We start from the raw sequence: 142919 nt of genomic DNA, 5'->3' as shown, positions 1-142919 counted from the left end.
GTGGAAGTTTCAGTACCCATGTCATGCCTCCCTCCCCACTGGGTAAACGTATCCCCCAGGGGCAGCTTTGAAAAGGCAAATTGACTCATTCAATTTACCAGAATGGAATACTTTGCAAGTGTTAAGATCTGTGTTAAATAGATTGGGATACAGAAGTAAATAAACTATGGATCTATTTCTCAAAATGGTAATTGACCAGCAGGAGCAAGATATCTAAACAGAGAATTACAATACAGCATGATGAATGCTAGACACTAAAGGCCATAAGGCCCAGGCCAGACAATTCTGCTTACCACTATATCTCCAAAACTTGCAAAATGGCAGGCACTCAGTAAGTAGCAGTGGAGTTTAATAATGAAAAGATGAAGATGTAATCAATGATTGTGGGCCACAAAGGCCAGGTGACTAACCAAGGGTGGTATAATGGTGAAAGGCTGGATTCACCCCTGGGGAGGAGGCAGCATCAGATGTGGAGCACAGTGGGCAGGCGGAGAGGGAAGCCCCCCTTACAGAAGAACAGCCTGACTGCAGACATAACACTGCAGTGAGCAGGGGACGACTCACAGAGGCCAGAGAAAAGGTGTGTGTAAGATGAAGGGCCTAGAACACATGGCCAAGGAGTTTGCACTTTATCCTATGGGTAATGGACGGTCACTGAAGACCTGTAAGTAGAAACATGGTGTGAAGTTCAGGAGATTCCCCTGGCATGAGCACAAAAGGTGGACTGTAATGGAGACAGACTAGAGGCCAGAAGAGCCATGAGAAACTACTGAAGTAGCCTAGTCTGGAAATAATGGGGTTCTAACCTTGTGGAAGTAAGTCTAGAGGGCTGAGCATTCACTGTAAATGCCATCTTCTGTCCCTGCCCTATTCCTAAGTGCCCTGGGCTGTGGGAGAGGGGAGGATGCCACTGAGAGGCCTCTGAGACAGGAAAATCAGGGACAAAGGGGAAGTCAGGGAGGAAGGGGAGACGGGAGGAGAGGTGGGAGACACACTTCTTCACATCACAGCACACTTAAGGAAAAGAACCACTAGAGCAATTGGAGGATGACTGCCAGTCCCCAGGCTCTTCCCTTCCCCTGCTGGATGAAAGAGAAGGCCTCATCTGGGCTGGCACAGCCCAGAACTCTGTGGTCTACAGGTGGAAACTCACCCTCAATGGGACTCCACACACCCAACAAGCCATGCTCCCAGCTGATGACAACCACAAGGTACAGCAACCTCTCCTTCATAGAGAGGATCCAAAAACAGGTTCCAGAAAGATCAAAACTTCTAGCCAGAGGCTATTCACAGGAGATGAACTAGTTCAGTCCCTAAGCCCAGGACCAGACCGCCAGTCCTAGGCGCATTTCCTTCTCCTCTCCTCTCCTCTGGTGCCTCTTTGGGCATCTCAGTGCTCCATCTTGCCCAGAGCCCTCAGACCCTGGGTGTGGAAGGCATAAGGTTTGAAGTGAGACCAACCTGGGTTCAAATCCACCTAGTTGCGTATGACCTGGTTCAAGTCACATCACCTCTGTGAACATCAGTTTGTTTGCTTGATAAATAACATACCTCACAACCATCATCAATTAAGTAAAATACTTAATAGGAACAAACTCAGGACAGTGCCTGGAGTGTGGTTGGACTTCCTGTAACTGTCTGGTTCCTTCATTCCTGACCTGATAGGGAGCTTTATCAGTAGCCTGGTGGACCACATGCCCTTCTTTCATTCATTCACCCTTTCGATGTATTCAGGGCCCATCTGTGTGCCAATGCCATTTTAGGTGCTGGAAAACAATGGCAAGCAAAACAGTTATAATCCCAGCCATCATGGAGATTCCCTTCTCCTGGGGGAAATCAATAGTAAATATTTTTTTTAATTATTATTTTTGTGTGTGTGTGACAGAGACAGAGAAGGACAGACAGGCAGGAAGGGAGAGAGATAAGAAGCATCCATTCTTCATTGCAGCACTTTAGTTGTTCACTTAAAGCTTTCTCATATGTGCCTTGCCCGGGGGCTACAGCAGAGCGAGTGACCCTTTGCTCAAGCCAGTGACCTTGGGCTTCAAAGCCAGCAACCTTTGGACTCAAGCCAGTGACCATGGGGTCATGTCTATGATCCCACACTCAAGCTTGTGAGCCCACACTCAAGCTGACAACCTCAGGGTTTCAAACCTGGGTTCTCTCCATCCCAGCCCGATGCTCAATCCACTGTGCCACTGCCTGGTCAGGACTCACATTCTTTATTAAAGTGTAGCATCCCAAGTCTGGCTCCGTGTTCTCTATTGATCCAGGGAAGAAGGCTAGAAGCCCCCACTGTACTAAGATTCCCCATCCTTTTGATTTTAAACTTCTCCTCCTTTCAGTTTACAAACCTATTCAAGTCACCATGTCTCAAAATGTTCTCTGTGAGTCTTGGCCCTCCTCAGGCTGCCCCTCTGCCTCATCGATGCCCACTGCTTTTACACTCCCTCACCCCCGTGCACTCCTCAGTGCCCTGCAGTCTGCCTCTTCATGTCCACTAGCCTGCTGCAACTGTCTCCCCCAAATCCTTCACAACAGCCAGTCCCGTGACTATTCCCCAGTCCTGACTCTTCACTCTCTCTGTAGAACTGGACAGAGTCACTCTGTTGGGCAGATAAAATACATTATGCTCACTTTGTTAAAGATGGCGCTGCCCACGTGGAAGCCCATCACCCAGGTGATGGTATTAGTTGCCCTTCTTGCTTGGGATGGGTATGATTATATTAATGTGTGTTGGGGGTGGGCTGTGGGCAGGCAGGATCCTTGTAGCCTGGGGTTTGGTTTTAGGACTAAGCCTTTCCCACCCTTTTTGATGTGCTGTGGTGCAATCCCATCATGCTTCAGATAAGTGACTTTGGATTAGAGACTTCCTTGTTCATATATTGGATTAAAGGTTTTGGTTTCTACACTATAAAGTGGGGCAGACCGGGGAGCTTGCTCTCTCTCAGTTCCTGAGATTAGCATTACAGAGGAGAGCAGAGAGGAGAGCAGAAAAAGGCCATGTGGAGGAGGCCAGGCGAAGCAGCCAGGATGGTGGAATGCTGAGTGAGAAGCCAGTTAGTGCAGAGTTTGAGCAGAAAGAAGGAGATGGGAAACAGAGGTGAATAAGACTAGTGAGATAGAAACCTTTGATTCTAGGAAACTCAGATAAGTCAGTGGCTTTAGGAGCCCTGAATGGAAAGGGAAGTGTTTTCCCACTGTGTGTTTTTTACTTGCCCGCCAGGTGCAAGCTAGGATTAAAGCTAATGGCCCACCAGTTCTTGGCTCCATTGTTTCATTACTGTCTGTCCGAATCCAATGCGAACCCGCATGAGCCAGGCAGCTGTGATGGTGGCCGTGGCTACTGGCTTTACACACTCCCTCTGGAAACTTTCTCTTCACTGACCTTCCATGACGCTGCGCTCTCCCGGATCTCCAAGCCCCCCCTTCCTTTCCTCGCACACTTTCTGGCTGTGCTCTCTGTGCTCTCAGGGCTCTAGCCACCTTTCTTTATCTACACCTTCATCTGGCAGAACTCAGCTTCGCGTCAGGGTGGGGGACTCCCATTTACCCACTCAATAAACCTCCCCCAACAGATCACTCTGTGCCAGACTCATCTACCTGATATATGCCAGCCTCCCCACAACTCTGGCCTGTCTTCAGGGTAAAGGGACTCAGCTAGGGGAAGAACATGAGAAAATAATAAGGCCTTTCTTTCTTACAAGTGGAGGGAAGCTTGTGCAGCCAAGGACAGACAGGATGGCAGGAAGGAAGCTATGAGATAACAGAAAATATATGAATTGGTCTCTGCCCCCAGTTCCTGGCACACAGCTCCTAAAATCTTTGTAATTTCCTAAGTGATAAGAACATCTCTTTTTTCCTACTGAGGAAACTCTGAGTGGGCTCCTGGATGGGGACTGGTCATCAGGAAGACCAAGCCATGAATAAAAGCATGGAATTTTCAGCGTCACCCCCCGCACACACATCTTTAGAGAGGAAAGATGGGTTGACAATGGAGCTAATAACTGGTCATGCCTATGTGAGGAAACCTCCATAAAATCCCAGTAATGTGGAGTTCAGACACCCTCCAGTTTGGTGAACATACCCCTATGCCAGGAGAGCGACGCACCCTCACTCCACAGGGACAGAAGCTGGTGCTCTTGGGACCCTCCCATCTGAATGTTCATCTACATGCTTTACCACATCCTTTAATAAACTGGTAACCGTGTTTCTCTGAGTTCTGTGAACCCAAGGAGGACGTGGTATGAACCTCCGATTTGGCTACAAATCAGAGGTTATAGGTAATGTGGGGACCTACTACTTGCAATTGGCATCTGAATATGGGGGTCGTCTTGTGGAAATGAACCATTAATCTGTGGGATCTGACACCATCTCTCTGTAGACAGGGTCAAAATTGAGTTAAATTGTAGGACACCTTGTGGTGTTGCAGAATGGTCTGTGTGGGGAAAACTCACATACTCGGCGACCAGAAGTGTCAGAACTATTTTGTGTGAGAGCGAAGAACAACTCATTGGTGAAAAACTGAGTTTTTCCAACCTAAGAGCCACCTCTGGTTTCTGCTGCCCTACCCTCAAGACATACAAAATAAGTGTTCAGAAGATCAACAGAGTGACTGGTCTACTGACAATGCAGTCTGGAAGTGTGTTCAGAGCTGGAAACAGACAAAATACTCCCCTTCCTTCCTTTGCTTTCTCCTGGTATGGAAACTTGCCAACTGTCCACTTTCCCTGATTTACCCACCCTGCCATCCAATACAGTCCACACACTCACCAACCTACTGGAGCTTTCTCTTATGGGTCTTTCTCAAGCTATACCTCAAGGCAAGGCAAAAATTCTTCCCAAGTGACAGAGGCAGGGTGGTGGAAGATTATGGGATTCAGGAAGAAATTGGAGGGGTAGTTTCCTGAGATTAGATTAGGAAAATTTCAACCCTCAGCCTTCTGACCATCAAGTTCAGACCAATTCAGAAAATGACATGAGACTGACTCATTACCTAATGGAGATCAAAGCAAAATATCCATCTCTTCCTAATGGCTGGACAGATGTGCTGTAAACCCAAAGTCAGGGCTCTCTGTTAAAGCCAGATTGGAAATCGCAGTACAAAGGGGCCTTCTACTCTTGCTTTATCTCCCACCCTCGCCCTGCCTAAACAAAGACAGGGCTGGGTCAGGCTGTCACCCGTCAGGTCATCCACTCTTCCCCCAGAGCAGAGTAAGCAAGGGATGAAAGGGAAGCTGAAAAGTATTCCTTCCACCCTCTTATGAAGAGGGAACATCCAAGACGAAGAGCCCCGAACACAGAGAAGCCTTCTATTTGCTCAACACTTTGGCCTTAAAAGGCTGTCTCTCAGTCTGTGATCAACCACAGGTGCAGCCACAGGAATGGCTGAAACAAGACCAGCGTGCATCAGATGTCTCCCCCTTTGCAGAAATTTGGCCATTTGTGACCTACAAAAGCGGCCATATCATACGGCCCACTGATTTTTATAGCTCCTACTATGTGGCAGGAAAAGAAAAGAAATCTATTTCCAAATAAGAAATGTGGAAATAGGTTTCCAAATGCTTTATGCATATTTACTCATTTAATCCTTACAAAAGACAAAAAAAAAAAAAAGCCTGACCTGTGGTAGCACAGTGGATAAAGTGTTGACCTGGAATGCTGAGGTTGCACATATGAGAAGCAATTGTGAGTTGGTGCTTCCTGTTCTTCCTTCTCCCTGCCTTTCTCCTCTCTCTTCTTTCTAAATCGATAAAATCCTAAAAATTAAAAAAAAAATTTTTTTTTTCTAGGTTTGGACGTTCTTTCGTTGGCATGTTCCATGGAGGGGTTAACTTGGGCATTAAGTTTCCCAGTAGAGGTTGGAGGTCACGCCTATTGTCTCTTCTCTCAAAGTGGGGCACTGAAAACATTTCTCTCACCTTGTGATATTTGGAAATTTAAAATAATACTTCCAATTTAATTCAGCTGTATTTGGATCTATTTCCTTTTTGCATGAGTCCCATTAGTGTGCGTTTCATTTTCTCAGTAATTTCATGGAGATTCCTGACCACAGATTCCTAGATGTGTCCCCTCAGGGCACAGAAAATACCTCCCCCAACCCCAAATAATTGTTCCTATCAAACTTACCTAACAATACTTGCAGTGTTCACCACTAAAACCTTCTGTTCTTCCCTCCTGCTGAGCAAGCCACCGTCTACACTAGTTTCCTGGCTCCACGCTCCCTCTAGCGGCCTCACCCCATTTTGCAGTGTTATTAAATCTAGACTCGCTCATCCTCCCAGATCCAGAAATGAGTAAATATTCTGCTCTTTTCTAGTTCCATTCTTCAAGGCATTTAGGTATAGAAACATTTTCTTTCACTATTAATATCTCTCAAGCGTGGCCTCTAAGAACTCAACATTTCTCCCAAGAGAATCATCTCTTCTCCCAGCTCAATCAACAAAACTGCCTTTGTGCTTTCTTTCCCTTTTGCTGACTTTTCTCACTATAAAACTAAGGCTTGTGTCTCACATGGATCCCATCTCCCTGAATACATCTGAATTCTAGAGACAGAGTGTTCCAGGTAGAAGACATGTTCATGTTCCTTTTATCCTTCAAGTTTGTAACAATTGCACTGAGTGCTTCTGCGCTTTCACCACATTGGCATTTCCTTGTATAAGAGTTCTGGTCCCTTTGATCTGTGAAAGTCACCACATCTCTGTGGTTAACCCCACAGTGGGCGTCTCAAATCCAAAACCCCTATCAGGGCTTAAATATGTGGTAAGAAATAATTCTCGAAGCCTGTGGACTGGCCATCAATAACATCCCCCTGTCGCTCTTTCTGCGACTCTTAACTCAAGTAGACCATCAGGATCCAGGACAGCAAACCTAGCATTGCTTACTAAAGATTAGCACAAAGAATCTGGATACAGATTTTAATATTCTTTTGTTCTGTACCCACATGAAATCGAGGCAATTTTGTTACCCCTCCAGTTGCTGGAACCTATAAAGCTGCAGGTTAGAATGATCTTGCCTGTTAAAATCCACGGTACTGGAGTCCCCCCAAGCCTGTCCTGATTTTACCGTCGAGGCTCCGGGGAGGCCCGCCAGCATGTTATCTCTCTGCCCTTCTGAATCCAGCCAGTCAAGACGGCCCCTCCAGCAGAGGGCAAAAAGAGACAAAAGTATTTATTTTATCAATGGCCAGACAAGTGTCATGCAACCCACAGCACTCGGACTGTTACATCCCAGGAGACAGACCACAGCAAACCCAAAGTGAATTTTATAAGTTTTATTGCAAACCTGCGCAGGGACTGCAGGCAACCCACGCAAGGGAACACTGCAGCCCCAAGCTTCTAAAATGGCTCCTTTTTATAGGGTGGCTATCTAGGCTGAGCAAGCAAGCAGCGTTTACAAGGGCGGGAGAGGTGCGATTAGCTGACCTTATTCTTGGCTAAATCTCTAGGGTAGGGCTTCCTGGATGTTGGGTATATAGAGTTCTGTGGAAAATATTGCTGCATTTCTAACGGTTGTTTATCTTTTTTCCTGCAGCCATGTACTGGATGTACTCCGTTTTCATGGCTGGTGGCCTGCACTGCTTGTCCTAAGTTGTCACATTGACCTCTCTGGCAAGCTGGGCTGGAGAATGCAATCGAGACCCAAGTGCAAGGGGAGCCTCCTCTGCGTCCTCCCTGCGTGAGTCACTAAACAGAGGGAGCAGCAGACATCGCCAGGGAAGAAGGGGCAGGGGCCAGGAAGCCCTCTCCAAGTGTGTGTGTTTGCATCAGAAAAAGAGACGGTGTTAGTCTGTTAAATTCCTGTTAATGCATCAACTCCACTGCTGTTGAAACATATCCAATAAATCTTGTTCCTCCAGCTGCCATAGTATCTCCTCCTGCAGGAGGCAGCAGACATCCAGAAGAGGAGTTCTTTTCATCTTATATTAGTTTCCTAATTATAATTTCTAATTACAAATCACCCCAAATGTACTGGCTTAAAAAAACACAAATTTATTACTTTATAATCCTGGAGGTCAGAAGTCCAAGATGGGTCTCACTAAACTAAAGTCTAAGTGTCAGCAGGGCCACAATTCTTTCTGGAAGCTCTATGGGAGAATCCATTTCTGTGCTCTTTCCAGCTTCTAGAAGCTATCCACATTCCTTGGCTCATGGCCCCATTCTCCTATTTTCAAAGCCAGCAACATCTAGTCAAGTTCTTCCCCCTTTGCCATCAATCTGTTTTTCTCTTCCAAATCCCTCCTCAAAATTTGAGGACCCTTGGGGTTAACTGGATCCACCTGAATAATCTAGGATAGTCTCCTTGTTTTAAAGCCAGGTGATGAGCAACCGCAATTCCATCTGCAACCTTATTTCCCCTTGGGTAATCTAACACATCCACAGGTTCTGGAGATTAGAACATGGACATCTTTGGGGGCCATTATTCCGCTACCAACATCTCCTGCTTTCATGGGATCAGCCAGTATTCACACCCCGTCAGGCCTTGGTAACACAGGAATCGGTTGACAGAGGCCCCAAACTATCTCACTTGGTACTGAGGTCTGGACCCTGTCTCAATTACTCTGAGAAGAAGGTGGACAACCCAGGCCCTCTTGTCACGCCTGTTCTATTTTCTTCAGTCATCGCCAGGGCCATCCCAAAGTCTCCAGGACTCCCATCCTCATGCACCTTTGTCCATCCCTAACCCAACCCAGTCCTCTGCCCAGACTCTTTCTCCTCAGTCCATTTATTGTAGCCTGCGCCTGTAGAATTCCTATTCCGTGATCAGTAAACTTCTTGATGTTGTGAGTGAGTTGTTTTGAATGTTCTCTCTATTGCCTATTCTTAAATGACATTTTAAATTTTCCTAGGAATTCCACAGCCTCTACAAGGCTCTCAAATGAAAGCTGCTTTTTTCATTACCACCAGTTACCTCAGAGCCAAACACCGGGAAGAGGAATCCTCCTGTTCCCCATTGCTGCCTCTACACCACTCCTCTTCCTTCCAACTTCAAAAGCTCCCCTAATTTGAAGCTCAGGATGGAGGATGTTCCTCCTCCCAGCCCCACACCCTGATTCACTCATGAACTCAACTCCTGGCCTCCCTCTCCCCACTTGCTCCTGTCATCATTCTTGATAATGTTCAACATTCACACTAATGACCTTTTCAACACTCTGGCTCTTGATCCTTGACTTTTGTATCTCAGTCTTTGTTATATCCTGGCTACAGTAACCTCCAAAATCTCCAGTTCAAGAATCTCATCCTGTCTAAAATCTCCTAACCTTCCATCACCCTTACTCTAGAACAGTGTTTCCCAACCTTTTTTGTGCCATGCCCCACCTTAACCGTTCTAAAATTTTTATGTCCCCCCCTATGTAACATACATAATTTTTAACATTAAAAAATTGATTTGTTCACTTAATAAACATAAATGATAGGTTCTAGAAAGAAATCACTATGAAATTGTTAACAAAACACAGTAAGTAAAATTTCAAAACATATAATGAAAAACAGAAATTTAAATTCCAAATAATTTTAATACAGATTTTTCTATATTAATTTATTATTTTAATTTAGTGTGATCCTTGCGCTTGATGCTTGCTGCACAGAGATTTTATATTAGGTTCCAATTTGGTTAGCTTTAGTCTCAAGTCTCCACGTTGTGTTATATCCAGCCAATTTCTTTTTTTTACCAGTAAATCATTTACAGCACTAAATCCACATTCAGCTAAAAATGAAGATGGAAATGGTAGCAGTAGTTTTCTTGCACATTTGGTTGAATTTGGGTATTTGATTTCTGTGTCCTCACAAAGCCATGCCATCGCTCCTTTGATATTAAATAAAGCTTTAACTGACTCACCATTTTGCAATTCTGCAAGTTCTTCTTGATACTGCATATTTGATATATCAGACAAATCCACTAACATTAGCTGCATCATCCATGTTGGGAACTCAATTTGTTTTAAATCAGAAAATCTTTCTTTTAAATCAGCCGATAGAATATTCAAATGATTGACAATAACAAGTAAAGTGGTATCAGTTACTTCACATTTTTGGAGCCAATGAAACTGTTTAAAGTTTTTGCTGTTAATATGTTTCTGACATAACTCAATATTGGTAATAAAACCGAATATCTTCGCTTTTGCATCGACAAGAGTTTTATTTGTTCCTTGAAGTTGCTTATTTAATATATTTAGTTTTTCAAAGATATCGGCTAAATAACTCACAAATGCTTTACCATCTATTGTTAACAGATACTTCATTTCAGGTTTGTCGCTTAAAAAATCACTAAGAGTATCAAACAGTTCCATAAATCTTTTCAAACAGTTTCCTTTAGATAGCCATCTTACTTCAGTATGAAGTAAAAGTCTCACATGGTCTTCATTTTGTTCTTCACAAAATAGCTTGAAAAGATGCTCATATTTGGCACTAGCTTTAATAGCATTAACACACTTTATTACTGTATGTAATACTTCATTCAGAACAGGCAAGATGTTTTTAGCTACCAAGTTTTCCCTATGAATAACACAATGCACAAGAATCATTTCTGGATTCGCATCTTTCATCAATTTTAAGCAGCCATTTTTCTTGCCCATCATTTTGGGAGCACCATCTGCAGCACAAGATGTTATATTTTTCATTGGTATATCATTGACATCTAAGTAGTTTTTTAGCTTATTATATATATCTTTGGAGGTAGTGGTGCTTTCTAATCTTTTACAGAACAACATTTCTTCAGCAAAATGTCCTTTATCAATATATCTTACGTAAGTTATCAATACTGCCTCACTGTCTCTCAAAGTTGACTCATCCATTTGCAAGGAGAATTTTCTTGTTTTCAGCTTTTCAATAAGTCGTTTTTCAATATCCTCACTCATTTTGTCTATTCTTCTGCTAACAGTTTTGTCACTGAGTAGCATAGCTTTTACATCTTTGTCATCTTTTTCAAGAACCGTTTTAAGAAATGCTGATATTGATGGTTTTATTAAATTCTCTCCTATAGTGTGATTTTCTCCAGTGTTAGCGATGAATAAAGAAATTTGATAACTAGCCTCAAGAACATGATTATTAGTTGAAGTATGAGCAGTAAATAGAGACTTTAATGTTGTTCTTTTTTCAAAATTTTTCTTTAAAGTTTTAAAGTAACTCAAATCTGAATTAATATGAGCACTATGTTTTGCCTTCAAATGCGCCTCAAGACACCTCGTTTCATTGATTCATTGGTCAAGCATTGCTGGCATAAAAGGCAAAAAGGAATCCACTCATCGTGAACAGCGGGTATGAACCCAAATTTTAAATATTCCTCCAAATATTGATGAGTTTTTTTTCTTGCTTGCACCACTCATTTTACTATGGGATATAAGAAATAAAAATAAGATCAATTAAAAACTAATATTAAAATATGTGTTAAAATATATTCAATGTGACATAAACGTATACTAAAAATTTATATTTATTTAAATGTATATAACACATTTACTACACTACCACCACAAATCAAAAGGTATCTGTATTTTTTCCACTTGACAAAATTTTCTGGAAAGTTATGCTTCTAAAATTAAAATTGTCGTGCATGCACTATTATAGCCCCAATAATATTTATAAAATATTATTGCTTTCTAGCCCCGATGCAAGAAGTACTTAATAAAGAGTTTAATATTGATAAAAATAAAATCGAATACTTACCAATTATATCTATACAATATATATATGTATATTTATTAAATCAACGAGCTTTTACAACAGTTTTGACTGACACTTATTTCAAATTAACACCAACTGAATGATGTGAAACACTACAGAAGTTGCGATGGGCCAATTAGGTGAGAATAACTGCGTTGTTTAGCGAGTTTTTAAAACATCCGGGGTTCCCCGCGGCAGAGGGCACGCTCCGCGGTGAACCCAGGACGAAGTTTACTTGATGACGCCAATCACCCAGTTGATATTTTGGTCTCGTCAAACAAAATTATACTTAATAATTATTTACCGCAATTATTTAAGAATTGCATTTTTTGTTAAATTTGGCACCGATATCTAGCATTGCATTTAAATGGCCCGGGGCGAAAGAGTTAAAGTCGTGTCGAGTCCATTTTCAAATTGCCCCCCTTAACTATTGAATTGCCCCCTGTGGGGCGTGGGCCCCACGTTGGGAAACACCGCTCTAGAAGTTCAGTTGCAACAACTCTTTGACCTTGACCCTATCCAAACCTCTAATCTACAGACTCTGCCATTTTTTCCATGTAGCTAATGACTACATTCCAGGCTTCCTTGCAGGTAGGTGTGGCCATGTGACTAGGTTGTGGCCAGTAGGATGTAAGCAAATGTGATAAGAGCGTAGAGGGGGTGTTCTTGACAGAAAAGAAGTATGTTCTCCCCTTCCCACTGACTAGAGTGAGATGCAGAGGTGGGAGCTGAAGAAGCCATCATAGGCCACTACATGGAACCACATATTGAAAAACAGAGTCAAAGATTTTAAAAGCCTGAGTCTTTAATATTGTGGGGCTACCATATTACCCTGCTTACCCTTGTTACTGCACCTGAACTATATATTATATTAATATACTTATCTATCTCATCTTCTTATCTCATTAAATGTATCTTCCATATACTCAATTATTGAAGCCAAAACCTAAGAGTAAATCTTGATTTCTGTCTTTCCCTCAATCCTCACATCAACATGACCTTGGACTCTATCTCCAAATTATATCTTTTTTTAATTTTATTGATTTTTAGAGGAGGGGGGGAGAGAGAGAGAGAGAGAGAGAGAGAGAAAGAGAGAGAGAGAGAGAGAGAGAGAGAGAAAGGAGAGGAGCAGGAAGCATCAACTTCCATATGTGCCTTGACTGGGCAAGCCCAAGGTTTTGAACCGGCGACCTCAGCGTTCCAGGACGACGCTTTATCCCACTGCGCCACCACAGGTCAGGCCAAATTATATCTTGACTTCACCTCTCTCTCCTCATCTCCGCTGCCACCAGCCTAGTTCCAGCACCATGGTTTATCACGTAGATTTCTGCAATGGCTTTCTGACTAACATTTCTGCCTCCACTCTGAACCAGTCTAATTCACCATTCAGCATCTAGACAAGTGATCTTTTTAAAGTATATATTAAATTATGTTGGTCAGTCTGCTGTTGCTTAATACCATTAGATATTTTCTAATTCCATTTAAAATAAAATCCAAACTCTTTACCAGAGCCTATAGGCCTTTGATGCTATGGCTCCCACCTATCCCCCCACCCTTTCCCTCCCACCCCCACACACGTACACACACAACTTCATCTCATTTCACGCTCCTGCATCGTACATCATGGTCATGCTGGCGTCCTTCATGATCCCGGGACACACACTTCTTTCCCAGCTCAGGGCTTTCATCCTTGCAATTCCGCCCTGCTTAGAACCCTGTTCCTCTTGCTCTCTGTGTAGCTGACTCCTTCTCAACCCTCAGGTCTCAGTTCAAATGTCTTTTCTCAGAGAAAGCTTCCCTGGCGGCCTCATCTGCCCTCCCACCAGCCACTCCCGTCACCTTGCCTGTCCATTTTCTCACTGCACTTACCATGCTTGATTTTTTATTTATTGCTTTATTATAGGAGGAGAGGAAGGAAGAAAGACAGAGGCAGAGGAAGAGAGAGAAATATCAACTCACTGTTCCATCTATTCATGCTGTCATTGGTTACTCTTATATGTGTCCTGACTGGGGATCAAACCCACAGCCTCGACAGGTCAGGACGACACCCCAACTAACTGAGTACCTGGCCAGGGCTGCACTTACCATCCTTTGAAATTATCTTGTTTATACATTTGTTTACTTATTTATATACTTTCTGCCTCACAAAAATATAAGCTCCATGAAACCTGGGAACTTTTTGATCATTATTATTCCTCATTTTCTCTCCAATACCTTAAACACTAATTTTTAGGCAAACGGTTGGAGTTCAACTGAATTCATGAGTAAAAGGAAGGAAGGAAGGAAGGGAGGGGAGGGGAGGGGAGGGGAGGGGAGGGGAGGGGAGGGGAGGGGAGGGGAGGGGAGAGGAGGGAGGGAGGGAGGGAGGGAAGGAAGGAAGGAAGGAAGGAAGGAAGGAAGGAAGGAAGGAAGGAAGGAAGGAAGGAAGGAAGGAAGGAAAGAATTAGTGAAATTAGCCTCTCCTTTCCTAGGAAGGAGCAAGTAAAGGACAAAGGGAAACAAGAGGGGTTCACACTGACATGCTCTGCTGAGCGTGTCCCCTCCTCTAAGGGAAAAAGGCACAGGGAAGGGGTAGCAGATAAGGGTCTCCCTTTAATCAAAGTGGTTAGGAAGAAAAAATTCTTGGAAGGACTGAAAAACCTTTGTTCAAAGTCTCAGCACTCCCCACCCCGGCCTCTGCAGAATGACGCAGAGAAGCGGAGACCGCACTCCCAGAGAAGAAGGTGCAGTACCAGAGGCCCAGACACTGCCTTAAGGAAGCCTGAGGCCATGTCTCAGGAAGGGCTTCTCAGCCCATGTGTAGGCAACAGTCCCCAAAATGGGAACTTTCTTTTCTTACGCACTAGGGAAGGGTCTTCAAGAAGAATGTCCTTCACCAGTCCCAAAACTCCTACGCAGAGTGTGGAATCACATCACATGGAAGCAGAAGGAGGGTCAGGACAACCTCAGCAGAGCTCCTGCACGCCCTCCCTCACTGAGGGACACTGGGCAGCTAAGGGCTCGTGTGACCAGCCCTACACCGGGACAGATACTGATTCTTTCCACCCCAGCTTCATCTTCTCTGCCCCAGGGGTCCTTCCTCTCCAAGGGAATCACAGAAATTTCCATTCATAGGCTCAGAACAATCGAAAGGATCCCAAAGAATTATTGAAGTAGAAAGGGCCCTTAAAGGTCCAGCTTTGGATCCAATGTGAGGATCCCTCAGATAGCTTTCTGGGTACTTCCTACACACAGTGCAGGCGTGGGGGCTCTGGCTCTTGGAGCCACTTCCTCACAGCCAGCAGGCAGCAGTCTCCCTCGCACTTGCATCACTAGCTCAGCCTGGTGGAGCAGAACAGGGGAGTTGGTGGTTTGCATGTGACAATCTTTGAAACATCTGAAGGCAATTATCATTTTAATGATAAATGGTACCATTTACTGAATGCTTACCAGGCACTGTGCTAAGAGTTTTATGTATATTGTCTCATTCTATTGCAACACTCCTGGCATGTAGGAATTATTATTCCCAATCTGTAGATTAGGAAATAAGATGGAGAAGTAAAGCAATCAGCCCAGGCTCACTTGGGTACTAGAAGAATCAGGATTTGGTGCGAGGCCGGTCTGACTCCAGGCCCTTACCTCCCCTGTTGTGCCCAGATCACCCCCACCCCTGACTGAGCCCTCCTAAATCCTGGATAAACAACATCAAAGCCTTTAAGTGTTTCTCCCCTGCGAAGCTTGAAGGCCCCACTCCCCACTTTCTCCTAGAACCTCTAAATTCAATAAAATCTTTGCTATCATTTAGCCTCAGATCCTCTTCCTGGAGTCTAATGGGAGCTCTGCTTCTGCTAATAGCAGAAAATAGAGTCTTCCCAAAGTTCCCCACTAGGCCCCCGTCTCCCTGACAACCCACCACTTTCTGCTACCCTCCACCTTCCTTGTCATCTGTCAATTCTCCTGTTCCCCCAGGATTTGTCCATTTACCTCCCCCTTATTCTCACACTTCTTCTTCCCCCAAAGCCTACTCATCCTTTAAAAAATTAATTCCAGCTCTAGCCAGATAGCTCAGTTGGTTAGAGCCTGGTTCCAAAGTGTAGAGGTAGATGGATCGATCCTCAGTCAGGGCACATACAGGAACAGATTGATGTACCTCTCTCTCTCTCTCTCTCTCTCTCTCTCTCTCTCTCTCTCTCTCTCTCTCCCTCTCTCCCCCTTCCTCTCTCACTAAAATCAATAAGTAAAAATGAAATCAATAAATAAAAATGAAAAAAATGAAACTTTCTCCAGCTCCTGCTCCTTCCTCAGTGCTCCCAAAGTCCTTATTTCTTTTTTTTTCAGTTTTGTGAAGATATAAGTGAATATAACACGGTATAAGTTTAAAGTACACAACATAATGATTGGATATACATATATATTGTGAAATGATTATGACAGTTAGTTTAGTTAGCGCATCCATCACCTCACATAGTTACAAATTTGTGGGTGTGTGATGACATTTAAGATAAACTTTCTTAGACACTTTCAAATATGCAATATAAATATCGTTGACTGTAGTCACCATACTATATATTATACCCCAGGACTTATTTAACTTATAACTGCAGGTGTGTACCTTTTGAACACCTTCACCTATTTCCCAACCTTCCCCTCCCTTGCGCCCCGCTTGGTTCCCTGACAACCCCAAGCCTGCTCTGTTTCTAGTACCAAGGGTCCAGTACAAAGCCCTTACTTTTGCTTCTACAACAGCTGTTGCTATTTTGCATTCATTGTGTCTGTCCACAGACCTCCCTCCCTGGTTGGGCTTGTCTGGAGAAGAAAGCGTTAATTCCCAGACCCATTACAATGTAGGTGTTTAGTAAGTGGCTATTACTGTTGAATGCAGGCAGACATATTTTGATACTGCAACTGGGAGAACAGTGGCTAGACTTCAGAAAGTCAGAAAGCAGGGCAAAACATTGGGAAACCAGGTGACATACAGGAAGAGTTGAGGTCCTCCTCATGGCCCAGCACCTGGGCACCACCTGGTTTCTGGGAGCTGAATGAAATATGATATAATCTAGGTCCAGTGACTCCAAGGAAGGAGAGTTTGAAGCAGGATCTGCTGCCTTCTGGTGGCCATTCTGCTTCAGGGCCTTTTGTTTGATGTCTTCTTCCCTGACACAGAGAAGTCTACCATATGGATGTAGAGCCTGGCACAATTTAACTGTCACAGATGCTTATAATAGCAGAATACTAAAATGAGAATTTCAACTAAGCACCAAAGTACAATAGATGAAATTTCAAAGGTGTCAATTCATCCTATGAAAAATTTCAAGGCCCTGGCCAGTTGAATCAGTGGTAGACCGTCAGCCTGGCTTGTGGATGTCCTGGGTTCAATGCCCAGTCAGGTCACACAGGAGAAACAACCATCTGCTTCTCTACCCTTCCCCCTCCCCTCTTTCTTTTCTCTCTCTTTCCATCCCACAGCCATGGCTCAGTTGGTTCGAGCACATTAGTCCCTTGTGTTGAGGATGATTCTGTGGAGCCTCTACCTCAGGTGTTAAAAATGTCTCGGTTGCACCTGACCAGGCAGTGGTGCAGTGGATAGAGTGTTCGACTGGAATACGGAGGACCCAGGTTCGAGATCCCGAGGTCGCCAGCTTGAGCATAGGCTCATCTGGCTTGAGCAAAAGTTCATCAGCTTGGACCCAAGGTCGCTGGCTCGAGCAAGGGATTACTCGGTCTGCTGAAGGCCCAGGGTCAAGGCACATATGAGAAAGCAATCAATGAACAGCTAAGGTGTCAAAACAAAAAACTGATGATTGATGCTTCTTATCTCTCTTTGTTCCTGTCTGTCTGTCCCTATCTATCCCTCTCTCTGACTCTCTCTCTATCCCTGTAGAAAAAAAAAATGTCTCACTTGCGAGTAGGGCCCCAGATGGGGGCTGCTGGGTGGATCCCCATCAGGGCGCATGCAGGAATCTGTCTCTCTATTTCCCCTCTTCTCAATGTGGAAAAAGAAGGAGGAAAATTTAAAAAGAAAAGAATTTCAAAGGAAATTTTTAAGAACTAGTTTTTGACCCCTCAGGCAGATTGAGGATATCAAAAGGCATCATAGAAGGGAAGAAGAAATGAATAGATAAAGCTGTATTGTGAGCCCCATTTTCTCTCTCTCAACACCCATGCATCCATCGTGGGTATTGTCCAACAGGGCTAACTCAAGGGACAAAGGGGCCTCAGTGGCAGAGGGAGGAGGCTCAAGTTTCTGGGATAAAGAAACACAGGTGAGCTCTGGCTGAGTAGATTGGTTGGTTGGAGTGTTGTCCTGATACACCAGAGTTGTAGGTTCAATCCCCTATCAGGGCACATACAGGAACATATCTATGTTTCTGTCTGTTTTTCTCTACCTTCCTTTCTCCCTAAAAACAATAAATTAAAAAAAAATTAATCCTAGCTACATGCACAAGAAAGAAAGAAAGAAAGAAAGAAAGAAAGAAAGAAAGAAAGAAAGAAAGAAAGAAAGAAAGAAAGAAAGAAAGAAAGAAAGAAAGAAAGGAAAGAAAGAAAGAAAGAAAGAAAGAAAGAAAGAAAGAAAGAAAGAAAGAAAGAAAGAAAGAAAGGCTGGTGAATGGAGCTGACAGCAAAGTTCTGAGAGGCCAGGACATGCCCATGAAAAGATAGTGACCAGAAGATATCAGAGAGGAAGGAACAAAGACACTACCAGCTGATGGAGGAGAAGGCTGAGTGCCAACTGATGTAAAAACTCTCCTACCCCTTCCTGTCTGCTCTACACCACCTAATGTCCTCACCAACACACCTCACTCAGAAACTGCATCTAGTGAAAGTGGGTGAAGGCTAGGGCTGGGGGAGTGGGAGGGAAGAGAGAGGGAGGACAAGACAAATAAACAGCACAGGAGCCAGCCACCCATTTCCACGGCTCCAGCTGCAACAGGAGCCCCCAAGCTGCAAAAGAATGACATCAGATAGTTTAAGGTTTTGATTAGTACATTGGTACATTGACTTGGTCATTCTAACTTCTGAATTGAGCCAGTGTCTCACCTGAGAAGGAGCAGAGTAGTTAAAAGGCTTTCCTGGGTTTTCATCCAAAAGCAAAGGAAAAAATTACCCCTGCCCACTGGCCCAATAAAGTATAAAAGATCTTCTCATGACACCGAATCATTATGTAATCAAAATGCTCCTTTATTTTTTATTACATGTCAAACTGTGGTTGTCTTATAATATACAATATATAGCATATACAATACTATGTATAATATATAATATAATGCAGGTTATACTTTTCCCTCCAAACTGATGAAATTATAAGAACTCAGTATTTTTCCTTCCAAGTTCCCTTGGCCTTCCTTCTCCCAACCTGGAACACCCCTGCTCCCATTCCTTAGTCTCTTTACCATCAGTAGCTTCCCTTTATAGGCCTCCTGAGATGCGGTCCGACCACAGCCCAGGGTCCCGAGCACTCCCTCCACTCCTGGCTTTGGTCTCCGTGCCAGTGCCAGCACGGCTGCTCCAGTACTCACCAGCTCCCAGCCCTCTCAGGCATTCTCACAGTCTGTAGTGGGTTCAATAGTCTCCCCCAAAATGTCATGTTCATCTGGAACCTCAAATACATGACCTTATTTGGATATAGGGTCTTTGTCAATGTAATCAATTAAGGATCTTGAGCTGAAATTATCCTGGATTTAGAGTGAGTCCTAAATCCAATGATTGATGTCTTTCTAAGAAGAAGCAAAGACACAGAGTACACACAGGAAAGAGATGGTGTGAAGACAGAGGCAGAGATTGGAGTGATCTGCCACATGCCAAAGAACCTCTGGGGCCAGGAGGATTTCTTCCCTAGAGCCTTTAGGGAGCACAGCCCTGCTGACATCATGTCACACTCTTAGACTCCAAAGCTGTGAGAATAAATCTTTGTTGTTTAAGCCAACCAGTTCATCATCCTTTGTTACAGCAACCCTAGGAAGCTAATACACCATCTCACCCTCGTCCTTCCAGCCCCAGCAGCAATCAATGGCTGACCCCTGGCAAAAGGAATGCCAACGCCTGGGCTGGGGCCTAGTGCTCTCTGCCAAGCCTGGGAGGAGTGGGGGAGGAGGGTAGAATTTAACTTTCAAATGACCCCCCTCCACCCACACTCCCCTACTAAGCAGCCTCGGAGACCAGGCATCTGCTCCCCCAGCCGCCTACCATCAGCAACATGTCCAGAGCCCAGGGGGCCCTTCCCTCCTACTCCTGGTAACCTGCCCTCATCCTGTCCTGTGACTGGGGAATTTTCCATCCCACCCCAAGTCAAAGTCACTAGATTTAATCATTAACAGGGCGGGTGTTAATGAGCAGGGCAGTGTGATCATCCATGCTGATGAGGACACAGCTGGACATCAAGAACAGCTGCTTTGACAAGGGTGGAGAGGAGCAGATATAGCTAAAAGGGGGCAGGAGTGTCTGTCCCCAATTCTGAAAACTTTGAAATCTCCCATTCTTTCATCCCTGATTTTTCCAGGGTCAAAGAAAACATTTGCTAAGATGAATTCCTCCCTATTCAGGTCCATTTCTCAAGTGTTTAATGGGTGCTAGGCACTGAGCTAGATTCTTTATGGACATCACCTCAGCCACCCTCGCGATAATAATAGACATGCCTGTTATTTACAGGTGAGGAAACTGAGGTTCCGAGAGGTTTAGTGACTTGTCCCAGGTCACAGAGCTACTAAGTGGCAGAGCTAGAATTTGAACCCAGGCAGACTGTCCCAGAGGCCGGGTGTTCAATCGCCATGCCAGAAGGAGCTGGGGGGACAGGCAGAGTGCGTCTGAGCTCAGAGGTCGTGTTGACCTTCCTCCTTCCTCAGTGTGCTTCATTCTTATATTTCTGCTTTTAAAAAGACTTTATCATTACTTAGTCATCATTTATAATTACATGGTCATCTTATTCCACACTGACCCCTGCTAGGCTGTAAGATGCTAGTAGGCAGAGACTGTCCCTGTCTGGGCTCCACTGTATCCTCAGTGCTTAGTACTGTGACTTCACAAGTACTGGTTGGAAGAAAAAATTCAACCTCTTAGAGAATTAGAGGGGAAGGGGCTAGCTAGAGGCTAACTAGGGATTGGGTCTTCTAGACTGGTGATGATCAGAGGGTTAAACGTGCATCTCAAGAGGTCATCTGGTCCATGCCCCTGCTTCAGGTCAGCCACTGCCCTGCCATAGCCACCAAATCTGGTTTTATTGGGGAAAGTGTTAACATGAGTTCTAGTCCTTGGGAGAGCTGCTTTAATCTCTCTTGGCCTCAGTTTCCCCTCTTGAGGGGTCTGGACTGGCTGATTTTTAAGTCTCTTTCACCTCCACCAGTTTATGGTTCAAAAAGAGGCAAAGCAGGTGGGAAATGAGCATCCCTTCTGTTTGAATCACTAGCTCTGGACCCATTCCTGAGAGTGCCAGCTGCAGGGGGGTGTGCACCCAAGCCTGGCAGGAATGCCATGATTTCACAGGCAATCCAGGGCTTCCACGGGCGGCAGAGACTGGGCCTTCCCAGTCAACCCGCGAGAGTCCACACATCTACTCTAATGGTATACTGCCAAGGCTCACAAGAAGCTCTTGAAAATTCTCCTGCAGAGAGGCCTTCTAAACGGGCTTTGGAGCCTCAGGGGACACAGAGACTCACAGGGTACCCATGCCTTTTCCAGATCAGGTTCTGCTCCCCCCTCCACCTCCTTCCTTCTTCACATAGCATGGCCCCTACACTCTCTCACTCATTTCCAGAAGAACCAAGCCACGCTGAAAGACAGATTTGCTCCCCCATGAGGATTCTTAGAGCATATGCCACAAGCTCTGAGATGATTCCAACAGAGTTTCCAAGAATGTTGGAGTAACTGCGGCAAATTGGTCTGAGCATAGAGCTTCTCAGGGGGACCACTTGGATGAGTGTATAAAACCAGCCTCCACTCCTCAGAGCTTTGTGTGTGGGAAATGGGCATGCAGCTTGTATTCAACAAGCCGGAATTTACCCCTGCCACATGGGCCAGGCAGGCAGAAATGCAAGGGTAGAGGTAAGGGCCCAGCCTCTTTGGGTTCTCACCCTGGTTCTGAGACTACCTGTCTGTGTGACCAGAGCACCCCAACTCAGAATGACAAAATATTAGAACAGGAAGGAACCCGTGCAATCCCCTGGTCCCCTTTCTACAGATGAGGAGACTGAGACCAGCGTGTGTGTGATGGGGATAGGAGGAAGCAACTGTCCAGAGTGCCCAGGCAGCTGGTAGCAGAGGGAGAAACTGAACTCTGACCTCTCAAATCCCAATCCAGGTGGTCCATCCCAGCATAATCTCCCTACAGGACTATGCCCTTGAAAAGCAAAATCAAGGTCATACTATCTGCCCTCCTTTCTGGTTGGTGGTGAGGATTAGTGACAATGCATGAGAAGGGGGCAAGGAGGGCAGATAAATAAAACAAAGAGTGCGGAGAGAACAAAGAGCATCCCATTAGCTGGAGTCCAACTCAGAGAGAGGGCCCGTGGGAGCTGCTAAGTAACTGCATCACTAAGTCACATCCCTGTAACCTTAAATATTTCATGGATCCAGAAGTGCACCATGCAGCGGGAACTGTGACTGCAGCGGGGATGTGAATGCTTGCCCACAGGAGCACACCTTGCACAGATACGTGCAAGCTGGGGGAAGAGCTGGGAAGGCGGGCTCCAACTCTTACTCATTCTAGGAAGAGCTCTAAGAGCAGGCATGAGGTGCTCCACAACCCTCCAGCCCTGTGGATGAGCAACCCACACATTTGTCCACCCACAAGCCCAACAGACACTCAGTCACTCAGCTCTGGGCATAAAAAAAAAACACAACACAACACCTTCACAGACAGACCCACGCCAGCTCACGTGGAGACCCCAGCAAAGGCTGCAAGTCAGTCACACACCACCTCCCCACTACCCATAAAAGCTTTGCTACCCACCTCCAGCCTCCTCCAGAAGCCAGTACCAGGAGCTGTCCCTCCACCCTCTCCCTGCTCTCGCCTCCTCTGCTTCCACCCCAGCACCCGCTGCTCCAGGGACCTCTCCTTTCACTCAGCCCCTTATCAGCCATCTCTCCAAAGCCTGAACTCTCTGGACCCCTCTCCTGACCTATAATTTGCAAGACAAAGAGTGTGAGACACTGGAGCTTGACAAAGCGACATGAAGAAAAATAGCAGCTATCTGTTCAGGGGGCTCTGTGTGCCAGGTACCTTACCTCATATGATATTCAACCCTATCAGGTAGAGAGGCTCTTCTGTCCACTGTATAAATGAGAAAACCGAGGTTCAGTAAGGAGAGTCTGAGGCCCCAGATATAAGGGTGTGAGAATTCTGGCTTCAAGTTCCAGGGGATAGACAACTCATTTATTTAAAGGCTACTGTGGACCCTGCTCTGTGTGTGTGCGCTTAGGTCGTGGATGAGTGGAGAAGTCAGAGCAAGGACCTGTCCCATCGTGCCCTGTATCCCCACCCCATCCTTCTCTTGGCTTCTTGCCCTCAAACCCCCCACCCTCTGCTGTCATTTCTAGGGGGCAGGTAGAAATTGACCTGAAGGGGGTTTAAGAACTCCAATCAGCTGTCTCCTGGGCTGGGAAACCAGGCCTTGCTACCTCAAAAACAGAACAAGGGAACCCTGCAAATGCAGGCCATAGGTGCAGGGGGTCCTGGTGCCCAAATGATAGCAAAACCGAGACCAATGAACAGCAAATGCAGGTCTGGCTGGCCCACTGGGTCCCTACAACTCCAGCACTGCCCTGAGAAAACTGAGCTGGGTCTAGCATGTGTAAAATGATATGGCTGAGAGGAGGGCAAAGAGGTTATTTTGGGAGGTAACAGGGGAAAGGACCATGAAAAATCCAGACCAAGGAAGAGCTGCCCAGGAGAGGAGGCAACTAAGGATTGAAGCTGACCCCTTACAGGAGAGAATGACCATAGGATGCCCAGAGAAGCAGGCATTGAACTGTATGGAACTTTCCAGTTGCTCGGTTTAAAGCAAAAGAAACATCTCTGGCTCTGATCCCCTCTGAGCCTTTCCCTCCCCTAAGTCCTCCCCCCCCCAAAGTCCTTCCATACCTGCCCTTTTCCAGGCCCCCAGCACCTCTCCTCTATCTCTCCAGGGCCCCAGCACCTCTCCTCTATCTCTCCAGGCCCCCAGCACCTCTCCTCTATCTCTCCAGGGCCCCAGCACCTCTCCTCTATCTCTCCAGGCCCCCAGCACCTCTCCTCTATCTCTCCAGGGCCCCAGCACCTCTCCTCTATCTCTCCAGGGCCCCAGCACCTCTCCTCTATCTCTCCAGGCCCCCAGCACCTCTCCTCTATCTCTCCAGGGCCCCAGCACCTCTCCTCTATCTCTCCAGGGCCCCAGCACCTCTCCTCTATCTCTCCAGTGGTCCACAGCCCCTGCCATAGTGCCCACAGCTCCTAGGAATATTCTATCTCCTTTACTCTCCAGTATTGATTGATATTTTGGTCCTACACCAAATGTAAGTTCTTCACATAGTCTATCCTCCATCCTTCAGTTACAGGAGGTCACCTCACTATTCTGCCAGTAGTAAAATTGGAAACCCAGGTCATCTGCAAACAAAACACCCCACCAAAGGAGTTTCCCTCTTTGTTCCACAGCATCATCCTCCTGCAGGCCTTTCTCCTGCTTTCCCATCCCCATAATTTAGCAAGCAGAAACAGAAATCTATTTCACAAGCATTATTGGCTCCCCACCCCCATTACTCCTTCTGCTAAGTCCCAGATGGTCCTCTCTCCCTGAGCCCTCTACCCATTGTCACCAGCACTTCAAAAAGAGGTTCTGGCCCTGGCCAGATTGCTCAGTTGGTTACAGCGTCATCCAGGAATGCTCCCGGGTCAGGCTGCGTATACAGGAACAGATAGATATTCCTGTCTCTCTTCGACTCTGCCTTTCTCTCTCTAAAAATCAATAAATATTTTTTTTTTTTTTAAAGTTTTTTAAAGAGGCTCTGGCTTCTGGAGACCCTCTAAGGTCTTCAGTTCCCCTCCCTGCTGCCCAGGGAGCCCAGGACCAGTGCCCAGACACCAACCCCGCCCCGCCCCCCCCCCTCCCGCGCGCCAACCTCCCCTCCAAGTTTCCACCTCCTTTCTAGTGTCTTATTCTCAAGGGAAAGTCCCTCCTTCATGTCTAGCTTTATTCTTTCCTGCTGCATGCCTAAATCCCCTTTCCTTCTTTTCTCTGTGAGACAAATCCCTTTAAGATCATAAATAAAACCTTCCTCTCGCGTTTGCTGCCTCCTCTCTCAGTGTCCCTCCACCCTCCCGATCCCTGAAACCTGGCTCGGCTAGGAGAAGTTCTAGGTAGCCGCTCCCCACCCCTTCCCTGCCCAGAACTCCGAGGACACCTGCATACCTGCCTGGGCTGTCCACCACGACCAGCCACACCCCGCTTGCCTGCTCGCCCGCCCGCAGGGTGGGGCCCCCGCGGCCGGCAGCGCAGCCACGACGGGGTTAAGGCTCGGGGTTGGGGGAGGCGGGGGAAGGGTGAGGGGCGGGTGCGGAGCCAATAGGCGGCCGCAGAGGCTCCGGGGCCGCGAGCTGGCAGCTCTGAGCCGGGAGCCGAGAGCTGAGCGCGCTGGGCTGGGGCCGGGGCCGGAGCGGAGCGGAGAGGGAGCGCACCCGCCCCAGCCCGGAGTCCCGCTGCCTTCCCGCCCTCCGCAGCGCGGGCCAGCGGCCGCCACCCAACCATGGAGCCGGACAACAGCCCCCGGAAGATCCAGTTCACGGTCCCGCTGCTGGAGCCGCACCTTGATCCGGAGGCGGCGGAGCAGGTGCGGAGCAAGGCGGGGCGGCAAGGGACTCGCCCAGCCAAGGACGAGGGATCCCTGGACTAGAGGAGCCTAGATCCCCGCTACGTCCTCCCTTAGCCGCGTGCCTCTGAGGACCGATCCGCTCAGTTTGGGGGTCTTCTATCCCCTCCCCCACTATCGGAGCCACGCGTCCCTATCTTTGCATCTTCGAGACAGACAGAAGGACAAGAGCTTCCACTCGAAGCTTGTCCCCGCGGGAGTCGCTTCCTGCCTCCCCAGCCCTGGGGGAGGGGGTTGCCTGAGGACACGACCTCTCCCGCCTTCACCAATCTTGCGTCCTCCACCCAGTCAACCCCGCCAGAGTTTCTGAGCTCTGCGGGGGCGCTAACGGGTACCTACAGCAGTTCGGGAGGGGTGAGAGGAGAGGGTAGGTAATGGAGGGAACCTAGTGTTGTAGCAGTGGAAAGAAGAGAAATAGCCCTCCCATTCCTCTCCTAACTGGGGGCGACCCTGCTGGGTCCCAGGGAATGGGAACCAGAAAGGGCTGGGGAACAATGAGAGGGCTGGAGCTTTGGGGCGAAGGGTGGTCCAGTCTGCAGACTGAGGCTCCCTTCTCTGCAAGTCTGGACACGTGGGTCCTTTTTCCCAACTACTGCCCTTCGGAGTGGGGAGTAGGACGGCATAGAGAAAATGACACTGGGAAACCACAGACAGGGGCTTCGTAGAGGCTTGGGTTCAAGTTCAGTGACAAGCAGGGGAGAAGCACTGTACTGGCCGTGGCTCAAGGGGTGGGAGTCCAAGGCCAGGCCCAGCCTCCTGGCCTGGGCTATTTTTAGCTCAGCAGCCTGGCAGAGCCACAAGAGCCCATGAGAGTGTGTGAGCCAGTGTGTGTCTCAGGGAGAGTGAGCGTGAGTGGAGAGGGTGACCACCCGTGGTCACTACTACAGCCTGTTTGCCAAATGTTTGCTCATTTGCTTATTTCTCTATCTTCTTTATGTTCTCTGGTCATTTGCCTGGACATCCCCCTTCCCACAAGGTCAGTGCTCCAGTTCCCCCAATGGTAACCAGGGCTCTGCTGGGCCTCCCCCACCTGAGGAAACACTGTGACCTCTCAGGATGAGCTGAGAGTGTTTTTCTGTTGATCCAGCTGTTTGGTAGAATAAGGTCTGGATGGGAAGGGAGAGGGAAGGTTCACACTCTCTCCCTATAACTTCAGCTTCTCAGGTGTGAGTAGGGGTTAGGTACCTGCCTCCATCCTCCCCCTGGCCTAGGGGAGCTGCATCTCCAGACCTCTGAGGTGGGACAGTAGAGGGATTGCGGTGAGACTGCAAAGCTCCTGAGGATGAGGAGGGTGGAGAGCCCCAAGCGAGAGCGTGGGAAGCATTCCCAGGGGTCAGGGGAAAGGCTGCCCTGCCTGGAGGCGGGAGCCTGGCAAAGGTAAGCTCAGATCTAGGAAAAAGGACCCATGAGTGTGGACTGTGGGGGTTAGAGGTGAGATTTCAAGCAGAACTGCCTTCCATTGGCACAAACAGGTATCACTGCCCGACACCTTTCGTGTTAGAGGAGGCAGGTGTAGGTGTGTGATGGAGTGAGGAGTAGGTCGTCAGCTGGTCAGGGATGGGGGGGAGGCAGTGCTAAGAAGCCAGAGGGAAAAATAAAGCTGGGGCTTGAACCTGCTTTTCTCTAATCTTCAGAAATCTGTCTGCCAAGCCTGAAATTTTACCTGCAGTCTGACCTCAGCCCCTCCTGCTGTGTTATTCAAGAGTGTAGGAAAAAAGGTCCAGTTTTGGCAGGAACTCCTAACCCAGACTAAATATGAGGGCAAAAAACAGTTGGAAGGTCTGAATTAGGGAGCACAGAGTGGCATGGTCTAGGGGTGCCCACAACTACCAGGTCCTTGGCATGGCGGCTTTGGAAATAAGTCTGAGGCAGAGGCACCAGGTACCCTTCCTTGAGAGCTAAGGTTTGGGATAAGTGCAAGCAGGAGAAGAGAGAGCACCTACTCGTTTCCTAGCAGTTCACAGGCTGAGAGGTGCTTTTGGAAGTCTAACTTTGTCCCCTCACAATTCAAGGACACCGAGTCCTTAGAAATCTTTCCAAGGCAAGGAAATTGGCTGAGGAAGCAACCTGTACGAGATCAGAGTCCCGCTGCCCTTTCAAAGACCCTTTCTGTCACACTTGAAGCCTCCTTCCCAGGTTCCCAGCTCCCACTGATCTGCACCCCCCACCTTCTCCCTGTCCTTTCCACAATCACCCCCCTCACAGGGCAGGAAAGAAATAGAGAGGAGGAGGCCCCTTCTAGAAGGATGGTGCCCACCCACATACACGAAGCACACATGCCCGCCTGCTGGCACACTGCATAGCTGCACCAGAAGCAGCCAGAGACGGCCTCAGCTAATGTCTGTGCGGTGCATGCGTGTACTCTTGCACACACACACACGGACTGGTAATGCCAAAAACATGTGCCCCTGAATTCTCCTGAGAAATCAATGCCCTACCTCAACATAACCCCATTCCGAGCCTCCGTTTCTTCTTTGGGGAGAGTCTTTCTCTCAGACAGACACCGCCCCTCTTGCTATGGCTGGCACCCATTTTTGGGACATGGAAAGGGCAAGCATCTTACCACCCTCACTCACCCCCGTAGTAATGATACTGAATAATGGACACATAAAGATAAGAATTTGATTATTCAGTGTCCTCACTGTATACCTTACAGCCCTGAATAACTTGAATCCTTGTCCCACCCAGTCCCATTAGCCTTCCCTGCCTTCTGCTGCCATGGAGGGAGCTACAGAGGCTCCAGCCTCACCTTTCCCCTCTCTTCCAAGCTCCTAAAACTATCCAAAGAAAGGGGAAATACTACATGACCCAAGAGTCCTTGGACCAACTTCAACAACAGTCAACTTTATTGGCAGCATGACAAAAGAACAATGGGGAAAGGGGCTCAGAAGCCCAACAATCAGCTCTTATATGTTAATTTCTTAGACTGAGACCTGAAGTCCAAAGTAAGACTTTCAGGCCAAGCTTTAGGCCCTGACCAGGGTCCTGCCTAGGACTCATCCTCATTTATTTTTACTGCGACAAGTATTTCCACAGACCATATTTTCTGAACAAATCAGAAAAGCAGTGTGTCCAAGGATAGGAGGACATTTAGGGAATGAGAGGCACAGGCCAGGGGAATGCACATCTGGACCTACCTTTTCTGTGCTGTCCTCCAAGGCTGGGTGGGGATGGAGGGGTGCTCTCTGCAGGTGCTGAACCATAGAGGGTTAATGTCTGTTTGAGGGGTGGGCTGGGAGGCTGAGGGGAGAGCCTTGCACCCTCTCAGGTTATTTCTGACCATTGATCAGGATGGACGGAAGGACAGAGGGCCAGAGATCAATGCACTAGAGCAAATATAGCTGCTGAGGTGGAGAGCTGGGGCCAGGACTAGGAGGAGATGCACAGACAGAAAGGGGGTAGGAGATGCAGGAAGTGGGAGAGGTCATTTGGGTCCCCAGCAGAGAGGGGACCCAAGAAAGTCTACCCTGGGAGGGCAGCAGGTTCAGTGTAAATGACATTTTTTAAGGTGTGTTAACTGGCTGACCTGGATTATGTTGCTGAGTGGTGTTGGGTGTGGCTTTAATGCTTCCACATGTACTTGACCTCTCCCCTCAGATTCGGAGGCGTCGCCCCACCCCTGCCACCCTCGTGCTGACCAGTGACCAGTCATCCCCAGGTAATTCCCAGGGATGGGTGGCTGAAGGGAGCAGGAGCTGCTGAAGACAGCTAGGTCCCGTGAGAGAGGCTGAATGCTAGAGAGAAGGGCAGATCTGAGCAGTCAGAGCTCCTCAGTCCTGGATGCAGAAAACTGCTGGCTGGATTAGCAATAGGATTTCCTTTGCTCAGGGAAGACAGAGCAATGCTAGGAAGGGGAGGGAGACCACCTGGTTCTTAAGTCCCCAGGAATTGGGGTGGTCAAGTGAGTGCTGATTGCTTTGCAACAGCCTTCCAGGTTTCTCCAGCAACTGAAATGCTGCTGCCCCCACCCCCAGAGGCTGTCACAGCTGTGAAGAGGAGGGTCAGCCTCCATCAGCTATCTTCACAGCCCCCAGAGGGGAGGGAATGGTTAGAAAAAGCTCAGGGAGCAGCTGGCATTCTGGTCACCAGTGTACCCATCAAGGTCAGGGGGAAGAACAAGGTCTCAGAGAATGTCATGGGAAGCTTGACAGGAGAGTGGAAGGGAGGTGGTCATGTTAATAAGCTAAGTTGGGCATTCAGGATCCTCCAGCTACTGAAAATGATTGTACCCTCCTGGCCTCTGCACAGGATAAATTCACTATTCTCTTACCAATGTTCCCTCCCACACAGGGTTCAGTTCTAGACCTGGGGTAGGGCAATGGATGAAAGGAGAAAGAAATGTGGATACTTCAGAGGAAGGAAAAGAGCAAAGGAACCCCAAACTCTGGAACCCCTGGGTCTGAGGCAAGGATGTAGACACAGATAAACCTGTATGTAGAGTCATGGACAGAATTAGGTGCAGGGGTAAAGCCAGTCAGCAGAGCAGCAGGAGGCTGCATGGAGTGGCCTGGGCAGCCACCGGGGCTAACTTCCGAGGGGCAGATGTGAGGAACAGATCAGGACAGAGGTGACTTGCAGAGACTTGGAAGTCAGCTCTGGGGGACCCCCTGGGTTTCCCATCCTCCTCACTTTCTCCTTTCCCGGATCCCCTCAGAGATAGATGAAGACCGGATCCCCAACCCCCTTCTCAAGGTGAGCTGGCCCCTCCCACTCAGCCCAGCCCTGGGGACCCACAGACTCATTAGGGGATTATTCCCCAGAACACTCCATCTGTGGAACCTGTGACCCACTCTTCTCTGCGACTCCCAAATGTGCATGAGTGAACACACACGCGCAGCCCCCAACATACCCCACACACAGTCTCCTTGCTCCCCATTTTGGGGGCTGAAGAGCAGGAATTTTCTTCCCTCATTTTCTGAAATCCACCCCTACCCCCAAAAGCATGGCAAGGCAGGGGAGGCAGGTGAGAGGGCTGGCATCCACCTGTGTTCTGTTCTTCACAGTCCACTTTCGCCATGTCTCCACGGCAACGGAAAAAGGTGACAAGGACCACACCTACAATGAAAGGTTTGGAAGATCCTCCTCATTTCTTTCTTCCCCTCTGTGCCTGAGGTTGTACAGTTGACCTGATGACCCCTTTGGAAGGAATCCTTGGGAAATCATGAAGTCTGTCTTTACTATAGTGGGTTGTTGCTAGACAAACTTGAGCTGGATTTCAGCTCAGCCTCCTGACTAGCTTGGTGGTCTTGGAGAACCAGATTAGCCTACTGAGCCTCAAATACTACCTCACTATGGTAGTTAGGTTAAAGAAAATACATGAACTGACCCAGCATAGTGCATAGCACATAGGAGGTACTCAAATACTATTTTTTTCAATTACAGTTGACAGTCAACATTATTTTATATTGGTTTCAGGTGGTCAGCGTAGTGGTTAAACATTTATGTAATTTACGAAGTGACCCTGGTAAGTCCAGTACTGACCTGGCACCATACATAGTTACTGCAATATTATAGACTATATTCCCTACACTGCACTTGACATTCCACCACTATTTTGTAACTATGAATTTGAACTTCTTAATCCCTTCACCTTTTTCACCCAGTCCCCCAATATCCTTCCCCTCTGACAACCATCCGTTTGTTTTCTGTATCTATGAGTCTGTTTCTGTTTTGTTTCTTCATTTATTTTATTCTTTAGATCCCACAGATAAGTGAAATAATATAATATTTGTATTTATCTGTCTGACTTATTCACTTAGCATAATACCCTTTAAGTTCACCCATGTTATCACAAATGGTAAGATTTCATTCGTTTTTGTGTGTGTGTGACAGAGAGAGACAGACAGGAAGGGAGAAAGATGAGAAGCATCAATTCTTCGTTGCAGCACCTTAGTTGTTCATTGATTGCTTTCTCGTATGTGCCTTGATCGGGGGACTACAACAGACTGAGTGACCCCGTGCTCAAGCCAGCAACCTTGGGGTTTCGAACCTGGGTCCTCTGTGTCCCAGTCTGACGCTCTATCCACTGTGCCACTGCCTGGTCAGGCTCATTCTTTTTTTCTTTTTTTTTTTTAAGATTTCATTCATTTTATGGCTGAGCAATGTTCTGTGGCATATATAAACTACAACTTCTTTGTTCATTCATCTATTGATGGACAATTAAGTTGCTTTCATATCTTGGCTATTGTAAATGGTGCTGCAGTGAAAAAAGAAATGCACATATCTTTTTAAGTTAGTGTTTTGTATTTCTTCAGATAAATTCCCAGAAGTGAAATTACTAGGTCATAAAGCAGTTTCACTTTTACTTTTTTAAGGACCCTCTATACTGTTTTCTATAGTTGCTGCACCGGTCTGCATTCCCACCAACAGTGCACAAAGATTTCCTTTTCTCCACACCCTTGCCAACACTTATTTGTTGGTTTATGGACGATAGCCATTCTGACAGGTGTGAGGTGGTATCTTGTTGTGGTTTTTTGTATTTCTCTGATGATTAGTGATGTTGAGCATCTTTTCCTATGTCTATTGGCCATCTGTATGTCCTCTTTGGAGAAGTGTCTATTCAGCTCCTTTGCCTATTTTTAATTGGATTTTGGGGGGTATTTTTGATGTTTAATTGTATAAGCTCTTTATATATTTTGGATATTAACCCCTTATTGGATGTATTATTGGTAAATATCTTTCTCCATTCAGTGGGTTGTCTTTGTTGATGGTTTTCTTTGCTGTGCAAAAGCTTTTTAGTTTGATGTAGCCCCATTTGTTTATTTTTTCTTTGGTTTCTTTTACACAAGGAGTTATATTAGAAAAAATATTACTAAGGACAATGTCAGTAAGTTTACTGACAGATATGTTTTCTTCTAGTTTTATGGTTTGGGGTCTTACAGTTAAGTCTTTAATCCATTTTGAGTTTATTCTTTTATGTGGTGTAAGAGATAATCTAGTTTCTTTTTCTTTTCTTTTTTTTTGCACGTCTGTCCAGTTTTCCCAACACCATTTATTAAATAGTCTGTCTTTACCCCATTGTATGTTTGTTCTTGCCTCCTTTGTCGTCAGTTAATTGGCCATATAGATGTGGTTTATTTCTGGGGTCTTCGTTCTGTTTCATTTGTCTATGTGTCTGTTCTTATGCCAGCACCATGCTTCTTTTTTGTTTTTTTTGGTTTTTTGCTTTAAGCAAGAGAGACAGGGTGTGAGGGGACAGACAAACAGGAAGGGAGAGAGATAAGAAGCATCAACTTGTAGTTACAGCACTTTAGTTGTTCATTGTCTCTCATATGTGCCTTGACTGAGGTTAGAGTGGGGGGCTCCAGCCAAGCCAGCAACCTTTTGGCTCAAGCCAGCAACCCTGGGGTCATTTCTGTGATCCCATGCTAAAGCCAGTGACCCCATGCTCAAACTGGTGAGCCCACACTCAAGCCAGATGAGCCCACGCTCAAGCTGGCAACCTTGGGGTTTTAAACCTGGGTCCTCAGTGTCCCAGGTTCACACTCTGTCCACTGCACCACCTCCTGGTCAGGCAGCACCATGCCGTTTTGATTTCAAATATTTATTGACTCTCATTTGAGTCTTTTTTCTTGCCTCCAAGAGAGACCAATTATCCCAGCAGGTTAGGATTTTTGTTCCTGAAGGCTCTTCCTTACACCTTTCTTACCTTTAAAGGAAATACATTTTATTGGCTAGCTTTAACCCCTCCTGATTGCCTAGTGAAATCCCTCCTTGTTCAGACCTAAGGGGACAGAAACATCAGACCACAACAGCTGTGTGTGATAGCCGTTTAGTGGGGCTGTTGAAGTTGGGGGTCCACAGCGGAGGCTCTGGGCAGTCATGTCCAATGTTCCTTCTCTTTCTCTGTGCCCCTCAGAGCTCCAGATGATGGTTGAACATCACCTGGGGCAACAGCAGCAGGGAGAGGAGCCTGAGGGAGCCGCTGAGAGCACGGAGACCCAGGAGACCTGCCCACCTGGTAGCACAGACGCAGGAGTGGATTCAAGGCTGGGCACTGAAGCGCAGAGTACATGCAGGCTGAGGGGGGACCAGCCCAGGAAGGGAGAGCCTTACCGCTGTGGGGAGGGATCTAGTAGTAATCAGACACCAGACACCGTCTTCAGAATATGGATATATCTGCATGTATTTGCATCTCTATACCTTTCCTTACTGAATGACCCCACCCCTTCCAACTAGACCTCAGAGCTCCCTATTGTGGCTGTGTGGGGAGCCCATCATAATGGGAACAGCACTCACAGGCTAGAATCCCTGCTCTGCCCTTTCCAAGCTGAAAGGCCTTGAGCAACTTATTTAACCACAGTCTATAAACTGATTGTGGGGGTGCCTTGCCTATTTCACTGGGTTGTTTGTGAAATTAAATGAGATTGCCCAGTAGCTGAGACATAGAAAGCATGTAATAAATGGGAACTTCTGGGGATGCTGTTTATACATGTCTATAGCCTTTATCCCAATTATTCCAGAAGCCAGAATTTTTCCAATTTTATGAAGGTAATACAGTATATATACTGTATATTACCTAATACCCTCAGCAAAGCACCCTGTAAGCAAACACATTAATATTTCTACAGTGATGTGAATTGTCCCACTAAGTGGGATAAATAGACTATAAATAGTTTTGTATCAGTTCTAGTGAGATTTAACCACACATTGAGATTGTACCCAAATTTTAAAACTTTTTTGGAGGTCTTTTTTTTTAATTTCTGATTGCAGATAAATTTTAAAATAAAAAACATAGTGATCCTATAGTTAGAATTGCGATCAGAGAAAACCCTGTTGGTCCTGCCCAATTGCCCCAGCTTGCTCATGGCTACCCTCAGGGATCACTAGGGCACAGGTGGGGCCCTCATGAACCACCTCTCCCTCCCTCCCCCCATTTTCCCTCCTTAGAGCCTGCAGAATTTACCCAAAACACTCAGGAGAGAGGCAGTAAGAAACCCAGCACAGAGGAACCTTCAACCCATATATCGCCATTGGATTCCCAGGGAGCCAACTCGGTAAGCCCCCAGCGCTGGGCTGCGGGTCCACAGGAGAGCAGGCCATGTAGATAACGGTGAGGGCTGAGATCTGGAGTCAGGGAAAGGGGAGCAAAGTACCAGCTTTAGTCATGAAGAACTATTCTCCATGGCAAGAGCATGGACACACGAGAAGCTGCAGCAGGAGGGATTGAGATTAGACTCTGTGTTAGGGCTTCTGGCACCTGCGATAGGTGATGAGAATAGACCATGGGTTTTCTGATAAAAGGCATTTGGAACCCAGAGGGAGATCCTCCTCTGTCCACACTGGGTGAGCAGTGGTCCTGCCTGGAGTGGAGGCTTTGATACAGTAACCTCGTGAGCTTTGATTTTACAGTCCACCCTCTCCTGTGTAGACTGGACAAGGGGCAGGAGCTGGTGTCACTCATCAGAAGTTAGAAGCTTAAATAATGGGATGGTTAAGCAGCCAGCAAGGGAAGGGACAGCAGGCCCTTCTGGCCTCTCACTCACACTCTCTTTCTGCCCCTTTGCCCCACAACAGGTCTGAGAGTAAAGGAGATATCCTGGATATAAGACTGCAGTTGGGAGTGTGTGGACACTGGATTTGTTTCTTATTTCTTCACTTTTAGGGGAAAATCTCATGTTTTTAAAAAGTGATAAATTTGGTGTTAGGTTCTTGGCATTTTACTTCTTTAACGACTTAGAGAATCTTTTCTCCCTCCCTTCTGGCCCTGCCCTCTCTGCAGCCCCCTAACCTTCTGCCCAGCTGCCTCTGGAAGGGGGAAATTGGGAAGCTAGGCAGGAGACTTGAGAAGGGGGTTCTTTTCCAACCCTGCCTTACTTGCTGTGGTGAGAGATATGGGAGTCAGACAGATGGGAGGACTGGCTCCCTGGGTACCAAGAAAAAAGAACAAGCCCAGGTTCTCTTTTCCTATTGAAGACATCAGCTACGTAACTTGGAGCGCTAAGGCTGGTCCAACTGTGACTTTGCTGTGAGCACCATCTGCTGGAAAAAAGTCAGAACTGCACCAAAAAAGTCAGAACTGCACCCTGGCAGTACCATGGGAAAGGGGGTTGTGCAGATGCCTCCTTGCCTGCCTTCGAAACTTCAATGATTTCAAAACTTCAGGATGTGTTCCTTCCCCCATTTGTGAGACCACCACTACCCCAGTTTTTCACCTGTTAGTAAAGATGTACTGAGAATACAGTGACTGTTAACTAAGAGGCCCTTGCTAGGAACTGGGGAAGTCACCTCTCCTCCTTGTGCTACACACCAAGGGGGAAGGGAGGAAGGGAGGAAGGGAGGGGAAGGGAAGGGAGGGAGGAAGGGAGGAAGGGAAGGAAGGGAAGGAAGGGAAGGGAGGGAGGGAGGAAGGGAGGGAGGGAGGAAGGGAGGGAGGGAGGGAGGGAGGGAGGGAGGGAGGGAGGGAGGGAGGAAGGAAGGAAGGAAGGAAGGAATTGCCCCTCCTTACTTAAGAAGCGTATGATGGAGAGAAATAAAGAACCTTAGCAGTTTAAGGTCCCACTTCTGCACTGCCTACTGTGTGCCCCAATGCAAGACCCCACCTCTCTGGGCCTCAGCTCTCCCCCTATATATAACGGAGAACACGGACCACACCAGGATTTTACCAAGCTTAAAAGAGACAGTGTACATGAAGACACACGGTAGGCTTCCACCCAGTGAACACCAAACACAGCCATGCCTGGTCTCCTTTCTTTATTGATCTCTGACTTAGCAGGGTGCTGGGAGACCAAGGGGGAGTCACATGCGTCTCTGCCCCACTTGGGGCTGGGTAGGAGAGACAGGTGGCAAGGTGGCAGGGTCTAAGAGACCATGGATATGGACTTCACATGAACAGGGCCCACTGTACAAACGTATGGTTGGTATTTACAAGAAAGGAGAAGGGCAGTCACCTGGACTTGGGCCTTTCCTGGGACAAGGCAGGGGAGAGGAGCCTGCGGACAGGAAGAGGCAGGGGCCTGCTGGGCTGTCTTCAGAGGATGTGACAGCAGCATCCCTGAGCCCTTCCCTATCTGCCTTCCACCCTCCACTCCCCATGTCTCAGAGGAGCGGCCTCTTGGTGCTGGCAGCTGGGCCAGTGTTGGAGGGGGAGAGGGGAGAGATCCTCTGTTGGTAACACAGTATTACTGGATTATACCTCACCCCCACCATGTACTCTATACCCTGACCCGGATGGTCTCTCCTGCCTGTTCTCATAAGATGCATCCTGAAGGTGCTTTGCTGGGGAGACTGAAAACACTTTACAGACATTGGTCGGTAGGGGCCTCCCCACCCCAGGGGCACGGAAGGAGGCAGAGGGCTCCGGCATCAGCCAGGGCAGATGAGAAGTTCCAGGAGCCTAGACCAGGCCCGCGCTCTTGAGGATCCCAGGAAAGATCTCTCGGCCCCTGGTCATCTTCTGCAGTTGCCATTAGAGAATGGGAGAGAGGAAAGGCTACAAGGGGCTGAGCTGGGGATGGTGCTGAAGCAGTGCAGGTTTGGGGTAAAGAGGCTGTCTCCCTATTCCACGCCCTAGAAAGATGCCATGCCCTGAAGGAACCCACTCCCCTCCCCACACATAGGGCCCTGAAATCCCCCAGCTTTTTATCCTATTCCAGCCCTACCCAGGGGAGGAAAAGGGGGACCCAGATCTTTCAGCTAAGATCTGGGGTGGGGGACTGAGGGAACCCCCAACATGTATTGCTTAGAAACTTGGAGGCATAAAGGAAGGGGGAGGGTCCAGGCGCTGGCATGTCTGACACACCCCCCCCCCAAGGCCCTGGGAAACCTCCAGGAAGCTCCCCTTTCCCAGAGAGCCATCTGGCCATGGGGGAGTCCAGAGGCAGGGGGGTGGGCACAGTGACCATTGAGAGCCTGAAGTTCCCCAGTCTTGCTGCTGGGAAATTAAAGTACAGCCCAGTGGGTGTCGGGTGGAGAGGGGCCCTTCCCCCAACCCCACAATCTCTGGCATTTGGAATTCGTGTGTGTTGTCTGTTCCTCGACCCCCACGCTCCCTCGGAACAGGTAGGGGAGCCAGTCCCGATGGATGGTGCTGATGACATCAAACACTTTGGATTCAGTGAGGACCTAGGGAACGAGGGAGAAGCCTCAGTGCTCTGACCTTTGCCTTTCTCTCCAGCCTGATATACCTTCTCCAACTCCTGCCTAGATCCCCACTCAGTCCCACTTATAGTTGTGCCCAAAACGCCCTGCAGAAGGGTCCAGCCAAGGTGTGAGCAGGAGCTGCAATCAAAGTCATGCCCGCTGACCTCACGGAACCTTGTGCCCTGGCTGGCTCCTGTCCCGCATCCTCCCAAAGGTGCTATACAGGGTTGTTGCAGCCTGGCTCAGGCCCCACTCTGCTCTGAAGAGCCACCTGCTTCCCAACTGCAGAGACTCGGACAGAAGAACTGGAAAGACTTCTCTGCTTCCCACTCATGCCCTGACTCAGTTCTGTGTGCTCACTTCCTCCACTTTCCTGCCTGAAAGGAAGGAGGGAGAGCCTCACATCCATTGAACCCGGGAGATCACTCTTCAGAATGGCCTGCTAGACACCCAGCTCTGCCTGCGCCCCGCCCCACCATGACAGACTCACCTGGGTTAGCCCCAGCCTAGTCCAGATTCCCATTCTGGTTGTGGTCACCTCTGGCAGGGGAGGGCGGGGCCTCCTCCTCACAAGGGGACAGCTCGTCAATGGACATCTGGTTGGTGATGCCTACAGAGGGGTGTGAGGGAGCTGGGACCAGACCCAGAAGTAGTTTTCCCCAGAACCCAAGGAGTATGTGAAGAAAAGTAAGGGTTCTCATGCATCCTCCTGCCTTCAAGGTGAGCCGCATCCAGCCCTGCCCCCTGGGGAAAGCCTCCCCAGCCTTGCTGAAACTCACAATCCTCAACTCCCACACAGAGGAAGAGATTTCCCAGCCAGGGCCACCAAGTGACCCAGATCTACAGGAGCACTATTCACAATATACACAGGGCCCTTGGGTTATGAAATATGACTGTCCCTATCCTCTCTCCAGTCCTCATTCTAGAACAGTCCAGGCCTATCAGCTAGTCAGCCTTCCCTATGCTCTAACTTTAGTCTGACCAGCTCCATTCCCAACTCCAGGAGTCAAAGGGCTGCACCAGGGGCTTAAGGAAAACGGACCTGCTACTACTCCACTAGCCACTGGCCTCCCAAGGCTTCACCCCCACAACAGTACCCACCACTCGCTGCCTGTTCCTTCCATTTCTGCTTGTTCTCTTGAATGTATTTGGTCCAGGTAGAGCGGAAGCTGATCACATCAGGGTTAGGGTCTGCTACTTCCACATCCAGAGAAGGCTGGCGCCATTGGAAGCTGGAAGAAGCCCTACACACACACACACACACACACACACACACACACACACACACACACACACACCTCCAGAGGTAAAACCCAGCCTACTCCAAAACTGCCTTCACAGCTCCCAGAGTGGAGGGGGTGGAAGACCAAGAGGAGGCTTAGGGAGCCTCTTCCTTCTCTTTTCCCTCTGCTAGATGCCCTCCAAGTCCCTGTCCCTCTCCTCTCAGATTTCACACCTCCTTCTCCATACCTTCCCTCTTACAAGAAGAAAAATAAAAACAAGATTAGAAGAAAGGCAATAAAGACAGAGCTGATGGAAGAGACAAAAATATGGTGGAGGGGAAGACAGGTGCAGGTCACATGCTTCTGGTCCCACAGTCCCATCCTCCCACCCCGCACATGACACACAGCAGAGGGGTTCCCGTGTTTGGAGTAGCCTGCTTCTCCACCACCCCCACCATGGCTGTGCCTCCTCCCCGCGAGTCAGCCCTCTTCCTTTGCCCAGACTGGGAGACCGGCTACACCAGTCATCCTCACCTAGGCTGGTTTTTAGACTTGGCGTCCTCGTCCACCAGGGGCTGCACACTCTTCTCAGCCACATCAGTCAGCACAGAGAAGGTGGGCTCCACAATGAAGTCAATGAAACCTGCAGTGAAGAGAGTAACATCATGAAGGTATCCTACCTGGAGGGTTGGGTAGAGGACATGGCTGACATGGCTGTGACCCTGGTCAGCATGGGAAACAGAGTAACCTTTACCTGACAAGTTCCCAAGGGGGGCAGCCTTAGGGATGTCTTTGTGACCCCAGAGAACCCCTCCCCACCATCGCACCCCTCTAGTCTTCCACCCCTGGGGACCCCATGCTCTAAGACAGTAGGCCGCATTGACAGAAAGAATGGTTTTGAGGTTCGGGGACTTGGGGCAGTGCTGGCCCGGGTCCAGACAGCACTCTTTCCCCTTCCCAATCCTCTCCTCCCCGTGAGAAAGGAGACTCACCAATCTGGGACTGTGCCACCAGAGTGGACGTGCGGTCACACAGCGGAGAAAAGGGCAGGCCCAGCTCTGCCTCCTTGTCACCCTGGGGGAGAAGATGGGTGGGAAAGCTGGGAGGACACCTCAGACTACCAGATCCAGGGGGAAGCTGGGGGGGGGGGGGGGTTGTTATGGGAGAAAAGGAGTTTCTGTGCCCATGACCTAGAAGTGAGTGGATGTGCTTGTAGTCAGCTTTTAGAATGATGACATTTTAGCCCGTGGGTGTGAGGTCAGGTCAAAAGCTGCAGGTAGCTGAATGAAGACCCGGAGTAAGAATATGGAAAACTTGGAGATCCGAGAGAAGAGAAGACCCAAGGGCAGGGGGTGGGCAAAGAGGCCACCCTACCTGGCGGAAGAATTCCTCCATGAGAGCCTTGGTCCAGCGGCTGTGAACCGACCACTGCTTGGTTGGGTGGCTGATGTCCGCAGCATGGAGCAGCAGAGACAGGGCCTTGGGTTTGTCAATCCTGGTCAAGGCAAATGACAAGAGAAGGGAGACTGATCTTTCAGGAAGAAGAAACCTGAACCATTCCTGATTGCCTTTCACATGCCCTCCTCAGATCCTCTCAGGTAACTTCAAATACTGTCTGAGGCCACACACACACACACACACACACACAGCCGCAAGCAGTCCAAGCTCTTAGAACCAGGGGTCTGGGTTCAGTTCCCCCTATACCTATCACACATTAGCTGTGTGACACAGAGCAAGTTACTTAAATTTGCCACATTTCATTTTTCTCGATCCTAAATGGAAATAACAGAATCTGCCACATGCAATTGTTCTGAGAATTAAATGACATAAAACATAAAGGGATTTAGAAGAGTGTCTGGTACACAATAAGTGCTCAGTAGATGTGATCTATAATTATTATTTCCCAGTGATGATACACTCTGACACTGCACGCTCCTCACACACAGACACGTTTACACACTTTAGAGGCAAAAGCGGTCCGTTTTCTCTTACTCCCACAAATTTGATACTCCCACACATTGAATTTCTTCTTTTTATTAAAGATTTTATTTATTGATTTTAGAGAGAGAAGAGAGAGAAAGGCTGGGAGGATAAGCAGGAAGCATACTTGTTTTTTGGGGTTTTTTTCCTTTGCATTTTTCTGAAGCTGGAAACGGGGAGAGGGGAGAGACAGTCAGACAGACTCCCGCATGCACCGGACCATGGAGCCTCGGCTGCGGGAGGGGAAGAGAGAGACAGAGAGGAAGGAGAGGGGGAGGGGTGGAGAAGCAGATGGGCGCTTCTCCTGTGTGCCCTGGCCGGGAATCGAACCCGGGACCTCCGCATGCCAGGCCGACGCTCTACCACTGAGCCAACTGGCCAGGACCATACTTGTTTCTTGTATGTGCCTTGACCAGGCAAGCCGGGGGTTTCGAACTGGCAAACTCAGCGCTCCAGGTTGACATTTTACCCACTGTGCCACCACAAGTCAGGCAATACTCCCACACATTTAGATACTCCCACTTTTTTTTTCTTTTTCTTTTTTTTTTTTTTAGAGAGAGATAGAAAAAGAGAGAGAGACAGACAGGGACAGACAGGAAGGGAGAGAGATGAGAAGCATCAGTTCTTTTGTTGCGGCACCTTAGTTGTTCATCGATTGCTTTCTCATATGTGCCTTGACAAGGGGGTGGCTCCAGCTGAACCTGTGACCTCTTGCTCAAGCCAGTGATCTTGGACTTCAGCCAATGACCTTGGGCTTCAAGCCAGTGACCTTGGGCTTCAAGCCAGTGACCTTGGGGCTCAAGCCAGCAACCATGAGGTCATGTCTATGATCCCATGCTCAAGCTGGCAACCCCACATTCAAGCTGGTGAGCCTACACTCAAACTAGATGAGCCTATGCTCAAGCCAGCAATCTTGGGGTTTCAAACCTGGGTCCTCAGCAGCTCAGGCCATGCTCTATCCATTGCGCCATGGCCTAGTTAGGCTAGATACGCCTACTTTTAAGCAACATCAGATGTAATTATGGCATTTGTTCTATGTTTTTGTTTTTAACCTCACATGACTATCTTAATAACCTTCTTAGAGTAGGAACTGGTGGCAAGCTGCAGAGGAAGGAGGCATATTATTCCCATGTTTCACAGATAAGGGAGCAGGTCCAGAGTGGGTGAATGATGCTGCCACATTCCAGAGTGACCCTGTCCTGAGGCTGAGATGAAAACACCCAGCTCAGACTTCCAGTCCAAAGTGCTCTCCAGTAGACCAGCTGCCGGTACTGCATATCAACCCAGGGCCATGCCACACACATGTCACACACACACACACACACACACACAGAGATACACTCAGCTATGTGGAGCCAGGAGAGCTTCTATATCCAGGTAAAAACTTGGCACACCAATTACCCATGTGTATGGCCCCCAGTTCACACACTCCTGCCTCTGGCCTAGCCCCAGCCACAGCCCACAGACACCACCTCTCCAGCTGCTGCAAGGCTGTCTTCATGGATTTCACTTGCTGGAAATGGCAGGACATGTCTGTGGCCAACACCATCTCAATGACCAAGGCCCGCAGCTCTCTGAATGGACAGGAACAAAAAAGTGATCAACCCCACAGTGCTGTTGGCAGGCAGTCCAGGAAGTAGAGAGGGTGGGGGTGAGGGGGGGTCTCTTAGAGTGGCCCACTCCTGGCTTCTGCTCACACAAACTCATCCTTGGTGAGGTTGATCAAAATATTCATCTCGTCATCCTGCATCATTCGGAAAACCGAGCTGATGTGGTGATTCTCCAGCACCGAGCGATCATTGTACAGTATGGCACATTCCGACCTGCAAGGACCATGCTCATCATGTCCAGACCCCTGGAAGTAGAAATTCTGGCACCCGTCCCGCCTCCACTGGGCCCCTCTTGCCCTGCCACATCCCACCCCTCACTTGGTCTGGATGTGGAAGCTGTTGGTAGTGCCCGTGTGCTCATAGTCATGGATGGCTGCAGCAAAGATGATGGCTAAGACCTCGATCTCTGACAGGCAGTGCTGGGAGAAGGAGACAGAGGATGAGAGGGGGCCAACCCCCTGCCGGCCACCTCCACAGACAGGCTAGATCACTCAGGCCACCTCTTCTGTTCTTCAAAGCCAGCTCTTGGGTGAATGTAGCCAGGGTCCTTAGCTCCTGGGATGGACAAAGACCCTCCTGCATCCCAACCTGCATCCCACACACATGCCATGTAATTATGGTCCACCAAGAATCCTCTAAAGTCCAACTGGACTCTGCAGACTGTGGGAGGCCAAAGGAGAGGAACCAAAGAAAGAAGGAGGGATATGGGAGTATAATCTAGATGCCCCGGTTATGCAACCAGGAAACCATGAATCACAGAAGAGCAATCTTCAGGGCACCTACCACCATCCCCGTGCGAAGCAAGAAGCAGTGGACTGTCTGGGTAACGTCAGCTGCGTGGATCTGGTTGTGGTAAGGGTTCTTGTACTTCCCATAGCCTGTCTCCAAAGCATCCAGGAAAGTCATCAGAAACACAGTGGGAATCTGCAGTGGGAGGGAGGAAGTAGAGAAACATGGAGGATCTGTGACAATGGCAGGAGGCCCAGGCCTGAGATCAGCAACACCGTCTTTCTTTGGAAGGCAGCGTGGCATAGGAAAAGAGCACTGGCTCAGCAGTCAGGTGGACCTAGGCTCACATCCTCACTCTACCACCTGCTGGCTGTGTGACCTTGGGCAAGTCACATGTCTCCCTATGACTCAGATACTTAATTGCAAAATGAAGATACTACCTCCTACCTTGAATTTAATGAGATAAGTACAAGACACTTAGTAAGTACTCTCTAAAGAGTAGCTATAATTATTAGTATTTCCCAGGAGACTTTTAAGAAAAATAAAGATAGTTTCCCTCCTATCTTCTTCCATCCACCCCACCTCAACAGAATCCAATACCATGGAGAAGGTCTCAGAAGCAGGGAAAAGGATAAGATGATGTAGAGAGGACCCTTCCAGTCGGATGTGAATCATCCCCTCCTCTGAAAATCCTCCCCTACCTTCCCCGCCACACACACATACACACAAGCACCAGAAGCCAGAGTTCTGTCCGGCTACTCAATTTTGTTTCTGTCCTGCATATACCCTTGGGGTATGGGGTATGTCTGCCTCCTTCAAAAGCTCAAGGCTCCTAGAAGGCAGGGCTGGTGTCTGCACCTGTCCCTGGATTTCCTGAGGCTGGTTGGAGAGCAAGGTTCAGGACCTGGGGAAGCTTCTGTAGAGATAAACCACAGTGATGAGACACAGAAGGTATGGAAGGTATGCCACTCGTCAGTCAGACCCTAACATCCCCCCCCCAGGGCTGTGCCCCAAATTCAGGAAATTTTAAAGGACTGTTTCCATGCCAACTGCCCTTGCTTTTGCGTTGCCATGGCATCCCTGGAGGGAAGGGAGAGGAAGGGAAGGGGGGAGCAGGGGAAGGGCTGGGTGACCAGGAAGTGAAGGGGGAGTTTGAGAAGGAGAGCTCCACTGGGGCTCGACCATGAGTGAGCTGAAGCAGTAAGCACCTCTCTCCCTCTGTCTTGGAGCAAAGCAGGCTGGGGCTGAGCCAATCTTAAACTGATGTAATTGCTCTTAGGAACCCCCCAAAAGCAGTCCTCCCAGTTAGAAAAGCAGGGTTTAGGAGAAGCTGGTGCCTGGAGTGTGTCTGAGAACCAGTTTGGAGAAATGACCTGGGAAAAGTCTCAGGAAAAAAGAGGACCCGCTGTTCTCTGGGCAGGATCGAAGGGAAGAAAGTGAAACTGCAGAACGGCCCTTGGGAAGAAAATTTCACCTGAGCATCTCAGGAGAGATGTGGAACCCCTCCCGGGAATTACTGGAAGGGGAGTCAGGGCCGAGGAAAGGCTTACATGCGCCAGGGGTCTGTTACAGTGAAATGGAGGCAGAGGATAGTGGAGTGACCTTCCAAAGCTCTCTGGGGAGGGGCTCTTCCAACTGGACTGCATTGAACCCCTCCTCTGCCATGGACCCCTAAGAACAGTTTCTTCCACTCTACATCTACTGCCCACCCCCGCCTACGTCTCCACTGTGACTTTTCAAACCCCCTCTACTTCCAGCTGTGGTTTTCCACATGGAAATGGTTTTTTCCAGCCTCTATTCCCAAAAGATATTCCCTCCTGGATCTGGAGATGACATTAATCCTATATTCCTCCTGGCCAGCCAAGCTGAAGAGCAAATGGAGTTCACATCTCCTCCCTCCCCTAGTATAGTCCAACCCAGCCCCTCCAAAAGCTGATCCTCTCTGTAAGATTCCTTGGACAGAAAATAGTGCTGGGTGGGTGGGGGAGAAATGGCCAATTTTATTTCCTCCCTACCCCCCAAACACATAAAGAGACTCTAGTTCCAAAGGGCTGATAGAATCTGGACCCTAGGCCTCTGGTGTCCACAGGCAGGAGGCAGGGCAGCTAAAACGGGGAGGTGAACATCGAGCCAGCCTGGAGAGGTCAAGTTAGGAGGAAATGCAAATGGGGAGAGAACAGAATCCTAGGCTAGAGAGCTGCAGACCTAGAACCTTAGCCTAGGAAGCAAAATAAGATCAGAGGCTGGGGCTGCAGCAAGTGAAAGGAAAGCTAGACTGGGGTGGGCATGCAGAGACTCCCCTGATGTAAGACTAAGTGACACAGCCTGTGGAATCTACTTGTTTAGGATCTTCCAGAACAGGACCAAAGGGAGTGGATTGTCATGCCCAGAAGCAGGGATAGGATGCTGCCCAACCTTAAAGCGGCTGATGAGGTTATGCCGAGTCAGCAACTCAAAAACAATGGTCCTCAGAGCGTGGTCATCTGCTGCCCGGTTCAAGGAAAAGACGTCAAAGCACCAGAGGTCCAGGTTCTGTGAAGAAACAACAGACTAGGCAGGGAGACTCCCAAGGCAAGCATCCCAGCAGCAGCGAGGTTTGCAGTTAGTCTTCAAGGAGGACTTCCCAATGATTACAAAGTCTTGGGAAGCAGGTAAACAAAGAGTTGGAGAAGTAGGCTTCTTTCTTCTAAGATTTCACTCAGTATTGGACTGACAAAAAGGCCAGAGTTTGCCTCTAGAGTGAGCAAAAATTGTTTTGAGGAACATGAGAAAACGGGTTAAAAGGAATGTCAAAAATCCACCCCATAAACAGAGCCTGAAAGTCCCAAAGACTATTTCCAGCTCCCTCCCACCCCAATCTTTTCCTCTTTCCCTGTAAACCCAGGCATCACCTTGAGACAGTTGAGGACCACAGTGGAATAGGTGGGGCCCACAGAGGTGTACGTTCTCCGGAACATCCTAAGGAAAGATAATGAAAAGAAGGCCAGGTGCAAAGGTCAGCGGAATGGGGTCTGATCAGGTGGACATGTGGGGCCGATACACTGTTAGGGCCTGGACGGTCAGGGTGGCTGGGAAAAAGGGACAGGGCTAGACAGGGGCCAGCGGGAGGGGGGGCGCCTCACCGTTCCACAAAGATCCCGGCCTGCACAGCATGCACGATGCTGCGGAACTTGGGCTTCTCCTCTGCTCGGCGGCCTTTGGCACGGGCCTGCTGGGTGAAGGTGGAGGCCAGCCAGTCCCGCACTTCCGAAGGCACAGCATCTGACCTGAGCTCCTGAAGTTCATCCTCTGTGTCCAAGATTTGCCTGAGGCCCCAGAAGGGGTGTCACAGGGGAAAGACAGGAAATGCTTCCACAACATACACACCCTGAGCCCAGCCACACCCCACACCTCAGTAACTCTCTCCCTTCTCTGACCTTCCCTTGCCTTTCTTTCACTACGTCTTTTTATTTCTGTTTCTCTATCTGATGTCTCCAGTCATGAAACAGGTCACCGTGTAAGGCAGTGAGCATCCCACCTCTGAAAGTGTTCAAGCAGACGCTGGCATGCCTTTTGTCAGGGATGCTATATACCAGCAGCATCACTGTCTACCAGAAATAAAATGCAGCCACATTTAAGTAACTTAAAATTTTTCTAATAGCCACATTAAAAAGGTAAAAAGAAACAGAAGAAATTCATTTTAATGATGTTTTTTTAAAACTAATATACCCAAAATATCATTTCGACGTGGAACCACTATAAAATACATTAAAATTAATGAGATATTTTACAATCTTTTTTCTAAGTCTTGAAAATCGAGCATGTATTTTACAAATACATACATATCGCAATTCACAGCTGCCACATTTCAAGCCCCCTAATCACATAGGACCAGCGGCTCCCACACCGGGCAGTGCAGATCTGGAAGGATTCCACACCGGGAGGAAGACCAGGACTCGATGAGCTTTAAGGCAATAGTCTTTTCTCCTTCATGACACCTGTGCTTGCCTCTGTCTCTACAACTCCGTGCCCCTCTGCCTCTTCATCTCTGCCGATATTTCTACCTGAGGCTCTTCCTCTCTGCCCATGCCACTCCCCCTTCCTGCTCTGGCCCCATCCCATGTCTCCATCTCCCGCTTTCTGTCTGACTCCCAGTTCCCGGGTCACTGTGCTGACTGGTATCTTCCCCCTCTGAGGGTAGGTCTCTCCCTGCAGCTCAGCTTCCCCAGGTCACCGTGCTCACCGGGTCTCATCTATGTAGACGGCCTCCAGCAGGGAGGCGGTGTACTCCAGGCTTTTCTTCAGCTCCTCAATGTTGACCTCCCCATTCTCCAGCTGCTTCACCATGTAGCGCAGCCTGGGAAGGGGTGGGGTGGGGACACAGACACCTTGCTTAGGCACTGCTACCTTGTCAGGATGACCAGGATACCTTCTCATAAGTTATTTCATATAGAAACAGCTCTAGGCTTCCATAAATCATTAATCATTCTAGCAGTGAGACTAATAGCAGCTAAGGCTTTTTATCTCGGGCTACTGCCACAGCCTGTATTAAACTTATCTACCCTCCACCCCTTCCCCAGTTTAGTCACAGGCTTTTCCTGACACCGCTGCCCCCAGCCACCTCTGACCTTTTAACACTCCCTTTTGTCAGTGTTTCCTGAATATTCTTGTTGAGACTGCCCAGGGCTCGGCAGAATTAGGCAGGTACAAACCCCTGGGGTGATGTTTTTGGGATGATCCCTTTCATAGTCTGAATAACCAAGAGCTGAAACTGCTTATTTCCCCCAGGAGAGAGGGCTTTGGGATCAACAGCAATCAAAAGAGTGCCAACGATTCTCTCGGTAGGTATGTTTCCTGGTCCTGATGGGGAGAGAGGTACATGTTCACAGTGCCTCTGTCCCTGGCAGGGACAGCAAAGACACAGAACAAAAAGCAATCTGAATGTTTTCGCCTGGCCTCCCTCAATCCAGGCAGAGCTAATGGATTATGATCCAGAATCCTTCAACCAGGACAAAGCAGGATTAACCCTTGCTTGCCCAGTACCAGAGAGAACCTCTGGCAAAAGGTGACTGTACCCATCCCCTACCTTAGCCCTGCAGCAGCCTCCCCCAGAGCCAAAGGGGTAGGTGGTGGGTCCAGGGGTCTCACCTACTGAATGTGTTGCCTGAAGAGACAATCCCCCAGTGTTTGCACCCATGAATTCTGGGGGTAAGTGATTAACTGGTAGGCCTCTTAGAAGCCTGTTGAATCTAGCTCAGGCATCCACAAAGCAAACAATGCTTTCTAACTTTAGATGGTGATTTTAAAGAAAGTGACAAAACATTCCCCTGTCACCCCTTCCTCCAGCCCTGTCCCACCCCACCTAGGTGGAAGTGAAATGGTGGCCATCACAATTCTGCACCGAAAGGGGCTTCAGAAACCCAAGGTCATCTTCTGAGTCAGGGAGGAGAAGAGAATGAGTCAGGGACCAGAGGCTGAAATTAGCATCAATTCCCAGGGATGGGAGGGGTGGTGGGGGGGACTGGACAGGACAGGACAGGACTGTGGCATTCCTGAACAGAAGCTTTAGAACCCTCGGGTTTCAGCAACTTTAGAATAGGGGTGCCCCAAATACCCAGCCCCCAGAAGCATCATAGGCCAACCCTCACCTCAGAAACCCACATGTCTGAATGCACATGGAGCAGAGGAAAAGGGGAAATGAAAGGGCCATACTGCAGCCTCCTTGGTGTGCTGTCTTCAAGTATGACTTCCAGCCTTCCTGCCGCACAAGCTCCATGTGCACAGACACTGGGTTCAGTAAAGCTCAGACCCAGCTGGGGCTTCCACAGGTAGGGGGAATAGAGAGGCTAGACAACAGAAAAAGCTTTCCAGGCAATGAGCGAGAAAGGGGGATGTTGGGCAGATGTAAAGCCAGTATCCAGGGCCAGGACCACTATCACAGCAGCCTGGCCTATGCAGGTTCGCATTGGATTCGGACAGTCGGTAAAGAAACAACGGAGCCACAAACTGGTGGGCCATAGTCTTTAATCCTAGCTTGCACCCGGCGGGCAAGTAAAAACACACACTGGACTCCAAAACCCAATCACATTCAGTGCTCACAAAGCCACTGACTTATCCGAGTTTCCTAGAATCAAAGGTTTCTAGCTCACCAGCCTTATTCTCCTCAGTTCCCCATCTCCTTCCTTATCCCAGATACAAACTGTACAAACTGGCATCTCACTTAGCACTCCGCCATCTTGGCTGCTTTTCCTGGCCTCCTCCACGTGGTCTCCTTCTGCTGCTGGCTCTACTCTCTCTGCTCTCTCATGCTAACCTCAGGAATCAAGAGCGCAAGCTCCCGCTCCATCCCCATTTTATAGTGTAGATTCAAAACCTTTAATCCAATATACAAAATAGGGAAGTCTCTAATACAAAGTCACTTCTCTGAGGCATGATTGGATTGTACCACCCCACATCAAAAAGGGTGGGAAAGGCTTAATCCCAAAACCAAGCCCCAGGCTACAAGGATTCTGCCTGCCTTTAGCCCACCCCAACACACATTAATATCACCCAGGTGATATTAATGTGTGTTGAGAATCCTTGTAACCTGAGGCTTGGTTTTGGGATTAAGCCTTTCCCACCCTTTTTGATGTGGGGCGGTACAATCCAATCATGCCTCAGAAGTGACTTTGTATTAGAGACTTCCCTATTTTGTATATTGGATTAAAGGTTTTGAATCTACACTACAAAATGGGGGCAGAACGGGAGCTTGCTCTTGGTTCCTGGGATGATTAGCATGAGAGAGCAGGAGCAGAGCAGAGCAGAGAGCAGAAAGAGGCCATGTGGCCAGGAGAAGCAGCCAAGATGGTGGAGTGCTGAGTGAGATGCCAGTTTGTGTAGTGTTTGTATCTGGGATAAGGAAGGAGATGGGGAACTGAGGAGAATAAGTCTGGTGAGCTAGAAACCTTTGATTCTAAGAAACTCGGATAAGTCAGTAGCTTTGTGAGCACTGAATGTGAGTGGGTTTTGGAGCCCAGTGTGTATTTTTACTTGCCCGCTGGGTGCAAGCTAGAATTAAAGACTATGGCCCACCAGTTTGTGGCTCCGTTGTTTCTTTACCGACTGTCCGAATCCAATGCGAACCTGCATAGGCCAGAAGGCTGCTGTGATAGTCGCCCTGGCCCTGGCTTCTGGCTTTACAGGGGACCTGAGCTAGGGTCTCCCAGAGTGCTGCCTGTAGCCACCATAGAACAAAGAGGTTCCCTCTGCCTTTGGGGCCCAGGCTCAAACCAGGCTTCCTTTTAGTCAGTCCTTGTAGCCAGGGGCCCTCGAATCTGGGGACACACAATCCAGGAAGAAAGGCCTTTTTTCCCTTCTCCCCTCAGATTTTCATCCTAGCCCTGATCTTCCACTTTGTCAGCCCTTTTTACAACCAAACACTGCCCTTTGGGGTCAATGCCCTAAGCCAAAGTTTTTCCCTCAAGCCACATCTTGAAACACACATCCCAGCACAGGTTCCCAAAGTAGACAGTCAAGCCCATTGATTCGTATTTGCATGTATTTGCATAATTGCTAACAATGCTGTGAGCTCTACATTCTTTTTTTTTTTTTTTTTTATTATTATTATTCATTTTAGAGAGGAGAGGGAGAGACAGGGGGAGAGAGAGAGAGGAGAGACAGAGAGAGAGAAGGGGGGAGGAGCTGGAAGCATCAACTCCCATATGTGCCTTGACCAGGCAAGCCCAGGGTTTTGAACCGGCGACCTCAGCATTTCCAGGTCGATGCTTTATCCACTGCGCCACCACAGGTCAGGCCGAGCTCTACATTCTTAAAAGCGCTTTCTCTTACATTATCTCATTTTATCCTCACAATGGGCCTGGAGGGAAGGTGGAAGGGAGGAGAGAGAGCGACTGGTGGGAAGGAATTGCTATCTCAATTTCCAAAGCAGAAATCAAGGCTCTATCCAGTTCTAGGAAGCAATAATCTTGGATACACACCTATATCCCTTTCCTGGCTCTGAGCCTTTGAGCAAGTCACTATCTTAATCAGTATCTATCAAAATGTGGCCTGTAGACTACTGGTATCAGGATATTTTAGATTCTATATCTCACTGCACACCTGTTGAATGAGATTATCTAAGGGTATGGTCTAGGGCAGGGGTTGGGAAACTTTTTGGCTGACAGAGCCATAAACACCACATATTTTAAAATGTAATTCCATGAGAGCGATACAACAACCCATGTACGTTAGGCATTATCCAATAAAAACTTGGTGTTGTCCCGGAGGACAGATGTGATTGGCTCCAGCCACCCGCAACCATGAACATGAGCGGTAGGAAATGGATTGTAATACATGAGAATGTTTTATATTTTTAATGTTATTTTTTATTAAAGATTTGTCTGCGAGCCAGATGCAGCCATCAAAAGATCCACATCTGGCTCACGAGCCATAGGTTCCCAACCCCTGGTCTAGAGATCTGCATTTAATGAACATCTCAAATTCTCATGCACACTTAAGTTTGAGACACTTTACTATTTTAGAGCCTCAATTCTTTCATCTGTAAAATAGTGAGGATGGTAAAAAAAAAAAAAAAAAAAATACCTGTGAAGGGCTGTTAATAGAAGGATTAAATGAAATTATGTATGCAAAAAGCCAGGGACATACAATGGGTCTTTACAAATGTGATTTGAATAAGAATTAACTGGCCAGCACCATGCTGGCTCTACCCAGCTCATAGCTCACTCCCTTCAAATTCAACAGCACCTGCCTTCTCTATCCCAAGTCCAGAAAATGAGTCTAGTTTAGATAGAGACTGGTAATTAGAAAGTCCCCAAACAGAGGAAATGGGAGAATGAAAATGTTCACAGGCCTCTCCATTACAATTACAAACTTCATTAGAGTCTCACAATCACCTGATGAGGAAGGTTGAGTGACGTGTTCAAGGTCACACAACTTGTCGATCTCAGTCAGGGTGGCAAGCCTACAATTCACACTACTGTAGTTTTAATTGTGCCCCAAACTCCAAAGGCATGGGGCAGAGGGAGTTCAGTCATGTAATTATATTCGACAGAGGCTAAACAGTTCTATCACAGCTTCTTCAATTTCAGTTATCCATCCCTCAGGAAGTGTTGGTGCCTGTCGACCCAACCTGTAGTGGACTGCAAGTGTCTTGATGGCACTGACAGTGATTTGTTTATCCTGGCTGCTGTGTACAGAACATACAATACGTGCTCAGTAGATGTTCGTTAAATAAATAAATGGGAAAGAAGGCAGATTAATTAAGTGAGGAACTATCTGCCAGAGCTCACAATTGAGATCTCTGAGCCAAGGTGTCTCTCTAATGGAGAGCATGGGGAGAAGAGTGAGATTGTGGGCTGGCTTTCAACACACCCGTTCCTCCAAGTTCCCCCTGCCTCCACCTCTAGATCTTGTCCAGGAGCTCTTTAATAGCTCCTGCTGAAATCTGAACCCAGCAACAATCCAGACACCACAGGAGAGAAGGACAGAAAGATTAAAGAATATATTTGATAAATGAGGAGTCCAAGAAGGAAATCTGGACTTAGGCAGCTGGAAGGAGCCAGGTGCTGAACTTCACCTTCCTCAAGTTACATAACCCCACATGGCACTTTCTTGCCTAGCAGGGGCCTCTCTGATTTTACAGTCCTTCAGAGTTAAGATCTCCCCTGACCCAACCAAAGTCTTCACCTCACCATTCTTCTGCAGGAAATCCTATTCCCCACATGCACATCAGTTTTCTATTGAACTTTATTGGGGTGACTTTGGTTTAACATAACTAGACAGATTTCCAGTGCCCAATTCTACAACACATCTCTGTACACCATATTGTGTGCTCATCCCCCTCCCAAGTCAAGTCTTTGTCCATCATTATTTATCCATCCCTATACCCTTCTTCTTCCCCTCCCCACCCTGGCAAACACCACACTATTATCCATGTCCGTGAATTGTTTCTCTTTTTTTGTCCTTTTTTCCCTATCCGTCCACCTCCCTTGCCCAACACTACCACCTCCTGAGCTGTCAGCTTGCTCTCTGTGTATGAGTCTTACTATTTTGCTTGTTAGTTCATTTTGTTCACTAGATTCCACATATGAGTGAAATCATATAGTACTTGTTTTTTTTTTTGACTGGCCTATTTCACTTAGCATAATGATCTCCAGGTCCATCCATGCTATCACAAAAGGTTAAGATTTCTTTCTTTTTATGACTGTGTAGTATTCCAGTGTGTAAATGTACCACAGCTTTTTTAATCCACTCATCTACTGACCCCACATCAGTTTTAACTCACCCCTCTGATTTAATCCTTGGAGAATCTTGCAAAGAATAGACCCTTAACCTGCAAAACAGGATGCTCAATGCTGCCCAGTCCTCATCCAGACCTAAAGAGAACTGGAAGCTTCCCCAGCATTCCTTTCACCTCCAATACTAACCCTGTTTCACCACCACTACTTCTTTATCCTTTATCTTCACTCCCTGTGCCATGGGGAAAACCTGAGATCCTGACCCTTGGGAGGCCCCAGTGTCTTCCAACACTGGGCAGCCAGCTGGAAGGGCAGGTTCCAGACGGCAATGATCCCAACACCCCAGAAGAGCTCACCTTCCTCAGACGCCACCAGTTCATTTCTTTGGATTACCATGTGGCTGATAGTCTGGTGATTTTCAAATATCCCTGCCACTACTTTCAGAACTCACACTCCCCAAAAGATCACTGTAAATAGGGGGCTCAGCACAGGCAGCCTTAAGCCAGGGGGGCTGAGAGTTGTGAGAAGAATCCTACTTCCCTTTCGTGTTCTTAAGAGGAGATTTCAGAGGAATGTGAGGTCCTAAAGATACGAGGGGTTAAGAAGGAGAGAAAAGGAGGAAACTTTACTAAAGCACCTATTGTAGTCAAGAAGAAGTGATGAAAAGGAAAGGGAGATGGATAAGGAAGGGGGAAGGTAAAGGGCAAATTGAATGGCATAAATGGTGGAGAAATACACACACATGTACACACACACACACACACACACACACACACACACACACACACACACCCTGTGGGGTGTGGGGAATGTCAAGTCTTGATCCCTCCCCTCCACCAAATTACAGCTGGTGGACGCACAGCAAACTGTCCTCTTCGGTCCTCCTCCCTGGTGCCTACCGGAGGATGGGGCCCTGGAGGTGGCTCCTATGCACAGGAACAGGGCTTGCCATGAGAATCAGTTTCCTACTTTGGAGTATCAATATGCTGCCTCCCGAACCCAGGGCCCCTGAGGGGAACGACTTGCTCTTGTGCCCCTGATTTCTTCATCCAGGTCTTAGCAGAACTGGGTGACCTACCATGGAGAACTTTTGAGAGAAGAACAGGAGCCTGGAAGGAGGGAGCAGGGAGGGATGAGGCAGAAACCCAGCCCACAGCAACTGGGTGAGAGGCCTGGGGAAAAGTTTCACATCTGAATCAGACTGGAAACAAGAATCTGTTCTCAGAAGAATCCCAGAAGGGACTGAAATAGCACAGGCCAACCCCCTGCTGAGGAGGTGGGACTCCTCTTTGAGGAGAAGGAATTTGTAGGAGACTTAGTGGTGCAAGGACAGGGAACCATCCTGAGTCTGTCCTACTGAGAAAGTCTGTAGTGGGAGGGGAAGAGACCCTGCAAAGGCACACCAGAAGGACCAAGGCTCAGCTCCCTCCCACGGTCTTTTTCTATGGCCAGTCTTCAAAATGAGCTTTAACCCGCCTGAAAGAATGGAAGCAAAACAGGAAGAGAATTAGAAACTACAGGGGAAGGGCTTGCTGAAGCTAGGGATCAGGGGATCCTTACCCAGTGACCTTTATGAGGAGGGAAGCCCCCGTCCCCACCCCCACGCATGAATGAAAATCAGGAGGACTTGTTCACAGAAACCAAGAGGCTGGGCAAGTTATATTAACACTCCCACCCCAGTTTTCTCATCTGTAAAACGGGGATTGGAGGCTAAGTGTGAATTAACTGGAAAGGGAGAAAAGAAGTGACAGATGGCCAAGGAGAGGCCTAGGGTCCGCGACTCCCTCTTCGGTCTCCAGGCTTTGCTCTAGCTCAGGTTGGGGAGGAGACCGCGAGATGGAAGTGCGCATACAGCCCAGCCCGAGTTCGGATTGGCTAAGAGATGACGTCACCAATACAAGTGCATTGGGGCTGCGATTGGTCTGCTGAAGGGCTGGGCGTGGCTAAGAATAAGCAGCGGGTGAAGCCCAGCACATCCAGGGAAGAGAGTTCTGCGCTGCTACAATTGCCTTAATCTAGGGTCTAGGGCAGGTGTAATGTGGAAATGAAGACAGAGGAGTAATGGGGGTTAGTATGACAGAAAAAAGGGAAAAGAAAAGAAACAGGCCAAGAGCCAGGATTTTATGACAGGAAATCTACCCCCCCCCCTCCATTCCCCAAAAGCAGGGAGAAATTCATATACCTTGTCACTGTGCCAAAACCTTGAAAGACTATAAACAAATGAAATTTTGGAACCTGCTGTTTCTCAGCTCCACTGAGTACTGGGACAAATGCAAGTGGGCTTCCACAGCAAGGAAAGGAATAGAGGTTAAATATCTACAAGTCGTTTTCTAGTGAACTCCTGGTAGCCATGATGCAAAGCTGCTTCAGAGCTTGGAAAAATTGAAACTCACACTCTCTGGGTCCATCTCATTCTCCCTGTTCCCCCCTCCAACACACACACACACACACACACACACACACACACACACACTTCTTAGTGTTTTTAAAAAGAAAGGACTAGACCCAAAGAACTGCCACCCAACAGATGAGGGACAAGTCATTTGGCCTGGTCTGCAGACATGTCTGCTTGGAGGATTAGAGATGGAGATGGGAGTGGGAGCAGCTGCACACAACCTGGTATAGCAACAAACACCAAATCAGGCCAGCTCCCCTCCCTCCCCTGACTCCAGGCCTTTACTTGAGGCCCTGCTACCCTAGCCAAGTAGGCACTAACCTCAAGCTTCTTACTGAAAGATAGAGATTTCTTAGACTAGAAAAGCTCTGAAGAGGATATCCATCCCTCTCCTCTCTTGCTTGGTAGAACCAAAGCTGGTTGGACAAATGACTGTTTACCACCTAACCCCCATATTCATACATGCTGTATCACTCATCTCAGCCTATTATTATTTATAGGATATATTATTAACTATTCCTAATAAAGAAGGATATCAGTAACCAACCATCCCTTCCTGGTGAAAAATTTTTTTTTACATATATCCACTCACCCACATATATATACACACGCCACATTCTACCTCTGTCCAAGCCACGGAGAATGTCCCCTGGGTGGTAGGCAGGTGATAGATGTGATGACTACTGCAAAGAGATCAGCATGAATTTTCCTTTAGCCCTTAAATTCAGTTTTAAAATAGCAAGGAGCCCAACAATAATGCGTCCCACCCAAACCGTCCTCAGCTTTGCCCACCTGCACTGAAGGATAGGAGATGCAATAGAATGGACAAAGGATGGGAGACACTGCCTCTGTCAGAGAAGAGGGGTGTAAGGGAGGGGTGGAGAAGTTGGGGAGGGCTGGAGGTAGGGTATGGGGGTTCTGGGGGGAGAGATTAAGTGGCTCATCTTGAGGCTTCAAAATCTCAGAAATTGAAAAACCAAGGAAATTCTCTAAACCCAATAGAAAGAGGACATTTATTAAAATCAGGAGCTTTTTGCCTAGATTTTATCACTATGTATGACCTTGGGCAACACACTCTGAGCTCCAGCTTCCTTGTCTGTAAGATGGGTAAATAGTACATGCTTCATAGAATTCTCACAGGGATCAAATGAGTTCATCGAAGAGCATCTGGGAAACTATAAAGTAATGCATGAATGTAAAAGATTATTTAGTCCAAGCCCTGGCCAGTTGGCTCAGCGGTAGAGCGTCGGCCTAGCGTGCGGAGGACCCGGGTTCGATTCCCGGCCAGGGCACACAGGAGAAGCGCCCATTTGCTTCTCCACCCCTCCGCCGCACTTTCCTCTCTGTCTCTCTCTTCCCCTCCCGCAGCCAAGGCTCCATTGGAGCAAAGATGGCCCGGGCGCTGGGGATGGCTCTGTGGTCTCTGCCTCAGGCGCTAGAGTGGCTCTGGTCGCAACATGGCGACGCCCAGGATGGGCAGAGCATCGCCCCCTGGTGGGCAGAGCATCGCCCCCTGGTGGGCGTGCCGGGTGGATCCCGGTCGGGCGCATGCGGGAGTCTGTCTGACTGTCTCTCCCTGTTTCCAGCTTCAGAAAAATGAAAAAAAAAAAAAAAAAAAAAAAGATTATTTAGTCCAATCCTTTAAGTTAATTCAGCAAATGTTAGTTAAGAGTCCTCCATGAATAAAGTCCCCTAGGCCCACTCCTGTACCCAGGACCCCTGATGTGGGAAAGCCCTGCTACCACCACTCCAGATGTCTGGGACCTCTCCCTAGCTCCCTACTGAACATGGGCCAGGAGGCAGTGGAAGCAGAAGCTGGGGAACATGCAGAGCATGGAACTCCAGAAGCCAAGAACAACCAGATCTCCACCTTATCCAAGTGCTGGTGCTCCCTCACTCCCCTGGCTTCCTATTGCTACTCAAGCAGCCACAGTTCTTACAGCTGGCTGGGCACAGTGGCGGAGGTGGCGCCGGAGATAAAAATAGCCCCCTAGTGGCAGAGCTGGGGTGCCATCCTGGGAGGTGGCAGGCTTCAGGTTGACATGGCAGCGATCTGTAAGCACTAGCCTGAGAAGCTGGGTGGAAAAAGGGTGGTGGGATAATAAGGCAAAGCCTATGGAAGTCTGGGGGTTAGTGGGGGAAGGGCAGAAACCAGGTGAGAGAAGGGAGTTGAGGGAGAGGAGCAGAAGGTACTAAGGGGTCAGGGAAGGAAGGAAGAGAAATTTGAAAGGTGCTGCAGAAGAGAGTCTGAGAAACACAAAGAAGATGGAAAAATGTCAGCTCACCTCCTGCCAGTGTCTGAAGAGGAGACTCCCTCTGCCTCCGGACCAGAAGCAGGTGTTCCTTCCAACAGCCCTGCACAGCTCAGGTCAGATGAGGAGGCGGGTAATCTAAGCAGCGTGAGCCTTGGTCCAGACTAATAAGGACCCCATATCCCAGCTCCCAGCCCAGCACACAAATGAGTCTCTTCTTGAGAGAAGAAGAAACTGGGAAGGGTGATCAAGAAAGTCAGAGGAAGGTGAGTCAGAGAAAAGGCACCCAGGACCCAGTCCAGAAGAATTCTTTCTCTGGTTGTTGTCCACCCCTCTTCTCCCTCCCTGCACTATTTAATTCTGTTCATTAACCACCTCCACATGGACCCCACTGGCCCTCCAAACCACATCCCAGATGTTGCCAGCAGAAGCCCAGTTTCCAGGGGACCTAACAGATGTTAAAGGCAGCTGGAATGGGAACGTGAGTTGGAAACTTGGCAAGGAACTGACTGCAAGTGTGACAGGAACAGCACTAAATTGGAATTTCTGGTTCCAGCCCTGCCCCTCACCTTACCAACTATCCTGGGCATCAGTTTCCTCCTCTGTAACACTTTATACTTCTCAGATGCAGTGCCTGGCTTGGAGACACTATGGAAGTAGACTGTCTGGGTCTTGATTCATCCTGGGTTCAAGTTCATCAGTGCTTCCCCTGACTCATCCCTAACCTGATTCTTAAAGGAGGAGAATGGCTTTCTTCTTTGTCCTAGAAAAGTCACATTCTAACATCCATGAACTGTCCAGGAAGTTCTCCTGCATGTCTATCTTTAATCCATCTTGCTGCGATCAAAACAATAGTAATTTTTTTTAGCATTTCAAAGAAAAACAAAAAGAAGAGGCGGGATGGAGAAGTCTATGGGAGTGAGTCTGGTACAATTTTATTTCTTTTATTTCTTTCAGATTGGAATTCCTAAAGCTGCTGCTTGGTAGAGAGACAGTCCAAGTTTAGGAAGCTTGGCAACACTGTTGGCATGTGTGCTCATTCAATCCAGGCCCCAGAAGTTTCCAAAGAAGGTGGGCATAAAGGAGAGAACTAGGAGATGGTGCCAAGTTAGATATGCAAGAGCTGATCAACAGGGGAGCAAGGAAACAAAGGAATTAGAATGAAACAGGAAGCTTCTCTAGCCCCCATGTCCTGCCTGCCAGAAAATCACTAAGCCCCCTCAAAGCCAAGCTCCCTTCTCAACCTAAATGGTGCCAACACCAGCTGGCAGCCTAATCACTCCACTGCAGCCACCAAAATTATTTGCAAATCTGACCTCTTATTGCAGCTGTGGAATCAACTGACCTGGTAGCCTGGCTGTATCCAACAGCAGCAGCACTGGAACCCCATTTCTAGCTCTTCTCCCAGTCCATGCTCCCAGGACTCCCCCCTGGATATACCCTGGCCCTTTTCTCACCAATCCTGCATCTCCCACTCCCTCAGTGGATTTCTGCCAGGTCCGGGATGCAGAAGTAGCAGGCTAACATGATGTTTCCTTCCCGGACAGGAATGAGCACCATAGGGGCAGCCGGAGCTGAGGGGAGAGGAGCACCGCAGGCACTGGGGGTGGGGTACACTAGAGACAGAGGGGCAAGAGCACTGGCACCGGGAGCCTCCCTGCACTGAATAGATAACATCTTGGTTTTCTCCTTCCCAATATCAGTAGCCTTTCTTCCCCCTCAATCCCCATCTTTGCCCCACTCAGTACTCCTAGCATTCTCTCCCACTTCTCCCAGACCATGAAGTTTTCCTGCCTTAGGAGACAACCTCATTATCTAACAACTCCCAGTCTCCTGGTTGTCTCACCTGCACCTCACCTGCTGCCTGGTTTTGCCTCTCTTTTTCTGTTGCTGTCCTGAAGAGAGTTGGAAAATAGCTACTTAACTTCCATACCTGAGAAAAACCAGCCCCCTGAGATGATTTATTTATTTATTTATTTTAGAGAGGGGGGGATAGACAGAAAGGGAGAGAGATGAAAAGCATCAATTCTTCATTGCAGCACTTTAGTTGTTCACTGATTGCTTTCTCCTATCTGCCTTGACCAGGGCAGGGGGGGGGCCTACAGCCAAGCCACTGACCCCTTGCTCAAGCCAGTGAACTTGGGCTTCAAGCCAGCCACCATGCAGTCATGTCTATGATCCCATGCTCAAACCAGTGACCCCACGCTCAAACTGGTGAGTCCGTGCTCAAGCTAGATGAGTCTGTGCTCAAGCAGGCAACCTCAGGGTTTCGAACCTGGATCCTCAGTATCCCAGGCCAACATTCTATCCACTGCACCACCGCCTGGTCAGGAGATGTCCCCACACCACCACCACCCCAACCCCCACCCCCGAGATCTTAAGGTAATTACTTGCTTTCCCCCTAGAAGCGCTGGGAGGATGAGGTCACTGAGAAGGCAAAAGAAAGGCCATGCAGACTATAGGGGTTGAGGCTGAACTCCAAAGATGGTCCCAAAGGTTTCCTTCAGCAAACACCCTGCACTGTCATCACAACACCTGGGTGAAGGGGGAGCCCCAGGAGTTTTCTGACTTCTAGCCAAGGGGAGGGAGGAGTAGGAGCACTGAAGGGGAGAGTGAGAGTGAGTCAAAAGGAATAGGAAGAGAGGAAGTGGGCCAGAGAGAGAGCAAAGTGGAGCTCAGCAGAGAAAGAGGAACCAGAGAAAGATGTGAACAAAGGAAGGAAGGGACAGAGGAAAGCATGCAGGAAGAATCAAAGAAAAAGAAAACAGAGGGAGCAGTGAAGTTGGAAATAAACCCTTGATGATTTCTTAAAGACTTAAGAGAAGAAAAGATTCCAGCTCCTCCATCGCAGTTTGATGGAGTGACCCCAAAGACAGGGCAAGATGGAAAACAAGCACTCACTTCACTGACTTCAGGAACTCCCTGGGCAGCAGGTGGGTGGTGGAAAGGGACATCCAGCCTCCTCTCCCACGAGGTCTCTTCCCTGGCCTCCAGTCTCATAGCATCCCCAGCCTACTTCTTCACATGGCAAAGATGATAAATGCAACCTAAAACATGGGATCTCCTCCCTGTCTTTTCAGCCAGCCTCCTGGGGCTCCTGAGCAGGCAGAATGATATTTGGGTTCTAAGGGACTTAAGAGATTCTCTAAAATAGGATGTGGCATACCTGGTTGTATCATAGGTTGTATCATACCTTGGGTTGTATCACCCAAGCCTACTGACAAAGGAAAAATGCCCCATGAAAATTCTTCCAAAGCTCACACAACTCACCAGTGACAGCCCCTGGGCTCCCCACACCCATCCTGTCTTAGAACTACAATTGTTCCATCCACTTCTAGTTTTTCCACTTGGAAAAGAAGATGATAAGAAGTAAGACCCTCTCTTTCTTTTGACTTCAGTGACCCACACTTTTTTTAAATCAGCCCCACCCAGCCTTCTATTCTCTAAGCTCAGACACCTGCCTCACCAGCCCCAGACAATCATTCATCAACAAGACTTCCAAATCATGTCCCAGACACTGAGACTCAAACCTACTAAGTAATTTACATTCTTGCTTCTTGACTCTTTTATTTTTTCCCCATCCAAGCCAGTGGTCACCCATTCATTCCTATTCCCCTGGTTTTTTGCATAGCTCTCCCATGCTGAAAGAACTCCAGACTGTATCATCTAAAGGCCACTTTCATATGGATGATAACAAATGAAGAATTGAGCTTCAGAGAGACTATCTGACTTTAAGATCATGCAGAGTGAAAACATGTACACCAGCTCTAGTCTCCTATGTTCACAATGATAGTCTGAGACCACTACCTGCCTGCCTGATTCCCTCCAGCACCTAATCTGACCAGAGGGTTATGGAGTTCTTCCTTTGGCATGAATTTGATTTCCCCTATCTTTGCACCTCCCCTCAGCTTACTGTAGAAATTTCCCACCCTCTGCCATCTGGAATGCCTCACTCAAGACAAAGCTGGTGGGAGAAATAGAGAGATGAAAGCCTTCTGATGGGAGAGTGGGGTATAAACCCAAGGACAGAGAGCCAGTCCCTTTGCTATGATTAGAAATAAAGGAGGAAGGGCTGATCTAAGGAGGAAGGGACTAAAAATCATCCTCTCCAAGGCCTAAGAGACAGAATGCTCCTTTTTCTCCAGAGGTCCAGGGAGCCACAGTATACCCTGCAATCTTCACAGCTGCTCCACAGCCATATGCGGAGAAAGGAGGCCAGCAGCATAGTTTGCAAAACAGGTAAGAGTCACAGAAGAACACTCATGAGGCATACACAAAAGGTAGAATAAATCAGTGAGACACCCAGTATGGCCCCTCAGCTTCCTCCTCCTGCCCATTTGATCTTTCTCAGGATTGTCAAAAACATGACTGTCACAAACACACACACAAAATCACACATCATCTTATCCCATTACTGACATACATACTCACATACGCTTATACGTCTCATTCATACTTAGAACAATTTCAGGTATTCAACATACCCAAATACCTTCCCATCATATTTATGATTATGTATGCCATTTATAAACATAAAAACAGAGACATCGTTATAGAGCTCTGACTCTACAAACTGTCCCCAGAATGTACTTCAACCTTTACCCAGACACATACGTATACATGTCAGGCATTCACAATCATGCTGATACATCTCTTTCACACATACAGACAATGTTGTTTATGTATCCTCTCTGTAACTCCTTCAGTCCCAGGCTCTGTTCTGAGGTACTCAAGCCCCATACCTTTTAAACATCACCTTCTCAAAAAACAACAACATCTCCCTTTCTTCCACCCCCATTTCTATTCCCCCTTCTGCATGCAGGAACACACGCACCACAGAATTAGAGTCAGTACTGGGCTCTGGGACACATACTCATATAATCATTAAATCATTTGTTCATTCTTTTGAGTCCTATTATGTTTCAGGTACTACACTAGACTCTGAGGAAACAAAGATGGGCAAAAATAATCTTCAACTAACCTTGCTCCGGCTCAGCTGTAATGACCTTGAATCACAACTTAGGACATTGAGCCTAGACCTTGAGAGTCCCGAGTGTGTACCATGTGGAGAAAGAAGAAGAGAAAGAGATGGTGTTTATACCATCCAAAAGATTCAAGGATAAACTGGAGCAGAGAGAAGGGAGTGATGCTTGTACTATCCTGGCAGAGAGAGAACTTGTATATATATACATACACACACACACACACACACACACACACACACACACACATATATATATATATGCTTTTGTGTGTAACCCCTAAAGGAAAAGATTTAGCCAAAACCAGAGTGGTAGAATTTTACCACTTGGGTGGGTGTATCAAAATGAGGAACAGGTGCTTCCTCCACTCTCCACCCTACTTGATGGAGTTGAACCAAATTATAAGCTCCATAGGAGCAGGAACTATATTCATTTTGTCCAGCATTGTGTTCCCAACACCCAGCACATCATGTGGCCCACAGGGGACAATTAATAATTGTTGAATGAATGAATGAGCTAAGGATAGCAAATCAGTTTCTGTTCATAGTTTTTCTTGATTCCCAAAAGACACAGAAAACCCCTGTTACTACTCCTGACCCTCCTCCCCACTCCTGAAAACCCCCTGGTCTCAGAGAAGTGCAGCAGGTAAGTCCAAACCTTCATCTTTGGGTGAGAGATACAGGAAGTCATCCTGGTCAGCCCATCGTCTCCAGACTGCTTGCCCCAGCCTCTCTCGTGTCCCAGCTGGAGTCTGCTTAGTTAGGAAAAATTTCCTGCTAAGCCTGCTAAGTAGAGGTGAGTCCCACAGTTAGAGACTCTCCAGCTCATATGCTCCAGAGTCTGAATTTATCTTTGGCAGAGTCCTAGTGTGGGAAACAGAATTCCTGGATGCCCTTCCCAAAAAGAAACTGCCCTGCACAATTATACTATACAGCTCTTTAGTGAGAGACAAAAACATCAGGCCTGGCCTCCCTGAAGAGTCTAGATGTCCTAGAAATTATAAGAGTATGGGGGAGGGGGTAATGGATATGGAATACGTTTTGAGTAGGGGAATCAAGGCCCTTATATATTTATTATATATACACTCCATCTGCTTTCATATCTATTCAGTACCCAGTCCTCTAGTAATTATATCTCCCCTCATTTCCAGACTAAACAACCCCTTCCCACCCAAGCCCACTTTGGACCAGGTAGTGTCTGGGGTTTGGAGAAAGGAGTATTCAATTTCCATGTAAAGGAGAGAAGGCCTTTTCTGTTCACCTCTTCAGAAACCACTCAACCCTGAGAGTTAGGGAGTTTCTCTCTCTTACCCAACAAAAGTCTTAAGTCCTTTTATTTCCCTTCATCTGATAGGCAAACCCTCCCCAGTATTCAAACAAGGCAAATCCAGTAAGCCATCAACTTAGGATCTCCCTTGATACTGAGAGATCTTTCTCTGCTTTGAGAAAGTGAGATTGGGAATCAAGCTGGGTGGTTAGCAGTGAGGAGATGGAACTTTCTTTGGATCAGTTATTACATATATCTTGCCCCTGTCGATCATTCTTCACCACCCAGCTCCCAGGTAGAAGTTCCACCAGTTCTCCAGATCCCAGGAGGGTTCCCTATCATTAAAATGCAAAGTGGGGTTCCAGGCTCCAAGAGAGATGAGCAGCTCAGGTATGGGGCTCCCCCTAGCCCATGTAGGATGCAGGAGGCAGAAACCATCAACCCCATCAGAGATATATATGACCCACAGGTCAGCACAAGTATCCCCATGCACTACATTGGCAGTTGTGTGCAACACTCTTAAGGTCCAGATTGCTAAAGTGAATGAATGAAGACCAGAATAATCTAATCAATAATATTAGTGATCCTTGGCCGCCATCATCTCATGTAAGGACATGTCAGCTAGCACCCTTTGTAAGGGTAGCCGCCTCTGCTCCCTTCTTTCCCCAGGTTTCCACATCTCCTCTGAGGATTCTCCTCTCTCACCACTGAGAACTTCTCACACCAAAGGAAGAAAGAGCAATTTGCTTCCAGGAAAGACTTTTAGTTAGAAAGGTGTGGGAGAGGGTAAAACCTGTCCTTTCGTAGGACCTGTTACCTGGAATAGAGGCAGGGGAGTATATGATGACCACTAGAGCTATGGGGGAGTCATCCCAGGACACCCTGAATTCTCCCATTTATAGGCCCCTTCTTTGACTTTCAACTACTTCCTTACCTGCCCCTCTTCCCAGCTTAGTTACCATTAACAGAGCATCAGTTTTCTATCAAGAATCAACCAACCAGTGCTCTTCCCAACAAAAATCAATTCCATACAGTTTTCTACTTCTCCATTCCAGAACTCATTCCAAGGTTGCACTCAGAGAGCCTGCAAATTGCATTGGCTGGAGGCAGCAAAGAGGATGAACTGCAAAGCATATTTGGATTCCAAGCCTTGTTGCCACTATGCCTCAGTACTCCCTCAGGCCTCTCTAAGCAGCTAGTACATAAATCAGACCCACCCACCCAGTAAAAAGGCATCATCTTGTCACTGCAGGTGATAAAAACAACACAATCATATGCATCTATCCATCTCCTACCCCATCACTCTCTGCCAGAGCCTAGAAATGGAAAGCTTCAGTGCTCACTAGTGAGGATACTGGAGAGGAACTGGGTTTAGGGGCGATGTTTCCTGTATTTCCTCTTTCCTGGCTCCATGAGGAGTCATATCAGGAAGAGGAGCACCTTCCCTAGTTCTCTGCTTAAGAATCAACGGACTGCAGAGGTTACTGCTGGCAGCTGACTGGGAGATAAACAAGGTGCATGGCTTTGACCAGATCCCTAAGGAGCAGGAAGAAAAGTTCCTTTCCTCCCTTGGAACTGGAGTATGGGATGCCTCTCCTCATTATTCCTCCTCACATGCCCTCAACCTGCAACAATAAGAAAAGATGCCTAAATGTGCTTGGAGACCCTTGGGAGAACCTATACAACAGAAAGCCTTTGACAGTTCTCTTGCCCCTATCAATCATTCTTCACCACCCAGCTCCCAGGTAGAAGTTTCACCAGTTCTCCAGATCCCAGGAGGGTTCCCTATCATTAATATGCAAAGTGGGGTTCCAGGCTCCAAGAGAGATGAGCAGCTCAGGTACGGGGCTCCCCCTAGCCCATGTAGGATGCAGGAGGCAGAAACCATCAACCCCATCAGAGATATATATGACCCACAGGTCAGCACAAGTATCCCCATGCACTACATTGGCAGTTGTGTGCAATCATTCTACAAACACCTCTGTGACCCACAGACACTCATGCACACACACGTGATGTGTCTCACATCTGCACAACACTGCACATGCATACGTGTGAGTCAGCCTGGCGCCTCCTGAATGCTGTCCGTGCTGTCCGTCTGCAGCCCCGCCACACTGCACCGCACATCCTGTGCCTCCTCTCCATGCTGCGTGTCACCGGGTGGTCCACAGGCGCATTGTCAGCTTTGTAACTCTTAAAACCTACTCTAAACCAGCCAGCTCGTTCCGCACATGCCTTGCACATGTGGCCTGGCCACTCGTGTCAGAGCAGCTTATTCCCTCGCACTTGCCAACATGTGTGCGGGAGAGAATCCACCAGCTCGACTCCAGTTACCCGCCCCCTGCCCGTTTCCAGGCTCCCTAAGATCCCCTCCACCCACTCCGGGCCGGGGACTCACAGCGACCGAAGCTTAATCCACATCTTCTTGCTGGGGGCTGACTTCAGCTCCAGGGGCGACGAGCAATCCGACTCCAGCATTTCGGGAGGGCTGCGAGGGGACAGCTCCATGCTCAATCTCTGCCTATGGAGGAGACAGCACTGCGGCTTAGCCTCAGATCCTAACCGGAAGACCCTCACTCCCCTTCCCACCTGCGGCTGGCGTGGACCAGCCAAGCCGGTGTCTCTAGGCTCGGCCCAAGCTGGCAGAGCTGCAGTTCCTGCGGCTCCTCCTCTCCCGCTGCCCAGCCGAGCTTTGGCCTCCCAGTCCAAGCTCTCCGCGCCGCCGCCGCCGCCGCCGCCGCCGCCTCCTCTGTCTCTCCTCCTCCCCCGGCCGGCTTCCCCTCCCCCTGCCACCCTTCCCTTCTCCTCTGCCTGCCCGCTCCTCTCTCACTCCTCGCAGGCACTCCTCCCCCTCCCAGAGGAGCGATTGGAAGCCCGGGGAGCACACAGACAGAAGCGCCCAAGGGTGGGCACACGCACCCAGGCGCCCAGGATGAGTGGCTGTGCGCGCCCGCGCGAGTTGGTGTGAGTGCGTGTGTAGAGTGCAGTGCAGGCGGAGGCGGCAGGTCTTTGGTGTGGGTGTTGCGTGGGTTCCCTTGGTGTGCGTTTTGAGTTTCTGTGTACGTACGTGTGGTTTCGTGTATTCACATGTGCCGACCGTCCCGTGGGAGAAAGAGCGATTGAGGGAGGAGTCCACCTCTCTCCACCTGGGGGTCATGGCACTCTGGCTGAGTGAAACCACCAACCATCAGAACCCAGCCCCAGACCAGACCCTCACACTTGCGCTCTTGCCTTTGAAGGGAAAAGTTCAAGGTCTGCTCTGAGTTGCAATGGTGTCCCACTCCTTACCTCGGTTCTGTTAGCTTGGTCTTCCTGACTTGTCCGCACCGCTGTGGCCTTCCTCCTGCTGTCTCTAACTTTTTTCCTGGCAATGGAAGTTTCTCCGAAGTTTAAAGCTTTTCAGAGAGAACCCACCAGAATCCACAGGCAGCGTCACATCTTCTTTTGATTAACTAGAACGCCACAAGGGCCAGGAAATCATTTCCAGTATCTCATCCCAATCCCTCCTGTAGCCTTTCCAAATTATTTTCTTTTTTTCTGTCTTCAGTGAAAGAAATCTAGTGGCTGAGGGCCTGGCACAAAACAGCCTAGCTGCTTGAAATATTTGTAGAATGAATGATCTGGAATTTGAACTGAAAACTTTCTAACAGGGCAAAGCCTCTTCCATCAGATTGAACCCTACCCTGGACTCTGGTAGGAACCACCTCAGCATTCTTTAGAATTGTTCTCCTTAATAACACCTGCCTTGGTGTTGGGGAAAATCCTAAGTAAACAGAAAGTGGAGATGTATTCACTAATCAATCCAGGATCCCAGAATGTGAGTTTCAATTCCAAGAACTCTAGAGGTTGGAGAAGGTATTTATTTACTCCATTCTAAATATCAGTGGAGGCTCCCCCCCTTCCCAGGCAATGGAGTGGGGGGAAAAGAGTGAAGTGGCAGAGTGAAGACTCCCAACATTAAAGAATTGCCTTTTAGGCATTTAAGTTAGGCCAGGCCTTCAGATCTGGCAGGACAGAAGTATCAGCAGAACCAGCTCAGAAGGAGATGGCAGAATCAGAGACAGAAAAATCGGAAAGAATACTGGGACTTTCAGCTCTCTGTCCAGCTCACTTCAGCGCATGTCCCCTCCCCCCTCCTTGCCAGGCAGAGTCCCAGCCAAGACATAGCTCTATCTGAGACCCCTGTCAGACTCCTACACAATACAATTCTCAAAATTTGAGAGTGATCACCTCCCTTATCAATTGAAAAAGAATGGGCTGGAAACTACAAAAGAATGACAAATTAGGATTAGAGAGAGCTAAAGATCTCTAATTTTAAAATTAGGATTAGAGCTAAAGAGATTTCCAAATTAGGCAGATTTTTTAACTAGAAGAAGTGGGAAAGAGGCAGGAGGGGAGATGTACTTCCAGAAGAAACTCTCAACATTTTGTGTTGACAGAGTGGTATATCCCACCCCTACTCTCTCAGACCCCTATCTCCTAACCCACTGTAACAAAACAAACAAACAAACAAAAAATCATACCCCCCAATAGTTATTTGTAAAAGAGATTTTAGACTTCACTCTAGTCCAACTCACTTTATTTAACAAATGGGAAAGTTAAGCCCAGAAAAAGTATGTGGTCCCACACAGTAAACAACCAAGCGTGGGCCAAGTCTCCCGGCCTTTTTCTAGTGCTTTTTCGCTCTGTGGCTCTCTTTCTCTTCTCTAGTCACCAGTCCTGGTACTTAACCTCAACCTTGTTCCTCTTGTTGCAATCTAATCCCATTTTTCTCTTACCCTCCCTTCTGGACAGGGCATGTCTATTCCATTCACAGACTCAAAAGACTGGCTATTCTTCTCTCCCTGTGTTTTTCTCTTGTCCTCTGCCCCTACCTTTCCCAGGCTGCTTCTGCCCAACCTCATTCCTCTCCATTTCAGCTTCCAAAATACCCCTGCCCCTTGGAGATGGTGCCTCATCACTCACCTAAACCCACAATCCCTTCCAACAAGCTTTGAGTTTGATAGAAACCAAAACTGACATTTTGGCAATAGTGACGGATGGATGTGATCAACCTCCTACAGGAATACTATTTAAAGGGGAGGCCTCCTAATCCTCTCCTTCCAAAGTGACAAGAGAAAAGCCTGCTCCTCAATCTCTCCAGAGCTGCAAACTCAGCTCAAGTTAACTTCTGACTTTCTCAACCTGCAACACAGCCTGCTGCTCCTGCTACCTATTCAGGTGGGAGGGAGAGTACTTGACATCTCATTGAGGTGTGGGGGCTGAAGGGGGATTCATCTTCATATCCTCTGATGACAGGTGCTTAGGAGGAGCAGGAGGCCCTGTGGGGTATAGAACTGGAAGAACATTCTTTTCCCCCAACTGAGTAAGTGCATTTTAACCATGTGCCAGCTTCTTCTCAAAGTGAAACTTTGTTGGAGAAGAACTGATATAGGCATAAGGAACTAAGGTTAAGGAAGTCTTGTCCTTGCTGGGACCTACCTCTCCTGGGTTAGAGCTCAAACCCTAGCTGTTCTCTACCTCCCAAGCAAAGTGCCAAAGGGCAAGACCCCCCACCCGCCACCCAGGCCCATATCCACGGCATTTAGAGGCTGCCCTCATCTGCCCACTGGACTGAACACTGAAATGTCTTTACTGCTCAAAGGAAGGAGAGCTCCTCTGCAAGCATCTTGCTGCAGACCTGGTAGGAGGGATAATTCCATCTCATTGCTGCAAACAAGTTAATGGAGATTGTAATGAAAACACTGCACTAATGAAAATGCTGAGGCTGGAACCTATTCTGCCTGCAAGACAAAGCAATCAAGGTCAAAATTTCTCTCTGATACTCATTCCTCAGTTCCTTATTTGTTGTGAACAAAGCAAGCTGGGGTCATAGTTGATTGTGACCTAGGCTGTAAGAGGTCAGAGAGCCTCCTGACCAGGGAAGCAAATTGCCTAGAGTGCTGGTGGGTCCTGTTACCTCTACACATTCATCTTTTGTTTCAGGTAGTTAAGGCCATCATGTCCTTACCTTCTACTTTTTTTCTTGTTCTAGAGTCTCTGGATTGTAACAACTGGATCCTCCCAGATGAAGAGGCAGTCTGGTCAGGGAGAAAAGATCTGGGACTGAATTATCAGACTCAGCTCCCAATTCTAGATGAACTGCTAAACATGTGATGATCATTAAAAGTAATTTAACATCTCTGAATTTGTTTAATGGCCAGAAATAAGGAAGCCTTCCCTGGCTACCTTGCAGAAATGTCATAACGATGCAAGAAAACTTTGAAAAAAGTATATGTGATAGAGAAATATATGTGTAATTATGTTTATAAAAAATATTATGTCAAATGACAAAATTTTAGAAAAGGGGAACAGATTTGTGTTGCCCAGGGTTAGGGAAGGGAAGAGGGTCTCAGGAGGGAAGTGGGTGTGGCTATAGAAGAGCAACATGAAGGACCCTTGTGGAGCTGTATCTGTTCAGTATCTTGACTGCGGTGGTGGATACACAAACAGACACGTGATCTATGGCTGTACAGAACTCAATATGTACACACAGAGAAGCAAGTATAAGTAAAACTGAGAAACCTGAATAAGACCAGGGATTTGTATCAATGTCTGCAGCCTGGCTGTGATAGTATACTATTATTTTTGTAAAATGTTACCATTGAGGGAAACTGGCAAAAACACACAGACTCTCTCTGCATTAGTTTATAGGACTAACTATCTTAATAAAATTTTTAATTAAAATAATAAAGGTATTATGTCTACTCTTTTCCCCTACAGCCACTTGTCTTCTGTCCTATGGGAGGCTCCTTTTCAGCAGCCCCACGGGTCGATGTAAAGGGGTCTCGTCTCCTCAAGATGATGGTCCCAGCAGAGGTATGTGTTTAAGAGAAGTTGTTCAGATATTTTTGAGCCTTTTCTTCCTCATCAAATTTGTCCTCGGTCTCAGTAGACCTGACCCTGAATCAGTCCTTAGAACACAATGTCTTTTTTGTAGCAAGGAAGGACAGCTGGCAGAGGCACGAAGTGGGACCCTCTGCTGATTTTATCCTAAAGATAAAAGCAACTGTTGCTAAGAAAAACTTGTTTGTTGATTATGGAAGCAAAGTTTAAAAAGTATGGCCTAAGCCTGGGTCTCAAAATATAAAAGTCAAACGCACATACAAAATACAAAAACAGCTATTAACTAGCTTTATTGAAGGCCGATGGTTTTGCTGGAAATCAACAATTGCTTCTCTTTTATTGTGGAAGTATGAACATGATCCTGATTGATCCAGTAGTTAATTATATTTGCCCATTTCAACCACTCTAAACCCATGATCTGTTGCTTTAGCCTCCCTGGCAGTGGGTGCACAGAAGTGATGGATGGAGGCCACGGTCTCCTGCCATGGAGTAAACTAAGCCTAGTCTAGTGCAATCTTGACCGCCTCAGGCTCTGTGACACTTGAAATTCTAATTAGTGCAGAAAAAGGCTAAGTTGAAACAGCCTGTACTCCCTAAAGTATATTTGTTCTCAGGATCCTATAACCTAGTGAAGTCTATGAAATTTAAGATCTGGAAGAGAAATCCCTGCCTGGAGCAACAGCTGTACCCAGGATGACAAGGGGATATGGATTAAATTAGCCCTTCCAGATTGGAGGAAGAGTACCCCAAATGGTCCAGGAAGGAAACCACATGACTCTGGTCCAATTAGTCATCATGAGGACTAGAACTACCTGGACTGACCATTCGCTCCAGGTGGTGGTGATGTCAGAGAAAAAGCAGGAGGGGTAAAAGTTAAGCAGATGAGAGAACTAACTTGCTACCACAAGATGTGCAGGGCTGGTGAAAGGGTCTGGGGCAGTGAAAACCTCTCTGGAGCACTTCCTCATTCCCCCTAGAGCAGTGGTCCCCAACCCCTGGGCCGCGGACCAGTACCGGTCCGTGGGCCATTTGGTACCGGTCCACAGAGAAAGAATAAATAACTTACATTATTTCCGTTTTATTTATATTTAAGTCTGAACAATCTTTTATTTTTAAAAAATGACCAGATTCCCTCTGTTACATCCATCTAAGACTCACTCTTGACGCTTGTCTCGGTCACATGATACATTTATCCGTCCCACCCTAAAGGCCGGTCTGTGAAAATATTTTCTGACATTAAACCGATCCATGGCCCAAAAAAGGTTGGGGACCACTGCCCTAGAGGCAGCAGAGCAGGAGGCAGAGGAAGAGACCTATGATTCCTAAAAGTGCCCCACAGAAGAGAAAAGGCGTTCCTTTGCTACAACTTTGCAGCAGGAGCAGGCTGAATGTTTGCTGAACACATTTAAAAAAGGAAGAGAGGAGATAATCATCCTAATGAATGTGCAGAAGACAATAAATAGCAGCCCCAGTGGGAGGATTATGAACTCATTATGGTTTAATATGATGATTGATCATCTCAGTCCACCAGCATTATACTAGAATAGTGATGAAGGTCAGACAGACCCATGCCAGTCAGAGCTCAAGCCCTAGTCACCAGAAATTGAAAACATATTTGTATGTCATGCAGTCTCTTCATTATAAAAATTCACACACTTGGCCCCATGCCCCTAACTTTTCCTTTAAACTGGCCTTTGTCCCCTCAGCCTGCCCTACTTCTTTATGGTTTCTCAGCCCTGGACCGTTCATCCATATGTCTATTCATCTGCCCAGGCTCTAGATCCCAACCCATTCCCACCCCTTGAGAAAATGACCACGGCTTCCTGTATGGCGTAGGTCTAGGCAGGTCCAAAGGGCCTTTCAGTGGACACTAGCTGGCACTCGGTTCAGGTGGAAGGCCCGAGATACCTCCCGATAGGCATTTCGAAGCAGGACATAAGGGAAACAGGACTCCAGCATGTCTAGGGTCAGGAAGGAGGACTCCTCTACCACCTGGAAGAGAAGGAGCCAAGAGATGAGAACCTCAGGTAGGGCTGCCTCTGTGACACCCTGTTCCTCTTCATTCACTCCCCTGGGCCCTCATAGTTACAAATGAACAGGGTTCCAAATCATACTCCCCTTCGTCCCCCACTTGGTTTAGTTACTGGAAAGCAATGTAGCCTCATCATCTCCATTATAATGGCCCCTGTCCCCTCCTCAAGGGTATATAAGGGGCTCAGAAGCAGAAGGCAGGAAAGAGTCACTTCTCTTGTGGCAGAAAAACTCCCATTCTCTCCTGTTCTGGATGCTAAAGCAAATGTGGCTGGGCAGCACAGATACAGGTAAGGATGAATAAAAGTGATAATGACAAAGCTTGGCAGAGAAAGAAACAATTGCCACTGCAGGCTGAGAAAGTGGGGCCTGGAACCCACATGGGCCCTCTAGTGCTGGGCCCGTGCCCTCCCTCCCTCAGTACAGTGCTTTTGGAACAGTAAGGATGTGGCATAAAGGAGCGGGCATGATTAATTTGTTTAATTAGAAGGCTGTGTGCTGTGGTAATCCCAGCAGCCTGCACAGCGAAGCAGAAAGACAGATCAAGATGCTAGGCTAAGATGAGGGGCAGGGGGGACTAATAAATAATAATAATTTTAGCCCTGGCCAGTTGGCACAGTGGTAGAGTGGCAGTCCAACATGTGAAAGTCCCGGGTTTAATTCCAGGTCAGGGCACACAGGAGAAGCGACCATCTGCTTCTCCCCCCTACCCCCATGTCTCTCTCTCTCCCTTTCCCTCCTGCAGCCGTGGCTTGATTGGTTTGGGCAAAGTTGGCCTCAGGTGCTGAGGATGGCTCCATGGCCTCACCTCAGGTGCTGAAATAGCTTAGTTGCCGAGCAATGGAGCAGTGGCCCAGACAGACAGAGCATTGCCTGGTAGGGGGCTTGCCGGGTGGATCCTGGTTGTGGTACATGCAGAAGTCTGTCTCTGCCTCCTTGCCTCTCACTTAATAATAAAAAAAAAAAGGATGGGGGTGGGTGCGTATTAGCAAAGAGCGGCACAACCTAGCATTGGCTGAGGGTCCCTGTCTCTGCAGAAGGAGCAGGGTATTATTTCCTTCAGTACTCTGCTCATCAAGAGGTTTGGAACTAAAAGACACACTCTGGAGAGAAGTGACCCACATCCTTTGGCAATTCACACCGATGGGCCCTTCCCAATATGGCTGGCATTTGAAGTCCTGAAAACACACTCAGAAAAGAGAACTTACCATTTCTACTCTAGCATTTCTCTCTCTAAAGTTCTTTCTGGTTTTAAAAGTTGTAATATTCTGCTATTGTCAAACACATGCACACACAATGCAAACAACAGCCCCAGAAGGGCAGACGCTGCAGGTTACAGGGCAGGAAATATGCCAGTGAAATTGTAGCTCTGAGCTTAGGTTGGATAACAGAAAGAATTTTTGCTAGGCAAGACTTTCAGACTGTAAGCCAGGAAAGAGATAAGATCTCTTTTCCAGGAAACTCTCAGGTCCACAGAAATGAATGACAGCTTCAGGAAAAATTCACTAGCCCAAGACTTCCTATTCTTTGCTCCATTAAGTCCAGAAAAAACAGGACTTCTAACTGGAAGAGATTCATAGTAGTGAAAACAGTCCTAGAGTGAAGGCCAAGAAACTTGGATTGTAGTTCCAAATCTGCCCCTATGTTTTGGAGAAATCTTGAATGTTATCTCTCCCTCCCTATCCTCAGATTCCTCACCTAAGAACTGTAAGGACTGGACTAATTGCCAGAGTCTGGCCTTGTTCTGACATCTGAGATTCCACGAGTCTATGAGAGAGTCTTCTCTCTCCCCTGTGAAACCCAGAAACAGGCTGGCAATACTGGAGTGGGCAATGCCCAGGCTTGACAACCAAGATAGAAAGACCCCAAGGAAAGAAGTGACCAGCTAGAACTGGGGGCTACATGAGTAGACTCCTATATCAAAATACAGCTCCTTCCCCTTCAGTAATTTCCAATCTCTCCGTGGAAACATTTGCATTTAAATTGCTTTGCAGCGGCTAGTCCCTCTGTCACTCCCTCCAATAAAAAGCACCTGGTCCACGCTCTGTTCCAGACACTCTGCAGGCCTCACCGCAATGCCACCGCAGCAGACACCTCCTCACACTTTGGGGCTGAGAGGGGAGCAAAGCAAGAGGAGGAGGTTGGGCTGTGTGGCAACACAGAATAACCTACAGCCCTACAGAGGTGAAAACTGCCAAGGAAATGAAGACGCATGCTAAACCATGGAGAAACTAAAATGAACAGCAGAGAGACGGAACTAACATTTCCTGAGCAGCTATTATGTCTTAGATACTCTCACATATATTTTCTCATGATAATAAGGATTGTTGTCCATTTTTATGGATAAAGAATCAATCTCACAAGGTTAATTAACTTGCCCAAGGTCATGATGCCCTAAAACTTGTGCTTCCTCTAGCACACTACTGGCCTTCCTTGCCTCCCTTGCCCTCTCATCCCTCACCACACATACCCTCATGTCAGTTCTGCTGTCTTCTCCATCATAATCCCTAATCAGCCTACCTGGGCCTCTTTCTATCAGGACACACTGAGACACAGGTACCACTCAGTGTCTATGTATTTAAAGGAAGCCACAGGCAACCCCAGTCTTGCCTGCCCCTAACATTTGTGGTCCTGGGCCAAGAGTCCAAATGGAAGCCCACATACCATATGACTAAATAAATCAAATAAACTATTATATTCTATATTTCAACCTTCACAATATACTTTTATAATTTCCTGGAAGGCCGACTTTGAATTAAGAATTCTTAGACTATTCAGAGCTCTGCACCAGAACGGGTAAGTGGGACCTAGCCCCAGTTTGAAGGGTTTTGCATGCACACTAGATTTCCTATCTGCACAGCTAAGCATGGGGCACTGGGGGCACACCTGCCAGCAACAGCCTGCCTTAGTAGGACAGACTTGGGGGAGAAGCTTTGCATAAGCTCCACAAGCAGGCTGGAGCTGCTCAACAAAGAATTCCAAGGTCCCAGAAACCTTCAGTGTGGGCTTCGAGGTGGGGCACAGCCTCCAGGCGGGCATACCCTCTCCCCATAGGCCAGGGGAGGGCCTCTGAAACACAGGACCCTGGGCAGGAGCCCTTCCTGTCCATATCTAAGTGCAGTACTAGCCTGAAGAATTAGACTTTTAGAGCAAAACAGTGAGTAAGTGTGTTGAAGAGAGAAAAAGGTCATGAGGAAAAAAATTTTTTTAAATTAACTGAGTCAGAGTTCCCAGAACTTTCTGCCAGAGCAGGGAAAAGCCCACAGCTTGGAAAGAAAAGAGAAGAGATAGCAGCAGCTGCCTGACGCATAGCCCACCTGGCTCCCTGCCTTATAGCTTCTCATCTAAAATCCCTTCCTCCTCTGGGCCCGCCCCCTGCCTCCCTTCCCAGTTCAGCTCAGTGCTATCCAGCACCCTCTTCTTAAGGACAAGAAGTACAGTGATAGGAAGTGGTCAAGTAAAAGCAAACATGCACTGGACAGGTAGTTATGGACAAGAGACACAGCTGCCTCACCAAGTCAGACTTGAGAACAAACACTGCAGGAAAAGGGATCCAGTCAGCTAAGGTCAAGAAGGCCCTGTTCTGCAAGGAAGTTCTTGAAGACTTTACCTTCAGATAAGAGGACAAGTCTAGAATGTTAACCAGAATATGAGAATATGAAGACTAGACCCTGAGGGTCAGGCAGAATTAAGTTTTTAGTTAATGCTTTTGAGTGATGACCATGCCAGGGACCAAAAGACCTTAAAGAGGCATCTCCTTCTGGCTCTCCCTCTCTCTTCCCCCCGAGCAACTTAAACAAGATACATACCAAGCGCATGAGCAGAGAAATGGATTCCCGATTTCTGCTTTTAATCCTGTCAGTCTCCTGGCCCAGCTGCAGGAGGCTGACAGAGGCCACCTGTAAGGGAAGAGTTTGTAAGGGAAGCAGATATTTATGGAGGTCACAGTAGGACAGCCTCAGGCTACAGGAAGTTGAAAGATCAAGGAGGAAAATTATGATACACTGGGATGTTCCTGGAGACTCAGGGTGGAAAAGTGGCCAATTCCCTAGGTTTCAGAGATGCACGCTGCCTGTAAACCAGCCAGCACAGACAACAAGAGGCCGCCTGGGGTGCTGGGAGAGCGTCTGTAAGGGCGAGAAAAGAACCGAGAATAAAGGTGGGTGATACTGTGAGCCAGATCAGTCTTTCCCCAGGCCCCTGCAGACACCACTGTCGTCAGGCTGTTTACAGCTGCCTCCCACCGGCTAGGGACAGAGCTGGGCCTCTGATTCAGATGCAGTGCTCTTGATATTCTCCTCCAGTCAGCTCCCAGATAGCTGCCCTCTCCATTCACCTCCAGGTCCCCAACAAATCAAAGAGGGAGGAAGAAATGTGATTAATTGCCCAGGTCTTCTACATTTAGCAAACAAAGAGGATACAAGAAAAAAAGGAGGGGTGGAAATTCTCTCCTCACCCCAACTTAGATCTGGTGTGAATCCTCTCTATATATAAGATGCTCAGAGTCCATTCTCTCTGACTGGCTGTTTCAGTTTAAATAGAGACCCACTCACTAAGTTTCCAAGTTCTCCGCGTGTGCGGCGTGTGCTTCTCAAGACAATGGTATGATTCCCGAGGAAATATGATCGACTGTGTTTCCCCCTGAAGGAAAACAGGTGAAGCCCCAGTTCCTTTTGTTGTTGTTTTAAGTGAGAGAGACTGTTGGGCAGATAAAATATGTTATGCTCACTTTGTTAAAGATGGCGCTGCCCACATGGAAGCCCGTCGCCCAGGTGATGGTATTGGTTGCCCTTCTTGCTTGGGATGGGTGTGATTATATTAATGTGTGTTGGGGGTGGGCTACGGGCAGGCAGGATCCTTGTAGCCTGGGGCTTGGTTTTGGGACTAAGCCTTTCCCACCCTTTTTGATGTGGGGTGGTGCACTCTCATGAGGAATCCCGTTATGCCTCAGATAAGTTACTTTGTATCAGAAACTTCCTTGTTTGTATATTGGATTAAAGGTTTGAATCTACACTATAAAGTGGGGCAGACCAGGAGCTTGCTCTCTCTCCATTCCTGAGATTAGCATTAGAGAGGAGAGCAGAGAAAGGCCACGTGGAGGAGAGGAGAGAAGTAGCCAAGATGGCAGAGTGCTGAAGTAGGAGCCCATGCTGTAGGAGAGCAGAGAGAAGGAGATGGGGAACAGAGGTGAATAAGGCTGGTGAGGTAGATACCTTTGATCCTAGGAAAACTCAGGTAAGTCAGTAGCTTTGTGAGCCCTGAATGAGTGGGTTTTGGAGCCCAGTGTGTGTTTTTACTTGCCCGCCGGGTACAAGCTAGGATTAAAGGTAGTGGCCCACCAGTTCTTGGCTCCATTGTTTCATTACTGTCTGTCCGAATCTAATGCGAACCTGCACTGGCCAGGCAGCTGTGATGGTGGCCACGGCTACTGGCTTTACAGAGACAGAGAGAAGGACTGATAAGGACAGACAGGAAGGGAAAGAGATGAGAATCATCAATTCTTCATTGTGACAACTTAGTTGTCCATTGATTGCTTTCTCATATGTGCCTTGGGGGCAGTGGCTCCAGCCAAGCCAGTGACCTGTGCTCAAGACAGCAACCTTGGGCTCAAGCCAGCGACCCAGCGCTCAAGCTGGATGAGCCCACACTCAAACTGGTTGGGGCTTCAAACCTGGGTCCTCTGCATCCCAGGCTGAAGCTTTATTTACTGTGCTACCAGCTGGTCAGCCATGAAGCCCTGGTTCTTAAATCAGGACCATGCTTTGCAAAGGAATAAGCTGCCCATTGCCAAGAACATGCAAGCAGGCCGTGGGTAATGAACCATGTATCAGAAGTGTATGGATAGGACTCCTCCATGGAGGAGTTAAAATGTAAAAACTCTAGGCCTCTTTCAGTAATGGAAAGAGATTATTCATTGTGTTTTTCCAGAGGCAAAGAAAGCTAAGATCAATGATGGTAGTTACAAGGAGTCTAACTTTGGTTAAAATTTGTTTTAAAACAACTTTTTTTGAAACAAATTGAACATAGCCTACAGTAGAATCAGCTGCTTGGTTGACAACACCAGTCCCTAGAAATCTAGGCCATTGGTCCTCAAAGTGAGCACCCAAGATGAGCAACATCAATATAACTTGGGAACTTGTTGGAAATGAGAATTTTCTAGCCCCACCTCTAATCCATTGATTCAGAAATTCTCTAGCTGGTTCTGATTTATGTTAAAGTTTGAGAATTTGAAGGCCTGGCCAGTTGGCTCGTAGATAGAGTGTCAACCTAGCGTATGGATGTCCTGAGTTCAATTTCCGGTCAGGGCACACAAGAGAAGCAATTATCTGCTTCTCCACCCCCGGCTCCAGGGGGCTGAGGACAGCCCAATTGGTCCAAACATGTCAGCCTCAAGTGCTAAAAAATAGCTCAGTTGGTTCAAGCATCAGCCCCAGATGGGTGTTGCTGGGTGGATCCTGGTCAGGGTGCACATGAGAGTCTGTCTCTCTGTCTCTGTTCTTCTCACTTAAAAAAATTAAAAGAATTTGAAAAAGGTTTGGCTTTTTGTCAGTATTAGAGTTGGATAGGGCCTAGGTTATAAAACTCAGTGTCTCTCCAACATTACTGTGATTCAGATCTCCTGGAGATCTTATTAAAAACAGAGGCCTGGACTCATCCTAGAACTGGTAGAAGAATTGGCAACCTGTACTGAACAAGCTCCCCGGGATTTGACTGCACACCAAGATAGTGAGTGAATCATGGATTCTGTTTAGTTGCCCTATTTAATAAATGGGAAGACTGAAGCCCCGAACGTTTGGCTCTTCAGAGGTAATACAACTTCTTAGTGGCCGATCCAGAACTAGAACTCAGATTTTCTGACTCTTAGTCCAATGCTTTTTCCAAGTATTTGGGCAGAGGCTGAAATGTTAGCTGTGAAAGAACTTAGAAGACACTCCTGCCTTTCACAAAGTGGCCTCTCACTACTTACTGAATGAATTAGGTTAGACTCCGAGGCCTGCCCAACAATAAATGTCGATGGATTTAAGGCAAACCAATTCTCTCCAGACTCTGCAACCTTCCATTCCTTATCACCTAGACCCACTCACCACCAGAAATTCCTTGAGGTGAGTTTCAATGTTCTTGTTGTAGAGTGTGAATAGGGCAGCAGACACCTGGATGATGGCTTTGGTCAGGCAGTGAATATTGTTGTTGTAACCTAGGTAGTTATTGATAGAGAGAGAAAAAAAACAAAAGGAAATAACAGAGTCACCCCAGGCTGACCCCAGCTGGGAAGCTTTTACTTTTTCAGTCTGGGTCACCCCTATTTAACACCTGTAGGAGGGATTTGGGGATTGAGATAAGGATGTTCCTATGAACTTTTACTGGGATTTAATTTTATAGATAGTTCATTCTCAAGTGCTTTTTGAAATAGAACTTTACATTTGAATCAGCAGTCTGTATTTTCCAGATAGATAACGATCTCCATCTCATCTCCCTACCCCAGGCCAGTAACCTAAATAGCACTGGCTTCTCAAACCTACTCCTTACTTACCATCCTTCTCAATGCTATAGAAGGAAAAAGGGTCTGTGGCAAGGAGTGGGAGGGAAACTGCAAGAAAGATCAAGAGCAGGCAGGCCACCTTGTATTCCTCCTCTGGAGAAGAAGTGTCTGGTAAGAAGGGAAAGAAAAGAAGTAAGGTTGGCCAATAGGAGTCATCCTCTATAGGGGTCCTACTTCACAGACTTACTGAGGATCACATGAGAAAACATCATGAATACACACTATAAAGCACTATAGGCAAGTCACTATTGCTGAAGGGGACAGGACTAGCCTCCACTTATAGTGAAGGCCTGAATCCTTGGAGGCATCCTCTGGTGACTGAGCAGAGCTCCTAGCAAAGAGCTCTGCTGACAAATTGTCTGAGGACATGCTGTCACCTGCAATGGGGTGAAGGGTAAAGGAAAGGAGTCTCACCAAAACCAAGAGAGAAAAGTGAGGACCGGTCTAGCAATTTTTTTTTTTTTCCTGAAGCTGGAAACGGGGAGAGACAATCAGACAGACTCCCACATGTGCCCGACTGGGATCCACCCGGCACGCCCACCAGGGGGCGACGCTCTGCCCACCAGGGGGCGATGCTCTGCCCCTCCAGGGCGTCGCTTTGCCTCGACCAGAGCCACTCTAGCGCCTGGGGCAGAGGCCAAGGAGCCATCCCCAGCGCCCGGGCCATCTTTGCTCCAATGGAGCCTCGGCTGCAGGAGGGGAAGAGAGAGACAGAGAGGAAGGAGAGGGGGATGGGTGGAGAAGCAGATGGGCGCTTCTCCTGTGTGCCCTGGCTGGGAATTGAACCCGCGACTTCTGCACGCCAGGCTGACACTCTACCACTGAGCCAACCGGCCAGGGCCCTGGTCTGGCAATTTTGAAAGGGCTTAATATCAGCCCCTTGGTTCCATCCTCTTTTGAGCGTGTATCAATGTGAACGTGCTCATCAGAGGAAATACATAATGGAAAATATGACAGACTAGTGTGAGACCTGGGGAAGAAGTGAACAGTGTCATGGTGATTATATGGGAGGGAAGAGCACCGGTCACTCTGGGGAACTCAGATGCTACACCACAGAGGTCAGCATGGAGTCCTCAACTACTGTGCATTGTTCTCCCGTCATGTCACTGCATTCATCTTATGTCCCCAATCAGATTGTAAATTCCTTTGAGCACTTGGCATCTAACTGACTCTCACTTAATATTTTTTATCTGATTGACAGGTCAACTGGTTGGATTCTGACTAGAAATCTAAATTGCCTGTGTAAATATTTTCTGGGGGTTAGAGACCACGCTTTAAGTCTTGCCTTAGCTCTCAGTTTACATCCACTGAATTCACAATCCCAAATAAAAGGCTTCTTTGACACTGACATTTTCCCACCCAAAAATATGGCCTAAGCCCTCCTCAATTTTACCAGCTTTCAGATTAGCAATGGCAGCCACCAGGGCTGGGTCAATGTCACAGCCCACTCCTGCAGCAGATGCCAGCTCGAAGATACTCAGGGTTACCTGGTAGAAAAGAAAACAACATTCTGGAGATGATTCCCAGGAGAGAAGTGCTTGACAAAAGCTACAGGAAGTCAGGATTCTTAGATCAATGATTTTTTTTTTTTTTTTTTTTTTTTTTTTGTATTTTTCCGAAGCCAGAAACAGGGAGGCAGTCAGACTCCCACATGGCCCGACCGGGATCCACCCGGCACGCCCACCAGGGGGCGATGCTCTGCCCATCTTGGGGCGTTGCTCTGCCGCAATCAGAGCCATTCTAGAGCCTGAGGCAGAGGCCACAGAGCCATCCTCAGTGCCCGGGCAAACTTTGCTCCAATGAAGCCTCAGCTGTAGGAGGGGAAGAGAGAGACAGAGAGGAAGGAGAGGGGGAGGGGTGGAGAAGCAGATGTGCGCTTCTCCTGTGTGCCCTGGCCGGGAATCGAACCTGGGACTCCCACACGCCAGGCCAATGCTCTACCACTGAGCCAACCGGCCAGGGCCTAGATCAATGATTTAAACTTTTAGTGTACTATCTCCTTTCTAGGTATTCCTTTCATAGCTCTCCCTAACCTACAGGAGAAAGAAGCCCAAATGCTTCAGCTTGGCATTCACATACTCTGGTACAAATTTATTTTCACAACCTCATTTCCCCAAATACTTACTACAGTCAATGCAGCCAGGGTAATTTATTTCCTCTCCAAACTACAATTTACTTCCCTACTTCCATACTTTGGTTCACATGCTTCCCTCTTCCAGAGTATCCTTTCTTGTCCTCTACTTATGTCAAGGTGACACCCATTCCTTGAGGCTTATCTCAAATCTCATATTTTCTGTGAAGCTCTCATTGATTACTTCAGCCCAAACCCATGTCTCCCTTTTTAAATTGATACCACTGACTTAGCATTGGTCACACACAGCACCTGGTCATTTCAGTTGCCTTTTCAGATAGGAGGTGAGACATACGGCTTCTCTCACCAACTAGACTATAATTTAAAAAAGAAAAAAACAAAAACTCATAGCATGGAAAAGGGAGAGAAGGGGTTTGGAGTGTGAATATCTGGGTTCAAATTCTACCACCACCACTTATGAAATTGTATGACCTTAGCTGAAAGTTACTTAACCTCTTAGAGCCTTAGTGTTCTCACCTGTAAAGCTGGGATAATAGTGCTTACCTCACAGAATTGTTTTGAAGGTTAATCAGATGGCATGTGTAAAGCCTCTACCCTAGGGACTAATGGTCACTAATAGACAAATAGACATTATTCCTTTCCCTCTTCCTTTATCTCGAAGCTAGAAACTTTGCATTTCTTTTTATCCTCTCTCATTTTTAACACAATGCTAAGCACATAGAAGGCACTCAATTAATACTGACTGATTAATACCTGAATCCCTGATTGTACTTAAGATCAGGTTCCTAGAACACAGTCCCCAAACCCCCCATTCCCATACCTAGTACTTATACCTGGTTTGAGGTAAAAAAAAAACAAAAAAAAAAAAACAACTTTAAATGTTCTTAGAGAACAAAGGGTAATTGTTTTAATAGTAGGCAAGTAGAGTATTGTATGCAAAGAACTGCACAAACACAATAATATGCACATACTTTGCTATGGTGCCTGACACAGAAAAAAAACCTTAACCACATTCTGCTTTGTCCTTCATTTAAATTCCCTACTAACTAGATCACCCTGCTTATGACAACCATGGCCTAGGACAGGGGTCCCCAAACTATAGCCCACGGGCCGCATGCGGCCCCCTGAGGCCGCTCTTCCAGAAGGGGCACCTCTTTCATTGGTGGTCAGTAAGAGGTCCTGGAGTACTATATGTGGTGGCGCTGCAAAGCGCGGCATTGCTCACGTACAGTACTACTTCCGGTGATGCGGGACACACACGTCATGGCTCCGGAAGCGCATCATATTACTTGTTACGGCTAGCAGTAACAAATATGGATGAAACCGAACATTGACCATCTCATTAGCCAAAAGCAGGCCCATAGTTCCCATTGAAATACTGGTCAGTTTGTTGATTTAAATTTACTTGTTCTTTATTTTAATTATTGTATTTGTTCCCGTTTTGTTTTTTTTTTACTTTAAAATAAGATATGTGCAGTGTGCATAGGGATTTGGTCATACTTCTTTTTATAGTCTGGTCCTCCAACTGTCTGAGGGACAGTGAACTGGCCCCCTGTGTAAAAAGTTTGGGGACCCCTGGCCTAGGAGATCAGGGACTTGCCTGTGACCTATGGTTTTCTGGATGAAAAAAGGCATGACTGAAGGGGTCTTGTTTTCTCTTCTCTGAATCTTTTTACCCCCTGAGGCAGTAACAGAATCTCTGATGGACAGATCATCCCTCTCTCCACCTCCACCTGGCTATTTTCACAAGCAGTCAGAGCCTAAAGCTCAGGGCTGCCCAGGAGACATCAGCTAGACAAGCTCATGGCTAGAGCATTCGACCCAACATCAGCAGCTGCCAGAAATCTAGGCTGACCATAAATCTAGGCTGACCATAAATCTAGGCTGACCATAAAATCATAAAATCAAAGACTGGTCAAAGGGGCAGCCATTCAATGAAACATCTCCCCCTCACGGCCAGCATGACCACATCTGATCTGATACAGACAGAGGGGGATATTTCCCAATTCTTTTGATCCAGAGATAAGGATGATTTTCTTAACCTCTAACTCTGATTCTTCCTGTTAACTAGTTTCCTCTTATCACAGACCTCTCTCCATTAAAGGAATCAACAAAAGAACTAGTTAGCCCTGCGCTCCAGAAGGCCCTTGTTCCCCAACCTTCAGCTGTATTTCCTGCATAACATTTGTTCCAGGTGATTCAAAAGAGAAGATAATGCAAGGTGGGAGGGGGGGTGTTTAACTTGGGGTGTCTACAGAAGCCCCTCTTTCTTTCTTCATCTCTACAGTGAACAGGGCCTGAGGCAGGCGACATGAATAGAGGAACCAGAAAGTTTCAGAACTAGAAGGAAGAAAAGGCCAGAAAAAAGGAAGGAAGCTCTGCCAGCAGGCAGGGTGGGTGGAAATGAACAGATCTTTTTACAAGAAGTACCTAAGCTCATGACTAAAGGGAGAACTCGTGTGCACATCTTCAGTGGAAACCTGCAGATACTGTCCTGTAGTGTGTCCCCCGCCCCACAGGCTCTCCCAGGTGCCCACTTCTTTCCATCCTCCCCGTGTCGCCCCAGCGCTGCCCTCTCTCTCCAGGAATATTTGTCTGACTGATGCCTTCATAAAATATTCCCCAGTGTTTTCCTCTTCAAATCCTGGCTCTTCTCCCTACTGTGTTCTCCAGAGCCCTCTCTCCCTTACAAGATCCTAGCTATATCCTTTTTCAAAAAGTCTCCTACTTGGATTCTAGTTTGTACTATCCTTTACCTTGATGTCTGTGTCTGGAGTGACAAACTCCTTCAGGCACTCAATGGGACCCATAAGAAATGGGCAGTGGGAGGAGAAAACCTGGAGGAAATAGAAGATAAATGAATCCACAGGACAGTGGCCAGAGCCTTCAAAAAATGATGAAAACAAACTAACAAACAAAAAAAGGCCTCAGCTTAAATAAACTTCCCACCCCTCCCCTCTTCAGCTCATCTGTCCCCAGAGACTTTCCAGGACCTCTACCAAATTAAGCTCCTTTCTCCCCTTGCTCCCCAACTCCTTCCACAGCTTCTCACACGAGGCCTCCCCATGGAGGCGTCTGAGGTCCTAAGGCAGCCTTCTCTCCTCCAACTCACCTCCCGAAGCCCCTCTTGGGCCATGGCCCTAAAACTGAGGATAACTCCAATGATGGTCATTCGCTTCAGCACACTGTCAGCCCCTGAGGAGAAAAAAAGAGTGTTAGGGAAGAGAACGTAGGAAAATAGTGATGGTTTCACTACTTCAGACCCAGCTTAGCCCCAGAGACCCCCAAAGCCCTGTCATCCACAATGCTTTTCCCACAATTCCTTTCCCTTTAGGGGAGGTGCTCACCCATCAGCTGGGGCAGCAGAGAAGCCATCAAGTCCACCCTGCTAAAGTTAGATCGGATCTGAACAAGTACATCCATGTTTTCCACCACTAGCTTCTGCAGCCGGAACACAGAAACATTAAGCAGCAATAGACAAGACCCATGGTACATCATCCCCCAGTCTCCTACTCCTGATCCTTTTCCCCCGAGGCTAAACGTTCCACACAGGCTCACTGCCACAGTACCTTCAGCTCCACAATCTGAGAGGTCACATGCCACATCAGGTTTTCACTCAGGAACTTCATGCCATAGGGGCCCAAGAGTTCAGCCAAGGCCCGCATCTCTGGAATAGAGTTACAGAGGTCCCAGGTAAGACTCAGAGGGCACTGGAGCATTTGCATAATAGCAATAGGGTAATCTGAACATTTAAAATGTTTTTCAGCAGGGGAAAGAAATGGGAATTTGAGGAGCAAAAGTGACCTGACATCCTGCATTCAGGTGATAGGTCTGGCATGCCCGAGGGCCAGTGTACCCTTTCCCCACTGGTACTCACACCAAGACTTGCCACAAACAATAACTATTTACATTCTTAAAAGAATCTATACTTTCCCAAGTCTCTTTATGTGGTGCCTGGGTTTCATGTTTGCTGGACCAGCTATTGTAGCTCTGCTAGATGTAAGACCTTAAACAGGTCCCTGACCCTCTCTGAGTCTCAGTTTACTTTTCTGTAAAATGAGAAAATTAATTCACAGAGTTGATATAAGAATAAATAAGATATATATAAAAACCTTAGAACACTAAAAAGATATATATATATATATATGTGGCCCTAGCCTAGGGGTCCCCAAACTTTTTACACAGGGGGCCAGTTCACTGTCCCTCAGATTGTTGGAGGGCCGGACTATAAAAAAACCTATAACCAAATCCCTATGCACACTGCACATACCTTATTTTAAAGTAAAAAAACAAATTGGGAACAAATACAATATTTAAAATAAAGAACAAGTAAACTTAAATCAACAAACTGACCAGTATTTCAATGGGAACTATGGGCCTGCTTTTGGCTAATGAGATGGTCAATGTCCGGTTCCATATTTGTCACTGTTAGCTGTAACAAGTGATTTGACGTGCTTCCAGAGCCGTGACGCGTGCATCCTGCGTCACCGGAAGTAGTACTGTATGTGAGCGATGCTGCCACATACAGTGCTCCTCTCACCAATGAAAGAGGTGCCCCTTCTGGAAGTGCGGCGGAGGCTGGATAAATGGCCTCAGGGGGCAGCATGCAGCCCACAGGCCATAGTTTGGGGACTCCTGCCCTAGCCGGTTGGCTTAGTGGTAGAGCAATCGCCTGGTGTGTGGATGTCCCAGGTTTGATTCCTAGCCAGGGCACACAGGAGAAGTAACCATCTACTTCTCCACCCCTCTCCCTCCTCCTTTACTCTCTCTCTCTCTCTCTCTCTCTCTCTCTCTCTCTCTCTCTCTTCTCCTCCTGCAGCCATGGTTCGATTGATTGGAACACATAGGTCCCAGGCTCTAAGGATGGCTCTGTGGAGCCTCTGCTTCAGGTGCTAAAAATAGCTTGGTTGCAAGCATGGCCCAAGATGGGGGTTGCTGGGTGGATCCCGGTTGGGGTGCATGCACAAGTCTGTCTCTCTATCTCCTCTCCTCTCACTTGAAAAAGAAAAAAAAAAATTTTAAGATATATATAAGTAAGGGATTATTATGATAATTATTAACAATCCTCTGAGATATGTAATTTAATAGACAAGGGGTGTTAAGTGCTTGTCCAAGGTCACTTACCAAGTCAAGAGCTGGTACCAGAAACCCAGCACAATGCCCTACTGCTCCTTTTTGTGCCCCAGAAGATACCACAACTAGTTCCTAAGGTCTGGCTTCTTCTATGTTCCTTCCTCCACTTCCCTTATTTAACATTTCACTGTCCAAGTTTTCCTTTCCTTAAGCTACATTTTCTTTTTTCATAATCAACACATATCCCCAGAGTTCCAACTGTCTTTTCTTCTAAATCCTTCTTTGCTCTAGTCTGCCTCACTCTTATCCCTTTCTACTCAGCCAGCTTCTGGCCCTTTGTGAATCAAATAAAGCTGCCTGGGAGAATCGCATGTTAGAAACACCAGTGACAAATTCAGATGGGCGGGACTCTAGCTAGGGTCTTTGTGTATGGGCCATCGCAGCAAAGAAAAGCATAAAAGAGCAGAAGTAACAACAAGAGAGCAGTAGGAAAAAAAGGTGAGTTTAGCATGGTTAATATGAGTTCAGAGAGTAAAGAAAATCAAGGTTCCACACTCCAGTCTTTGAAAGCAGGACCGGTTGACCTCCACCTCCCCCAATGTTTGAGGACACGGAACTGGTCAGAGCAGCTGACACAGAGCCTTGTCCAGAGTTAACACATTTTTAGAGTCACCTATTTACAGTAAGAAGATTGAGCTGAGCACTAGAAAAGGATTTCCTAACTAGTCAACCTAGATCATGCTAAAATGGCTGACAAAAAGGGGAGAGGGGTTGAACTGCCATCTCTAGAGGGGATGGCGAGGAAACACACTGGTCTGCAGGTCCATTGACAGGTCTGAATCAGCCATGTCTCCTTCCTCTAGTCTTCTCTAGTCCAGGCTAGTAACCCTAGGGGTATCCTCTTCTTTCCATCTTTCTATTTTTGGTGTAGCATTGTCCCATTACCATGGTAACCCAGGGAAGTTGGGGTGGGGTGGTATAAGGGGGAATCAGCATTACCTCCTGCTGCTTGTCAGTTGTCAGCAAGACCTAAAGCTGATTTTAGATGCTGCCTACAGTTTGTGGGTGGCGTTGATGAGAAGGGGACATCTGAAACCCCCAGCAGACAAAGAGGAGCGTTAACTTACTGATGGAGTCAGAATGAGCACAGAAAAAAGGCAGAGCCAGAAAACAGGACTGCATACTCTGACTTTCATAACACCCCCAAGGAAGGGGTATGATGGAGAGGGCAGGTCACTGAAACATCTACCTGTCCCTGATACCCTGCAGGAGTCATGATTAATACAGAAGTGAGAGGAAAAAGGAAGCAGTAGGAGAGTTCAGCCTTGGCCTGTGGCTCAATGGATAGAGCATCGGCCCAGCATATGGACATCCCGGGTTTAATTCCTGGTCAGGGCACACAGAAGAAGCAACCATCTGCTTCTCTTCCCTCACTCTCCCTCTTCTCTCTCTTTTTTTTTTCTTAAGTGAGAAGCAGAGAGGCAAAGAGACAGACTCCTACATGTGCCCTGACCAGGATCCACCTGGCAAACCCCCTATGGGGTGATGCTCTACCCATCTGGGGCAATTGCTCTGTTGCTCGGCAACTGAGCTAATTTAGGGCCTGAAGAGAGGCCATGGAGCCATCCTCAGTGCCTGAGGCCAACTTGCTCCAACCGGGCCATGGCTACAGGAGAGGAAGAGAGAGATAGAGAAAAGGGAGGGGGGAGGAGTGGAGAAGAAAATGGTTGCTTCTCCTGTGTACCCTGACTGGGAATCGAACCCCCTCTTCTCTTTCTCTCTTCCCTTCCACAGCCAGTGGCTTGATTGATTTGAGTGTGGCCCTGGGAACTGAGGATAACTCAGCTGGTCCCAATCGAGAGCATCAACCTCAGGTGCTAAATATAGCTTGGTACTAGAGCATTGGCCTTGGACAAGGTTGCCAGGTAAATCCTGGTTGGGGCACATGCAGGAGTCTGTTTCACTATCTCCCCTCCTCTAGCCTAAAAAAAAAAGGAGACTTCATCAATTGGTCAGTCAGTAAAACAAATCTCTGAAAAAGTATCAGTATGGCTTAAAGCCTTCTTTAAAAAGAGAATGACTTCCCAATTCAATCACTATACACTCATTACCTGGTCCCCCTTGAGACACAAAGCACTTCGGTACACTGGAAAGCAGCACTGCATAGTGATTAAACACCAGGTTCTGGAATTTGACTGTCTTGAGTTGAAATCTCAGCTCTACCATTTATGAATATGTGACTTTAGGCAAGCTCCTTAACCTCTCTGTGTCTCAGTGCCCTCATCTGTAAAATGGGAGTAATAAGGATAGCTACCTGAAGGCTCTTGTAAGGATTAAATGAGTTAATATATAAGAATATTGAGAACTTAGCCCACAATACATGCCATACATTATTTCATCATCATTAAATATTAGTAATCTAAGCACTGGTTAAGGCTCTAAAATATATCCCTAAGAAAGAAGATACCATAACATCAGATTAGTGTTTAATAATTTCAAGCATGTGAATGTCCTCCCTACCTTAATCTTCACCCTTTGTTATATGTCCTACTCGTTTATTTTTTATGGAGATGGAAAATAACCATTTACTACTCTTCAAAAAAAATCCTTTCAGGGACTTGAGTGCTGCTGCTCAACTCTTAACTCCCTTCACTTTTCTTCTCTACCTTCAACTCCCAGGCCACTCCTCAAGTCTGGGTTTTGCTTAGAATCTTCTTTTACTGTCCCTAAGGTAGAATCTAGCAGAAAGGCTAAGGAGAATGTACAGTGAACTTCTGGGAAGATCTGAGGATTTAGATGGGGTCCATAGGCTGAGATTCTGTACTGAGGGGAAAGACTCAGCTCCTTGATGGGGCCCCAGGCCTGGGCTCACCAGAGATGTCAGAGAACTCCTCTGCGCTGAAGTTTTGCTCCTCCTCTCTGGGGAGGCTGATGAAGGCCTGCATGGCTGGGGCATGGATGATGGTCCCACTGCTCGCCTGTCTAAGCAGACTTTCTAGGTACCTACAGGGTTAGCCAAAAAGCACAGAAAGTTAGCATTCAATTTCTTTTCCCTACCATTGTTCCTGACCACTACCACTGAGCTCAGGATGAGAAGCTCCAGTAAAGGTTGAGGTGGGGAGACAAGGCTCAAAGACAGTAAAACACCCTAACACCTCAAACCTTTGGCTCAAAAACAACGGGCAGTAATGGAATTCTATTTCGCCTCTAATTTGCAGGGCTGCAAAGGTAACGACATGCACTCCCCGCCCTCAGCCTGTTCTTTGCCAGCTACTGCACTCCCCTACCCTTGGCCTTTCTCTGTCCAGTAAAGCAAGCCCAAGATAACAAGAAAAATGATCCTATTACTTGGGCTCCTCTGAAATATACTTAGCCTCAACCTTTCCAATGAGAATGTTGGACTGAATGCCTAGTAAGTGGGTCTCAATTCAAACCTCTTGGACAGAGAGAAGCCCCTGGACACTAGTCATCCAGTCTCTGAATATCCCCTGCTGACCTCCCGAGAAGGCCTCCCGTCCATGTCTGCAGACAAGGGCTTGGCCAACCCGTGTACTCACCCACGCACTAGCAGCTCTGGACTTAGGTCTTCCGGAAGTCTGAAGCTAACCACAGTGGGCCTAACTCACCCATGTGATTTTTTATTTTAATTTGAATTAGTTGTTCAAAAGTTGGAGACTGAGAGAGGTTATATTAAAAATAAGTACTTAGTGGGGCAACTAACAGGAAGAGCTAAGCAGCAGTTGCCCCCTTTAAAGAAGCATGCCCTCCCCATCTACCCAAAGTTCCCACCTAGCCCACAACACCCAGGTCCCTTACTTCCCTGCGTTCCTGTTTGCATTTGTATTTGCAAACCTTGTAGGTCTTTCCCACTACTAGAGGGGTTCTTTGCAGCTCTTTCCTGCTGAGCTGACATTGGATTAAGAGCACCACCCAGTGGCTTGGGGAGGTAGAAATCCCGCTCCTTTCTATCCTAAATCTCAAAACAAATAATTGCTCCTACCTCTTCTGGTTTGGGGGAGGAGATCTCCTTCATATTTATAACAACCTACTAAAGAAATGGTCTTGTCTGGAGTTGAAGAGATAGTGTTCTGGAGAGATCATGTTAGAATGGTTTTCAGAGGAAGAAAAGAGAAATAAGAAACTTAAGAAAGAGAGAGATTATTTGAAATTAAAACAAAATCCAGAAAAGGAAGGTTGGAAACTGGAAATTAAGAAGAAAAAGGTGAAATTGCTACAAAGTAGGTCAATGGATATTACATGGAAGATCAGAAAGAAAACTCAGAGTGGACCGAAGGGGACCTGGGTTGCCCCAGCTCATTGCTCCGGGCCTCAAGCAGAAACAAGCCTTCATCTGAAGGTCTGTGACCCTGGGAGCTAAAGTGCAGGAACCGAGCCCTGCTGTGTGAAGGGGAAAGTGCTAACAAAGAGGTAAGGTAAAGTGAGGGTAAGCCACACTGACCAATCTGCGTAGAGAGTGGTGACAGTCTGCTCCCCACATGAGTCCAGTGGCTGTGTCTGCTGTAGGAGGGCATTGCGGATCACTCTGGAAACATCTGCACCCAAAAACTGGGAAAGTGACTGTATGAAACTGATGTATGCTTTGACTCCTGCCAATAGCTCAGAAGGCCTTGCAATCTCCTGGGTTGAGGCGTTGTAGCCAGCCAGCCACACAATGGCTCTGGGTGATAAAAATCATAATTACAAACATAATGACAAACATAGGAACAATTATTGCATTTACAGTGTGCCAGGTGCTGTGCTGATTTTATTACCTGCATTATCTCCTTTAAACCTCATAACAACCCAATAACATAGGTACAATTATTATCCCCATTTTACAGATGAAGAAACTGAGATACAGAGACAGTAAATCAGTTGCTATCTATGAAGTCCACATCGCCGGCAAGTGGCAGAAATGAGACTTGAATCCAAGAACATTTGGTTCCTAACCATTACGTTCTTCTGCCTCCTCTGGAGAAATTGGTTCAGGTGGTAAAAGATCTGGGCTCCCAAATGTCATCTAATTCTACATGAGGGCTCATACCACCTTCATTCTCAGGGCCAGTACTTTGTCTTTTCTCCACGGAAAGAATTCTAACCACGTTCAGAAACGGAAAACCACACCTAGAAGTCCCAGGAAGTGCAGTGCAGTCCCCAGTGGCCGTGGGACGCCAGGGCTGGCTGACGCACACAGCTGGAGCCAACCCTAGGGAAGGTGGGAGAACTGTTCACACTGGACAGCAGGCCCTTGTATAATGTCTTTTTGTTCTAACATTGTTCTTTCATTGTAATGTTGATGAGATGCCATAAGAACTTAACTCTTTTTTATATGGTAAAATTGGTTTTCTTATATGTTGTTTCACTTGAAGTCACAGAATCTACCAACTACATTAAATGAGGACTAACTATTACTTTAGGGGCACACAGGAACACCCGTTCCCACTGCACCCCATCTCTTTCTAAAATACTTTCCCCAGGAACCTGAGAATTCAGTCAGTCCTTTGACCTAAGGTAATTTTCCTTGTTAAAAGGTAGGGGGGGCCCTGGCCGGTTGGCTCAGCGGTAGAGCGTCGGCCTAGCGTGCGGAGGACCCGGGTTCGATTCCCGGCCAGGGCACACAGGAGAAGCGCTCATTTGCTTCTCCACCCCTCCGTCGCACTTTCCTCTCTGTCTCTCCCTTCCCCTCCCGCAGCCAAGGCTCCATTGGAGCAAAGATGGCCCGGGCGCTGGGGATGGCTCTGTGGCCTCTGCCTCAGGCGCTAGAGTGGCTCTGGTCGCAACATGGCGACGCCCAGGATGGGCAGAGCATCGCCCCCTGGTGGGCAGAGCATCGCCCCTGGTGGGCGTGCCGGGTGGATCCCGGTTGGGCGCATGCGGGAGTCTGTCTGACTGTCTCTCCCTGTTTCCAGCTTCAGAAAAATGAAAAAAAAAAAAAAAAAAAAAAAAAAAAAGGTAGGGGGAAGAGAAACATCCCACTTTGCCAAAGCCTTTGCCAGTCACTCATACCTCAATATGAATGAGTTCCCATTATCTCCCCATGTATAAGACACCGTTTTTGAAAAAATTGGGGTCTAAAGACTGGGTACGTCTTATACAGTGGCTGTAGATTTTTTTACTTGCATTTTCCACTTACGCTTGTTTTTGCACTCATTGTTGAAGACAGTGATTCGTCATCAGACACAGATGAGGACAAGCTAATGGATGGGAGTTTTGACAGTGATGAGGAGTTGTATGAATTTTATCATGAATAAAACTTGAGTTCAGTAACTTTACATAATACTTTTTTTTTCAAATTTCAGACCCCAAAATTAAGATGCATCTTATACATGGGAGTGTCTTATACATGGGGAAATACAGTAATCACATTTTTCCTAAAACCACAGTTTGAGAAGCTTTATGTTTTGTTTCAGGCATAATGTTTATAGCAGGGGAGAGGAAGGGAGCAGGAGGGCTTGCTACTCAGAGGAGAAAGAAGAGAAAAGAACCCACCTGAGGGAAAATAATACAGAAGGGACCGACTGGGAGCAAGTCCAATCTTTTTTTAGAGAGAGACTGAGAGAAACATCATTTGTTCTTTCACTTATTGATGCACTCATTGGCTGATTCTTATTTGTGCCCTGACTGGGAATCAAAACTGTGATCGTGGCCTGTCAGGATGACACTAACCAACGGCACTACCTGGCCTGGGCTTCACTTCATCTACTTTAGGGTTTTCATTGATGCCAAACCTCCAGGCCAATGTTGGGGCTTTAGGAACAACTTTATCCATGAAGAAAGTATTAGAGATATTCAGGAAAAACTAGAATATCACACCCACGCTGCTCCAAGGCCTATAAACCACTGCCAACTCTGAAGGTTTATACATGGACAATTATCAACTTGTTATCTTCTTGATGTTGTATATGCACTTGAGATATGCTAGTATATAGAATTAAAAAAAAACAACTAAATTTACTGTCACACAAGCAAAAACCTAATTGAAAAAATAAATGTGCATCTCTAGAATGAGCACGCAGACGCCTAACCATTCTCCCTACTACTGTCCAGGCCCACTTCGTGCAGCTAGAGTAATCCTATTGAAATGTTGAATGAAATCATGGACTGCTCTGCTCAAACCCTGTCAAGGTTCCCCATCTCACTTAGAATAAAAGCCAAAGGCCTTATAATGCCAGAAGCTTCTGGATGGTATGCTACTCCTTCAACCTCTCTAACTTCATGTCCTACCAGTCTCCCCTGGCTCATTCTACTCCAGCCATACTGGTCTCCTCCATGTCTCCTGAACATACCAGGCAAGCTCCCACCTCAGAGCCTTTGCATTTGCTGTTTCCTCTGTTTAGACTGTTCTTTTTCCAAACGGTCACGTGCTTGGCTTCCTCACTTACTTCAGGAGTTTACTAAAATGTCACTTTCTTAAGCAGGCCTTTCCTGGCCACTCTATTAAAATTGCAACACACACACATGCACACATGCACACACGCCACTGCCTATCTCCCTTTCCTCATTTAGTCTTTTACTTAGCACTTATCTAATCTAGTATATATTCTACTTTCTTTTGTTCATTTACCTTCCCCACTAGAAGGTGAACATTTTGGGGGCAGGAATTTTTATGTTCTGTATACTGCTGTTTTAACAAGTTCTAGAACACTGCTAACAAACACAATTTGTTCGATAAATACACTGCTCACAAAAATTAGGGGATCAGGAAAGGTGCAGATACTCCAATACTTTCAGCCTTTTGTATAAGTGCATTTTCACCAATGAAATAAAAGCTGCTTTTGCATCTCATTTGCATAATCAAACAACTTTCTTTGACTTATCATTTGCTTTTCTGATGTTCTTCTTTAATAAAAAATAAAATGCTTCTCTTTTTTATTGCTTCATATTCATTTTTAAATATCTCCTAATTTTTGTGAGCAGTATATTTGAATAAATGAGTAAATATACTACATATTCCCATAGAAAACTAAGGGATTATTCAGAACAATTCCTTCCCTCATTACCCTAAATGGTGACTATAGTGCCCAATTCCAATCTGAGGGATGTTCCTTCTACTTTGGGGGCAATGGAATGAGGGGCAAAGTAGAGGAAAGAGAATGTGGGTTTTTTTGTTTGTTTGTTTTTTCATTTTTCCGAAGCTAGAAACGGGGAGGCAGTCAGACAGACTCCCACATGTGCCCGACCGGGATCCACCCGGCATGCTCACCAGGGGGCGATGCTCTGCCCATCTGGGGCGTTGCTCTGTTGCAACCAGAGCCATTCTAGCACCTGAGGCAGAGGCCACAGAACCATCCTCAGTGCCTGGGTCATCTTTGCTCCAATGGAGCCTAGGCTGGGTGGGTAGAGAGAGACAGAGAGGAAGGAGAGGGGGAGGGGTGGAGAAGCAGATGGACGCTTCTCCTTTGTGCCCTGGCCAGGAATCGATCCTGGGACTCCTGCACGCCAGGCCGACGCTTTACCACTGAGCCAACCGGCCAGGGCGAGAATGTGTTTTATGGAGGCCTATTATACATATGTACATCAGGAACTTTGCACTCATTTTAACCTTTAATTCTCTACCAATTCTCAACTATAGGTAATTCTCAATTATCAATCAATTATTGACCTCAATTATCAATGAAGGTAAATATCATTATCCGCACTTCACAGGGTAGGAAACTAAGGCCCAAACAATTAAATAACCTACTTGAGCATCTTAGCTAATGACCAGGATCTCAAAACATTTCTGCTGACAGCAAAGGCTTCCCTGGTTCCACTAAACCAGTGCTGATCAACCTGGCTATTCATCAGAACCACATGTAGAGATGTGGGGTTCTTTTTCACTTATTTGCTTTCAACAGAAATGCTTGGGAGCCTATGCCAGAGTAATAGCATCAAAATCTCCAGGGTGTTGCATGACCGCCAAGGTGAATCGAATGGAACCCAATTTTGAAAATGACCATACTACACAAACATAGAAGACAAGGAAAGAGTGATACCTGTTGAACCTGGCCTCCAGGTGGCTGCTGAGATACTCAGAAGGGAAGAGAGTATGTTCAAACACAGGGAAGCTGTGTACATGATTCATTGTCAGTGCCAATTCTGTCAAGTTCATGTGCAGCTTGTCCATACTGCATAACATGGAGAAAGTAAAATGAGCCTTGATTATGGGTCGGGCACTGCCCATAAACTAGGAAAGGTTTGCCAGGCCACGATCTTCAGACCCCTTTGATCTTCTCGGAACACTCAGACTAGGATAGTACACATTGAGACTGACTACAAAGGCAAAGTAGAGAATTCACATGTAAGTGCTTTTCCATATCTGTCATCCCCCACCTCCACTCCTGCATTCTTTTGCTGTATCACCTTCCCTCCTCCCTGTTCTCCTTTCTCTGGGCCACTGCCCAGTTGGCCCCGTAGGGCCCAGATCCTTACTTGGTGACAAGGCTGCGGTTCTTCCGATGACTCTCAGCTCCTGGCTTGTCCTTCTCAGGCTCTCCTTTTTTGGAAGTCTGCTTCTGCTTCATGGTTTTCTTGTTCTTGGCCTTGCTGATGGTAGTGGCACAGTGCTTAGGCAGAAGCTTTCGAAACAAACACCAGTTAATGGAGAGATGAGATCAGTTCCTAAAACTGCCAAGTATCCCATCTAACAGTTATAAAAATGTTCCTCCATGATTGTCCTTTTATCTTTCTTCCTTTCTCTCTCTATCTAGCATCTCTTTCTCTAATGGCGCCTATTCGCAAAATGCTAACCTCTTTTAGTTTTTATTAAATGTCACCCCATGTTGAGGCTTAACATCTCAACATGGCAGTGTCTTTCAGGGACCAGATCATCAATCTCCCACCCACATCCTGAAAGAGTCTTTCCTGATGGAAAATTTAAGTAAAAGGAATAGAATACAAGAGCTCCACTCAACTGCACTTTCTAGGGTCTTCCAGCCTGGAAGACAGTTGTTCTTTGCTGGTGTGGAACAACCATCTCACCTGCTGCATTCCTTATATTCTGTCTGATGCAGACAATTACCCACACTACCCCAGCCCACTGAAGACTCAGAGCTCACAACATGGTCAGCTCTCTCTTTTGATGTCTTTCTTTTGTTTTGTTTCTTCATTTTAAGTAAGATATTATATTTCTTGCTAGCTACTTTAAATATCAATTCTGCATCCTTCTCTTCACCCAAATGTCCCAGTTAACCATACAGAAAATTTAAGATAGACCTTACATATTCAGGTGTCTCCTTCATGGTAACCACCTTTAGGTAACCACCTAAAAGGAATGTTCTCCTTTTAGTCAAATGCTGTTTTTGTTGTTGTTATTTAAGATTTTATTTCTTGATTTTTGCCTGACCAGGTGGTGGCGCAGTGTATAGAGTATCGGACTGGGATGCCGAGGACCCAGGTTCGAAACCTCGAGGTCGCCAACTTGAGCGCAGGCTCATCTGGTTTGAGCAAAAGCTCACCAGCTTGGACCCAAGGTCACTGGCTTGAGCAAGGAGTTACTCAGTCTGCTGTAGCCTCACGGTCAAGGCATGTATGAGAAAGCAATCAATGAACAACTAAGGTGTCGCAATGCGCAACGAAAAACTAATGATTAATGCTTCTCATCTCTCTATCCCTGTCTATCCCTCTCTCTGTCTCTGTAAAAAAAAAAAAAAAAAAAAAAGATTTTATTTCTTGATTTTAGAAAGAGGAGAGAGAGAGAAAGGCAAGGGAGTGGGAGAAGCAGGAAGCACCAATTCACAGTTGTTTCTAGTATGTACCTTGACCAGGCAAGCCTGCGGATTCAAACATGCAACCTCAGCATTCCTGGTTGACGCCTTATCCACTGCGCCACCACAGGGCAGGCCATCAAATGCTGTTGAGCATGTGCAGAGAGCACATCTGGAAACTCCTCATTTGGAACTAATTTTAGAGCAGCATAAGAGTCATGGGAAAAACTACTTTCGTTACTTTGTAATCACACTTCACTTTTTAAGTCCAAGCTCTTACTGTTTCAAAAAAAAAATCAAGTCCACCTTGATGGACAAATATGTATCAGCCTTGAAATTATGCAAAAGTGTTCATGGTAAATTCCAAAAGTAATGCCAAAAAAATGTAATTCCATTAATAATAGCAACATCACTAATAGCTTATTCAAAATAATAACTTTGGAAGGACCAATATTCATTTGATGGCAAAAGTTCTGGTGTGTGAAACAGTTGCTCACATGTTTTAGTCATCCCTGATTCAGCACTGAGCAAAACTGTGTCCTGAAAATGTAATTGTTTACAAATATCCCTTGCATTAATTATTTAAATGTCTTTCAAATATGTGTTTTTATTCCTTTTTTCCCCTTAAACTAGGACATTCCCCTAGGGCAGGGGCTGTGTATCTTCCTTCCAGGATCCCATTCCAAAAAGCCAGCTTAGCACCCAGTAAATACCAAATTACGTAACAGCCTAACATCTATCCAGAGTTGTATGTTAAATATGTAACGTACTTTATTTCATTTAATTTTTGTGATACCTCTATGAAGAAACTATTTTTATCCCCATTTTACAAATGAGAAAATAGAAAGGTTATGTAATAATATAGCTGTGCATATACACAAAACCTGGCTCCCCTCCTACCAAAGTTGCTTCAAAGCTTGACTGACTCAAACCCAAAAAGGAGTGGGTAGTCTGGGCAACCTATAAAACTCCAGGGCAACAGCAAAACAAGTTTCTCCTTTTCAAATTTTCTGAAATTTAGGTTAAGCTAATCTTGACCAGGTGCTTTGAGTGAGTCAGGGGAGGAGAGGGGCGGGGAAAGCAAACACACAAGAACAAGGATAAGCACTGACGAGGTGCCTAAAAATGTGCAGACAGCCACAGATTAGGGTGCACATAGACAGAAGGTGAAGCAAGACAGGTGATTAGGGAATCACTGTCCAGGTCTATGTACACAGGGCAGGGAGAAAAAGGAAAGTAAATGAGAAAGTTAACTCATTTCTCAGAACTCTTCAAATAACAGCACAGATTTTGTTACAGTGCAGCTATTCAAATAAGTATTTTAAGATCTAGTCCTGGCCCTGTCCAGTTGGCTCAGTGGTAAAGTGTCGGCCTGGCGTGCAGGAGTCACGGGTTCGATTCCCGGCCAGGGCACACAGGAGAAGCGCCCATCTGCTTCTCCACCCCTCCCCCTCTCCTTCCTCTCTGTCTCTCTCTTCCCCTCCCGCAGCCGAGACTCCATTGGAGCAAAGATGGCCTGGGCGCTGAGGATGGCTCTGTGGCCTCTGCCTCAGGTGCTAGAATGGCCCTGGTTGCAACAGAGCAACACCCCAGATGGGCAGAGCATCGCCCCCTGGTGGGCATGCTGGGTGGATCCTGGTTGGGCACATACGGGAGTCTGTCTGACTGCCTCCCCGTTTCCAACTTCAGAAAAATTACAAAAAAAAAAAAAAAAAGATCTAGTCCCAAGGTAGTAAAGACTTAAGGGGCCACACTATGAAAAGAATCCTGCCATAAACTCAACTACACAAAAGCTCTAGCCCTACTGGAGAGAAAGAGGCCAGAGAACTTAACGGCTGAGAGGAAGACAAAGGGAGATAGAGGGGGAAGTGCAGAAGAATGGCAGAGGGGAAACTTAAGCAGGGAGAGGGCTGAGCCTACCTGCTCACTCAAATTTCGCTGCTCAGCACAGATCTCCAGGACGCAGTTACTGGTCTGCTTGGCCAGCTCTTCCAGGAAGGAGTTGCAGTGATGAAGGCTGTGGTTTTTCAGGTGGGGGTACTTTGGGAAAAAGGAAGCATGGAAAACATGATCATCACCAAGACAGCCACTTCTTCCTCATAATACTGCTCTGCGTCTCTGGCCTGAGCTACTCACTCCTTCAACAGATAAAAAAACCTATGACCCAGAGAGAGGACAGAGTCTACAGAAAGCTGAGACATTTAAGGACTCCTATCACATACCTATGTTCATGTTCTTCTTGGGGACTATGTTTTGAGGGAAAACAAATGAGATGTGATAAGAAAGATGACAGGGTTTGAAGTTCAGGGTACCCACCTCCTCTGGGCACATCTCATGAGTGCAGTGAACAAAATGAGCACAAATCATGGGGAAGGCAATGGCATAGCGCAACATGGTAGGTTCCTCCAGGGTCATAGTGAACATCTTCTCAAAGGTACGGAGATGAAAGCTGCAAGAACAAGGGAAGCAGGCTTAAAACCAGAGCTTAGGATCTGGCCACATTGAGATGGAGAGAATATTTATTCTTTCAACAAATATTTGTTGATATTCACCACTCCCTTCATGATTGTTCCTACCCTTAAGGTAGACAGGAACTCAAGAAACCTAAAACTTTCAGACTTTTCTACTGGATACCAGGGCAGTTTGGTGATAATCTTCTTCCCTTCTCTTGTACAAAATTTGCTACTCTTCCCTCAGAACCTCTGCATGATTTGGGCCATTCCCCCTAAATTTAGAAGTCTTTCAGGACTATTGGTTCACATTACTCCCAAAATTAAACACTCAGGCTCCAGAAAACTTTCTCAGATTAAGACTGATCTTTCCTTAACCTTACATCCCCCAACATCATCTGCTCCTTTTTTACACTTCCTTACATTTGTAAGTATTTTGTTGATATCCCTTTCATACAAGGATGTTTTATCTTCCCATCTATATCCAATGCACAGAACAGAGACAACATACTGCGTTGTTAGTTTGATCAGCTCAAATGGTTAAATTATGCACAACAGTAGTCACTTAATAAATGCTAAATGATACTGAGCAAGACAAACATTTTTGTTCACTAAAGGCCCTATTCTCCAGCCCTCTCGATTATTTTCAGTTCTCCCACTAAACTATCAAGTTTTGCATGGCTCTTCTACATCATAATGTCCCAAGAATAAAAGAAGGTTCCAAAGATAACAGTGAGTAAAACAATACATTGACGAATTATCCCAGAAAAGGGAAGGCTGTGTAAAGTCTAAATGGTTTTTCTAAAGAAAGCCAGAACAAAAGGGAATCAACTTCACATTCCTATCACTTAGTGGAAGCTAGAATGAGTGAGCTATGGAGTTTGAGCCTCTGCCTTTAAGAATAATCTTAAAGAAAACAAGACTTTCCTATCTGTCTGGGCAAATAAAGTCCTCCACATAGGCCATTCAAAAGATCAGGTCAGTTAATAGAGTTCTGAATCAGGACGTACCAGAAAGTAGACAAGTCAGAAGTTTCCACCAGCATGTTCTCTACTGAGTCCAGCATTCGGGAGTGAAAGACAATGAGATTCATCACCTTGGCTAAGTCAGGATTCTCATGCAGGTGCATGGGAGCCTTAGCCACACTGGTGTATGCCTATGGTGAGAGTTGAGACAAGGGTGGAGAAAAACAAGATAAATGGAGAAAAAAAAAACCAAAACAATGTTGAGGCTACAGTTTGGCTGTGGTTTTTTCCATTCCAATTAACAGTTTTCAATGTTGAATCACTCCAGATAGCAGAGCTTAGGAGACAAAAAGAGAAGAGATTGTGTGGGAGGAAGAACCTAAGAATGGAGGCCCCCTAGTAGGAACAGACCTACCTGTAGGCGGAACCAGTCCAGCCTCAATCCAGAGAAATCAAATTTCTCTCCATCATCAACTGCAAGAAAAACAGAAGTTTAAAAGGAAATACCAAAGCAGCACTCTATAACCAACCACACAGACTAATAGATACTCTTCAAATTCTTCTTGTCCCATTCCTTGGCTCAAGAGATTAATATTTCTAGAAAAAAAAAGAAAAAAAAAAAAGATGTTCACCCTCACATGTACCCTGCCTCCTCCACTTCCCTCCAGTTACCTTGTTTGAGATTCAGAGAAGAGAGAGTACTGACGAATGAGGACATGATAATGGACTCCTCCTCAGGACACACGGAAAGATTCTAAGAGACAAGTTGGAGTTACCATCAAGTGGCCATAGGTTTTAGCAGGATAGAAATGAGGACCACAAGGTTCAGTCAGTGTACGAAGGGAGAAAGAACTGCTAAGTGCCACAAACAGAAATAGCCAAGCGAAAGATAGAGGAAACTTCCTGGGTTCCCTGCCATGCTAACACCTAATTTCTCTTTATTTTTCTCTTCTATCCCTATGTAGTTTCACCTTGGTGGGAAAGGAAGAGGGTGTAGGGAAGGCTGCTGAGATTATTAGTCTTTTCTTTCTTTTAACAAAGGTAGAAGGGAAAATTGGGCTTTTTGAGATTCAGTCAAGGTGTTCCCCAGGCAATATAAGCAGGGAGCACCCTGAAATTTCCAAAGTATAACCAATTAAACATACTTGAATGATGTCACTGAGCACAAGAGCATCAAATCTGGCTAGGTACTGAAGGTGGTATTGCTGGATCACTTTGATGTGTCTTCGGACCAGGGCCCTGATCTGCTCCAACAAGAAAAGCAGTTCTGCAATGCTCCTACGAAGACGATGATGAGAACAGAGAGATGTTTGAGACTAGGAATATGAACTGAGACAAAGACAGTGATAACAGGGAAGAAACTGAGATCTCCTAAGGTCATTTGATGCCCACTTGGTCCTTTTCCCAGTTCATCTAAGGTCAAGATTTTAACCATGTCAAGTACTAACGAGTCAGCGTAGTCCTCAGGTGTCTTTGTCTTGGTGACATTTTCTGTGTGGCGAACCAGCCAGGTGACCTCATCACGAATGAAGGACAGGGCCATGAAAGCATAAAGAGCCTAAGGAGAGGACAGGAACTATGAAAATGTTCAAGTTTAAAAATGGATTTCACAGCACCGGGAAATTATCATGATAATATGTATATAGATACAGTTGTGTAACCACTCCAACTATAGTATTCAATAAATACAGAGACACACAAAAAACTATGTGACACAGAATCAGATCTGTACATGTGTTAACATTCGCTTATAGTCAATCTTCTTTCCTCCACAAATAGCTAAAATACGTGGTATACAACTTATAATAGTGTCCAAAAAAGAGATATAAGATGTTTGGAGAACTCCAGGAAGATTCAAGGGAATTAGCACATACATACAAATAGATATCAGAAGACTCAGAAATGCAAAAACTCATGAATGCCAAATCACTCCCTACATAGAATTTTTTGTCATCATCCCCCTCTCCCAACATTTCTTTCTCTTACCTTGGGACCCAGTAGTCCTGGTTCATCAGTTAACACAGTCTCCAGCTCCTTCACTGCCATCCGCAGAAATTGGCGCCGTCGACAGTGAAACTGACCACTGACAAAAAAAAGTAGAAACGAGAACATGGTCTCTCCCACCCTTAGCAATCCTCTAATGGCAGCACAGAAGAGAGCTGCATTTAAGAAGTGGCGTCAGGTTCTGGACAGTTGGCTCAGTGGTAGAGCCTCGGCCCAGCTTGTGGAAGTCCCAGGTTCAATTCCTGGCCAGGGCACACAGGAGAAGCACCCATCTGCTTCTCCACCCTTCCTCCTCTCCTTTAGCTCTATCTCTCTCTTCCCCTCACACAGCCAAGGCTCCACTGGAGCAAAGTTGGCCCAGGCGCTAGAATGGCTCTGGTTGCAGCAGAGCAACGCCCCAGAGGGGTCAAGCATCGCCCCCTGGTGGGCATGCCAGGTGGGTCCCGGTCGCAAGCATGCAGGAGTCTGTCTGTCTGCCTCCAGAAAAATACAAAAAAAAAAAGAAGGTGTCAGACAGAGGAAAGTTCAATGCTACATTTAGACTTTGTAAGAAAACACAAGATTCTGGAAAGCAGCAGCAGGTTCTTGGGTTGAGGCAATAAGGCTATATAGAAACTGGGAGTGGCTTCCGTGAAAACAAAGATTAGGAGAGATTCCTATACCACCCCTTCTTGGAGAACCCATTCCCGACCTTTACCTGTTCGTAATTACATGTTCCTTGCTCTCCTTTATGTCTGCCACTCGCTTGCCATATCTGAGGATTGACAAGCACAGCAGGGTTAGCCATACCATTGGTTAGAGGCCTTGTCCCACCTGTCCAGTCCTCAGAGTTTCCAAATGCAATCTGTGGGGGTGGGCAGCCCTGATTATCAGGATCTTTCCAAACCCTACTTTTACCCTGGCCTGTTAATAAGATACTCATAGAGTTTAGCGACTATTCAGTTCTCTTCATTATTTTGCAGATGAAGAAAATAATACCTAGGGGCAAAAATGACCCGCCTAAGGTCAAGTAGGGTCTTAATGGCAAAGCTGGAAGTGGACTTCTTGTCCTCTGCCCATGCCTTGACACCTTCAAGCCAAAATACTGTTCCAGGTTTGAGCGAGATAAAAAACAGCAATGCGTAAGTGTGACACACACTCTACTCTCAAGTAAAATAATTACTCCGGCTCTACCTGGAGTCCCATTCCCACCCACCCCCACCTCTTAGAATTTAATTTTATAACTTATCCCCTTGTTACTTAAATATCTCCCTCCCCACTGGCTTATTTTTTTCTCCCAACAAAGTCTCCCCTTAGTCTAGAAAGACCCTCACTTGACCATGACAATCTACTAAATTTTGGCCATTCTCCCACACCACCAAACTCCTCCAAAGAGACATCTATGTTTTTTTTACTTCTTCACCTTTCACTGACCCTTGACTTCCACAGGCCTTTGACAAACAAATTGCTCTCTCTAAGGTTAATGTGAACTTTGAAGTCACCAAATTAAATGGCCTTTTCATTGTTCTTGGTCTGTAATATTCGATTTTTCTCACAATATCTTTTTTTATTTCCTACAAGCAACCCATGCTTCAAACCCCTAGGCTCTTTCTCTCTCTCTTTCTTACATCTGCCTTCTCTTGTCCTGCATCACTGTTGCCACATTAGTCAAACTTCATAACCTTTCGTTTCCCTTCTTCAAACCACTCCCTTATTGAACTTAGCACACAATCAAAGAAATTTAGAGTTGGAACATATTTTAATTAAATCAGGATTCAACTCTCCTGGCAAATAATTATTTTAACATCTACATGGTACAATGGAAAGAGACAGAATTAAGAGTTGAAAAATCTGGAATTATTTCCTAATTCTACCTCTTAACTGAGTGACATGTAGTCTGAGTTTTCATTTTATCATTGATTTAAAAAGACATTAATACTTATACCTGATTATAAGTATCATGAAGATCAAATTATATCATTCATGTCAAAGACTCTCTACTCTATAAATCTTATGTTAGTTGTTATTCTTAGTGATGGGGAACTGAACACTTCAAACATCTCTTCTGTTTCTCAGAACCGGTAATCATTAGAAAGTTTTTCCATATTTAGATCTATCTAGGTATATAGATACAGCTAGATCTGGGTCTATAGATATAGATCCAAATCTACTTCCTATAACTTCAAGTTTTTAATTTTAGATTTACTCTTCCTTAATTCTGGCAATGAGTTCTTCTATAACATCCAGTTGTTGAGAGTATAAAGAATAAGTATTCAGATAGACTGTAGATAATATATCTGTATAAAGGTCAATCAGCTATTAAAATTTAAAATGTCTTTACCTCAGCTATTTCACTTCCTAGAATTTAGCCTATAGAAATGTTCACAAAGATATATGTCTAAGGATGTTCATTAGAGCATTGTTTGTAATTATTTTTAAGAGTGGAAATATTTCAAATGTTCATCAATAGGGGATTGGGTAAATAAATTACGTTACAACCACATAATGGAATGCTATTCGACTGTTAAGAAGAATAAGGTAAGTTTCTAAAGACTGATATGCAAAGATATCCAAACTACACTAAGTGCAGGATAAAAGCAAACTGTAGAACATAAGAGTGTGGATTCACTGTTTTTTAAAAATTGTTTATATAAGCTTGAAAATACATGCACACCTTCACATGTTTATATATAAAGACAAGAATCCAGAAGACATACACCAAACTATTCTGGGAGGTGAGATTATAGTCAACTTCTACCTTATATTCTTTACATTTCTGGATGTTAGTTTTGCAACTATAAAATATACTGCTCATGGCCTGACCAGGCGGTGGCGCAGTGGATGGAGCGTCGAACTGGGATGCCGAGGACCCAGATTCAAGACCCCGAGGTCACCAGCTTGAGCGCGGGCTCATCTAGTTTGAGCAAAAGCTCACCAGCTTGGACCCGGGGTTGCTGGCTCGAGCAGGGGGTTACTCGGTCTGCTGAAGGTCCATGGTCAAGGCACTTATGAGAGAGCAATTAATGAACAACTAAGGTGTCGCAATGCGCAATGAAAAACTAATAAAATTTATATATATATACACACTGCTCACAATAATTAGGGGATATTTTATAGCTTCATATTCATTTTGAAATATCCCCTAATTTTTGTGATCAGTATATAATAAAAAGCCTGACCAGACAGATAGAGTGTTGGCCTGGGATGCTGAGGACCCAAGTTTGAAACCCTGAGGTCATCATCTTGAGTGTGGGCTCATCTGATTTGAGTGTGGGATCGTATACATGACCCCATGGTCGCCGGCTTGAGCCCAAAGGCTTGAAGCCCAAGGTTGCTGGTTTGAGCAAGGGGTCACTGGCTCGGCTGCAGCCCCCCAGTCAAGGCACATAGGAGAAAGCAATCAAGGAACAACTAAGGTGCCACAACTACAAGTTGATGCTTTTCATCTCTCTCCCTTCCTGTCTGTCTCTGTGTGTGTGTCTCTCTCTTGCTAATATATACATATATATATTATATATATATATATATATATATATATATATATATATATATATATATATATATATATATATAAAATAAAGGCATTTGACCCCTTCCCTAATCCTACACTTCCTTCTAATTATAGCTTTCTCTCTAGTCTTTCCATCATGGTCAAACTTCTCAAAAGAGTTATTTATTAAATCCCTTATATCTCATTTGCTCCTAAACCTACTGCCACCCAGTTTTCGACCTCACCATTCAACTTCAGTTGTCCACAGAAGGGCAGTAAGACCATCTTTATATGTGGTCATATACAATAAACACTTTTCAGTCCTCACTTTAGTTGACCTCTCAACATCAGCTAACAGAGATAACCAGTCCTTCCAGCTTGTAATGTCTTCCCTTGACATTTGCTTTCCCTCTTCTCAACATTTCTCACTGATTTCTCTGCCTCTCTTGGCCCTTAAATATCAATATTCCCAGAGGTTCTGTTCAAGTCTCTTCTCATTCTACATATTCTCCTTGAGTACAGGGATAGCTTTGATTACCATTTTACCAATCTTTATATAAATCCAGATCTCACTTGTAAATTCCAGAACCACAAAAGAAAAAAAAGGGTCTAAATGCATCTGTATTCAGTGTCCTATAGACACTTCAAGTTCAATCTGCTCAAAACTAAATTTATAATCTTTCCCCAACAAACTTGCTTATATTTACATGTTATATATCTTAAGGAATACCAAGTATCTATACCAGAAAGCTTGACTTCATCCTCAAATCCTAATTTACTTAATCTCTACCTCTACTTTTGCCCTCTACTTTTCTTCCTTGTAGCCAGAGTGATTTTTTTCTAAAATGCAAATATGACTATGTCACTCCCCTATTTGAAATCAGTCACTGACTCTCTATCCTTTTTAGGACAGGTTCAAACTCTATAACAGGACATACAGGGCCAGAAATTACCTCTTTCTCTGCCTAGGATGTCTATCTCTGCCTCAAGCAACTTCCCTGACTACACACACACACACACACACACACACACACACACACACACTTTACCTGTTTAACTCTTCAGGTCTGTCTATCTCCAGGTTTTTCTGGATCCTCCAGAGCCAGTTTAAGTGGCCTTCTAAATGTTTCCCTAACACTTTGTTTATACATCATAATCCCATACTATATCACAACAGTTTGTCTATTTTTCACCAATTTGTAATCTCCTTCAGAATAGAAATTTTGTCTTTTTTATTTATTAAGCACATATATAGCACTTACAATGTACTGGGCAATTTTCTATAAATTTCTTTATAAATAATAATTCTTTCATTCCTCATAACAACCTTATGAGGTAGGTCACAGGGCAGCACTGTTATTATCTCCATTTTATAGATGAGGACCTAGAGGTACGGCATGGAGAAGTTAAGTAACTTGCCCAAGATCACACAGCTAGTAAATCATTGAGCTAAAATTTAAACCCAGGTAATCTGTTTCCTGAGCCCATGTTCTTAAACTCTATGCTATCTTATTAATTAATGAATCCCTAAAATCCAATGAAGTACCTAGTAAATAGTAGGTATTCAATAAGTATTTCTTCAATAACTACACTGCTCACAAAAATTAGGGGATATTTTATTGCTTCATATTCAGTCTGAAATATCCCCTAATTCTTGTGAGCAGTATAGAATTAATCCTTACCACCCATACTCAGAACACTCATGGAGACTGAAAAAGCACGTGAGAAGGGGCTAAAAATCCCAAAAGGAGATGAGCTTGGTTCTGCTGTCTCACCCTTTAAAACTGCTAAACAGGTCCTCAGTGACCTTGTGCACCTGCAGCACATCATCCCGTATGAGCGTGATGTACAGGGAGCCTTGCAGACACAGCTTCCACAGCTTCTGGCACTGGACATTGGAGTTGAGGCACCCATGACAAAGAAGAAAGCCAACTGCAGGTGGTAAAACAGTGCAGAGGAGATTTTAGAACTTGCTATTCATGTAACATATATCTCTTCCCATCTAATCCCACAAAACTTACTGATAATCCAGCGCTCCATCACTTCCACGGACAGGTATTCACAGGCCATCTGTGAAGAGAGACCGAGGTGGTCAAGCAGTTATTTAACTCAGTCTCCCCCTAAAGACTAATGTAGTCAAGCTAGAATGTGAGTACCAAAACCAGCTTTTATTTTTAGCAGAGTGGATTACAGCACTCCGATAAACCAATAGCTAGGAAACTTGCCAATAATGGACGTAAGGCACTAGAAGTGAAGTAAAGGGGAAAATATAGTTGAGAAAGGGGAAAGGAGGTTGGGATGGAAGTCAGGACAAACAAAAGATTTAACATAACTTCTTTTTAACCGTTTCAATGGTTTCAATAATAGGAGAGCAAGACTCAAAATCTTCTCATGATATCCCCCTCCTTTGGATTCTTTTACCACTTAAAGTATAACTCACTCATTTGGCACTTCTCATTTCTTTGTGCAATCAGTTGTATTTTTATGACTTCATGGCATACCTTTCCTACTAGACTATAAGTTCTTTGAAGCAAGGGCATTGGGCTCACCATAGTAGAATAAAAATGTTTGTTAGTTAATTGATGCCTACGCTCAAGTTCCTTCTGGGCTAATAGGTGCCTACTGACTCAGTTTCACCCACTCATTCTGTGAATATTTACTAAACTCCTTCTATGGGCAGGTACACACTAACCCTAGTCCAAACAAAATATCCAACCCAACCACAATTTTTTAGCTGAAGACGTGATCAACTTAGAAGCATGTCCAGGAAGAGTCCTAAAGCATTCTTAGGGCTGATATTTCCTGAAAGGAGCACCCTCTACAGAGATGGCCTTGGCAGAAAGAACACCTCCACTGATAAGTGGAAAGGAGAACTCACTGTGTCTGAACTAGCAGGGTTAATCATGGCAGGGGGGCTGCTGATGAGGCTCAGAAGCTGGGCCTTGCGCCACTGCTCAGCCCCCTGGTTCCTTCTGGAGAAGAGGAAGTGCAAAGAGAGGAGGGCTCCGCTCACAGCCTGTGGGGAAAAACAAATGAATCCTTAATGTCAATGATGCGGAGAGTATGCTTCTGCCTGGGGAATTCCCTACTCTCTCAGGGAACCTGCCTTTGTGTGAGGCCCAAATTCCTCTGTCAGCTTCTTCAGAGGGTGGTCATACTCCAAGACCATCTGACTCAGACGGGGAAAACTGGGGTCACTAGAAGAAAGCAGAGGAAAGAGGAGTTATAGGCATCCCTTAACCATGATCAACTCTTGTTTTTGATACAGGATTAAAACATGTGCATAGGCCGGCTGGCATCTTCTCCACCACCTCCAAATAAATACATACTAAATTGTGAATTCATGTATATATAATTCATTCCAGGCCCAGGTATATTAAGCTATGATTCGGTAGAATCACATAATTCTGAGCAGGTCTATAAAAACATCCTCCATATAAGCACCCAAAATAGGGTTAGACACATGATAGGTACTCTTTTTTATGTGGATTAACTATAAATCAAGTAATGTGCCTGTATTCAATTCCTTATACAACCCAAAAGGATATATACACGTCCAAAGCTAATGGGTAAGGCATGTACATCGGTATTCTTGCAGTCATGAAAATATACACCATGCATAGAACAATGTGCCACAGCCTACTCTGATCCCTCTGGTCTTCATTTTCTCAGCCCTTAAGTACTTTTATTGCACTAATAGAGGAGCACAGAATTGCAGATAATCCAAAATCCATTTATATTTGGCTTCAAATGTACTGTATTAATATAAGCTCTGGCCAGTTGGCTCAGTGGTAGAGCATCAACCCAGAGTGTGGATGTCCTGGGTTTAATTCCCAGTCAGAGCACACAGGAGAAGTGATCATCTGCTTCTCCACCCCTCCACTTCCTCCTTCTCTCTTTCTCTTTCTTCCCTTCCTGCAGCCATAGTTCAAATGGAGCAAGTTGGCCCCAGGCACTGAGGATGGCTCTGTGGCCTCCTCCTCAGGCATGAAAAATAGCTTGGTTGTGAGCAAGGTCCCAAATGGGCAGAGCATCAGCCTCAGAGGGAGGATGCTGGGTGGATCCTGGTTACGGTGCATGCAGGAGTCTGTCTCTCTATCTCCTCTCCTCTTGTTTGGAAAAGGAGGGTGGAAATGTATTATTATACATTACTTACCTCTAATGGCTTTACCTTGCTAATAGTATTCCTACTAACATAAAAAACTGTTTCTTTGTTTTTTGCAATAATCTGCAAAGCGGAGGGGGAACCAGCCCAGGATTAAAAACAAATCAGAGACAATGCAAACTGAATAACCTACTAAAAGATATTCAAGAGTTAACTATATGTAAAATGCACTTGTTGGTGTGTACACTTACAAGTACTAAGTTGCTTTATGTTGCCTGAATCATCATTTCAATTCTCACATGAGAAAGCATGGCATCTATTTCCTTTGTGTCCACTCCCTACCTCACAGCACCACGTATGAGATTCTTCATCTCCCATATTCCCTTAACTCACATATGCCCATGCAGCATCTCGTGGGCACAGTTGTACATGCCAATTAGTACCCGTCGATCCTCAATCCGTGACAGAAGTAAAATAACTGAGGTATAAGTCACGATCAAATCCAGGAAACTTCGAGTGAAGTCAAAGTTGAGACTCTACAAGAAAAATACAGAGGAACCCGAGAAGAGCAAGGTCAATTCATCCCTACTACCATAACCATTCCAGACAGTGCCACACAGATGCTGAAAGAGCCTATTTAGAAGGAGGACCTCACACACACACAAAAAAAATAATAATAATAAAAAAATAGAAGGAGGACCTCACAAGATTGAAAACTAAAACAAAAGTTGGGGGCCAACAGTGAGATCAAGATACAAGAAGTCCAGGAAACAAGGTAGCATTTAGAGATTGGAGAGAGTAGAATAAGAACTTTTGTGTAATGTTTGTTTTAAATAAGTCACATTGCTGATCTGCTTCACGTATAAACACACATTAACTTCAGCACATTTTATGAAAGAATTATAGTCTTGGAATGAATAGCCATTCACTCATTATATAGTATATTATATACAGGGGTGGGCAAAAGTAGGCTTACAGTTATACTATAAATAAATAATACAATAATAAAAAATGATTCAAAGAATAAACTCTGTGTTTCATGTACTCACAACTATAAACATATTTTTGCCCACCCCTGTATATATATTACAATACATTATATATTATATATATATTTCTGGAGGAATAGCTAGTCTTCTAGTCCCATCCCACCACACATAGTCCCAACTAAGACATTTTCTGTGGACAGAAGAAAATTGCAAAGAATCTTACAATATCAAAATGGCACTGGCAGGCATCAATGGTGTTGAGAAGTTCATATACATGATCCTAGGGGTAGAATTGGAGATGAGAATGAAAAAAGAATAAAGAGAAGATGACTTGTACTACCAGCATTTGAAGGAAAGGTTCTCTCCCTTACAGGTCGCAGGAAGCCACTGAGTAACATAAGAAAGGCATTGCTGAATAGTAATGCAGTAAGGTGTCCGCAGGCCCCTATCAGGCTTACCCTGCCATACATTCAGATTTCCACAAGCACAAGTCACTACTACATTACATACACTCATCCTGATCTTATCATCCCAGTGCCCTCTTTCTCCACAAAACAAAACAAAAAAAAGGTTGCAAAATGCAGATCATTTGATAAGCTGTTTCTAAAATGCCAAAAATCAGAACCATTTTTATTGATTAATTCCAAAGTTAGTCATTTTCAAAAAAGTTAATCATTAACAAATGAGACTATAACCCGTTTCTTGTGTTTCTATTTACTATCTACTATGTGCTAAGTACTTACTAACTAGTTTAACAACCTGGTGTGTTCTTTCTTAATTTTCTCCCTATTTATATAATCCTATTTAGAGAGAGGGAGAAAAAGAGAGCTAGAGATAGGTATTTTTGGTCAACATTCATGTTACAAAATTAAAATAGTTGGCCCTGGCCTGTTGGCTCAGTAGTAGAGCATTGGCCCGGCATGTAGATGTTCTGGCTTGGATTCCCGGCCAGGGCACACAGAAGAAGCGACCATCTGCTTCTCCACCCCACCCCCTCTTTTTTCTCTCTGTCTCTCTCTCTCTCTCCTCCCCTCCTGCAACTATGGCTTAGTGGGACCAAGTTGGCCACAGGCACTGAGGATGGTTCCATGGCCTCGCTTCAGGAGCTAAAATAGCTTAGTTGCCAAGCAATGGAGAAATGGCCCCAGATGGGCAGAGCATCCCCAGGTAGGGGGGTTAGCCGGGTGATTTCGGTCGGGCACATGCAGGAGTCTCTCTGCCTCCCCCTTTCTCACTTATGAAAAAAAATTAAAAATAAAATAAATTCAGATAGTATTACACCCTTCTTGTCATTTTGTTTTTTTCATCAACCTTATCTGATGAAAGTCTTCAAAGTTATTGGGTAGAGCACTAGTGCATTCCTTTCTAATGGCTATATAATAACTCATGGTATAGCCAATTCATTCAGCCTCTTTCCCACCGAAGGCATTTGCTTTGTTCCTTATTCCTGGCCTATCCACTGCATTTTGGTTCTCTCGGTTTTATAGAAGTGGAACTGCTAGATCAAAAGGCATACATATATTTGTTTACTTTTAAAATACATTGTGAAAGGTTTGAACAGGTTCTTTAAAATGAAAATATACAAATGCCCAATAAGCACATGAAAATATACTCAACAATATTAGTTACCAGAGAAACACCAATTAAAACCACAATAGGCCCTGGCCGGTTGGCTCAGCAGTAGAGCGTCGGCCTGGCGTGCGGGGGACCCGGGTTCGATTCCCAGCCAGGGCACATAGGAGAGGCGCCCATTTGCTTCTCCACCCCCGCCTCCTTCCTCTCTGTCTCTCTCTTCCCCTCCCACAGCCAAGGCTCCATTGGAGCAAGGATGGCCCGGGCGCTGGGGATGGCTCCTTGGCCTCTGCCCCAGGCGCTAGAGTGGCTCTGGTCAAGGTAGAGCGATGCCCCAGAGGGGCAGAGCATCGCCCCCTGGTGGGCAGAGTGTCGCCCCTAGTGGGTGTGCCGGGTGGATCCCGGTCGGGCGCATGCGGGAGTCTGTCTGACTGTCTCTCCCCGTTTCCAGCTTCAGAAAAATACAAAAACAAAACAAAACAAAAAAACACAATAAGAGCCCTGGCCAGGAAGCTCAACTGGTTAGCATTGTCATAATACACTGAGGTTGCGGATTCACTACCTAGCCAGGGAACATAAAAAAAAGGAACCAATGAATGCATAAATAAGTGGAACAACAAAATGATCTCTTTTACTCTCTCTCTTACCCTTCCTCTCTCTCTAAAATCAATCAATCAATAAATATAAATAAAACCACAAAGATACCACTACATACCCACTAGAATGGCTAAAATTTAAGTCTGATAATAGCTAGTGTAGACAAGAATGTGGAATAACTGGAACACTGATATATTTTGCTGATGGGAGGAGAAAATGACACAATCGCTTTGGGAAAAAATTTTGTATTTTCTTATAAAATTAAACATAACATCTAGATTATTTACCTAAAGAGTAATAAAAATATGTCCTCACAATGATTTGTACTCAAATGTTTATAGCAACTTATTTATAATGGCAAAAACTGGACCATTATAATTCAAATGTCTTTCAATAAGTAAATGAACAAATTGTATCCATACAATGGAATAGTACTCATCAAAAACAGGTAATGAACCCTGGCCAAGCTCAGTTGGATGGACTGTCATCCAGATAAGTCAAGTTGTGGGTTTGATCACTGCTGCTCAGGGCACATACAAGAATCAACCAATTCATGAATAAGTGGAACAACAAATAGATGATTCTCTCCCCCGACACACACACTTCCCTCTTTCTCTTCTCTCTCTCTCTCAAAAAAAAAAAAAAAAAAAAAAGTCAATTTTTAAAATATTTTTCTATTTATTGATTTTAGAAAGAGGAAAGAAGAGAGAAATAGAGACAGAGACAAGAACATAGATCTGTTCCTGTATGTGCACTGACTAGGGATTGAACCAGCAACTTCTGAATTTTGGGACAACTCTCTAACCAACCAAGCCATCCATCAAGGGCTGAAAAAACAATTTTTTTAAAGGAAATGAATTGCAAATACATGAAACAATGTAGGTAAATCTCAAAAACTTTATGCTGAGTGAAAAAAGCTAGACACAAAAGAATACATGCTGTATATATTCTATGCCTGACCAGGTGGTAGTGCCGTGGATAGAGCGTCAGACTGAGACACGGAGGACCCAGGTTTGAAATCCCAAGGTCACTAGATTGTGTAGGGTCGCTGGCTTGAGTGTGGGATCATAGACATGCCCCCATGGTCTCTGGTTTGAAGCCCAAGGTTGCTGGTTTGAGCTCAAGGTCGCTGGTTTGAGCAAGGGGTCACTTGCTCTGCTGTAACCCCCAGGTCAAGGCACATATGAGAAAGCAATCAATGAACAACTAAGGTATCGCAACTAAGAATTGATGCTTCTCATCTCTCTCCCTTTCTGTCTGTCTGTTCCTATTTCTCTCTCTCTCTCTCTCTCTCTCTCTCTCTCTCTCCCCCCCCCCCCAATCAAAAAAAAAAGATTTAATTATATGAACCTCTAGAAAAGAAAAATCTAATCTGGAAAGCAGATCAACGGTTGCCTGGGGCCAGGAGTTGGGGAGGTAGGGATTGACTGAGGGAAAAAGGCACAGGGAACATAGAGTAATGGAAATTTTCTGTACTTTGATCATAATGGTTGTTACACAGGCATATACATTTATAAAACTTATTTAAAATGTATAGAAAAAATGTTTCCAATTTAACATCCCAAAAAGCCTGTATCTAGATCAACATATGGGGAAGCTGAGGCTAAGAGCAGTTAATAAATTTGCCCAAGTTTACAAAGCTAGTAAGAGGTAGTATCAGAACTAGAATTCAAAGCCCATGATCTTCCCTCTATGCTACATGACTTCCAAATCCTCTGTCCAGGTCTATGCTCATTTGCTGCCTCCTTTCTAGGGAGGTCCTTCTCCTTCCTGCAACCCATTTCCCATGGAATACAGCTAAGGTTCACTTTCAACCACTGACACAACCAATGTCACTTACATAGGTCTTCTTAAAGACAAGAATCAGAAGGGAATGGAATTAACATTTGTTGACCCTATTACTTTATTGTATGCTAAACATTGAGCTAGATGTTTTCCATTATATGATCTCATTTAATCCTCACAAATACCCTATGTAGTAAATCTTATTTCTACATTTTATAGATAAAGAAACTGGGATTCAAAGAGTTTCTTGCCTGAAAGTCATATATCTTGTAAGTGGTAAGGCTGAGATCTGAAACCAGGCCTGTCTGGTTCAAAGCCTACCTGCTTTCCAATGCACAGTACACCTCAGAGTCTCTATTTCCCTTCCTGCCCTAAATCAGCCATACTAAATGCCTTGGGCTCAGAACTTTACCACTGCAGTAACCAGAAAATGTCTGGTATCTCCTTAAGATTGCAACTTTCCTAGTAAGAGTCTTTTTTTTATATATGCTTCCAGCATTCCTTCCACTACCTCCACCAATGTTCACTTCTTCCTAATTACTACTCTCAATTCCTGGATTAATACCCTCTGACCTGACTCTCCTTCAACCCAACAGTTTTCCATGCCTCCACTTCCCTTTTTATTGTGTGACCTGATCAACAGCCTGAATTAGCTCCCTAGGGTGAACACAGGGCACCGATGACAGGTCTCCTGCTATGATATTACCTAAAGAGATACTATAATATCATCATAAACTTAGATTGCTCAAATGGCTAAAATCTGTGTTAATTTTTTAATGCATTAAAAATACATGTTCATGTCAGAAAATACAGACAAGCATAATTTTAATTTGTTCTTTTTTATTTTAGTTTTTTTTTTTTCTTTTTGTATTTTCCTGATGCTGGAAACGGGGAGGCAGTCAGGCAGACTCCCCCATGCGCCTGACCGGGATCCACCCGGCATGCCCACCAGGTGGTGATGCTCTGCCCATCTGGGGCATTGCTCTGTTGCAACCAGAGCCATTCTAGCGCCTGAGGCAGAGGCCACAGAGCCATCCTCAGCACCCGGGCCAACTTTGCTCCAATGGAGCCTTGGCTGCGGGAGGGGAAGAAAGAGACAGAGAGAAAGGAGAGCGGGAGGGGTGGAGAAGCAGATGGGCGCTTCTCCTGTGTGCCCTGACCAGGAATAGAACCCGGGACTCCTGCACACCAGGCCGACACTCTACCACTGAGCCAACCGGCCAGGGCCTTTAGTTTGTTTTTAAAAACAAAACTAATAATCTGCCTGACCAGGCAGTGGCACAGTGGATAGAGAGTCAAACTGGGACTCAGAGGACTCAGGGACAAGACCCCAAGGTCGCCAGCTTGAGCACGGGCTGATCGGGTTTAAGCAAGGCTCACCAGCTTGAGCCCAAGGTCTCTGGCTCAAGCAAGGGGTCACTTGGTCTGCTGTAGCCCCCCAGTCAAGGCACATATGAGAAATCAATCAATGAACAACTAAGGAACTGCAAGGAAGAACTGATGCTTCTCATCTCTCTCCCTTCCTGTCTGTTGTCCCTCTCTCTGACTCTCTGTCTCTGCCACGAAAAAAAAAAACACACACACACACATAATCTCACCAGTTAGAAATTCTAATCTTCTGTATATGCATGTTTATCTATGTTATTTTAGGGACATCTTCATCTTAAGCTGTATTGTAATTTGCTTTTTCACTAAAAACTATGTGAAGAACATTTTCCATATCAATCTTTTTTTTTTTTTTTTTTTTTTTTAGCGAGAGACAGGGGAGGGCACAGAAAGGGACAGACGGGAAGGGAGAGAAATGAGAAGCAGCAATTATTGATTGTAGCACCCTAGTTGTTCATTGATTGCTTCCTCATATATGCCTTGACTGGGGGCTGCAGCTGAGCCAGTGACCCCTTGCTCAAGCCAGCAACCTTGGGTTCAAGCCAGTGACCATGGGGTCAAGTCTATGATCCCATGCTCAAGCCCGCGACCCCGCACTCAAGTTGATGAGCCCACACTCAAGCTGGTGACCTCAGGGTTTGGAGCCTGGGTCCTCTTAGTCCCAGGTTTTTGCTCTATCCACTGTGCCACCACCTGATCAGGCTTCATACCAATTAATATAAATATATATTATCTTTAACAGTGCATGACATTCATTCATAGACTTATCCTTTGACCTTTTAACCAAACTTCTACTTATTGGATATATTCAATTATTAAATGGTTACTCCAAAATCAATGCAACAGAGTACATTTTTGTACATACATCTTTGTGCTTCTATTTTATTGTTTTCTTAGAACAAATTTTGAAACATTATCAATTTGCCTTTCAAAATATTGTACTAAATAATTGTTTTTGGTTTTTTACACTTACAAAAATAATACATACTCATTGTTTAAAGTTCAAATAAAATATCATTCATGTAGTACTGCTACCAAACACTGTTAACAATCAGCAAATCCAAATTGAGGGATATTCTTAAAAATAACTAGTCTGGATTCTTCAAAAAGGTGTCATGAAAGACAAAAAAAAAAAAAGGCTGGAACTATTCTAGATTAAGGACTAAAGAGACATGACAACTAAATGCAACGTATGATCCTTGAAACCACTGGAGCAGGGGTTCCCAAACTACAGCCCCGCGGGCCACATGCAGCCCCCTGAGGCCATTTATCCGGCCCGCCACACTTCCGGAAGGGGCACCTCTTTCATTGGTGGTCAGTGAGAGGAGCATAGTTCTCATTGAAATACTGGTCAGTTTATTGATTTAAATTTACTTGTTCTTTATTTTAAATATTGGATTTGTTCCTGTTTTGTTTTTTTACTTTAAAATAAGATATGTGCAGTGTGCATAGGGATTTGGTCATAGATTTTTTTATAGTCTGGCCCTCCAACGGTCTGAGGGACAGTGAACTGGCCCCCTGTGTAAAAAGTTTGGGGACCCCTGCACTAGAGGGATGTAAACATGGGCTATATATTAACTAATAATATTGTAGAAATTTTACATTTTCTGAATATGATGATTGAATTGGGGTTATGTAAGAAAATATAGAAAATATTCTTTTTTTTTTTTTCTTTCATTTTTCTGAAGCTGGAAACAGGGAGAGACAGTCAGACAGACTCCCGCATGCGCCCGACCGGGATCCACCCGGCACGCCCACCAGGGGCGATGCTCTGCTGCGGGAGGGGAAGAGAGAGACAGAGAGGAAAGCGCGGCGGAGGGGTGGAGAAGCAAATGGGCGCTTCTCCTGTGTGCCCTGGCCGGGAATCGAACCCGGGTCCTCCGCACGCTAGGCCGACGCTCTACCGCTGAGCCAACCGGCCAGGGCTGGAAAATATTCTTGTTCTTAGTAGCTGTATGCTTAATTATTTTAGAGAGAGAAATGTCATGATGTCTGCAACTAACTTGAAAGATTCAGAAAAACAAATAAATATAAGCAAACATGGCAAAATACTAACAATTTGAAAATCCAGGAAAAGAGTAGAACAATATCCATTATACTACTTTTGAAATTTTTGGTATGTTTGTAATAAAATGTTGAGAAATAATACTTTAAATTTTTTAATTCAAATAATACAAAAATGTATAATTTAATAAATAAGTTGTTTTTTAGTTTAGTGTATAATGTTCTAAATCTTTTTATGTATACACTAACACTATTTGTAGTATAAAAACATATGTTGTTTTTTTAGCAAGAGAGACAAGAACAGACAGAAAAGAAGAAAGAGAGATGAGAAGCATCAACTCATAGTTACAGCACCTCAATTGTTCATTGATTGCTTTCTCATATGTGCCTTGACCAGAGAGCTCCAACTGAGCCAGTGACCCTTTGCTCAAGCCAGTGACCCTGAGCTTCACGTCAGTGACCTTTGGGCTCAAGCCAGCAAACATGGGGTCATGTCTGTGATTACACACTCAAGTCGGTGATGCCATGCTCAAGCTGATGAGCTCGCACTCAAGCCAGCAACCTCAGGGCTTCGAACCTGGGTTCTCAGTGTCCCAGGCTGACACTCTATCCACTGTGCTTCACTGATCAGGCTAAGCTTCTGTATCTTTTAAAATAAAAATATAATTGTATCATACACTATTCTGCAACTCATTTTCATTTAACAATGTAACTTAGATACCCTCTTATATCATACATTTTGTTTTTTAAAGAAACAGTATTTAACAACATAAATGAACATTTATAGAAAAGGAATAACCTCAGAAAGACAACATTTGCACTGGGACCTGAGCTAAATAGAGCTCACCCGAAATTCCATGACATCCACAAATGACTGGTAATAGTTGGTGAGGAACCTAATTATCTCGGCTTTTTCCCGATGTACTGGTCCTAAATGTTGCTGAGAGAAACGTGAAACAAAATGTTAAAAAAAAAATAAATGAGAAGACAAGTGATCAAGGTAACCCAAAAATAACAGGGTTTATACATAAAACGTTTTTGAAGATAGTTGAAATACGCTGACAGAGGAGGTTGGGAAATTTCCAAAGCTCTGGGGATCTTTGAACATAGCAGATCCCTTGTCTAAGGGTAGGATGGCTGCATGTGATTCTGACTAGATACAGAATGCTAAATAAGAGGAAATTTCAAGGTCCCTAGAGGTTTATCAAAGTGGGGGGGGGGGGAGCAGAATGAGAAGACGTTACAGGTGAGATGGTAAGAAACCTAATGTTAATGCATTAGGGAGGAGTAAGGAATATCCCACCAGATGCATAATTCTAAAACAATTAGCAAGGAAACACTAAGTAGGAAACAGGAACAACAGTAAAATAGATGCACTCTGCTGGGTTGATGGAGTTGTCTTCCTGTACAGTAACAAAGTGTTCTCATGAATCTGGTGACAGAGAAAGGGGCAATGCTTTGCTCCAGTTTACCCTGGGAAAATTCCATCTTTCTCAGAATTCTCAAGACTACAATAATCTGAAGCCCTGTGATTGAGCCTAGGGAAACTAAAAGAAGGCTACACCATCTTCTGTAGGCCAAGCATAGACTTATTTCAGAGAAAAGAGAAAAGAAGGGTCACATTCTCACCGTGCTATTTCGGACATCTGTGTTGGGAAATTTCTTGTTGATGTACTTGAGAGATGACTCCATGGACTTTTCCAGTAAGAAAGGTGGCTTGGATTTGGGGTCTGAACAAGTCTGCACAGATAAACCATACTACATTTTAACGCTTTCCCCTACCCTTCATTTACATATTTCTTCCTACATCACTCATTCTCACAAAATCTCTCCTAGGGAAAGGGAATCTGGGAATTCATTATAACAGCATAAGAGTAGGTCAGGAACAAGTTCAAGGACATTAAATCAACTATCAGAAGAGCTAAATAACCTGGGCATCTTGTCTTGCTGTGTAAAGTTTAATGTCTGCTTGGTCCCAGCACAAAGAGGAAGCTCTCCCCACCCTTCAGCTGAAGCCGGAAGCAGTGAGAAAAGCAGCTGCTCAGGAGTTAGACTTTGTGGGAGACTCAGTGTCAGAATTATGTCCATTATATAAGTAAATCATCCCAAAGGGCTATTAAAGGAAACATGGGGACAAAGAAACCACATTCCTGAAGATTTATTTTCAAAATTCATAAAAGTTCCCTCCCCATTCCACTATTTTCTCTTCCAGAAACTCCCCAGTCCCACCCCGTCTTTATTACTTTACTTCCCTTGCCACCAGCTTCTCTCAATTCCCCAATTTCTATCCTAATGCACAAATACACAACCACAGCATGAACTACCTCAGACTCTAAGTACCTCAGAAAGCACCTACCCTTTGTGTTTTAATGCAAATATCATACCTATTTTTTTTTCCTTTTTGGGAAGTACTTCACAGATGTTTTTGCTGAGACCCAACTTTAGATATAGTCAGAGTGTGGGGGATCAGCAATAGATAATACAACCCAGAATTCTGGACCCCCCATCATTTTCCAAGTGACTCAGAACATAATTATTTACCACCCCACCCTTACCACACACCCAGCAGAAAGCAGACACTCTCATTAGGGTAAGAATCATACCTAGAAAGGGAAAGCTCTGAAAAAAGCCTCTCTTTCCGCTTCATCTATATAATCCAAGTGACTAAAGGCCAGTTAAGCCACAGGAAAGAGGGGAAAGACCAGCCGCAGGACCTGCTGTCCTCAGGGTTCCCTGCCCTACTGCTGCTAGAATAATTAGTGCTAGTCCAGTTGCTCATGCTTACCTTCTTGATGTTATACATACGAATGAGAACTCCTTGACCTCGATCATTCAGGATAGTGAGCTTTTCTGCTAATTTTTGCTGGTAGGCGGAGGTCAACGACATGATGGCCACCGAGAGGATGGAACACCGAACAGCAATCCCTGATCTCCCCAAACACTTTCAGCTTGGGTGGTGACACCCTCTGGGCGGAAGGACCCAGCCTGGTTGGTGTGCTGGTCTTCCTGTTGCCTCTACAATTGGCTCATGGGTAAAAGCAGTCAGTACAGCTCACAGGCCCTCAGAATGAATCCTCTGTTGCTTCCTCTTGCACATTCAGCAGGGGAGACTTCCCCTTTCTAGCTATGCAGCTAAAACTGTGAAATGGGTGGAGGCAGGGAGAAGGACAGGATTTCAAGGCTCTTCACAGTCTGGCATCAACCTTTTTTGGCATTACCACTCCACTGGTTTGCTATATAAAGCTCTACACCAGACAGACAGATACTGGCCACTCCATTCCTACACACCTTTATACTTTTCTTCTTTTATATCCCCACCAAGAATGTCTGTGTTATTTTCTCCTGATCCCTAGGCCCCTCCATCCTTTAGGGCCCAAATTAAGTCGCAGCTCTTCTTAATTATTCTATCCAATGTTAAATATTACATATATAACATTCTATTTCTTCTTATATTTCAAGTATATGTATTAGCTCTCCCAACTATAATATATCATAAGCTCCTTAATGATAAGAATTGTATTTACAATCAACAGTTCAAATGTTATAGAATTGTTTACCTGGAACCTATGTACTCTTATTGATCAATGTCACTCAATTAAATTTAATTTTCTAAATAAAAAAAAATTATTGTATCTAATACTTCTTTCTACACCTCACAATACTCTAGTACAGTGATTCTCAAAATTTGGTCACATAAGCATGACCTGGAAACTTATTAGACATAGAAATTTTGAGGCCCCCGCCCAGACCTATTGAATACCAAACTCTAGGGTAGAGTCCAGCACAGTTTTTAACAAGCCCTCCACGTGATTTTAATGCACTTTCAAGTCGAGAGCCACTGCTCTAATACAATGGTTCTTAAAGGTACATATGAATGGCAGATCAGTCCCTATCTCCAGAGATTCAGGATTGGTAGGTCTACCATGGGTCCTAGAAGTCTGCATTTATAAGAACCATAGAAGGTTTTGGTGCAAATGTTCCATCAGACACATATTGAGAAACGCTGATCTAAAACACCATCTCCTAGACACAGCAGTCACTCAATAAATGTACTTATTTATTTGTTTAATTATTAAGACTAAATTGGGAAATAGGCCCCATGAGAAAGAACCAAATTAACTGAGATTTACCAAGGGAAATTAATAATAGACTTTAAATCTTAGAAGACTGGGTGAATTTTAGCACTAAAATATTCTCACCATTCCAACCAGGCTATAAGTCCCTCATTTAAGAAAACCAACTCACTTTCAAGTGTCTTTCAAGGCAGAAGGTCCTCAGAAAAATTCTAAATCAAACAGAGTCATCTTCATATCTACCTCCTTTCTAACACTTCTTCCTCACTTTTCAGTCATCGCTGGTTTCCACATCCAGGGTTCTCACATTGTTCCACTACCTCCTAGGGCTGAGAGAGGAGGCAGCTGACGAGCATTTTTTTATTTTATTTTAATTCTTTGATTTGAGAGAGGAGAGAGAAAGAGAAAAGGGGGGAGGAGCAACTAATAGTAGTTGTTCCTCATATGTACCCGGGCTTTCAAACCAGCAACCTCAGCATTCCAGGTCAATGCTTTCTCCACTGCACCACCACAGGTCAGGGCTGATTAGCATTATTATTTAAGAAACTTAATATGTTTGCTCCCAAGAGAATGTATTTTTAGTTTTTTTTTATTGATTGATTGATTGATTTTAGAGATAAAGGAAGGGAAAGAGAAAAACAAAGATCAATTTTTTGCTCCACTTATTTACGCATCATTGGTTGATTCCTGTATGTGCCCTGACTGGGGACCGAACCAGCAGCCATGGTGTATCGAGACAATGTTCTAACTAACTGAGCTATCCAGCAAGGGCCAAGAACGTATTTTTTTAAAGAAACAGTAAGATGGCAATGCTTAACACATGAAATTTTAAACATCTCTCAGGGAAACTGCATATTTGGAAAATAGAACTTGCCTTCTACTTTATTTACTGGTTGTATCCCTGGAAAGCTGTGGGCATAGCATTAGGAATAATAGCCCTGAAGATCTGAATCACTTGCTGTTATCAAAGAAACCCAGGTTCTACTAAAGAGATTTGTAGGATTTCTATTGGGTTTTTTTATGGCAGTGTAACAGTTGCCTCCTTACAAGTGAGTAGAGTTCTGTTGGATCTTTCTCACTTGCATTTCTTATCCTCATCCTGAAAATTGTATTGATGACTTTCCATACTGAAATAATCTTATTTCCTGCTATCTCCTAATATGTAGTTCCTGACCAAGTGGGAACCATGTTCTTAGTGTACTGTGAATATGTTATGTTCATTTCGGCCTTTCTCACTTACATATGCTTTCCCTCTTGCTAACCCAAATTCTAGTCAATTTTCTGGATCTAGCTCAAATAGACTCAAGCCCAGCCCTTGCTGAACTCCTACATACTTGACCTATAGTACATACTTTACATCCAAAATCTGGTCCTCCTTTGTCTATTTCATATTATACTGCCACCCCAGCTGACCTGTAAGATTGCTGGAGCCTGGAAACACTTATTTGCCTGACCTGATATATAGGATAGGTCTAAATTTTTGGCATCAGACAGACTTTCAGATTCAAATTTTGGGTAGTGAAACACAGTGAACTAAACCTTATGATTTAGAAGCTGAGACCCCAGGTTCTAGGGCCAGAAAGCTTGAATTCATATCCCAAGTCTATTACTTACCAGTTCAGTTTTACAAACTAGTTCCTCTGCCTGTAAAATGGAGATGATATTGCTAATATTTCCTATCTCAAGGGGCTATTGTATGTATTAAGTAAGTTTCTACATGTAAAGTGATGATCTAGCTATTTACTATGAACCAGGTACTTTAAGTACTTTACATAAATTACCTCAAATAATAATAATGGTACTCAGACATGCATTAGGTTTGTAACTTTAGGCTATCTACCACTACAGCATTGTTTTCCTAGCTTGTAAAATGGTGGTCATCCCTGATTAAACATTTGGCTTAAGATCTGTACATTAAATTAGGAATGCCAACAATAAAGTGAAATTTTGATTTTTGAGTATGTATGAGCTTATAATTTTCTGTGGAATTCCATTTGACACCCCCAAAATGAAAAGGCTACATTTGCCCTGACCACATAACTTGGTTGTGTAGATCATCATCCTGAAGTGCAGAGGTTGCCGGTTTGATCCCCAGCCAGGGCACATACTAGAGCAGATCTATGTTCCTGCCTGTCTCTTTCTCTCCTTTCTTCCTTTATCTCTCTCTCTCTTCTCTCTCTCTCTAAAGTCAATGTATTTTATTTCCACTTTTACAGGTGAGAGGAAAGGAAATAGACTCCCACACATGACTTGACTGGGATCCACCTGGCAACCCCTATCTAGGGCTAATGCTCTGCCCATCTGGGGCCATGCTTGCAACTGAGCTATTTTTAGTGCCTGAAACGGAGGCTCCATGGAGCCATCCTCAGCACCCAGGGCTGATGCACTCAAACCAATCAAGCAATGGTTGTGGGATGGGAAGAGAGAAAGAGAGAGAGAAGGGGGAGGGGGAAGGATGGAGAAGCAGATGGTTGCTTCTCATGTGTGCCCTAACCAAGAATCAAATGCAGGACATCCACAAGTCAGGCTGACACTCTACCACTGAGCCAAGCAACCAGGGCCTAATAATTTCTTTTTTTTTTTAAGAAAGAAAAAGGCTATGTTTAAAAATAGGGTTAATCATGCAACTGGTAGTCTTTAGAGAAACTTCATTGGAGAGATCATGTGGTAGTTTCTTCTAGAGATGAAAGGAGCTCATCCAAGGGTAGTTTAATTACCTCAGAGCAGGGCCTAGTAACCCTAGCTAAAAATTAGAATCCGCTGTGGAACTCTTTTAAAGCCACAGTTAACCAGACCCCATTTGTGAAGATTCTAACTCAATAGTTCTGGCTGGAGTAGGGCCAAACCATCTGTCACCTTAAAATACTCAGTGTTCCTTATACACAACCAGGATTGAGAACCACTTTTCAGAGACTTAACTATAATATCAAAAACTTAAGAACCTCTGAGAAACCATAGAACACATGATGGGAAAAGAATTGAATAGCCTAAACAGAAAGTTAATTCATATCACTTGACTGAAAGGTACAGTGCGTTCCCTCTCCTCAAACTTCAGCTATTTGCCTTGTTTTGCCTTACAGATCATTGTTTTCTTCAAGTGACACTTCCCTTTGGACTTTTGAGACAAATGCTTAAAGAATAAGGTAAGTCTCAAAATCTTTAGTTGTCAAATAAATCAAGGTCTTACCAAGCCTATAATGTATTAAACCAAATGGCATCCATTATAATCTTGGCCTCCCTACTTCATAGTCAACTACTAATAATTAGAAGAATGACTCAAAGTTGTCAATTCTCACTGCCTATTCTGAAGCACTCTTTGATTATTAAGACCAGCCTTATCAACGTGGTCAAACTTGATACTTTTCTAGGCTGCTGACTAAAATAAAGGTTCAGGGTTATCTGAGGACAATATTTAGGCCTTAAAGCTCTTTTCCCCATTATCTTTAAGAATCTAAAGATAACTATATACAACATTAGATTTTAATGTAGCCTTTATTTTTTTAATTTTTTTATTTTTCAATTACAGCTGATATACAATATTATATTAGTTTCAAGTGTACATCCCAGTGGTTAAACATTATATAACTTACTAAGTTATCATCCCAATAAATCTAGTACCCATCTGACACCATACATAGTTATTATAATATTATTGACTATATTCTCTATGCTATATTTTACATCCCCATGACTATTCTATAACTACAAATTTGTACTTGTTATTCCCTTCACTTCTTTGACCCATTCTCACAATCCACCTCCCATCTGGCAATCATCAAAATGTTCTCTGTATCTATGACTCTGTTTCTGTTCTGCTTATTCATTCATTTTGTTTTTTAAATTCAGTTACTAGTAGATATGCATTTATTGTCTCTTTTTTATTTTTATTTATTGATTTTGGCAAGAGAGGAAGGGAGGGAGAGAGAGAGAAACAATAACATCAATCTGTTCTTGTATGAGCCCTGACTGGGGATTGAACCGGCAACCTCTGCACTTCTGGAAAATGCTCTAACCAATGGAGCTATCTGGCCATGGCTATTGTCATTTTTCTAATTCATATTTTGTATCTTTTTTTTCTTCTTTTGAAAAAAGACCCTTTCACATTTTATGTAATACTGGCTTAGTGATAATGAACTTCTTTAGCTTTTTCTTGTCTGGAAAACCCGTTATCTGTCCTTCAAATCTAAATGACAGCTTTGCTGGGTAGAGTAATCTTGGTTGTAGGTCCTTAGTTTTTATCACTTTGACTATTTCATGCAAATCCCTTCTAGCCTGAAAGTTACTGTTGAGAAATCAACTGACAGTCTTATGGGAGCTTCCTTATAGGTAGGTAACTATCTGCTTTTCTCTTGGTGCTTTTAAAGTTCTGTTTGTCTTTAACCATTTGCATTTTAATTATGATGTGTCTTGGTGTGGGCCTCTTTGGATTCATCTTATTTTGCACTCTCTATGATTCTTGAACTGGTATGTCTATTTCCTTCACCAGGATAGAGAAGTTTTTTGTCACTTTTTCAAATAGGTTTGCAATTCCTAGCTCTCTCTCTCTCTTCTTCCAGAGCCTCCACGACGCAAATGTTGGTATCTTGAAGTCCCAGAGGTTCCTAATACTATCCTCAGTTTTTATGTTCTTTTTTCTTTTTGCTATTCACATTGGGTGTTTTCTGCATCCTTATCTTCCAAATCTCTCATTTGATCTTCTGCTTCATTTACTTCGTTGTTGATTCCCTATAATGTAGTCTTCATCTCAGTTTTTTATTTCTTTGTTGAAGTCCTCACTAAGTTCATCTACCCTTCCCCTAAGTTCATTGAGCATCTTTATAACCAGTGTTTTGAACTCTGCCTCTAGTACATTGCTTGTCTACATTTTGTTTAGCTCTTTTTCTGGAGTTTTGTTCTGTTCTTTCAATTGGGACATGTTTTCTTGTCTCCTCATTTTGGCAGCCTCCCTGCATTTGTTTCTATGTGTTACATAGAGCTGCTGCATCCCCCAGGCTTGGTAGAGTGGCCTTATGTGGTAGGAGTTCTATAGGGTCCAATGGCGCAACCTCCCTAATCACCTGAGCTGGGCATGCCACGACACCACCACCCTCAACATGTGGGCTGTGTACACCCTCTTTTTGCCTATGTAAGACTATGAGTGTTTTCTCTTAGGAAAAATTGTGGGTTTCCTGCCTACCACTGTAAGAGTCTGCTTTCTGTCCATTGGCCTGCTGCCATGAGAAGGGGTTTTTTCCTGCCTGTTTGCTCATATGCCATTATAAGAATCTATTAAATGAGAATGACTCTCTGCTTTCCAGCTCTACAGTTCCTCTACTGTCTGCCTGAATCCAATGGGAACCTGGCTGGCCTCAGCCAACATTACATTATAATCTTGCCCACTACAGCATTATATCTGGCATAGTGGATAGGATATGGATCAGATCAGTATGGAGCCACTGACACCCTTGAAGGGTAGAATAGAGGAGTGGCTGTTGTTCTCCAGCATATGGTTTCCCTTGGCTATCCTACCGAAGGCCATGGGCTGGGTATCTTTTACAACGCTGTGAGAAGACACTGAAAGCTCTGTCTGAGAGGCCACCTGAGTTTGAGAACTCCAGTTTGCCCTAGAAGCTGAACACTGACACTGGCAGTTGTTAGAAACACAGCTGCAGGTTCAAGAGCTCGAGTTTCAGCTTTAGGCCAAGAGCCAGCAACTGCAAAAGCCAAAGTGGTTGCTGAAGAAGGAGGAAGAGTTTCAGGCTAAAACGGCCATCAGCAGCCTCAGAGCCCAGCCAGTGATAATCCATAAGGCAAAAACCCAGCAGCAGAAAGTGCCTCAGGGGAAGGCACAGCCTCCTTTATAAGTAGTGGAGCACTCTATGGTTTGGCCCTACACCCAGACAGAGTTGATAGAGTTAGAAGCAAAATTCAGGCAGAAACCCACTGAGTCCCTGACAGCTCAGTTTCTGCAGATGTGGAACATAGGAGTAGATGGCATCATGCTCTCCAGAACAGAGATGGAGAAATTTGCCACCTTTAGCAAATAGAGTGCATTACCATGTACTCCTTCTTGAGGCAGCATCTTCAGAACTACCACAAAATAAATAGGAAACCATTCCCTATTACAATGGGTGATGGCTGCCATTTGTATGGTCTGGCAGAATGTTGGAGACTTGCCAGGGGCAGTGAGTCAATGACATTCATATACTGAGCTGCAGTAGGTTCTCTAGGAGCTAGGTATGAGGAATGCTTCTTTCAACCTGAAGTCCTGTGGGCCAGATGAGGAAGTATTTATGGCAGGGATGAGGAACCTTATTCTCTGTAGCACCCCATCAGCCCTTTTTGGGTCACTAGTGGCTATCTTGAGCCCTAATGTGGGGAAGCCCATCAATGCTGTCACACAGATGGTGTCAGATTTGGGGGAGGTGGAGGCAGTACAGAACCATAAGTTTGTGTGGGTTGCTACCCATGCTGCCCTCCCCCCAACTAACAAGAGGAATGAACCTGTAAAGGTTACCCAAATACAGATGTGGATAAATTTGATTGTGGCCAGAGGAGATAGAGAGAAATTAGATGTCAGGTCTAATAAAGGCCTGTGAGAGATTTGGCAGCAGCTTAAGCTGGGACAGAGGCTCCAGCCACTGAAAAAGTGGGGAAAATGGGTAACCCCAGCAGCTGCCAAGAAAATGGCTGGCATTCAGGGTTGCACAGTTGCAGGATTGTATGATGGAGACAGCTGTGGGAGAGGAGCATCTCCCAGACCTGTTGTTCCAGTTTGAATAGGGGGAAGGCTGAGGGACCCATCAAACAGGGATGGGCAGGGGCCAGTGGCCCCATATGAAATTGGCAATCCACGGGTCCCCTTCTAATGTGTAGCAGGTGTTGGCCTTAGAAGATAATGGGTGTTTTTTTGCTACTGCAGCAGCAGCAGCTAAGAGAACTGTCAAGGTAGCACAAGGCTTAAATGTGTTTGACCCTGCTAGGCCCTGTGAGCTTGCTGAGGGGTTTGGATGGGGCTTGTGGCAATGAACAGAGTGCTTATGGCAAGGCACTGAAGTCCATTATCAAAGGGCTGTATGGCTAGTTGCCTGTAATGGACTTTCACCTTCGGTGATTTGCACAGACAGCTGGGCTGTCTATCATGGACTGATCATTGAGCAGTGTGATGGACTTTTAAAGCAGAGACTGTGACAAAAGAGGAGCACTGGCTCCCTTGCTGGATGGACATGCCACTTGTGGACAATATGAGAGACCCTGATGGGAGGGGCACGGCACTGGTGGACACCCTCCTGCACCAGGAAGCTGCTCCCATCCAGAGCAGAGATGCACCACTTTCTTCAATGGACATGGTCCTGGACTATACAGGCTCAACCACCTGCCATAGGATAGGGCAGTGGTCAGGAAACCGCGGCTCGTGAGCCACATGGCGGCTCTTTGGCCCCTTGAGTGTGGCTCTTCCACAAAATACCACGTTCGGGCACTACCTCGATAAGGAATGCACCTACCTATATAATTTAAGTTTAAGAAATTTGGCTCTCAAAAGAAATTTCAATCATTGTACTGTTGATATTTGACTCTGTTGGCTAATGAGTTTGCTGACCACTGGGATAGGAGACTAGAGGTGAACCTCTAACTCCCTGGGAAGAGTGCTTAGGGAGACATTGTAAAAGGCACCTTTGTAATTATTGTCATTTTGAGGATAGCTTGTGCCTTTGTAATTTGGTTGCTTTAGTCTATACTATTTCTGTGATGTCACAAAGATTGTGAGGCAAGCAACCCTAAAGTAGTGGATTGTTAGGAAAACAGCTGTATTAGGCTTGCTCACTTGTACTTTGCATGATCAGTGCATGAGCATGTGGCAGAGCCAGGTGTGTATAGCCTATGTAAGGCTACAGGTGTTTTCTCTTAGAGCAAATTGTGAATTGCCTGCCCACCACTGTGAGGAACTGTTTTGCTATTCATGGCCTGCTGCCATGAGAAGCAGTTTTCCCCTGCCTGTTTGCTCGCCTGCTGTTGCAAGAATCTATTAGATGGGAATGGCCTTACGCTTTCTGGCTCCACGATTCTTCTACCATCTCCCTGAATCTAATATGAACCTGCCTGGCTTTGGCCACCAGCATTACACACATCAATGGGAAGGTTTTACTCCTATGCCAACTGGCTGCAAGGACTGACTTTGACCACCTTGCAGGGACCACCCCACAGAGCAGGACTTACTTCAGCAGGGTTCTGAGGCCTGCTGAGTCTGCCCCTTGAGTGTGTCACTTGTAGAGGTGGTTGGGTGGTGCTTCATGTGGCCTGAAGCTGCCCACCAGGCACGCTACTCTGGGGCCTCCCAGGAGGTGCAGGGCAAGGTCAACCACCACCTGTGCTCTCCCCAGTGCCGCCCAGTATGACCTACAAAGCAATCTGCAGATGGCTGCTACTTGTGCTGAGCTTAGAGGTACCCATACAAGGCCAGGCTGTGAACCAAGCCTGCTTGCTGCTAGTGCTGAGCCTGGGGCTACTTAGCACAAGGTATAAAGCTTGCTGAGGCCAGATGCTGCTCATTTGAGAGATTATAAGAAAGTCTGAAATGTAAGCCAAGATGGGCCATTTGTATGGAAAAGCCATTAGAAACAGCTTGGGTGGGCCCACAAATTGGGTGGAGTGAAGTCTCAGAGAATCATCAGGGCAGGGATAACTATGTCAGCTGGTTGACAGAGACTCACATATGGTGCCCACCTGCTGGCTCTGTTGGGAGATGGCTCAGCAAAGGAACAACAGCCTCTGCTAGCATTTCTGTATGGGAAAAAGCTGCCCCTCCAGCTCTCGTGCTGATAACAACCACTTCAGTCCCCCTACACACACCCCTATGTCCCTGATGCCCTTCAAACTACTGCCCCAGTGCAGGAGCTCAGTCCAAGTAAGTCCATGCATGGGCCTTTTAAGAGAAACACTTAGAACTCCAACAGTCCTCCAGCTCACTCAGCCACAATCCCTGCTGTTTTTTAAAGCCAGATGTTATGGGTACTTCTTTTCCTGGCACCAGAACCCTAAGCTGGGGGAGTTGGTGTGGGGCTGGGACCCCTCACTCCTCAGAAGGGATCTCTCTGAAGCCAAGATAACCCTCCTGATTTTTTTTTAACAGAGACAGAGAGTCATAGACTAGACAGACAGGAATGGAGAGATGAGAAGCATCAATCATTAGTTTTTCGTTGAGCATTGCTACACCTTCGTTGTTCATTGATTGCTTTCTCATATGTGCCTTGACTGTGGGCCTTCAGCAGACCAAGTAACCCCTTGCTTGAGCCAGTGACCTTGGGTCCAAGCTGGTGAGCTTTTGCTCAAACCAGATGAGCCCGTGCTCAAGCTGGCGACCTCGGGGTCTCGAACCTGGGTCCTCGGCATCCCAGTCCGATGCTCTATCCACTGAGCCACCACCTGGTCAGGTCCCTCCTGATTTTTATCTGCTACATGTGGGTGTGGGACCAGCCCATCACTTGTCTCTGCCCCTCCTACCAGTTTTATTGTGGCTTCTTATTTATATCCTTAGCTGTAGGGCTTCTGTTCAGCTAGAATTCAGGTGGTTCTAAGTAATGATTGTTCTACAGTTTAGTTGTAATTCTGATGTGCTTGTGGGAGGATAGCACACTACATTAACCTACTCTGTCTTGACCAGAAGCCGTTCTATGGCCTTTATTTTCTAGAGCTCCAATTCATTCCATAATAAGTGTTCATGGCTCTAATATAATCATTAATATGCAGTGTAAGCTTTAAAGAATCACCCTGGCTCATGTTTCTGAAAGGTACCTGACTCAATCCCTGGACTTAATCTCCTCAATGCCCTCAGGAAAACTGACATTTAACAGTCTATTTTTGTGCCCTTTGTCTATGCCCTAGGCATTATGCAAAGCAGAATGGAAAGGGGATATTCTAGGTACATTTTTATCCCTGCTGCTTATGCAAGTCTGCCTTGATCGTTTTACCCCTTATCAGACTATGCTGTCCCTGCTTTGCAGAAATCTCAGCTGTGCCTGACAAGGTGGTGGCGCAGTGGATAGAGCATCGGACTGGGATGCGGAGGACCCAGGTTCGAGACCCTGAGCTTGGCAGCTTGAGCATGGGCTCATCTGGCTTGAGCAAGGTCGCTGGCTCCAGCAAGGGTTTATTCAATCTGCTGTAGCCCCACGGTCAAGGCACATATGAGAAAGCAATCAATGAACAACTAAGATGTCGCAAGGAAAAACTAATAATTGATGCTTCTCATCTCTCTCTGTTCCTGTCTGTCTGTCCCTATCTATCCCTCTCTCTGTCTCGAAAGAAAGAAAGAAAGAAAGAAAGAAAGAAAGAAAGAAAGAAAGAAAGAAAGAAAGAAAGAAAGAAAGAAAGAAAGAAAGAAAGAAAGAAAGAAAGAAAGAAAGAAAGAAAGAAAGAAAGAAAGAAAGAAAGAAAGAAAGAAAGAAAGAAAGAAAGAAAGAAAGAAAGAAAGAAAGAAAGAAAGAAAGAAAGAAAGAAAGAAAGAAAGAAAGAAAGAAAGAAAGAAAGAAAGAAAGAAAGAAATCTCAGTTGTAACTGTTGCCTGGAAACTTGAGAGTCCTTGAAGTGAATGTCTGCTGGGATAGCTAAAGACAGCTAGCCCTAAGGCAGTGGTCCCCAACCTTTTTTGGGCCATGGACCGGTTTAATGTCAGAATATATTTTCATGGACCGGCCCTTTAGGGTGGGACGGATAAATGTATCACGTGACTGAGACAAGCATCAAGAGTGAGTCTTAGACAGATGTAACAGAGGGAATCTGGTCATTTTTTAAAAATAAAACATCATTCAGACTTAAATATAAATAAAACAGAAACAATGTAAGTTATCTATTCTTTCTCTGCAGACTGGTACCAAATGGCCCACGGACTGGTACCAGTCCACAGCCTGGGGGTTGGGGACCACTGCCCTAAGGGAAAGTAGGCCTCCTATCAGCAGTAAAATTCAGCAGATTTGAGATGATGTATTCTTATTTCACTTCTGGGAGTCTTTATATGTTAATACCTACAACTTTAGGCCCTGGCCGGTTGGCTCAGCGGTAGAGCGTCGGCCTGGCGTGCGGGGGACCAGGGTTCGATTCCCGGCCAGGGCACATAGGATAAGCGCCCATTTGCTTCTCCACCCCCACCCCCTCCTTCCTCTCTGTCTCTCTCTTCCCCTCCCGCAGCCAAGGCTCCATTGGAGCAAAGATGGCCCGGGCGCTGGGGATGGCTCCTTGGCCTCTGCCCCAGGTGCTAGAGTGGCTCTGGTCGCGGCAGAGCGACGCCCCGGAGGGGCAGAGCGATGCCCCTGGTGGGCAGAGCATCGCCCCTGGTGGGCGTGCCGGGTGGATCCCGGTCGGGCACATGCGGGAGTCTGTCTGACTGTCTCTCCCCATTTCCAGCTTCAGAAAAATACAAAAAACAACAACAACAAAAAAAACCCTACAACTTTAGAGACTTCAGACTGGCAATCTCAGATAATTACAAAATGGCCTAAACTTGAACATGGTGTTGTTCATTCTTCTATTCTTCTCTTCCCAAAAGTAGCTGTGCTGACCTACCTGACAAGTAGCATTCTTGTCAGGCAAAGAGCTTAACTTGGATACATTTGGAGAAGAGGTGAAAGGGGGCAATGCTGAACAAGTAAAGGAACCACCTGCTCCATCCTTGCTTTCTCCAGCACTCAAGCTTATGATGATAAACTTCATCTTATCCCAGTACTATGAGTGTTCCCAAGAATACCGCCTTTTATATTATATTTGGGGGCAAAGCACTTTATGTAAAATATCTTATAAAAGTGGAGCCCACACCTGCCAATAATGCCCTGAGCTCCTCTGCAATCTTGTCTTTGTCTCTCTTGATTAAATATCCAAAGAGCATTGAGTTAAAAAAAAAAAACTAAAACTAAAAAATATGTACAAATGTTAATTTTTGGTCTTCCAAGGCATATAAGCAGTGAATTTCTTCTATTATTTAACTATTGCTTTAGTTATTCAAAAGTTTCATAAGTAGGATTTGTGATCCCCATATCTTTTATACCTCTCTTCTTTCGAGAACAGAAAATAGACCTATGTCAGAACTACCTGATCTCAAATGTCAATATTGTCTTTGGCAATCAACAGGTCCTGCTCTTTAGGCCTCATGGAACCAGAAGCCTTAGAAACATGTCCTTATAACCCAAACCACAGGATGCCAGCCAGCAGGTTACAATACCACCTTAGAAAGGTGAACTTTCTTCATAAGAACTATTAAGTCACTAGAAGGAGAAAAATAAGCTAAAAATACAAAAGGTTAAAGACTTTAAAAAGTAAATAAATAAATAAATAAATAAATAAATAAATAAAACAAGTTTCTGATCATACATAGCACTTAGCAGTTCTTAATGTTGGAACATAGTATGTCTTCAGCATTTACAGAAAGGAATGGAGGGTGGAATACAGGTAAAACCTGATGGCCATTTAACAAAAACTTGCCTTTTAGAAAAATCCAAAGTTAGCTAAAAAATGGCTAACTGAAAATATAATGCTTGTCACACATTCATAATCAAAAGGCTTAAGGAACATGAAACTAATGTGTCAACAGAATTGCCATTGGTGAAGGTTTTTATTTTGGGGGCAGATAAGTGGCAACAAGTTCTATTGCTGCTGGACCTCCATATTTCACAGCTATGGAAGTCTTAACCAATTGAGGAATAAAATACAAAAGAAATATTCTACTCTGCTTCTGTAATTTCTGATCTGCTTTACTTCAGTGCCATTTAATCTTCCAAAGATAATTTTTCTGAGTTTGGAACCAAATGAAAACTTTCGGTCCTGGCTGGTTGGCTCAGTGGTAGAGCATCGGCCCGGCATGTGGGTGTCCCAGGTTCAATTCCCAGTCAGGGCAACAGAAGAAGCGACCATCTGCTTTTCCACCCCCCCTTCTCTCTTTCTCTCTTCCTCTCTCTCTCTTACCCTCCTGCAGCCAGCTCCATTGTCAATTGTCAAGCAAGTTGGCCTCGGGCACTAAGGATGGCTCCATGTCCTCCACCCCAGGGGCTAAAAAAAAAAAAAAAATCGCTCAGTTGCTAAGCAACAGAGTAACGGCCCCAGGTAAGCAGAGCATCACCACCTAGTGGGCTTGCCAGGTGGATCCCGGTTGTGGCAAATGCGGGATTTTGTCTCTCTGGCTCCCCTTCTCTCATTAGAAAAAAGAAAAGAAAAACTTTCTAATGCTGCCAATCAGATTCCTGACCCTGACGTCTGGGACATAGGTGAGCAAGGGTAAACAGGAAACAAATGAAAGCTTAGACCTTAAGACTATCATAGCTAATAAGTATTGAAGCTGTGAATAATTGTCTTACTACTCCATACACAAAATCCTTCACCAAAACAATCAAAACAGTAAATCTGAGAATTTCATCTGTCTCTGGAGAGGCAACCCAATAAAAAGGAGTCTAATCAAAATTCACTTACAACATGTAAAAGTCTTCTTATTTTACTGACACCTGGTCACTGCCCATAGGAAATAACACTGGTATGAACTGAAATTTGTAATATGAAAGGTTGAGCCTGACCAGGCGGTGGCGCAGTGGATAGTACGTCGGACTGCGACACGGAGGACCTGGGTTCGAGACCTCGAGGTCACCAGCTTGAGTGCTGTCTCATCGGGTTTGAGCAAGGCTCACCAGCTTGAGTCCAAGGTCGCTGGCTCAAGCAAGGGGTCACTCAGTCTGCTGTAGCCCCTGGGTCAAGGCACATATGAGAAAGCAATCAATGGACAACTAAGGAACCACAATGAAGAATTAGTATTTCTCATCTCTCTCCCTTCCTGTCTGTCTGTCTCTCTCTTTGACTCTATCTGTCTCTGCCAAAAAAAAAAAAGACTTAGCCTGTCTCAAATGATATCCTTTCTCAAAGATTCATGTTACGATGGAAAACTTATAAGTTTTCAATCAAGTCTGCTCTGGCCTATAGGGAAGTTACTTCTCAAACACAGCTTCCTCATGTATAAAAGAATAATATCTACTTCATAAGGTATATTATATTAAATTAAGATGTATGTGTGTGTTAGAGCAATGCAAGTTCCTTTAACAGACAAAGTCCAAATTGCATTAATATCAGGGATTCAGCCAGTTTGCACCAGTTTGGCAGAACTGATACTAATTTTTTGTTGAGTTCAGCTAACTGTTGTTAAAATGGCACTTGGTAATCAGGGTTCTCTCTAAGGTGGGCACCTGGGCAGCTGCCCAATGTAGAAATCACAAATTTACATTCTTTACTCTTTTTTAACATTCATCTGAGCAACAGTGTACTCTAAGTACCCATAGTAATGTTCATTCCATCCATAGGTGAAAAAAAATTTGTTGGAACTATGCTTGTAATATTTATTTGTTAATTTCATAAAACTTGTTATACCTTTGATGAAATACTACATTTTAATTCCCTTGCATTTGTTACTTCAGTAAACAAACACATAACGTAAAGAGAAAAAGTGCCAAACAACCAGGGGGTGATAAGCTGTCATTGGAAATATCTTAAATAACCATTTTATTGTTTTTGTCAGGTATTATTTAATATTTTTTCATTAATATTTTAAAACATTTTTATAACATATCTAGTTTTGTGTACCTCTTTTATTGTTCTTATTTAAGTGTTAAATGCATGAAATAATAAACTACCTTTCAGTATATCTATTTTTATACGCAAAACAATCATTAGGGCAGAGAATCGGTTGTTAAATTATTTGAATCCCACCACTGGTTAATATCATCATTTCATGCAACAGAAGTTTCCTTGTATATAATCCCAATGCAAGTTATCAGTGGGGGTGATAATTCTAGAACACAGGCTTTTTTCAGCTTGTGACTGTCACCTCCCACACTTGGCTGCACAAACTGCCACAAAAAGAGATTGGAGAAGGTGCATCTGCCTCTTAACCACCTCAGTTCAGAAGAGACTACTTCACTCATATTCCATTAGCAAAAACTAGCCGCCTGACCATATCTAAATGTAAATGAGGTGGGAATGTAGTCCCTGGCAGATCAGGCACATCCCAGTAACAACTATGGGAGACTCAAATCTGTTCTGCCTTCTATGCAAAATATAAAAATGCTTACTACATGTTACTTCTTCCTCCTTCCCTTCTTTCTAGAAAACACATATCATTCCCCTTCATCTGTTCTTGAGACATTTGCTTCCAAAATGCTTGTTTGTAAAAGATAAGATAAATCATCTTACAGAAGTTATTGGAATAGAGAACAGAATACCTTTAAGTTTGACACTCAAACTGAAATGGCCATTAAGTCAAAGGCATGGCAGATACATAAGCTTCAATTACAAATGTTAAAAGAGCAGTATTCATGGGCTCTGAATACTTCCATTCCTTCATCTAAGGCTCCACTTTGGACTTTAATCTATCATCTATCAAGGATTTGATTACATAAGGTTCTCAATTCTGTGTAAGATTTGCAAGGTATAAAAAATAATAATTCTTGAAATGATGAAGGGAAAAGAATTAGTATACTATACATGAATCAGTTGAGAATCCCTAACCAAACAAGCTTGAAGGGCACATCCAAAAGTTAGAGGAGCCATCAATAGAGTTACCCACCAGTGCACAGGTGGAAGGGAAAGTGCATAGGAACTATATAAAGCAGAAGTGAGCACAAAACCAGGAAGTCCTACTCTGACATTTAGTAATATCAACTATTTTTTATAAAGTTACTTTAATCTCCTAGAATTGGTTATCTAGACCAGTGGTCCCCAAACCCCGGGCCGTAGACCGGTACCAGTCCGTGGGCCATTTGGTACCAGTCCGCAAAGAAAGAATAAATCAGTGGTTCCCAACCTTTTTTGGGCCACAGACCAGTTTAATGTCAGATATATTTTCACGAACCAGCCTTTAGGGTGGATGGATAAATGTATCACATGACCGAGACAAGCGTCGAGAGTGAGTCTTAGATGGACATAACAGAGGGAATCTGGTCATTTTTTAAAAATAAAACATCGTTCAGACTTAAATATAAATAAAATGGAAATAATATAAGTTATTTATTCCAGTGGTCCCCAACCTCCAGGCCATGGACCAGTACCAGTCCATGGATCATTTGGTACCGGTTCGCAGAGAAAGAATAAATAACTTACATTATTTCCGTTTTATTTATATTTAAGTCTGAACGATGTTTTATTTTTAAAAAAATGACCAGATTGAAAATAAGAGGACTCTTCAACCAAGGAACACTGAAGAAGCCACACCGAGACCAGTAGGAAAAGCGGAAATGCAGAGAGGGCTGCCCAGCTCCCCAGAGCGAACGGCAGCCAGGAGAGACTTACGTGGCGGGAAGTGAGTTTAGCAGAGAGGGGAGGTTCCTGAATCCCAGGAACAAAGCCCCAGCCTGCAGCCCCAGAGCCTAGAAGAGGTGTATGGACAGTATTTAGCTGGAAACAAGACAGGATACTGTTTGTGAGAAAGAGGCTGATTTCTCAGACCCAGGATTCTTCTTAAAGGGACCGCACAGAAAACCTCTCTCACAACCACTAACCCAGGGCTCCGGGGAATGGGAAGAGAGGAGAGGACCGGAGCAGCAGGAAGAGAGGGTAATCTAGGAGGCACAGGGAGAAACATTTTGGGAGACAGCCACCCTAACCCCTGGGATGAGTCACTCCCCAAACCTGAAGTGAATATTTCCCCTGGAAACAGCAATACCAGCAAAGGGAAGCAGGACACCAGCCAAACAAGCTCTCCCGCGGCACTCAGAGCAGAGTTGCTTAGAAGGAGGGAGCTTTCGGGGCTATAGTAGTGAGTGTTAGGGTCTCAGCTGCAGTGCCTGCATCCCACATGCCCGAGGGCGGGCAGCAGCGGAACGCAGAAGCGCGGTTCTGTTGGCAAGGGCGGAAGCCAGCTGGCCACCACAAGTGTGAGCTCAGTCTTGTCTGGCTGGGGAGGAGGGGGCATACAAAAGTGGTCAAGCCCAGCTGTGGGCTGCCTGTAATCCAACCTGCAGGAGAAGGGCGGGAACCCCGGAAGAGTTGAAGACCAGCCCTTGAGCAAGGGTGCAGGAGCACAGCCTTGCCCCACCCACGGAACTAAGGCTTGTGGCCTGACTTGGGAGTGGGCTCCTCCTGCAGGGGTGGAGCCAAAAGCCCAGAACAGGCAGTGTCCCACTACTGAGCATGGGCATGCAGTCCCACCTGGCCTGTGGAGCCAAGGCTTGCAGCCATCCCACGAGCGGGCTCCTCCTGCAAGGGCGAGGCGGAAGCCCAGAAATAGGCGGAGACCCGCAGCTGAGCAAAGGTGCTGCCACTGATCTCAGGGCCGAGCATAATGCTACCCACAGGGGCACGGCGAAGGCCAAGGTCACCAAGGCTGTACTCCCAAGCACGTGATCACAGCCACCCCATGAAGGAAAGGCGGAAACCACAGCAACAGCCCCAGTGGAAAGGCACCAGCAACACCGATACCCAAACGCCATACACAGCAACAGCAGAGGGGGTGGTGGGCCTGCAGACAGACCATACCTAGGGAACAGAGGCCACACCCAGTGGACTCCAGTGGCCAAGACCTTCTTTTACACAGAGAAGATGAGAAGGCAGAGAAATGCAACACAAATGAGTCAAGAGAAATCCCCAGAAAAGGACGTGAATGAAACAGATATAACCAAATTACCAGATGCAGAGTTTAAAAATAACAATTATTAGGATGCTCAAAGATATTAGAACAACAATAGATGGTCATTACAAACACCTAAATAAAGAGATAGCAGATATAAAAATGGACATTGAAATAATAAAAAAGAATCAGTCAGAAATGACAAATACAATATCGGAAATGAAGAACACAATGGAAGGAATTAAAAGCAGGATGGATGAAGCTGAGAATCGAATCAGTGAGTTAGAGGACACGATAAATAAAGACACGGAAGCAGAGCAGAAAAAAGAAAAGAGACTCAAAACGTCTGAGGAAACTCTAAGAGAGCTCTGTGACAACATGAAGAGAAATAACATCGCATAATAGGGGTTCCTGAAGAAGAGAAAGAACAAGGGATAGAGGCTTTGTTCAAGCATATCATAGCTGAAAACTTCCCTCAATTAAGGCAAGAAAACATCTCACATGTTCAGGAAGCACAGAGAACTCCATTAAAGAGAAACCCAAAGAAATCAACACCAAGACACATCATAATTAAAATACCAAAGCTAAGTGATAAAGAGAAAATATTAAAAGCTGCTAGAGAAAAAAAGACTATCACCTACAAAGGAGCCCCCATAAGGATGACTTCCGACTTCTCAACAGAAACACTTGAGGCCAGAAGGGAATGGCAAGGAATATTCAAAGTAATGCAGAACAAGAGCCTACAACCAAGACTACTTTATCCAGCAAGGCTATCGTTTAAAATTAAAGAAGAAATAAAAACCTTTTCAGACAAAAAAAACCTCAAGGAATTCACTACAACCAAACCAAGGCTGCAAGAATGCTAAGGGGCCTGTTGTGAACAGGTCAAAGGAGAAAAAGAATATAGCAAAAGAGAAATACAATTTTAAAGAATAAAATGGCGGCCCTGACCGGTTGGCTCAGTGGTAGAGCATCGGCCTGGCGTGCAGGAGTCCCGGGTTCGATTTCCAGCTAGGGCACACAGGAGAAGCGCCCATCTGCTTCTCCACCCCTCCCCCTCTCCTTCCTCTCTGTCTCTCTCTTCCCCTCCCGCAGCCGAGGCTCCACTGGAGCAAAGATGGCCCGTGCGCTGGGATGGCTCCTCGGCCTCTGCCCCAGGTGCTAGAGTGGCTCTGGTCGCAACAGAGCGATGCCCCGGAGGAGCAGAGCATTGCCCCCTGGTGGGCAGAGCATCGCCCCCTGGTGGGCATGCCGGGTGGATCCCGGTCAGGCGCATGTGGGAGTCTGTCTGACTGTCTCTCCCCGTTTCCGGCTTCAGAAAAATACAAAAAAAAAAAAAAGGCAATAAACAATTACATATCAATAATAACCTTAAATGTAAATGGATTAAATGATCTGATCAAAAGACATAGGGTAGCTGCATGGATCAGAAAACAGGACTTAT

The 142919-nt window shown here is 45.6% G+C and overlaps 3 protein-coding genes across 7 annotated transcripts; 1 reads left to right on the top strand and 2 right to left on the bottom strand.

Annotated features, from left to right (window-relative positions):
• The first annotated feature begins 25213 nt into the window (after positions 1–25213).
• PPP1R1A (protein phosphatase 1 regulatory inhibitor subunit 1A) lies at positions 25214–35470 on the top strand. 2 transcript variants are annotated; one of them, XM_066369696.1, is made up of 7 exons: positions 25214–25433; positions 29070–29130; positions 30127–30164; positions 30476–30539; positions 33331–33432; positions 34362–34468; positions 34989–35470. In XM_066369696.1, the coding sequence occupies exons 1-7, from the start codon at positions 25350–25352 to the stop codon at positions 34992–34994; spliced, it is 462 nt and encodes a 153-aa protein (XP_066225793.1). In that variant the 5' UTR covers positions 25214–25349; the 3' UTR covers positions 34995–35470. The 2 variants fall into 2 exon arrangements, with proteins under 2 accessions (XP_066225793.1, XP_066225792.1); XM_066369695.1 differs by having other exon boundaries at positions 33331–33480.
• Positions 35471–36147: 677 nt separating this feature from the next.
• On the bottom strand, positions 36148–67644 carry PDE1B (phosphodiesterase 1B). 3 transcript variants are annotated; one of them, XM_066369691.1, is made up of 16 exons: positions 67493–67644; positions 66603–66725; positions 47318–47431; positions 46218–46400; positions 45987–46053; positions 45511–45627; positions 43150–43290; positions 42685–42785; positions 42454–42579; positions 42229–42330; positions 40151–40271; positions 39769–39850; positions 39311–39419; positions 38655–38797; positions 38044–38163; positions 36148–37535 (listed from the first exon to the last, which is right to left on the bottom strand). In XM_066369691.1, the coding sequence occupies exons 2-15, from the start codon at positions 66710–66712 to the stop codon at positions 38060–38062; spliced, it is 1620 nt and encodes a 539-aa protein (XP_066225788.1). In that variant the 5' UTR covers positions 66713–66725; positions 67493–67644; the 3' UTR covers positions 36148–37535; positions 38044–38059. The 3 variants fall into 3 exon arrangements, with proteins under 3 accessions (XP_066225788.1, XP_066225789.1, XP_066225790.1); XM_066369692.1 differs by lacking the exon at positions 67493–67644 and adding an exon at positions 67124–67198; XM_066369693.1 differs by lacking the exon at positions 67493–67644 and having other exon boundaries at positions 38655–38785; positions 66603–66907.
• Positions 67645–71419: 3775 nt separating this feature from the next.
• Positions 71420–122794, bottom strand: NCKAP1L (NCK associated protein 1 like). 2 transcript variants are annotated; one of them, XM_066369686.1, is made up of 31 exons: positions 122622–122794; positions 121466–121576; positions 120684–120776; positions 112716–112772; positions 111897–112039; positions 110505–110595; positions 110277–110414; positions 109420–109468; positions 109174–109330; positions 104627–104683; positions 103912–104008; positions 103374–103483; positions 103071–103203; positions 102598–102679; positions 102341–102399; positions 101971–102116; positions 100827–100959; positions 100431–100550; positions 97237–97382; positions 96801–96932; positions 92285–92503; positions 90698–90828; positions 86322–86419; positions 86100–86193; positions 85865–85947; positions 85509–85589; positions 82054–82147; positions 80652–80768; positions 80206–80315; positions 76930–77019; positions 71421–73081 (listed from the first exon to the last, which is right to left on the bottom strand). In XM_066369686.1, exons 1-31 carry the CDS (start codon positions 122721–122723, stop codon positions 72950–72952), a joined length of 3405 nt encoding a protein of 1134 aa, XP_066225783.1. In that variant the 5' UTR covers positions 122724–122794; the 3' UTR covers positions 71421–72949. The 2 variants fall into 2 exon arrangements, with proteins under 2 accessions (XP_066225784.1, XP_066225783.1); XM_066369687.1 differs by lacking the exon at positions 92285–92503 and having other exon boundaries at positions 71420–73081.
• Between the last annotated feature and the right edge of the window lie 20125 nt (positions 122795–142919).

The sequence above is a fragment of the Saccopteryx leptura genome, chromosome 2 (genome assembly GCF_036850995.1).
Source record: "Saccopteryx leptura isolate mSacLep1 chromosome 2, mSacLep1_pri_phased_curated, whole genome shotgun sequence".
Lineage (NCBI taxonomy): Eukaryota > Metazoa > Chordata > Mammalia > Chiroptera > Emballonuridae > Saccopteryx > Saccopteryx leptura.
This window is presented reverse-complemented; position numbering and strand designations above follow the sequence as displayed.

What these genes read in the sequence shown, in the direction of transcription:
- PPP1R1A (XM_066369695.1), top strand. Translation starts at nt 25,350, where the DNA reads ATGGAGCCGGACAACAGCCCCCGGAAGATCCAGTTCACGGTCCCGCTG. An exon ending in TCCCCAACCCCCTTCTCAAG is followed by an intron (nt 30,165 to 30,475) that starts GTGAGCTGGCCC and finishes TGTTCTTCACAG; the next exon opens with TCCACTTTCGCCATGTCTCC. An exon ending in GCTGGGCACTGAAGCGCAGA is followed by an intron (nt 33,481 to 34,361) that starts GTACATGCAGGC and finishes TTCCCTCCTTAG; the next exon opens with AGCCTGCAGAATTTACCCAA.
- PDE1B (XM_066369691.1), bottom strand. Translation starts at nt 66,712, where the DNA reads ATGGAGCTGTCCCCTCGCAGCCCTCCCGAAATGCTGGAGTCGGATTGC. An exon ending in TGGATTAAGCTTCGGTCGCT is followed by an intron (nt 47,432 to 66,602) that starts GTGAGTCCCCGG and finishes ACCCCTTCCCAG; the next exon opens with GCTGCGCTACATGGTGAAGC. An exon ending in TGGTCCTCAACTGTCTCAAG is followed by an intron (nt 45,628 to 45,986) that starts GTGATGCCTGGG and finishes GTTTCTTCACAG; the next exon opens with AACCTGGACCTCTGGTGCTT.
- NCKAP1L (XM_066369686.1), bottom strand. Translation starts at nt 122,723, where the DNA reads ATGTCGTTGACCTCCGCCTACCAGCAAAAATTAGCAGAAAAGCTCACT. An exon ending in ACCACTCTCTACGCAGATTG is followed by an intron (nt 90,829 to 92,284) that starts GTCAGTGTGGCT and finishes CTAACCCTGTAG; the next exon opens with GTACCTAGAAAGTCTGCTTA. An exon ending in CTCCAGACACAGACATCAAG is followed by an intron (nt 82,148 to 85,508) that starts GTAAAGGATAGT and finishes CTTTTCTACCAG; the next exon opens with GTAACCCTGAGTATCTTCGA.